This window comes from Callospermophilus lateralis, chromosome 11 (assembly GCF_048772815.1).
Source record: "Callospermophilus lateralis isolate mCalLat2 chromosome 11, mCalLat2.hap1, whole genome shotgun sequence".
Classification (NCBI taxonomy): domain Eukaryota; kingdom Metazoa; phylum Chordata; class Mammalia; order Rodentia; family Sciuridae; genus Callospermophilus; species Callospermophilus lateralis.
The window spans coordinates 89,380,112-89,524,290 of record NC_135315.1 but is presented as its reverse complement, the minus strand read 5'-3'; the positions used below and the strand labels follow the sequence as shown (position 1 = coordinate 89,524,290).

The 144,179-nt window shown below is 35.5% G+C and overlaps 1 protein-coding gene across 1 annotated transcript; it reads left to right on the top strand.

Moving 5' to 3' along the window:
* The first annotated feature begins 31,473 nt into the window (after positions 1–31,473).
* Positions 31,474–120,229, top strand: LOC143410666 (A-kinase anchor protein 9-like). The gene is given in 29 exon segments (XM_076871462.1): positions 31,474–31,482; positions 34,564–34,711; positions 35,987–36,038; positions 45,099–45,297; positions 48,823–49,083; positions 49,085–50,301; positions 50,303–51,837; positions 54,830–54,963; positions 81,460–81,705; positions 82,229–82,273; positions 85,702–85,755; positions 86,123–86,296; positions 87,220–87,375; positions 88,053–88,250; positions 92,669–93,891; positions 94,917–95,086; positions 100,631–100,863; positions 103,591–103,710; positions 106,549–106,725; positions 107,090–107,194; positions 112,685–112,837; positions 113,169–113,348; positions 113,730–114,800; positions 116,473–116,613; positions 117,092–117,577; positions 117,980–118,043; positions 118,175–118,296; positions 119,182–119,373; positions 119,595–120,229. Coding segments are annotated over 29 exon segments (8,910 nt in total). The 3' UTR covers positions 119,640–120,229.
* Positions 120,230–144,179: the final 23,950 nt, after the last annotated feature.

Genomic DNA, 144,179 nt, shown 5'->3' with positions numbered 1-144,179 from the left:
ATAGGTGTATGTCACTCTACCCTAATAAAAATGGACATGATACATATATCATTATTTAAATGTTTATCTACTTTTACCTCTCAGTATACCCTACAAGTATTATTCTAAATAAAGCTTAAAAAATAATGCACACAAATCCAGTGATACTTTGAGACTCAAATGATCCTCCTGTCTCAGTCTCCCCATAAGCTGGGACCACAGGTGTGCCCCCTGATTTTGAGGATCCTTCACACACACACACACACACAAAAAAAAAAACCTTTTCAAAATATTATCTAATTCTGTGCATAAGTCTATACAGCATTAAGTGATCATGCAACATGGATTTGATAGAAACAGTAGTGGCTCAGTTTAAAAAAAAAAAGTTTAAAACTTGAGTAGGTCATACCTGTAATCTCATTACAAAACATTTTTCAGACAAAGGACTATATCCAGTCCTACTAAATATACTTCTACAACTCAGTAATAACAGGACAATTCAACAAATAATAGACATGATCCAAATCTATTCTTCACAGAAAAAGAATGACTGGCCAATAAAAGACAGTCAAATGTTGTCAACTTCACTAGTCAACATGGAAGTACAACCCTAAGCCACAATGAGGTACCACTATATACCCAGTATAAATGGCTAAGATATGAAGACTAACATCAATAAAAAATGTGAAGATATGCAGCAATTGAAATTCTCATATATTGCTCATGACAATGTTCAGAATTTTTGACAGTTTCTTTTAAAACAAAACAGAGATCTACCTTATGTGGTAGCCATTCCACTCTTTGAGTTATTTACCTAAATGAAATATACATACATACATATATATGTGTGTATATACACACGTATACACATACACATTCATATTTTTCCCCAATACATCTAGTAAGATAAAGGTCAAAGCCTGGAAAATGCTCACATGTCCTTCAATGAAAAAAATAAATGCACTATGATATATTCATAAAATGAATACTACTGCAGTAATAAAATAGAAAACAAAACAAAACACTGATTCAAGCAACATGAATGAACCTCTAAAGCATATTGATTCAGACACAGAGTGTAAGATCCCATAACTTTCTTACTCATCCTAATAAGACTCACATCCATAATAAGAATGAAGTAATTCAGATTTGAAGACAGCATGAGAAGATCTCAGAAATGAATATCTCCTAAATTAACAAGTGAGTTACAACTCCTTGAACAGAAAATAGGTGGAATGTAGCCTTTGAATTGTATCTTTAAAAAAAAAAAACCTATTCCTCCTGATGGACAGAATCAATAGCCTCTGGAACAAGAGTCCCATTGTTTCTCTATTGCTAGGAAAACAATAAAACTTCTCCTTCAATTTTTACTAAAACAAACAAGAAACAAAAACAATAACAAAAAAAGCGTAAGTACCCATTATGTTTCTAGGTTGAGGCTCAATGGTAGAATACTTGCTAGCATGTGTGAGGCATTGGGTTTGATTGTCAGCACAGCATATAAACAAACAAAATAAGGATCCAATGACAACTAATTTTTTAAGAAGAATCGATTTATACAAAATTCTAAAAAGACAAAGTAAAACACTCAATAGTAGGATAAAACAGAATACTGCCTTTAATCAGTGGGAAAAAATCAATTAGAAGGGACACAAGGGAACTTTCTCAAGTGTGGTTTAACATTCTTTATCTTGAAAGCAGTTTAGATTATAATGATTTATTGAAATTCAACCACATTTGACTTAAAATGCATTTCATTGTATGAACATTTCAGAATAAATGAATAATAAACACTGTAATATAAATGATATACAAATAAGTGTATGCATGTGTGCCTACACACATATATGCCAGAGCAGTGACACTCAAACAGCAATGAACTCATATATAACCCAGATTCAGGATTCTAAGTGCTAAGTCCACATTAAAAGGAACCAGGACTTTTAGAGAAACAACTAATACCAGAGTTTGAACAGCCAATAAAGAGTACATTGAACCTGAAATATCTACTGTCAAAAGAAAGTACTCCATAAAGGCAAATACAACATATTCTCATTTACATGTGAAATGAAAAATAATTAAATTAATAGAAGCATAGAGTAGAATGGTGTTACCAGAAGCTGTAGCATGGGAGACATGGGAAGAAAATGGTCAAAGCATACAATATCTCAATCAGACAGAAGAAATAGATTTTTCTGTTGTTTGGGAACTATTGCACACCATGGTAAATAAATAATAATATGCTATACATTTCAAAATTACTAAAAGAATAAATTTCAAATGTTCTCACCACAAAAACGCTCTGGTATTTAAGATGATGTATATATTAGTAAGCTTATTTCACACTGTATATATAAACTATAACATCACCTCATACATCATAAATATATACAACTAAAATTTGCCAATTTATACTTTAAAAAATAAACAAAGAGGAAAGTAAAGTGTTCAAACAATGGCCCAAATTGAGAAGCCAAATTAGATTTCCTACTAATCATATCTGGCACAACTTGAAAATCTAAATAATGAAATAATGGATTACAGCCCACGGAATAAAATAAGTTTCAAGAAGTCTATATTAAAATAAATGTGAGTAAATTTAAAGCACAATAATGATTAAGATACAGAGTCCCCAAATACCCTACAAGCCATTCATTAATCACAAAATGGAAAAGAGTAACTCACAAATGAAAGGCCTAGCAGACAACTCTTTAATCAAGTATTTGAAATGAGCATAACCACTAAAAAACAAATTGAGTACTATATATTATGCTACATAATAGGACTAAAGCACTGATCAAGAATTAGGTTATGGTTCTAGTTTTTGTTCTAACCTAGCCTGAAGAAATAAATATAAACCTGTACATGAGGATGATTAGTCAAAACTACCTACACTTAAATACTATTGGCTACCCCAAAGTAGTAATGGGCATATATTGCTTAATACTGCCAACAACATAGACCTACCTGGTGGCTGCACTCACACTTCTTCATGATAGAAGCAGTATGTACTATCTAAGCATTTTCTCCTTAGTCTTTAATTCAGGTCAGAGTTCATTATCACCACACAGCCCACTTTCAGATTCATTCCCTCTCCTTACAAAATTGGACTACATATGGAAGAAGGTCAGTTTACTACCTGAGAACCCGGTGCACTAGTGAGATGACAATCACTCCACCCAGTGTTTCAAAAAGCCATGACTTGATATGTGCAATAAGGGAGTCAATGTCTACTTTTAAGAATCACGAAATTACAAAAATCTGAAATTCTGAATGTATATGAGAAAACATCCTAAGAATGCCCCTCAAACTGGAAAGATCACGTTGGATAAACTGTCCCCTTTTCTGCTCTTGAAGGCGATTCCAGGTTGGAAATCACAGCCAGAGAAGAAACTCACCACATTTCATGAGGGGAATCTTGTGTGAAGGCCGCACATCCCTTCCTGGAAGCCACAGGCCTGGAGAACCACGTCCGGAACTGTACAGCGAGCGTGATGACTGACACTTCACCCTCTGAAACATCCCCACTAGGGACAAGGAAGGAAAGGCAAGCCTCCTGAACGAGAGGACCACCCGGAGAGGCCACCCGCCTGGGGGACACCCCAATCACTCATCCAAAGCACTTCCCATCCGGGGGGAGCCCACCACCCCCTTGGCGCCACAGCCTCTCTGCCTCCCTGGCCATCCGCTGCTTCCCGCTCCGCCTGCCATCATGGGCCCAGGCAGGCACAGTACCGGAGAGGACAGCCCGCTCTTTGCTGAGCGCCTTCCAGGCCTGACTGCCTGCAGGCGTCCGTGTCCTTCTTCCAGTGCCCTTCCGCTTCTCCAGGTCTCACGCTTCCACCGCCACCCGCCAGCTGCACCGCCACTGAAGCACCACGTTCCCCACGTGGGGCTGTGACACCCAGAGACAAGATCTTGGCCTTCGTGAGTCTGCGCCCCTTGGGCTGCCTGAGCCCGCCGACGGCGGGACCAGAGTGCCGCCTGGAGGCCTGTGGAGGGCATGACACCCACTCAAACCACACCCCACCCTCCACTGGTTGCAGCGATAACTTCTGCTCCAGTCCTGCTGTATTCTAGTTCATCCCTGCAAGGGTGACCACTTTTGCATCCATTACCCTACCTCAGACCTTTCTCTGTTCATTTAGTTCTACCCTGCTCCAGCAGACTAGCAACAAGGAGTTTGATGAAACTGTTGAAAAATTTGAAAGAAGGAAACATTCCTGCACAGTTCCACTTATTAAATCCCCATTTTATTAGAGACAGGGTCTTGGTTGCTCCTAGCCTCACTAAGTTGCTGAGGCTGGCTTAGAACTTGAGATTCTCCTGCCTCAGCCTCCATGGTGGCTGAGATGACCAGCATGTTCTACCACTCCTGGCAGAGCATAGGTTTTATTGTATTTGAAGAGAAAAACTGAAAAGTCTCAAAAAAAAGTATATGGAGGTATAGTTTTCTAGTCTTGTATCATTGTGATTTTATTTTTATAAATACAAACATCCCAGTGGCACTTTTCCAAGTCATTCAAGCAAATCATCAGTCCTCTGTGAAGTCTTACAAATACTAGTTTTTCTTGAACATTGTTGGCCACTTTCCTGAGGGTTAGTGTGCAGACTTGAAGGCACTTCTGATTTGCCTTCCCCCTTTCTCCTATAGACTCATCAAAAAATGTTCATCTGCATTTGAAGTTGAATTCATAGGAAAAAAAGCATTATCAGCATTTTTGACATTATCCATTATCAGCTTTGTGTTAAAAGTTGACAACATCATCTATTTCTGGCTTCAGACATAGCCACATGCTTTCCTGTTTATGCATTTTAAGTTGAATTTCAATTCCTGGATAAATTTTTATGACGCTATGTTTGTGAAAGATAATTTCTTCAATAGGGAGAAGAAATTATCTTCCACAAACATAGCATCATAAAATATCTTTGAATGTCCCAATACATTTTGTCTCCATATCCTGGAAGTTTCATCCACAAACATTGGTGTTTGTGACTTACTTTCCCTAAAGTTTCTAGGCAATCTTCAAACCTATAGTGATTGTGTATTTATAATCTTGGTCAATCCCATTGCCAATATCCCTTCCATGAATTTAATTACCTGAATATTAGACCACTAGAGACTGAAATTGTCAACCCAGTCACTGAGGTAGCATTTACTATTTCAGCCATAGATGCCAAATATGCTTTTAAGCTCCTAAAAATCCATTTTATCCTTCTGAGTTTCTCCAATGAACATCACTATGTTTATTTTTTCCTTTAAATATTTAAAAGCATTTCTAACGGAAGTTTTAAAGTCCTTGTCTGCTAAGTGCATCAACTCTGTCACCTCCAAATTTCTATTTAAGGATTTTTTTTTCTCTTCTCAAGGAGTTATATGTTATTTAGTAATGTATTTAATTTCCAAATATTCAAAAATTTTCTGGGTGTGTTACTGTTACCAATTCCCAATTTGATAATTCTATGATCACAGAAAATACTTTGTATGATTTTATACTTTCAGATTTTTATTCCAGTTTATCTTACTGAACACTCCAGGTACACTTTATTCCAGTTTCTGTAGTTCTTGGATGTAGTGTTTTATAAATGTCAATTGAGTCACATTGGATGACAATACTGTTCAAATCTTCCATATCCTTATTGATTTTTCACCTACTTATTCTACCAGTGTTTTGAAAGTAGCATAGTCAAGTCTTGAACTATGATTTTGGATTTGTTTCTGTTTGTCATTTGTCAAATTTGTTTTATGTGTTTGGTTTTATTAATTCTGTACACATTTGGAATAACACATTGTGTTGTTTTTCTGGAATAAAATTGTCTCCTGTATGATTACACATGGCCCTTTTTGATATCTGGTAAAAGTCTTATCCTTGAATTGTCCTTTCTTCAATGTTGATATAAATACTGCACTTTCTTATGCTTAGTGTTTGTGTAATATATATTATTTCATTCTTTTTATCCAAACTTTTTATTTCCTATTAATATCATGTAGTTAGGGTTTTACCATTTCATTGAGGAATATGGTAGACTGAACCCTCCCATCCCAGGATGTTCATTTTCAAATTCGCTGTGACCTATGAATAAGTATTGCATATGACACGGGGGGACTTTGAAGGTGTGATTCAGTTGAGGATATGATCCTTTATTATCCAGATGGAATCAGTTTATCTCAGGTCATTACAAGGGAAAGAGGGAGGCAGGAGAGTCAGAAAGTGTGATGCGATGAGTGTGGCTGAGGTCAAGGTGCTATAAGGCTATTAGCACAGGTGGCAGCCACCTCTAGAAACTGAAAAAGGTAAGGAACTGGATTCTCTGGAGCCCCTGTAAAGACAGAGCCCTACTGACACTGTGATTTTAGTCACCTAATAGCACTGGAAACTTCTGATCTCTAGAGTCATAAGAGCATACATATATGTTGTTTAAGCCATTATTATTATTATCATTGTTATTATTTTGACAATTACATATAACAACAGTCAGAAGTTAATATGGAGCTTAAATTGGTTTATTTTAATGTGATTATTTATAGTACTTTAGATTTAAATCTCTCATGTTGATTTTCTGTTTTTCCCACCAATTATTTTTTCTCTTTGGTTATTATTGGCTGCTTTGGAGAAGACAGAGGAGATGAATTGATATATTTAGAATTCCATGATCTCCTCTATTGGCTTTCCATTTTTGCTTTTTTGTTAATTGTTTAGGATTGCAGTAGAAATGACATTTTTAAAGGTTTATGAATGTCTGGGTTCAAAAATATGCCATTCAGGAATTATTAAGAATACTACAAAAAATCTTGGTTGGAATTATTCTGAGCTTCTCAGATCTGTGATTGATTGGCTTTCAATAATTTTAAAGAATTCTTTTGTTTCTTCTCTTACTGGAATCCCAGTTAAATGAACACTTTGGACATCTGAGATTATTCTATACATCTTAATACCCTGTTCCATTTTATTTTTCATCTTTTTTACTCTTTATGTTTTGATTCACATAATGACTGTTTCCATGATTGTTGATTCTGTTCTCTTCTTTCTATGTCTAGTATGTTAATAACCATGATTTCATATCATCCCATTAATGTGTGGAATGAAAAACTCTAAAAAATGCCTTTCAGAAAGGAAATGAACATACTGACAAAAATAGCCAGTACCGACTTTTTAAAACTCTGAAAATTAACCAAAGGTTTGCAGCAATCCTGGAGCATTTAGAAAATTTGAAGACCCTCAGCAATGCATCAAGGCATTTTTATTTATCCTCCCTTTCCTACAACTCTACAATCATCTAAAAAACTGGCATCCCATATGTAGGTTCCAGCCTGAAGCCTGCCAGCCACTGGAGGGGGCAGAAAGGGCTTGGAGCTCTTCCACGGCTCCCAGGCCCCAATTCCCAGGGAATTGCCATCATTGTTCCTGGTGACTGACTGTCACACCCCACTCACAAGATTGTTTATTTAACTGGACTCAGCAGTTGCTCATTGCAAACCCCCATTACAATGGTGGCATTTCTCAAAAACAACCACAGGCAATTGTTGAATGCTATAGCTACCTGAGGTGGATAGCAGATGAAGCGAACTATAGGATAACAGAAAGCTTGGGAAGAAAAGGTAAGGGGTTGCTATGGTGGGGCACATCTCTAAAACCAGCAACTTGGGAGCCCAAGGCAGGAGGATAACAAGTTCAATGCCAGCCTCAGCAATTTAACAAGGCCCTGAGCAAGTTAGTTATATTTCTATGTTTGCTATTTTAATTGGCATTACATTTGAATACTTTTTTTTTTGCCTTTTTAAAGAGAATTTTATTTGAGTGGTTCTTACAAAGATTGTTGCAATATGAAAGTCATTTGCTTGATAGAAATATCAAGCTGTCTTGTCAAACACACTGAAGTAACCCAAAAATATATTTCAGAGCTCACAGAGCTTAAAAAGAGCAAAAATTATATGCAACCAGACAAAACCTATTTCTGCATTTCCTATTTCTTGCTGAGACTTCTTTGCCTTACCAGACTCTTGACTAAGCATATTCAGGAAATGCAGTGATCATTTTGTTTGGAATCTTAAGACACTCCAAAACACATAATATTTACAAAGAAACTTTACAGATACATTAATTGAAAAGAAACCATCAAGAAATATAATTTTGAAATCTCCCTTTCTTGACAAATGATTAAAATGCAAGATGAGATGCTAGCCAAACAGCCCTTTACCTGGCTTGAATCCCCATACACTAAATGTGTATTCCAGAAACCTCTGATAAACCATGATAAAACATTTCACTAATATCAACATTAGTGAAATGTGAAATGTAACCTGGGTAAAAAGTTAGGCTTCTGAAACATTGAAAACATCATTACATACCTGTCTGCCTTTGTACAGAAAGCACACACTTCTAGAGCTATTCCTATAGATCCTTAATGTAATTTTCTACATGAACATTTTAAAAGGCAGAACAAGAACAGCTTTGTATACAGTGGGATTTGCTAGTTAGGGAGAATGAGCACACTGCATTCCTGTTAATGTTTTCATTTTTTCAAGGTAACAGGAATTGTATACAAATGACAGTAGACCCTTGCCTCTTTATTTTTATCTAAATAAAAGATGACTCAAGATGAATTCTCAAGAAAGAAAAGCTATGTAAATAAGGGACTATATTTTCCTTCATCATGTACTTGGAGCCAGTAGTTGTGCTGCTGTCATAGAATCAGGGAAGATATTGTGGTAAGTTGGAAGAGGTACATAGGCTGCTGTTATCATTTTACCAGCAAACCACCTGCCATGCAATGCATTGACAGCAGCAATAGCTGCAGCAATTGAGGGGCACTTCACATACACACTGCCCTGAGCAGAATTCTTGTCAATATAAATATGAATGACTCCACAGTGTTTATTACATTCTTTAATCACATCATCCTTAATCTCTGTATCCCATCCAACTTGTTCTTCTGTTTGAGGGTTAAACATGTTAGAGAGTTGGAAACACTGTGTTGCAAGTGGCTGAACAGAGGCAGCTGCAGCTAAAGCTGAAGCTTCAGTCTGTTGGGAAAGTCGTGTTTGCAAATCTGCCACAGCACCAAATGCCAAAGAGCCACTCATTTGTAAAGCTTGCTGGGCTGCTGGTAGAATCTGCAAACCTGTACCCTCAGCAAGTCTTGCCATTAATTGGAGTGTGTATGATGCTTGCTTGAATATCCAAAAACAGAAACAGTAATATGAATTCACTACAGATCTAATTTTCTCTTAGTCAACCAAGTCTATGGGTCATTCTTTATAATGGTAGCTTCATTATATAAAAATTGCATCTGCTATTTTATTCAGGTGACAGTGGACAAGTTTATAAACTGTTTAATATCTTAACTTTCTCATCAATAAGAAGATACTAATATTTGATCTGCAGACTGAGATCAGATCTACAACATGATAAATGTCCAACATATGTCATTACAATTCTTATTAATAGGTAGTGAATGCTACTAATCCTAGGGATTATACTTTAGAGGTCAATATCTTCTTATCAATTCACATAAATACCAACTCTCTGTATCATTTCAGAAGTATGTAAAGGTTTGCCAAATAGAAATTTCTTTCCCAATGGAGTTTAAAATTCTTTACTGAAAGTGTGACAGACATTTCTGGTAGCTCACATAGACTAGTAAATATTGCATTTGAAAACAATGAGATGATTTTTCAATGCAAAAAAAAAGACTTGACTGAAACTGAAATTTGTTGCCTGAGAGATGGAATGAAAAAGAGACTGAAGGCAGGAGCTAATAGGAGGGTTAAAGGGAGTCAGTATATGCAAGATGGGAGGTGTCATGGATTATTTTTGTCTAGTTCATAATTCTGCCAATTGAGCTCCAGCTTTGCTTCTTTAAAGAAGAAAGGCATTATTTAAATCCCAATGCTGTTGTAAGTGCAGCCAACACATTGTGACTACAATTATCTGACTAGGAACACTGTCTTGCCCACATTTAAGATTTTCGCTAATGCCAAAGCATAGAACTCATTGGAAACAAGCAATGGGATCAATCCCTGGGATTCAGAAGTTCAAAAGGATTCTAGAGCAGCTTAGCACTGACATAGGTAGATGATCAGTGCTAGGATTGAAGGAGGGAATTAGAGAAGTATCAAGGGGAGAGCATTTGCAATAAATAAATAAATAGCAAGTAGTTTGTGGTAGGGGAATTAATCATAATGGCAGCTGTATACTCCATATTTGGGAAGTTTGCCCTAACAATATGTGTTCTCTGATTTATGATTTCAATAAATTCTGCATTTTTAAAAAGATTTTCTATTACCAAGAGAGGGATGTATGTCTGCTTTCACCACTGATCCTAATTTTTTAAATGCTATTTTTTATTATGGTCATCTTTCCCTCAATTCCATTAATTGTTCATGCACATTAATGATGACCTTAAAACTGAAAAGGCATCTCAGTAAAATATTTCATGTCCTCTACAATCAAATGGAGAGACCTGAGGGACAAGTCCAACAAATAAAATGCAGTTACTTCCAAATAAGTTGCCAAAGAATTTTCATCTCACAGAATTACAATATGTGCTATCATACAGAGCAGATGAAAGGCCATTATATTTTACCTGAGATAACAATGCTTGAAGTCCTTCAGAAAGTCAATATTATAAATGGAGACTTCTCTTTCACCATTCTGGCATGCTTTCATTATTTCAATTATATCATCTTTTCAATGTTCTTCAGTATTCAAAAGTATAAAATTATATGTTGTGTAATGCCGTTTCCTTTTCTTTTTTTCCCTACAGGTGTTCTATTTCCAGTGTGTTTTGGTAATGATAGAGTACAGGTGGATACTTCAACTATGTGGTGATGCTTCAAAATATATAAATGCACTTCAGTTTGTGAAATAAAAAGAAGTCTCATGGTCACTGATTTCCTCTGAGAAAAAAAAAATTATTTGACTTTGTCTTACTATTATTTCTTGAATGATGTCATCTAATAAATATAATATTATCCTCTTAGCTCTTTTTTATAATGTGGAACTAGACAAAATGAGTTTATGCTTTTAGTTGGAGAAGGAATATATTAAAAATAAAAAGTTATACCTCCATTGTAATAAAATTTGAAGGGAAAACATCAGATAAGTTAATTTTTTCTCATGTTTTTTATTTCACATCTGTATTGCTGAGGTATCTCCTAATGTCCATGTTTCAAAACTCTTTATCTTCTCTTTTCTTAAATCCACAAAATGCCAAAATATCTCTTGTCTTTTAAAAAGAAAAACTTGTTGTCTAACTCTTGCTCTTCTTTTTTCTTTCTAGCCAAAGTTTAGAAAGTGCAGTCCACACTTTCTTAATCAATTCTTCATATTCCAGCTACTCTTTAATAAAATTCATAAGGAAATATTTCAAGAATATATTTATGGACTCACTAACCAAGTCTACATAATTTTGAAATATATTTCCTGTTGTTTCAAGGTTGTATTTAAGAACACAAATAAATAATTATTGATATTGTTGACGTTTTTTGTATAGCTATGCTTTATCCTCCTTGCTAGCAATAGTTAATCACTCATTAAACTATTTTGATACTCACCTGCCTTGTATTCTATTATACTTTTACTATATGTGTAGGTCCACAGAAAACATTATATAAAGGACACCATGTAGCATGTACCTCCCTTCTCTGTTGGTATTTTCTTTTAGTCTATATCTGGTGCTATTCTTGTCTTTAGGGCTATTTTTAAATAAGTAATTTTTAGAACTTATTATATGCCAAATGCTACTCCATGAACATCCTGTTTGATCATCCTTGCATAGTTTTACTGCCACCTGTGGGTTTACAACTCCCAAATGCCTTGTATTGACCTCTCCACTGAAACCCATTCTGTATACAGAAAGATATTAAGTAAAAGGAGGAAGCTTCTGCACAGGAAAGGAAACAGTCAATCAAGGGAATCAAAAAACCTACATAATTGGAGAAAATATTTGTAAACAATTTATCTGATAAGGGGTTAATATCCAAAATATAGAGAAAACATAAGAGCAAGAAAACAACACAACTTGTAAAACAAGCTAAGGTATTGATAGACAGTTCTCAAGAGAGGGCAAATAAATGGCCAATACATACACAAAAAAATACAAATTAGAACCACAATATATATTAGTTATGTCTGATAGAATACCTACTCTGGAGAAAGGAAAAGATAACAGTTTTGGTGAGGATGTAGAGAAAAGGGAAAATTGCCCGCTGTTAGTGACTATTTAAATTAGTACAGCCATTATAACAAGCAGTATGGAGGTTCTTCAAAAAATTAAAATTAGAACTACCACATATCCAGCAATCCCTATTGGCTATATATCCCAAAGGAATGAAATAAGTATGTCTAAGAGACATCTGTACTCTAATTTTCATTGCAGCACTATTTAAAATATCCAAGGTAAAGAATCAACCTTAGGATCCATTAATAGATGAATGGATAAAGAAATGGTTCATACACACAATAGAATAATATTCAAGCATTAAACTAAAGAGAATCCTGGTCTTTGTGAGAAGATACATAAACATGGAAGGCATGATGTTATTAAATTAAAACCATGCACAGAAAGACAAACACCATGATTTTACTTGTAAGTATGATCTAAAATTATTTCCCATTGAACTGCAGAATGGTGCTTACCTGGGTCTGAGGTGGTTGTGGGAGGGTTGATGGAAAGATTTTGGTCAAAAGAGACAAAATCTCAGTTAAGAGTAACAATTTTAAAAGTTCTGTTGTACTTCACATTAGCTATAGTCAATAATCAAATAGCTTAACTTGAAAAATTCTGGGACAGTGGATAGTATGTGTTTTCACAACAAAAATGATAAATATGAGAGGTAATACATACGTTAATTAATAAGATTTTATTATTCCATAATGTATATATACTTCAAAACTTGTTGTACATAATAAAGAAAGAAAGAAATACAATTTTATCTGTCAATTAAAATAATAAAAAAGAAAAAAAATAGAAAAAATGTTAACTGTAAAGTAGCTGAGTATAAGATCAACATCTTTATTGTGGTAGCTCTTACCTAAATTGAATGCTTGAATAGAACAAAATAGCAAACTCTCTTATGAGTAAGTAGTAAGGAGCTTCTCATACAACTGCACATAATATAAAAAATATAATTTAAATACTTTTTAATTTATGATTTTAAAATATAAGTTAATATTTCCATATAATTATGCAAACACACAGAAATATATAAAGTAACAAAACTAACCAAAGTATAAAAATAGTTACCAACTTCTATATATTTTGCAGGGATTTCTTTTATAATTTAATGAAATAAATATTCCTTATCTTATATACACAGCTTAACAGAAACAAAGGAACCCAATTTTATGAAATTTATTATAACTTTGATCTTAGGTGTCATATGGAAAGAAAATTATATGCCAGCAAACATAAATAAAGATGAATTAATTAACACAAAAACATTGCAGAGATCAATAGTTATAGCACCCTATGAACTATGAAGCATAAGTAATTCAACCGTCTGTTTCAGTTGTATATTTAACAATATATATATATATATATATATATATATATATATATATATATATATATATATATATATATATCACAGACAAGGGCTTTTTCAATGATGGCCAGAATTTGTTGTATCTACCAGTGTAATTTGTCACATAATGAACAGAAACTGATCAATATTAATAGGCAGATGAAACATATTTAATAATATTCAATATCTATTAGTGACTAGGAAATTATTTTAAAAAATCAGAAGTAGAAATCACTTAACCTATTAAAATTAGTTTCCATTTTTCAAAAGGACAACAAATCTGAAGCAAAACAGCATCTTGATTTGGTGTGCTTGTATAAGAGCCCATACATAAATATCTGCTAGAAGGTGAGACAAGGCAAAAATATAATTAAAATAAGAAAATTTAGAAGAATTTGAGTAAAAAAGTAAAACAATATACTCTTTGAGAAAATGGACATTTATTGACTTCATATTAATCCAAAGTATCTACAGAAAAAAAAACTTTTATAATTATTAAGACAGCTTGAAAAGTAGCTGGCTATAAGATCAACATACTAAATTTGATGTTTTATCTGTCAATTAATGTTTAACATGCTAATTACCTTAAATTAATAAATTCAATTCTAATCCAATGAGAGTTATTTGGAAAACCTGTGTTTTTTGTTGTTATTGTTGTTACATTGAAAACTTTATTAAAAATTGAATAGAACATAATTTTAAAGGTTCCATATCCATCATCTTGCTCCCCACTTCCATCTTCACTGAGAAATTCTGCAAATTTTTTTTCTGGTTCTGCTGTTTTTGGCTTCTATTATTAACCACATCTTTATTTCCAAATCTGGTATTGCAACTTTTTGATCATTTTAGAATTAGCCTCAAGAGAATGACGTCTCCTATTGATCCATTGCCAAAGCTGTCACTTTTGTCAATTTTCTGATAGTCTTTTCCTGGATAGATTTTGATCCTCCAGTTACAAGTTGCTTATATATCCTTCAGAGGACTCATTACATGTCTGTATTTATTTCATCACATTTTGAATAAAAGTTCTGCTCAATTTGGCATCTTCTGCTCATTCCTCCTAGTGACTATATTCTTTCTTTTTTTCTGACAAAATCTTGATTTTACTCAAAATTTGGACATCTTATATTTGTACTTGCTCCAAATTTCATTTAATAGAATCAGGAAAATTTTGGAAGAACATTAAATAGGGTCTGTCAGAATTATGTAAAAAACAATTTTATACAAAATTGTTATGTAGTTCAAAACCTACTGATGTCTAAAAATATTATTAACAAAAAGTTGGAAAATTTTCCTCAGATATAAAATATTGGTACCTTTGTTTGAAAAACAAATTAATCTAAAGTGAGATTGTTCATAATGTTCAATCTTCAGAAGAATTTCTTTGAAATCAGAAACACAATGCAAATACCTGCTAACAACTGTGAAACACGGAATATTTTAAATGCACATCTTCTATCATTCAGTAATTTTACCAAAATCCTTCAATACAAAAATATAGGTACATGTAAATATTCATGCCAATTTATTTGTAAAATGTAAATTCAGCTAGGCATAGTGATGCATGCCTGCAATCCCAACAACTCAGAAGCCTGAGGCAGGAGGATTACAAGTTCAAGGACAGTCTCAGCAACTTAGAACTTGTCTAAAAATTTAAAAAATTAAAATTAAAAGAAATGGGGATATAGCTCACTGGTTTGGTGACACTGGTTGTTTCCACATAGGAGCCTAATTGCACTGTGACTTTTGTATATAAAATTGTGTTTTTATATAGAATGTAAACAAGATTGTATACAGAGGGTGCAATGATGAAATGCATAGCTTCACAGTGAAATCAAAATATCTTTCTTATATTAGGAAATAAACTGTAGTGTGAATGTCTTTTTTATATAAAAGAGTGCAATAAAAAGATACAACAATGTACACAATTCATAATATAATGTATAATATTCCATAAAATATTATGCTTCATATCTCTAAATAAGAAACATGGATCCTAAGGCAAATTAAAAGATTCATTTTGTTTTAAAATTAACACAACATGATACTAAATTGTCTCATTTCTGATAAGATTTTAGTCTACCATTTTTTAATTAAACAGGATGAAAAATACTTATGACTCAAAATCAAATGATAAAAAACATAAAATAAAGACAATAATGAAGAAATTAATATAAGCTGTACACAGAATGATGAGATTTGATCATTAAAATATCTAAATTTCTTACTTGGAGAGAAAATACCAGATTTTGGTTACACAGTTTTATGTTCAAAGCCTTGAAATTTGGTATTTTTTTTGCTATATCTAAGCGATGAAGATACATCAGAGTGAGACTTGTGTGTATATATAAATAAAAAAAAATCTAAGTATATTATGGCTAACATAATTGTAAAATGATCTCATTTGTCTTTAAATCAGTGGCTAACATAATTTTAAAATGATCTCACTTTTCTTTCAATCAGTGGCATTCAGGAAATGAAAATATAATAAAATTTATTTGTGAATAAACATGCACGTGCATTTCTAGTGATTAAGTTTATTCATGGATTTCTCTGGGCCACTTGTCCCCAGATGTTTGGTCAAATATTATTCAGATGATGCACATGAAGGTGATTTTTAATGAGACTGTTTTGAATCAGTAGAGTGTGAAAGCAGATTACCATTTTTACTGTGGTAGCTCTTACCCAATTTGAATGTTTGAATAGAACAAAATATTATGATTAACTGAGTAAGTAATAAGGAGCTCCTCACACCTGATTACCTGAACAGAAACATCTTTTTCTGCTTTGTTTCTGCTGTTGGACAAAACTGAAACATCAGTTCTTCTTTGATCTTGAATTGTCTGATGTTTAGACTGGAACTGATCTTCCCTCTTCCTCTTCTATATCCCCAGCTTACCTACTGCAGATCCTACAACTCCTCAGCCTTTATAATTGCATAAGCCAATTTCTTAACATAAGTCATATTTATGTCTGTACAAGAATGAATGTGTGGTGTGTGGATATGTTTTTTTTTCTATTTCTGTAAATAATCCTGACTATCGCACTATGTAAATCAGATACCAGTAAATTTACCATATAATTTATTCAACCAGACTGAGATTTTGAAGAAGTTTTAAGTCTCCTAAAAATTTCCAAATGAGGAAAGGAATATGCAGACTTCAATCATCATGTGAATTATTCATGGCCCATGTCACACTTCCCCTAAAACCTTTTTAAACTGAAATACAATGAGAAGGTAGGCAAGTACTATGTAAAGGAAACAACAATAAGAGCTGTTTGTAAAATCAGTATGCAGATTCTTCACCATGGTTCCAGATTTATTTGTCTACATAAATTAGACTGAAAACAGCATCTAAGACATTAGGAGGAAATTATGAGTATGTGATTTTTCTAGAACCATTAGGGACAGGTTTTGCAAAAAAAATATTAGAGTAAAAACCCTTTCCATGGAATCTATGGACACACTTTCATTGCCTTTTACAGTCACCTGTTCAAAACTTTTATTGAACATTTATTGTGTGACATGACATCTTCTAAATTTTGTAGATAAATTGGCAAGAATCAAGGACTACAAGATGTTTTTATGTAACCTGTTTCATAAAGAAAAATTAAAAGTAATGAAAAAACATATTTTCCAAGAGCATCTCCTTCCCCTGAAAAAAGGCAGCAATCAAAATTAATTTAAAAAGAGCATCATGATGCCACAGAGAGTGAGGAATTTAGAGCATGTACAACAACAACAACAAAAACCACCTAATTCAGTGGTCTTTAACCAAGGTGAAAATTCACATGAAGAAGGAAACAATGCACTGTGATTCAATGAAGTGTTGATGGCTATCTTAGGTTGGGTACCTAGATGCAGTTTTCTTTTGTTATTGTTGTTGTTTTGTGCATTAATAAATTTTGAGAAAATGTTCTGCAAGTAAAATTAAGTACTAACCTTTAAAGAAGACGGTGAAATAGAACAGGGAAAAAGAAAACTGAGAAAGGGTGTAGTCTCTGGAGCATGAGCGGTTTGACACAATTTCATATTTTCATGAAGTATTGGGGTGATCATGTATGCCCAGTTTCAGTTAATCATTGGCTTGCAGTTATATACACCTGGAGAAGCTAACTTGTCTGCCAAAATTGTTCCTATTACCTGAGGTAAATTCTAGAATAAAAACACTCATAAAACAAGGTTATGTTTTTATATGTTGATGAAAATGGTGATATCAGTCCTCAGAAAATCAACCTTTTATTTCCCACAAGAACAGTAGTTCCATGTTCATAAATTGAACATTTGAGGTGACTATACCGAACTTAATCTCCAAAAATAACAAGTATATTATTTAGTTATTTATTTATGATCATTCAAAATTGATAGTTTTAACATATCAATACATTATTTAATCAGATAATGAATTAAATTATTTTGAGTAAATATCACAAATATTTAGAAACTTATTTGTATTTTCGAAATATTTCTGCACTTGCATAATGTAGACAGCTCTACAAATATATTTTTCTCTTTATATTATAAAACATACAAGGACCTGGCAAATGTAAAAAAATAAGTTTAATTAGAATATGTGAACAAAAATTCAGTTGTAAAATTGTGACTCTACCTAAATCAACATAGGATACCTGGAAAAATATTCAGCATGCAGTAAAGAGTCAGAGATGACAACAGGTGCAAGAAAAACTATTTAGTTTGCATATGATGGTGGGAATACCCAGAAGAATCTGATATATTCTGGATGAGAGTATAGAGATGAATCTGCGAGCTATTTCAGTATTATATTCCCAGTAGGATGACTGGGAGAAATCGTAAAGAAATGAGAATAGCCTCTTGCATTCTCACATCAGTTTCCCTATCAGGTCTACAATTTAAAGGAGATAAATACTGAAGTTAGTTGGAAGACACAGATTTCTTGGCTTAATAAAGCATTTAGATAAAATGGAAATAGGTGAAGAGAGAAATTTTTTTTTTTCTGTTAACCCCTGGATGTTTCATTGACATAAGTGATACTTGACTACTTATTAGCTATAGCAAATTCTCCATCTAGACTAGCTCTTTCTTCTCACAATATGATGATCAACTCTGTATTGTCTTCAAAGAAGCAAACCATCAAACCTTTCTTTACTCCAGTTACTCCATCCTTCCATTTGTTCCCTCTATAATCAGTAATCTTTGTATTATTTTTTACCCTTCCCCTCAAAACACTATAATCTCTGTTGTAATCAGGATATAATATGAAAATCTACCTGTAAAAATTAACTTAATTTGCCAAATACAGTGGATGTTTTCATTTCACACTGTTGTCCATAGTATAAATATTAATTTCAGGAGTGATATTAAGGAAAAATTTTAATAGAATTATATCCTACTCTTTCTCACACTAAATATTGTTTTTGTCATTATTTGTCTTGTGGGCAGAAACATCAGTAAGTCAACTTTTTAAAAAATCAACATAAATTAATATTATATCCCTTACAACATTTAGAAAATCATGTATTCTACAGAGTAGTAGTGTTTAACAACTGGGTATACCTATCCCTAGGTATACCTGAAAGTTCTTCAAAAGATAATAAAATCTTTAAAGATAATAAGATCTTTAAGAGAATCAGTTCCTAGTTTGTCTGATTTCTTGCCTGTATATTTTACATTGTTCTTTTAAACTTCTCTTATGCATTATATCTTGCCATATTGAATTTCCTTTTAGACACTGATCCAACATGTAAAAATCCCCAGGGCTCCAATGAAAACGAAACAAAAAGGATTTCTACTAATAATTCATTGAGTACAAACTAAGAATATCCAAAAGAAAGATTTGGGGTGATAATGGTAAAAGATCTTGGTATTTAAATGCCATATGTGCCTTGCCTTGTCACGTTTATCTGACTACCTATGAATTAAGAAACAATATATGGGTGGCTGGGGTGTTACTCAGTGGTTAGACCAATTCCCTCCCACATGTGAGGCCCTGGATTTTATCCTCCACATCACATAAAAGTAAATATACAAAATAAAGATACTGCATCCATGTATAACTAAAAAATAAAGAAAAAGATTTGATTTTAAAGATGATTATTAACTTTTTAAAGAGTGCTTCATTATTTATTGACTATATTTAAGAGTGTAAGCATGTACAATTCTCATACCTGGATGTACTATGGTAGAAACAATTTTAGATCCTTCCTTATGCTTTTACTCCTTGAGACCAGGGTATTAATATGTTTTTTTAAGTCTAATCAACTCAGGGTTTCTGACAAATACCTGACCTGTCTACTTGTTATATCAATTGATGATTGGCTTTGTCAATTAAATTATATAACAAATATTTCATAAGTTAAATGGCTTTAGTCTGAAATTTAGTCAGTCATTGGTAAAATATACTTAAGTCACATTTATATTAAACATCATCTCTTCACATGCACCCTTTATTGGTATTTAAACTTCAAACATTTCTAATTACAACATGAAAATGTGCAAGAGAGTATGCAGCATTTTAGAATTCCTTTAGGGTATATGGAAGCTCAAATGTTTAAAGAAAACCTTCAGAAGTCTTTTGTGAGAGTTATTAGCCCTACCCAAGAGGATAAAATGTATATATATCTCTAATAAAGTGGGAAAAGAAGTTATCTCTAATAAAGTGGGAAAAGGAGAGGCAAAACTTAATTTATGGAACTTGAGTTTCAGTGTAGCTTATTTTTTCATTATAGTTTTGACAATCTTGTATTATATAGTTTAAAAACTATTTGTTAGGAATGGTGATTATGTATCTTTGATGTCAGAGGAACATTATTACATTTTTTTTTTTTTGCTTTGCAGTCCAATGCTGATGAGTTTAAGGAAGCAGTTCGTTTTGTCCTTCCTCATCTTATGCTGGTGACAGTTTTAATTATTTTGAATTATTAAAGGTAAGGCAAAAACTTCCTGAGCCTTACAGAAAATAAATTTATGAAGTCTGAAATCTAGTTTTTGAGCTGGTCATAGTATTTTATATACATTTATTCACAAAAATAAAATATCTTATGGCTAAATGTGTGTTTGTGTGTGTGTGTAATCAACTTTCCAGAAAATTTGGAGAAATATCTTTCTTATGTTCAGGTAATTTCCATTGAGTAGATAGACAGGAAAATTTATCTGTTATTTCACAGTGAAATCTTGAGTTACCAATGTGATAGAAGAGCTTACTTTTTGAAATGAACTTTTACAGACACACAATATTAGTCTTTTAATTGTTGATTTATTTATGTAATAATTTTATGCATGATATTGCTATAAGTTTCATGTTATTTTAACTTCGTAAGAAAATATTTTTTGTGGGCAAGTAAGTGCAATTACCCTGTTTGTATGAGGCACTGGCTTTGATTCTCAGCACCACATTTAAATGAATAAAATAAATGTCAATCAAGAACTAAAAAATATCTTTAAAAGAAAGTAACTTTTAAGTTGAGTGGTTTTTTTTTTTTTTTTTTTTACTGTGCAGTATAGTATTATTTCTTTCACAATTAGGGCTCGGACTTTATATGTATTTAGAATATACATATTAGTCTTAATCACATTTGCGAAGTGTCAAGAGATCTAGTGAGTGATTGGTGACAAAAGTAGCTGTGGCTTTAGGCTGAGTCAAGCCATCATAGTCAAATATCTTAATCTTATATGTAGACTTAAGTGGCTATACGAACAACAGTGTAATTATCCACATAGGGAAAATATTTGTACTATATAGTAAAATAAGGATTATTCCAATGTTGATAAATATAGAAGACAAGTATAAGTCCAATGATAGGACTTCTAAGAAGAACTGTACATAATCTAGACATGTTTTAAGAAACTAAGTAGATATCTGGGGTAATGTATGTATTATTCATATTAAGACTGCACTATATTTATGTATTCCTTATGAAGTGATTAGCTTTTATGAAGATATGTGCAATCAAATTATGTAAGTATTATTTCCTCAATATGTGTAATATTTCTCAATGATTTTTTTTCCTTTCGTTTGGAAGTAGTAAGGATTGAAGCCATATCCCCAGACCTTTTTATTTTTATTTTTAATTTTTGGTTTTATTTTTTGAAGCTGGCCTCAAAGTTGTGATCTTCCATCCTCCCAAGTAGCTGGTATTACTAAAGGTGTGACCCACTGTACCAAGTAGAGAATTCTTGGGATAGGTAAGTATTCAGTAGACAACCCCTAATGAGCTATGCAGGGTGATATATCCTTTTAATTCCAGAAACACAGGAGTCTTGTGGCATAAGGATTGAAAGTTGGAAGCCAGGATGGGCAACTATCTCAATATTAAACAACAAAAAAAAAACTGGGGATGCAGGTCGGAGGTAGAGCACTCTTGGGTTCAGTTTTCAGTGCTGACAGCAAAATCAAACTATACAAAAAAGAAAAAAAATCACCAAATAAATTTCTTGCCTATGTGCCTAAAATGTATGTACAATAATTATTCTGATATTTATTTAATATTTTTACTAAAACAATTAGATGGAAAAAGTGTAAACAGGCTTTCTGAAGCAACACAATCGAAAGAAGTAAATTAGGTCAGGTGTGCCTGTAATCCTAGCAGCTCAAAAGGCTGAGGCAGGATGATTACAAGTTCAAACCCAAACTGAAATGGGAAAGGGAGGGGCAGCGTGGGGGATAAAGGAAAAAGAAAAGCAGCCAGTCAGTCCGGGGTGTATTCGAGAAAACTCCGTCCTCCGCTGTCCACTGTTTCCTTCCACCTCTTTCCCACAGAACTAATGAATGCATAAGCCGGAATTCTAAAGGGTCCTACACAGAGCCTGGAGAACCGGTCACTTCCCTTCCCTTTCTCCCCTTTCTCCCGGAGTGGGCTGTCCAGGGCGATAGGGTGAGAGGCGAGGAGCCAAGGGGCTGGCCCTCGGGATCCCAACCCATTGGAGGGCGGTGGCCCTGCATCCCTCAGCTCCTCCGGACAACTCTCCACAAGCACCAGCTGCTTTCTGGCGCAGGGACGCGGTGAAAGCCCGCGGCGGCGGCTCCCATGGGTCAAGTTTGCGGCCGCCCGCGCCCTGGCTGCACTGGAGGACACCAGGCGCTGGGAGGCTCGGCCTTGCGCGGTGGCGCCAAGTGGGGAAAAGTTTACAGGAGCGCTGCGGGGGCTCCCGCGACCTGACGCCCGCTCCCTCTGCGGCGCCTGGTCACGCCCAGGCCCCACCCCCTCCGACCGCCCCCCCCACCCCACCCCCTCCGACCGCCCCCCCCACCCCACCCCCTCCGACCGCCCCCCCCACCCCACCCCCTCCGACCGCCCCCCCCACCCCACCCCCTCCGACCGCCCCCCCCACCCCACCCCCTCCGACCGCCCCCCCCACCCCCCCCCCCCCCCCCCGCGTCCCTGTCACGAGCCGCCTCCTCCTACCCCACGCCCGGAGCCGCCTCCTCCTCCGACCCCACGGGTCGCCTGGGGAAAACGCCTTGGGGCTCCTGGGGCGGGTCGAGGAGCAAGAGTCCAGGGAAGACGCTAGGTGCGCCCGGAGGGTTGGGGGCGCCCAGCGGGGCGCTCCAGAGGGCAGACCTCCCACGCGGCCAGGGCCCTGGCCCTCGCCCGCCCCCTCCCCCGCGGCACTCGCCCCCGCCCCCTCCCCCGTGGAACTCGCCCCCGCCCCCTCCCCCGTGGCACTCGCCCCCGCCCCCACCCCGCGCACGCGCGGCACTCGCCCCCCGCCCCGCCCCCCGCGCACGCGCGGCACTCGCCCCCCGCCCCGCCCCCCGCGCGGCACTCGCCCCCCGCCCCGCCCCCCGCGCACGCGCGGCACTCGCCCCCCGCCCCGCCCCCCGCGCGCAGCCCCCCCCCCCCCCCCCCCCCCCGCGGCGCCCTGCTACCTCCAGTGCGCAGGCCCGGGCACCCCAGCGCGCATGCCCTGGGCTCAGGAGCCGCTGCCAGCCCCCAGCCGCCCACGGGATCCTGTAGACTGCTGTGTCGGTCCTCTTGCGTCCAGACGGTGAGTTTCCTTCCTGAGCAGCGACCCGGGCGTTCTCCCGCACCGGGGCGGGCGAAGTTCCGCACCCCCACTCTGCTGCGACCTTTGCGGGCTCCTGGAGTGGGTCGAGGAACAAGTGTCCAGGTAAGACGCTAGGTGTGTTCACGGCCCTTGCCCCCCGCCACCCTAACCCCCGCGCGGCCCTCGTCCCCCGCCACCACCCCACCCCGCCGCGCGGCCCTCGTCCCCCGCCACCACCCCACCCCGCCGCGCGGCCCTCGCCCCCCGCCACCACCCCCGCCCCCCGCGCGGCCCTCGCCCCCCCGCCACCACCCCCGCCCCCCGCGCGGCCCTCGCCCCCCGCCACCACCCCCGCCCCCCGCCGCCACCCCCGCCCCCCGCGCGGCCCTCGCCCCCCGCCGCCACCCCCGCCCCCCGCGCGGCCCTCGCCCCCCGCCGCCACCCCCGCCCCCCGCGCGGCCCTCGCCCCCCGCCGCCACCCCCGCCCCCCGCGCGGCCCTCGCCCCCCGCCGCCACCCCCGCCCCCCGCGCGGCCCTCGCCCCCCGCCGCCACCCCCGCCCCCCGCGCGGCCCTCGCCCCCCGCCGCCACCCCCGCCCCCCGCGCGGCCCTCGCCCCCCGCCGCCACCCCCGCCCCCCGCGCGGCCCTCGCCCCCCGCCGCCACCCCCGCCCCCCCCGCCGCCCCCCCCGCCCCCCCCGCCCCCCGCGCGGCCCTCGCCCCCCGCCGCCACCCCCGCCCCCCGCCGCCACCCCCGCCCCCCGCCGCCGCCCCCGCCCCCCGCGCGGCCCCCGCCCCCCGCGCGGCCCTCGCCCCCCGCCGCCACCCCCGCCCCCCGCGCGGCCCTCGCCCCCCCCGCCGCCACCCCGCCCCCCGCCGCCACCCCGCCACCCCGCCGCCGCCGCCCTCGCCCCCCGCCGCCGCCGCCCTCGCCCGCCGCCGCCCTCGCCCGCCGCCGCCCTCGCCCGCCGCCGCCCTCGCCCGCCGCCGCCCTCGCCCCCCGCCGCCCTCGCCCCCCGCCGCCCTCGCCGCCCTCGCCCCCCGCCGCCCTCGCCCCCCGCCGCCACCCCAGCCCCCGCGCGGCCCTCGCCCCCCCGCCCCCGCCTCCCCCTTCCGCTACCCCCTTCTCCCCCACCCACTTCCCCCGCCACCCTCCCCCTGCGCCCTCGCTGGCTTTGTCCTCGGGCTCCGACAAGGAAGAGAATGGGAAGCCCCGGTCCTCCACCCAGTCCTGCCCCAGAGCGCTGGCGGCCTGAGGGTCTCCGCCTGGCTCGCCTTCTATGGCGCCCTCTTCCCGGATTGCACTGGATCTTAAAGTGTAAGTAGGGTTTTCCAGGCATAGGTCGAGGAGAGAAGGAATAGAAAGATATTTCTGAAGCAATGCAGTGTGCACAAAGAAACAGACATCAAAAAGTTTAATGTGTGACAGCAGCGAGCAGTAACATGTATTTGATTTATTTAGTGTGGTTAGGGTATGGTCACAGGTCAAGCTGGGGTAGGTGGAAGTGTCTCATGTGTTTGTATAGAGAATTTAGGGCTTAGCCTCCTGAAGCAGAAGGGGGAGAGTGTAGTCTTTTGTTTTGGAGAATGTGGTCTGGGAGCAGTATGGATAGTGACTTAGTTGGGGAAGAAGGGAGCACTGCCTCTTAAGAGATAAGTTACAAGAGAGAATTACAATAGTCTGGGACAGAGTCCTGAAAGTAGCGAAGATAGAGGGGAGTTAACAGTTCTGCTGGATATTTGAAGGTCAAATGGATGAAAGTTGGTGAGTAGATGGTGGGAAGTAAGAGATGGTAGTAGTCCAGAACGATTGGAAGTTTCTCTGAAAGTTTGTTGGTTATGAATGATTGTGTAGCTGTGGGGCATGACTCATTCTGCCTTGGGGATGGCTAGCTAGGCTTTCTGGAAGAGGAAATGTTTGAGTTCAATTTAGATTGTCTCTTTTTCTAAGTGGTTCTCGGTCTTGCCTATAATCTATTTTAGAGTTTATTCAACTAGAAAACACTAACTGCTTAGTATGCCAGTAATGAATATTTAATATGTTTTTTACATTTTAATTGTGGCAAAATCTATACACTATAAAATCTGTTTTAACCATAGTTAAGTAACATTAGATACATTTACATTGTTGTATAATATTACCACTGCCATGTTTTCATCTTGCAGAACTGAAACTACTCATTAAACAATAACTGCCCATTCCTTTCGGCACCCCACCACATGGCGAACATGATTTTTCTTTCTGTCTATGGATTTGACTACTCTGTGTATTTCATATAGACGGTATCTTGCAGGATTTATCTTCTTGTAATTGACTTATTTCAACTAGCATGTCCTCAAAATTTATTCATATTGTAGCATATGTCAGAATTTACTTCTTTCCAAAGGTACCATAATATTCTGTTATGTGTATATATTACGTTGCATTTTAGTCCCTCCATTGATGAACACTATTGCTGCTTCTACTTGTTGTTTGCTCTTGTGTAAAATGCTGCTGTGAACATTGGTGTGCAAATATCTTAAGTTCCTACTTTCAATTCTTTGGAGTATGTACTCAGAATATTCCATGATAATAATATTCCAATATGCCATAGTCCTGATATTTATAACAGTTAAATATTCTGAGTGAAAAATAATGCCAGTTTCACTTTTTTTTTACTTATTGTCTTTGATGAAGCAGTAAACATTAATTTTATTAAATTTCAGTCTTCAATCACACATTGAAAAATGTGTGATGTAGAGAAATATGCTCAAAGAACTTCTGTACATGAAATTACTATAGTTGTCTTGAGGAAAAGCTCTCTTGTCCCATTGTCTTTATGGGTAAACTGCTGCTTCTCTTTTTCCTTTCTCCTCTTTTTCTTTCTTTCCCCCTCACTCTTGCTTTAGTGGAACTCCATTTTTACTTGAAGGGAAGAGTGAAAACTATGGTTATTAAGAAGGTAGGTAGTTATTTGGCAGATATTTTCTTGAAAACAAAGCAAGTCTGTTACTTCAAGGAAGATAATAGTATTTGTTGTTTATTTATTTTTCGGATGGAAAATCAGAATATTTGAAAACATACTATTTATCACTGTGAGCTTGACAGGTTTCCCAGTATTTAAAAACTCTATTTTAGGTTTATTAATGATATTAACAAATGTGATTTTGATAGTATATAAGGAACTGTATCTACATTTGGAAGATATGCATAACTCAGGGTACTAGTGTTTTTCAAATGATCATTATCTAACCAAATCATATGTGAGTAAAAGTTTCTTTTAAATAGACAAAAGAATTTTAATAGAATACAAAAAGTTATGGATGTTTTCAGATTTCATATTGCAGCCTACGCTAAAGGTACACCTACTTGTCAAATTTTAGTTTAATATAAAGAATATGAGCAATTATCTGAAAAGGCTGTTAAAATACTCCTTGTTCCAACTATGTATCTATGTGAGGCTGAATTTTTATCATGACTTAACAAAAACAATATAAAAATTTGAATGCAGAAGCAGATAAGAGAATCCAGCTATATTCTGTTAAGCTAAACATTAGAGATTTATAAAAAATGTAATACAATACCACTTTCTTATCATATTTGTTTTGTTTGAAAAATATTTTTTATGAAAGTATGTTATTTTAATATGTAATGCATTCATTGATATTTAATTAATTTCTTAAATTTTTTTTTGTAGTTGTAGATGGATAGCATGCCTTTATTTTATTTATTTGTTTTTATCCAGTGCTGAGGATTGAACCTCACACATGCTAGGCAAGCGCTTTGCCACTGAGCTACAGCCCCCAGCCCAATTTATTTATTCTTTTTTGATAGTGGGGATTGAACTCAGGCACAATCTTCCCTGAGCTACATTTTAGTCCAGCTCTTTTTAGTTTGTATTCTGAGACAGGGTCTCCCTAATAGTCTGGGCTGGCTGGAATGTACTATCTTCCTGCCTCAGCCTCTCAAGTTGCTTGGATTACAGGCATGCACCATAATGCATATTATAATATGAATTAGTAAATATTTTATATATTTTTGAGTTTTAATATTTGATGTAGTATCAGTTATATTGCACATACAAAAGCTCTTTTGGTATAATTAATTTGTGTGTGGGGGTGTTGGGGATTGAACTCTAGGCCTTGCTAATCAGGTGCCCTAACATGGGATCCTCAATATTTGGGGGTCGGGGACAGAGTCTTGTTATGTTGCTGTGGTTGGTCTCTAGCTTCTGGACTTGAGCCATCCTAGTGGCTCAACCTGTGAGTAGCTGGGTTTATAGGTATACACCACCATGCCCTAAGGAATCATCAGTTTTTAAGAGAGGTCTCAGAAGTTTGAAACCTTTGAATATAATTTACAGTGGATTGAAATAATATTCTAAGGAAATCCTTTAATTCCTGACTTATTTGAAAATCTTTATAAAAATAATACAGAAGAAAAGAGAAATGCTTTGTTTATATTTTTTATTATACTGAGTTGTATTGTTAGATACTTAATAGGTGTCTGGCCCTGCACTAAACATGGCACTTACATTATTTCCACTAACTTTTATCCTGTAGCAGTTATCTCAGTTTTATAAATCAGGGGAGTAAGGCACAGAAAAGTTAAGTAATTGGCTCAGATTTACTTAAGAGCCAAGTTTTAGCTCTAGTTTAAGTTAGAAGCAAAAGCCCTAGCCTTTCATCATCATGCTCTTCCATCTCACAGAGAAGTGTATGCTATAAATCAGCACTGAATGCACTCTACAAATCAGTCATTAGAAGAAAAATTTCAGAATTTGGTTATCTGACATGATCGATGATACAAGCATGGAGCAGTGGCTGCTGATCCTGCCCGAACTTTCTTTTCTAATTTTTGGTGATGCTATGGATGATCCCTGCATGCTAGGGATCTACCACTGAACTGTGCCCCAGCTTCTACCCCCGTGTTTATTTCCTCTCTCCCTCCCTTCTCTCCCCTCTCCTGCCTTCTTTGCTCCTTTCTTTCTGTCAATTTTACCAAAACTATTTACTAGAAGGGTGTTATTTCTTTTTAAACAATTAATAGAATATGTTATGTGAAATCCTACAAATAAAACATGGAAAGACAACTGATATCTTGATGCACATTAAGAGAAACTATTCCAGTGACAAATATTACATATAGCCAATATAACAAAAAGGACTTGGACTTTATTTACAGGTCACTTCATTGAAAAAGTAATTAGTATTTTAAGAGATGTTTTTGCCTTTAAAGAAATAAATCTTAATAAAAGTAGTATGTGAAAACAAAATGATTTAAAAATCCAAAATACTTTAGATTTGATTCTTGTATACCCTGAAATAGTTGCTTTCCTGTTTGCTTTTTTTCTTTATGTTTTTTTTTAACCCAAGCCATAGTTTTCTACTGTTTCATAGAGACAATCTTTAGAAGGTGATTCCTTCAGAACTTTGCAACAGACTGTATGTAAGTCTGTAGGCTTAATTTTTTATGGATTACCAGTAGTTAGTATATGAATCTCTAGCTCAAGGTTGGGGAGATTTACAGGATGACTTTAGTTTAAAGGCCTCTGCTTGAGGTAGTTGCTTTTATTATTATTATTATTTTTTTTCATTTCATTCAGGGGTGTAGAAACTTAGGTTGTGTGACAGCGTTGTTTTGACACTGAGAGGGAAATAGAAATGAAGTTGAAGTCAGGTGAAAATGAGCAGAATAGCAGTTTCTCTGAGCCCAGGCTCCTGGGTTATTATGCTGCGGGCATTATGTGACTGAAAAGAAAGCCTGCATGAAAGCATACATTTCAGAAAAGGGAAAGCTATGCAAACCAATTTCTCTGCAACAGAGCGTGTGTTGTTACTTGTTGTGATTTCAGTTTGGGATGGTGATAATAGCAGAATGTGTTCTTGGGCCCTCTCTTTTGGGATCAAAAAGCAGAACACTTTGGTTCTTCTTGGTGGTTTGCTAACTAAGAGCCTCACAAACCTTGCTCACAAGATTGAGAAACTCAGCTTTCTACTACTCAATTTTAAAATTGTCTTGATAAATTTATTTTGAAATTAATAATATGATCATATGTTACAATTATAGATCCCTTAATAAAGAAATATATGAGTATACATTTATTACGGTGCATTATACTTATTAAACTTTCATTGTTTTAGCTAACCTTTTTGCTATCCCAGTAGAAATGGAAATAAGAGTGCCTATTTTAGTAACCAAAAGCAGAGAAAAAAAGATGTTGTTCTTTTTGATTTTTTTGGTCTTCATTAACTCAAGCTTTATGCCCACATTTCTTTTTGACTTTCATACTGTGCCCTGAATCAGTCTTTCTTTCACACAACACTACTGTGGCTGGTATACACTTGGTGCTTATCTTTCAGAATCGTGTTCTATAAATAGGCTTTGACAGGGGGCAAATTTAAACTGTTGTAAAGATTGCCTATTTATTTCTAAAACTATATTCTGTGGTAGAATCAAATTGCTAGTTGTGTGAAGGAGTTTTTAAAATGAGGGACAGATGATGAGAACTTATGGATAGTTACATAGTTAAAAAAAAAAAAAAAAGAATATGATCATTGATTGTACTCCCTGCCGAATAGCTTTTTATTCCAATGATAATTAATAAAAAGTTCCTGTATATATGAAAATGAGTTTTGTGAGTAGATGATAATATATTGAATGAAATGGGGGGGGGGTCCTAATAGTATAAATGTTGTGGTCCCGGACTGTTCCTCTTACTTATGTAATTTGAAAAGAGTTAGGGAGCTCCAAAATAGGATGTGATGGATAATGTGTTTTGTTAACTCTTAGGTCAAAATGTCTTTTCTTAATGTGGATACATTTCTAAGATGAATGGTTAGTATGTTCTTGTTTCCTTTTCAAAGACTGAGTAGATGACAAATTTAGGTCATGTCCTTATTGTGAACAAGAAAACATACTTTTGGTATCTACCTGAAGCTTTTTCTCCTCTTAGCTTTTTCAATGTATTTGGGAAATATATGACTGTTACTAAAATCGTGTGTGGGAGGATAATTAGTATTCTGTTTTCTTCTTATGTGAAATTGCTGCTTTATAATGGGGAAAAAAACACCTAAGTGTAACTTCAGACTAGGAGGAGAAGGGTATTGTGTGAACTGAAGTTTTTACTCTCAGTTTTGGCATGATACTGTAGAAATTGATAATTTTTCTTTAGTTAGTCTGAGGATTTTTAGTGGGAAATGCTTTTTGACATGAGTACATTGGTTATTTTATTTTATTTAATTTTTTTCTTTTAGTTATCAATGGACCTTTATTTATTTATATGTGGTGCTGAGAATCGAACCCAGTGCTTCACGCATGCTAGACAAGTGCTGATCACTGAGCCACAACCACACTCCTACATTGGTTATTTTACAAAGAGGTTTATGACAGAACTGAGGGACTAAAGCCTTTTTCTTAAGCTTAAAAGTCATGGTTCCAAGCAGATTTATGAACAATAATGAGCCAGTATGGTCAGAGTCATTAGAAAGATTTGAACAAAATATGGTGTGAACATACGACAACTATTATAGCTTTGAGGAGTTGGGAAGGAAAAGAAGAGAAAAGGATATTCTAAAACCTTTAGAGCGTTAGAGAAGAATGGGATGGGGTTACTCCTATAAACTCAGAATTCACTGAACTATGTATTTGATAAGTGGACACATAAGAATTATTCCAAACAGCTCTAGTCATGGTGCAATTTATATTAAACACTGTTCTAGGTTTTGGGGAAGGAGTTAAAAAAGATATCCAAATGTAATCCTATTTCAGTGTTTTTTTGGGGTAAGGTTACCTTATGAGCAACCCAAATAACATTTGGTTCAAGCCCCAGTTGTGGAAGCCAGTTACAATGGCAGACTGATGCTTTGTTCATTCTGTTTTCTTTTTCTTCCCCATGACTAGCCATTTTGGAAGTTATTCATTTTGTTAATGTAAAGTTACACTTTATACCTCTCCCCGGTAATATTTGTTGGCCTGCCAGCTAACCGCAGAAATTTTTGGGACAACAGTGGTCAATGAGAATGTCAGAGGTACTTAATTTCTTCCATGGCTAACTAGGTTTTAGTAAGGAAAAGGAAACTTGAAAGATATTGGGTGGTTTGCTTTAACTTGTAGTATAATGTATAAGATGGCTTTTCTACAAAGTGTTATATACCTAAGGAATTGATGTTTGTTGTCTGTTTTGGAATTTGGTATGTTAGAGTAATTCAGCTCAGTACCGTCCAATAGAAGTAAAATATGAGCTGCATATTTTAGGTAATGTAAAATTTCCAGTAGATGCATAGGAGTGTGAAAGGAAATAGGTGAAATTAATTTTAATATTTTAACACAAAGATAAAAACATTTGAACATGTAATATAAAAAATTGAGATATTTTACATACTTTTTAAAACTGTGTCTTCAAAGTTAGTGTATATTTTACATCCTAGTATGGACTAGTCACATTTTAAATATTCATTGTTCTCATGTGTCTAGTGGCTACTACTGCATGAGATCTTGTAGCCTTAGTGCTTGAGTAGTGGCCACAATTCCTATTTGCTTTTCTTAAATGTAAAAATACTAAAGGAGCCAAGACTTCAGCAGAAAACCAAGTTTTGCACAAATTCAATATTTAAGTTTACAGCATACTTTTTTAGTATTGGCAGTGTACTAAAATTGCTCATTAGAAACCATGACATAGTAGCTTTGTGGTAATGCAGATATTTGGTTGTATTTCCCATATTTAGAAATTCCACTCCTGATCAGTAATAGATGGTATAGGTCCAAACAAAATAGATTAGTAGTATTTAAAAGGCAAATAATTATACTTAGCCTACAGATTTTAAGGAATGAAATCACATATTTATCCTTAATAATAAAGAACATGGGCTGGGGTTGTGGCTCAGTGATAGAGTGCTTGCCTGGCATGCACAAGGCACTGGGTTCAATCCTCAGCACCTCATAAATGTAAAATAAAGATATTGTGTCCACCTAAAGACTTAAGAATAAATATTAAAAAAATAAAGAACGTAAGTGGCTAAATCCAATTTTATTTATTTATTTATTTATTTATTTATAGCTAAGTCCAATTTTAATCCCAAAAAAGAAGCAGTGGAAATATTTACACGGATTTGAGGTACATAATTAAATTGATAAATCTCCTTTTAGTGTCTACTGTGTATCAGGCATTGTTAAGATGTTTAAAGGTTAAAATAATAAATCGACCTAGTCTCAAGGATCTCATCTTTAAGGATTTATTTAGTTACTTTCACAGTGGTATTTTTCATCTGATTGAAACTGAGAAGAAAAATTTGGGGGTGATTGAAAGAATTAAAGTATACACTTTTTTTGGATGTTTCACAGTGAAGACTGTTTAATTTAGGTACTTGTTCTTTTTAAAATTTTTTTTAATATTTATTTTTTAGTTTTTTTTAGGTGGACATACAATATCTTTATTTTATTTTTATGTGGTGCCGAGAATCGAACCCAGTACCTCGCATATGCTAGGCGAGCGCGCTACCACTTGAGCCACATCTCCAGCCCCTAGGTACTTGTTCTATAGCATACTTGGTTAACTTCTTTGTGTGCATTTTAAATAAGTATTATATGGTACTGAGAGGGACAGAATGTTGAGTGCCCCAGAGCCAAGTTTGTAAAATGCTGTCCTTTTGTCTGTGACCTGTGATTATGTTGCTACATTGCTATTCCTGTTGATCCATTGATCATACTGATGAACTTGATGTACGTTTTGACTAAGTTGTTGATGCTGTTGTTTTGTCTGATTTTTTTTTATACAAGTTACACTGCTCTTGTAAATATACTTCAGTATGTCATTCTAGGATACTACCATATGTCAGCATTGCGCTGGGTATTAACAGAATTGTTTGGCTGAAAAGTAGATGGATATATGCCTGATCATTTAAGAGTAAAACATAATTCACATGAGGAGAGTATGATTTTTTCTACTTTTTGTTTTTGGGGAGAGTGAGGGGCAGGGGTCAGGGGGTGAAGAGAGAATGAAGAGAAATGATTAGTTAACCAGCATTTATTTATTGTTTTTTTAAAATGGAAAGTTTTTGAAGATTGATGCCTTTTCTCATCAGTAACAAACGTGTATGTCCTCTATTCTGTTGTGCCAGCAGTGCTTAAGTTGGTAAGTTGAGCAACTTGGTAGGGAACATGTGTACCTCATTTTTTTCTGTGGGGTTGCAAGGAGTGAAGAGGATGAGAAAAAGAAGACATCTTTCATATTTTTATGTCATTGTTGGCTGGTTTGGGTGTCCAACCCTTGAAACAGTGTTCTAACAACAGCAGTGGCTTCACAGTGCAGACTATTGGGCTAGAGGTGAAGCTCAGTGGTAGAGCACTTGCCTAGTAGGTGTGAGGCCTTGGGTTCAACCCCAGTATATCTATCTCTCTCTCTCTCTCTCTCTCTCTCTCTCTCTCTCTCACACACACACACACACACACACACACACAGATTATTGTCACTTCATTTCATGAAGTCAATACATGAGCTATAAGGAGAGAAGGATAATCTCTGTGTAGTTTTTAAGGGAAGTGAGTTTAGTGGAGCTAATTAAAGTCTTTGTAGGTGGGACTTCAGTGCAGATTTACCTGGAGTCTAGGCACATGCTCTTTGTATGCTGGTATTTCCAGTTGGGTTCATTATTCGTTGGAGAATGTGTGGACCTGGTGATGATTCTTGAGGTGTAGAGTTTAGAGAATTATTGCTGAAACTAGAAAATGGGCCAAAAGTATTCTGTGAGGGTATAACTATTTAATATACCACTCCATCTTCTTTGTCTAATTTTTTTAATCTCATTTCGAACCTACATACCAAGTAAATACACTGCTAATAATTTACATGTTTATCTAATCACCTCCACCAAAATGTAAGCTCAAAGAAGTTAGAGATCTTATTTTCAGGCTCATTTTGTATTCCAATGCCTAAATATTGCCTGGCAGGTAAGTGCTTAGTATGTGTTTATTGTTATAACCTACCAGAATTGGGGTATAGTTTCACAGTTGAGATGATATATGTAATTTTCCTTAACTACAATATTTTATGAAGATAGGCTTCCAAGAGGAGCTTTGCTAACGCAAATTTGCTATATCTTTTCCTTTCCTAGGGTGATTGTGTTGTTACAGTACTGCTTGCTGAAGAGGACAAAGTTGAAGATGATGTAGTTTTTTACCTGGTATTTTCGGGTTCTACCCTCCATCACCGTACAAGTACCCGGAAGGTCAGTTCTGATACTTTGGAGACCATTGCTCCTGGTAAGTATTTGGGATCTTTTTTAGCCTTTACTAGTTCTTGAATATTTTTGTTCTCTGTTCTTTACTATAGAGTAATATTAAGAGTGAACCAGAGTGATTCAGATTTTTAAATACATAGGTGCTCTATTTTGTTAATCTTGTTTGTTCCAAAGAAGTGTGAACCTAATTAGAAATAAATGAAATAAAGTGTTATTATTTGAAAAATAAAAATCAGGATCAGCAAAAATATTAATTTATTGTAATGTTGAAATTTTGGAAATACTAAAACGTGGTAGAAGATATGAATTCTCATGGGCATACAGATTTTATTCTGAATTTCATGGTGGTAAAACTAAAAAATAAAACACAAGCAGTTATGCATTTCTCATATCTAGGATGAAAAAACCTGCAAAACTTTTTATGAAGCCAAATTTGCCCCAAATTCATAAGTTATGGTTCCTTGTGGAATGAAAGCATAATCACTATTGTATTTTTAAATTTAATAGAATTAAAAGATGTTTACTTAATAAAAATTTTTATGAAGTTATGAGGACAATGCTACTTCTAACAGAAAGGGGTGATCCGGTAATGCTTATCTCTTGGCCTGTTCTAGCCTTTGAAGATATATTGATTTGTATTTGGAGATGAGCTTCTATCCTCAGTTGACCTTGCTTTAAAGTTAACAATAAACCAGTTTTCATCAGAATTCAGAAGAGTGTATAGTTAGAGGGAACCTCTAAAAATGCCAACAGCTTAACTGTTACCATCTAGAGAATGATTAGACTGTCAATCTTTTTTATGAGTTCCACTTTGTTGGTGTAGGTGTTGAAAGGTTAATTTGTTTGTGAAGCACTTTGAATATCTGTTTTTTTTGCCAGTATTGGATCAGGTTGCCATTTTCATTCCAGCGACATTTCATATAAATTATCTTTATGTCTGATACCTACCAAATTCTGAAAATTATGCCACAATTAAGAACTAAGATTATGACTACTGAAAGTTTTATTTACCTTCTTGCATTGCAAAAGTTATTTTGAAAAATATGGGATATAAAATTTGAGACAGGAAGATTTCTCCCAAACTGTTAGGGATAAGAAATAAAAAATAGTGGTCAGCATAGATACTGATTCCCCGCCCCCCAGGAGTATTAGGTATTTTTTATAATTTAGACTGCCAGTTATCTTGTTTGCTGCGATGTGCATTATATTGGAAAAGGTATATCTGGAACTTGAGGTCTGCTGTCTAGCAGATACCATTCATTACCATTGCTAAAAATGTATTATATGTTGGTGATAGGGAGAAACTGGGTAGAATCAGTCTGTGACTGGGCTCTTAGAAAGGAATGGAGGTAAGTTTTATTAACTAATTATTTCTGAATTAGAAAAACTTTAAAGTTAAAGGTGTGTGTCTTTATATGTATATATGTGTACGTATGTACCTAGAAAGGAGCATCTTAATTAGATAGTAGAATAATGTGAGTAGTTAGGGAAGGGCAAGTAGGACAGGGATACAATCCTGGGTTTTAGCCATGATAATAATAAACCTCAGCAGAGTCCAGTACTTTGATGGAGAGAGATGTGCTTGGAATCTTCCTTAGAAGGGTCCTTAAATTAGGAAGGTAGCAGGCGATTACTTTTCTTGGAAACATAAACCAACTGAACTTACAATGACAGCTGGGGTTCTAAATTTATTCTAGATCCTTGTAACATTTTTTCCAGGATAACTTTCTGAACTTTAGTTTCCATTTCTTCCCTTGACTTTGGTTCTGATACCTCTTTATATGTCTCAGTACCCCCCTTTCCAAACCACACTCCTCTTGAGTGTTCATTTGTACCTGCTGACTGTGGGTGCCCTGCACTGCCATCCCAAGCCAATCAAAATGAGTATTGTGTACTCTCCTCTGCAGAACAGAGTTTTTGTCTGAATCAACAGAAATTATTCCTGACCCATTCACTTCTTCAGGCCTGTAGTAATGCCATCTCTTTCATTTTCTACTTATCAGCGTTCTTCTTATCCCCTTCCCACATTCTCTATCATGCTTGCCAGCCTTGCCAGCCATGCCCCCATTCCCCTGAATATTCTGCTACCTACCCACTTTCAGTCAGGTAGCTTAATCACAACAGATGTGAAGAAAAGATTAGAGTCCTTGAAGACTCTACTTGTGGAAGGCCAGGGAACATCTAAGTAACTCTTTAGCATGTGAGCCTCTGCTGATTAATATTTGATATTTGATTTGTAAGGATATCAGCGAGACCCCTAGTTGGTGCACTAGAAGCCAACTATTTAAGCAAAGGAGATTGCCAACTGGATCTTTCTGCTCTAGTCATCATGTATAAGTTTTCTGTTTTCTTTTCAGCTACTGACATTTGGAATAATTTGGTAATTTGTTGTGAAAGGATAGAGATAAGTGCGTTTTGGGGGTTAACTTAGTTTTCCCTCCCTTTTGTCTCTTTGCTTCTTCCCACTTGTTTGGTTTTCCTTTTCTTTCTTTCTTTTTCTGGGGATTAAACCCAGGAGCTCATACACAGCCCTTTTTATTTTGAGACAGGGTCTAAGTTACCCTTCTAGGCTTGCAGGCCTCCTGCATCAACCTCTGAGTAGCTGGGATTTACAGGTGTGCATCTCCATGGATGGCTTCAGTTTTTAATTTCTTGTTTAATCATGGAATTAATTTTTAAGGCTAGAATTAAACTGCCTTAAATCTGCTTTTGTACTTCTTAAACTTGTGCCTTCCCTTGCTCCATGTTCTTGCTCATCACGTCTCATTGAGGCTTCTTGTCTACCTTATAACAATATACAACTGCCTCCTCTCAGAATTCCATGTTCCCCTTTCCTGCTTTATGTTTTTTCATTGTACTTATCAACTTCTAACACATAATATATTTAGCTTATTTATTTTATTTTCTGCCTGCTTCTACTAAGGTTTAGTTAGGTTTATGAGGGGAATAATTTTCTTTCTTTCAGTGGTACGCGCTAAGAAGGCTTCTAGGAATTCCTGCCGCTTGATGGGATAACGTTTCTGCTGTGTTGTAATCATTCTAGTTCTCAGAAGCTGATCCTTTGGAAAGGTGAATGTACATATATCCCCCTTCTCCCTAATTTTGGGGAGAGGGGCAGAAATCATTCTCAAATTAAACACTTAGCTTGGAGCAGAAGTCTGTGTCCTCTTTCTGAAGCTAACTGATAATTTCTTTGCATCAGTTAAGCTGTATTGATAGCCTCAGGTTTCCTGTATACTGAGGGCAGTGTCAGTGTCAGATTAATCAAGATTCTTCATGGAAAGTCTACACAATAGTGTGTGCATTGTAGTTACTGGATAAATGTACGATGTCTTTTTGCTGCAGCTGCTTCTAATCAGGATGTCTCTCTCTATCCTTCTGCAAGGGCAATTCCTAATTATTTGGGCTGATTGTGTATGAAAAGAAAAAGAACTTTGTGCCTTATTCTTGTTTTTTTACATCATGCTTCATCCACATTGCTGGCTCTAATTTTTTTAGTTCTCTGGTATGTTTTACTGAAGTATTTACTGTTAGTGTTTTGAAATGTTTTAGTTTCTAAAACCCGGTGATTGATTGACCTTCAAAAGACAGCTACTTCTTGATGTTCATCTGTAAACTTTTATCAAATATTGTCTGAAATAGTAGACATTCTAAGTTTTCTTCTAAAACAAAACTTTGAATCCAGATATTACAATTATATCCCCAATGTATGTTTTCTAACTTTTTTATGTTTTCTAATAAGAACTTTCCATTTGAATAGAGACTGTAGAGAAGTGGTAAAGTTTTTTTTTTTTTTTTTTGTAATTCTTAATTTTTTTTTTATAGTTGTAGATGGACAAAATGTCTTCATTTTGTTTATTTTTATGTGGTGCTAATGATCAAGCCCAGTGCCTCAAACATGCTAGGCAGACACTCTGCCACTGAGCTACAGCCCCAACCCCGGTAAAAGCATTTTTAAAGTAACCCTTTCTTGCTTGCCTACCATAGATGGCTCTAGATGTGATTCAGTCCCCGCCCCCCCCTAAAAAAGTATGGTAAAAGTAGTAACATATTTAGGGACAGGTGAGTAGAGACATGAACTTCCTACTTTTTTTGCGTTTGAATTGTTTGAATTGAAGCATACTACTTACATAATATATAGTGATTTTTAATAAATTTTGAACACTGAAAAGAATACTTTCTTTTTTTGAAAATAAATGCTTCATTGCATTAATTAACACTAGACACAGACCGAATTTTATAATAAAATATTATATCCAAAATACTTGTGAGATGGCTGGTTCAAGAATATAATTTGCTATGAAATACAGCTTAAAATGGAAAAACATTTCTAATAATAAAAGACGTTAATTTTGTAATTAAAGAAAATATAAAACACCCGTTATTGTCTCCGAATAGTAAACGGATCCAACCTTAAATCACACTTTATTTAATTAATGATTTTCCTCTCAAGATGAAGCTAAGGTAGTTTTTTTTGAAGCCAGTATAGGATTGGTAAATAGTGTAAAGAAATCTGAGTATCCTTAGAAGGTAATTCTTAGGGGGAATATAGAGTACTATTTTATTATATTCACTTTTATCCATGAAACTGAATTTAGACAAAGCATTGATTTCAAATGCAAAATGGAGCAGGATTTTTAGTTGATTCTCCACACTGTTTTGTCAAACATGCTGGTATAGAATGTGTTATGAAATGAAATCTTTTTTCACCTTGTCAATTACTTTTAGAATTCACAGCAAGCATTCTTGTTTGACAGAAAAACTTCAAACCTTCATTAACCCCAAAATTAGACTCAGCACTTCCATATTTTTCTTCCTCTTTCAAAAGGGAAGGTACTATACAAAGAAATTTGTCATGAAAAGGAAAAACAAAAACATTTATCACAATCAGAAGTCTTCTGGATTTAATGAAAAATTGCAGCCTAGATCTCAACAACTGGACCTATAGTTAGTTATAGCATGATGTGTCTTTTATTTCATGTGAACCAAGATTCTTTTTCTAGCAGCGGATGTGCAGAGATAACCAAATTAGATAACATATTTAAAAATAAGTTGTAAGTTTTTAATTGGCCCAATCAGAGAATTCTGATTTCTTCTCCACTATCAAAGCAATCATTTATTTTTTACTGGACATTTTATAAGAGTCTCCCTATTCTGAACTACTACTGTAAGGCTACTAGACAGCTCTGAGTTTATATTTTAAAATACTTAAATTGTTATCTTTAAGTTTGTCAATACATGTAGTGCTTGTACTGCAAAAACAACAACAAACAAACCTGAGAACTACTCAGGAAAGATATCTGTTTTCTACTGTCCTAGTTATAATGTTATGAAGAAGTTATACATTTTATCACTTTGGAACTGTGAACATGGAACTGGAATATTGGGGCTTGCATTACAACAGGATTGATATCCCCCAGGGAGTATAAATTGAATCTTGGGGCTACAAAAATATAATCTTACTCTTTACATATAAAATAAAGATAGACATAATACATATATGTGTATATCAATGGTATTAAAATTTCATGAGGTGTGAAGTAGAGAAAAATGTCTAAAAAGGCTACTTGGAGGGATAATAATGAAAAAAAAATGGTTGAGAAGTCTGCCTTAGAGGTATGTAGGATGGAATATAGAAGATCACATTTTTACCATTAATTAGCTCCTTCCTTTTCCAAAATGCACATGATGCAATTCCTTCCCATGCTTGCTTCCCCCAACCCCCCACTCCCTGCTCAAATACTCCTGTGCATACAGAGATGTTTTGAAAATATACCAAATTTGTACATCTGCAAATAGAACACCAAAAACTAGCAGTGGGTACATACTTTTTCATGCAATCCCAGTTTCTGAAAGAGTGTGGCTCTGAAGAATGAACATTTTCTTTAACTCTGTTATATCTACTTGAAAGATAGAAAAGACTAGATTTTTAAATACTTTGATGCCAAACTGAGTAGTAAAGACATTATTTTATATTTTCCACCTCTGACTACTAATTTCTTAGAAGATGACATCTGTGTGAGACTGGGCTTGTCTGGCCGAGCAAACACTTTCAGGGTTCTTCTTTGGATAACTGGTAAAACAAAGTCCCAATTGTTTTATTCTGAAAAGAGAGGGCCCGGATGGGATATGTTCCACTTTTAGCTTAATAGGAAATGAAGTAATTCTTGGGCCGTGCTTTAGTTTTGTGTATCTGTAGCAGTGTTTTGTTTCCATGGATGCAGATGCTCCTTATAGTGATAAGAAGCCTGCAGGAAAGCTCTCTCCTGAACACACACCTCTGACTTAGGAATTTAGAAAAGAAGTGGATTAAATTATTCTAAGAGGACCTTTGCTTTACATTGCTGCTCCTCACCTACGTGCTTCTTGTATTTTTGTTTATTTTTCTCCTTTCCTTTATTTTTTCAGTTCTACTGTTGTGCCAAAGGCATCAATTGGCTCCAAAGCTTTGTTGGGCCACGGTGATTGAGAAGCTCTTCTTAAAGTTTTAGGATCCGTTTTTCTTGAGTTACCCGAACAGGAACATTTTAATAGCTAATAGTAACACCAGTTTTAGATGCCTGCTTTATATCCAGTGCTTTGTGCATGGCTGCTTTTCATATTTGTAACAATCCTTGGGTTGGTGGTATTCTCATTTTAGGTATAAAGGAACAGGCTTCAGGGTTGAACAGCTTTCTCATGATAACCAAACCAGTTTGGGGTTCAACCCTAATATTGTTTGACTCTTCAGTCAATAGTCAGTATTCTTCAGGATCCCTTTCAGTTCACTCATCTGGGAACAGGTCTCTTCTACCTCAGAAATCTGTGAACAGGCTTGATAATAGGATAAATTTAGAAAGGATTTTAAAAGATGAAAATATTAGGTGGTCTGGGGATTATATTGTTTGACTCTTCAGTCAATAGTCAGTATTCTTCAGGATCCCTTTCAGTTCACTCATCTGGGAACAGGTCTCTTCTACCTCAGAAATCTGTGAACAGGCTTGATAATAGGATAAATTTAGAAAGGATTTTAAAAGATGAAAATATTAGGTGGTCTGGGGATTGAATGTGTGTGTGTACTTAGTAGTACATGTATGCTCATCTCTTACTGCTGTTTTGGCAGAATTTGTTAGCAGGTGGTCCATCAAATTTAAATTATGATCATTAATGTTTGGGTCTTTAACAGTTTATCTTTCTTCGTCATCTCTCTTAATTCCTTTAGGGCTACTTCCTTCATGAGTTCAATAAAAATTTCCAAACTTCCTTTAAAAAAAAAGTACTGTGTTTTTTTTTTTTCCTCCTTATTAACAGGAAATCGAGTGGAAGGAAAAACACCATGGAACTAGCAAAAATCTTGCTACTCTTCTTTAGTGTTTTTATAAAAGAAGTTAAATTGTATTTATTATATCAAATTAGATATGAGTTTTCCATTGGATGTCTTTATAGTGTAGCTGTAGAGATTGTTAATACCCTGTATTCATCATGTAAAAAGGCAGCCATAAGACTAATAGTCACCAATAAATAGTCATGCCTCTAGAGCTAATTTACAGTAGTAAAAAGTTTTATGTATGCTTATGTAGTGACTTTAGTTTTCTTAGGTTTACATTATAAAACTTTTAATGTAAAAAATTCTGATTTCTTTCCCTATATGCTTTATCCAAAAGTTTATACAAATTAAAAACTAATCTTTAGATCCTCTTGAGCCTAATAGAAAATATCAGTATGAGACAGTAGCCCGTCAACCTTGTGTAACATTAGGTTGAGAATGTTTGTTCTTGATCAGTAGTAACTCTTCCAGTTACTCTTCAATGAAGAGTTATCCATCAAACCCTCAGTTCTCTGCTCTTCTGTTAACCCACAGTTTTTTTTTTTTAAATAAGCCTGTAATAGACCAAACAAACTTCAGATTTATGGCATGTTTAACTTACAGTGATTTAAGTTCTCCTTCAGATTGTTAAGTTCATCTGACAGGAAAATATTAGGCTAACAATTGGATGACATCTGTTTCATGGTCTTTTAGTGGCCTAAAAGACCATGAAACAACTCAGCTTAATTGAGTTTACAGAGAAATTGTCTCTTTCTCATTTGGTGTAGCTGATTTATTTATTTATTTATTTATTTTTTGAGCCATTCCATTGAACTTTTAAGGATCTAACTTATAGGTAGGTACTTTTTATTAGAGGTCATTTTACCCAAAGTAGAGTAGCTTGACAAATTCATAGATATATAAAATACATAAATAAATACATAAAACATTCAGCACAGTATATGCCAGTCTTATTTTAAGCAACTATTAGGTACCCTGTTTTGGGAGATGGGAGAACTAGGCGCAGGGGTGCTTTACCACTGTGGTACATTCGCAGCCCTTTCTTATGTTTTATTTAGAGACAGGGTCTCCTATGTTGCATAGGACTCTGCTAAATTGCTGAGGCTGGCTATGAACTCTCACTCTTCTTCTGCCTCAGCCTCCAGATCTGCTGGAATTACAGGCATGTGCCACTGCACCTGGTTTAGGCAGTCATTCTAAAGTATGGAAATTGCAGTAGTGTTCTTTGCAATAGCCTTCATTGTTACCCTGAAGGGCATGCTTTTATACTTTTTAAAAAGGCATTTCACTCCACCACACTTTTAAAATTTCACTTGTTCTCAAGTTGAGTTATTAATGACAGGTATGATTTATGAGGTAAAATAGTTTATGGAGAGACAATTGAATTACTTGTGTCTCTGTCTTGAATTTTTAATTTCTTTCATTTCAAAACATGACATTGATGTCAAATATAACCTTTCTTTTCCCCCATAATCTCTTAAGATACTTTACCAGTGTGTACTGTTTGCTTAGGTGAAATATGAGGAACCCCAAAACACCAGTGTTATACGAAAAGAAAAAATAAAGAACATTTCAGATAAGGAGGGAAGGATTAATAGCATAATCTTATTGTTGTACCTAATATTTGAGCTACTAGGTATCTACTCAAAATGATGTTTGAGAACTGTTTTCAGTATTTTTAAAGCTTTAAGAAGAAACAGGATTTTCTGATAAATACAGAAAACAAGATGAACAAGGAAGGAAGGCATACTAGGAACTATTTTTAAATGGATGAAAGCAGGAAGAGTAATAGGCAACATCATTTTTTTATTTCTCCATGCCAAATAGTAAAGTCATAGTTCTTTGTATTCTAATTCTTGAAAATCCCTTTGTGTGCATTATGTAGTGAAGGCCCAAAGAAATTAAGAGACTTGTATAACATCCTGTAGCTAGGAAATAACAACCCTGAAGTTTGAATACAGAAATCTCCAACTCTGTCATTACACCTTATATCAAACTAACAAAAATGGACAGTGACACCAAGGATCAGAACTTTAGAAATTTTTATACTTCTGTTGAACATCGAAAAGGCTGCTTAACACTTGAAATGTGTGCCAAAATACTGTAATTGGGAATATGAGGTTGTATGGTGTACCATTGTCTGCTTTCATTGCTGGTTTATCTTGTGCCCTGAAATTCCTTCTTCTGCTGTGAAAAACACAATAGACATTTTGGTTTGTATTTCATGCAAGCATTATGAGTGTGTCTTATAGAAGCAAGGGTAGAATTAGAGGTACTGTTGCCCTTACAAAACAAATTCACTTGCCTTGATCCAAACAACTGACTTTTAATAGTGGAACTATATAGAGACTTCATGCTTTGAGGCCCGTGCCAGAAATGCTTTGTTATATGCCTGTACCCTTGTCAATTTTATTTGTATATATGTTTGTAATGAAATGAATTCAGCACAGTTGTTTGTTTATTGTTGTTTATTTTTAGTGGTGCTGTGAATTGAACCCAGGGCCTTATACATACTAGGCAAGCAATCTACCAATGAGCTACACCCCAGCCCTGTTTCTTTAAATTAAAAATAAATTAATGATTCAAAACAGAATCTTATAATTATATTAATAAGGACAGTATAAGGCATTTTATAGTTTTCTCTGTGGAATTGACTTCAAGAAGTTTGAGGGTGTTTCCTCCACTCATTACAAACGTTAAAGTACCATTAAAGGGGTTGTAGCAACTGGGTATTTCTTCCCACATAATCTGTAATTAGTGTAAGGTATAATCTATTAAAGAGCAATTTTTAATAAATCTTGCTACTATTGGAAACCAGGCTAAAGCCATCTTTCTTAACTATTTTAAGATCCTAAACTTCTCTTAAAGAATATCTTTAGGGAGGAATCCTGTGGTTTCCATTTGCCCAATTTGTAACCTCTTATGAGGAGGAAAGAGAAATTTGTTATATTCCTGTATTATTGGGGAGCTATATAAACCAAAATTTTGCTATAGAGCCTTCCTTAATAACAGTCAGGTTAGAAATATGATGTGATATTTGCCAGGTTAAACCTACACCTGGGAGATTGTGTTTATATATTAACCAGAGTTTACTTGCTTGCAGGGAGAATGCTAGAGAGCCAGACTCCTGGAGCAGTTTATCCTATGAAATCCCTTATGGAGATTGTTCTGTGAGGCATCATCGAGAATTGGACATCTATACATTGACCTCTGAGTCTGAATCACATCATGAACCTCCGTTTCCTGGAGACACTTGCTCTGGACATATTTTTAAACTTATGAACATCCAACAGCAACTGATGGTAAGGAAGGTTTTCATTTGCAGGTTTATGTATGCTCCTGTGTGTGTCCCTGCCTATCCCAGTGAAGCTTGCTGTTAAAAAATAAAATGCCTCCACCAAAGCCATGAAACCTGTAAAGCAACGTTTGTGGCTTTAGATGATATCACTTAAGATACAGAATTAGCATTAGGGTTGTAGCAGTAAGGGGCTGAGTGTTTTAAATTGACTTTTGCCAGATTTATAAACACACATTGTAGATGTAGAAGTAAACAACAACTAGAACTAAATTTTCCTGGCATAAAAGGAAATTTGTCTGTGTTTGGTTTAATTTTATAGAACTAAATGAGGGAAAACATTTTCTGAGATTGTTGCTAAAGAACACGAACCCAGTTTGCTCATCAGTGAAGCCTTTTCCCAGCTGTTTTAGTGAGTAATTGTAATATTGCTATATTTAAATTGATAGTTACATGGTTAAAAAGATCACTAAAAAAAAAATTTTAATTTTATAATCCATTCAGTCCTTCAAGATAAAGTTGTTACCAGACATAAAAACATTACAGACTCCCTGGTAGCATTTATTATGAGTAGTAGAGACGTCATATGGGTACATTTCTCTTGACCACAACATTTAAAAGGCTAAATTTAATTTTCCATGTTGTTTATTTTAGAGCTGATTGGATTTGGATACAGTTTGTTAATAATTTCATTTAAGGTCATTTAGGTTCAGTTCAATGGCAGAAGCTTCTTTGAGAGCAGACATGATTTCTGAGACCAGCAGGCTAAAAGATTCCATAGTAGGGTTGTATAATGTGCCTGCCTCTGTCTTTTTGAATTGTTTGTTCCAAAGCACTAATTTTATTTTCCTTTGAAGAGACTACTAGAAAATCAGTTTTTTCCCCCTTAGAACTCTTCTTACTAGGTGAATGATTGTCCACTTGAAAATAGCAATTAATAGATGTCAAAGCTACCAGAAAGGTATGGTTGGCAGAAAATATGAGCAGTCAAAATTGTGGAGAATGCATGTATTAGGAGCTTCCAAAATTCTTCAGGTAACATTACTTATTTCTGCAGATCTCTATTTTGTAATGTTTATTAAATGTTGCGACCTGCTTTCATAGTTTTTAGAAGACTGTTGCTTTCAGTCTGAATGGTATCAAGTTAATTTTGAATACTCTTAAATGTAGCCTGCAAGCTTTTAGTGAAAATCCTTTTTTTTTTCTTTTGTGGTGTTTTCTAATAGAGATACTTTAATGAGGAGGACACATTTTATTCTTTTATATGTAAATTTTTACAGTAGACTCAGGAATTAGGAAGAGCCTCATGATATAGTGTGCAGCATATTTACTGAATGACTAGATGATTGAGAGGACATATGACAGTAGATATGCATGAGATCATTATAGTTGTTCATATAATAACAAATGATAACAAATCACATATTTTAAAATTATTTTAATGTATCATGCAAATAGTATTCCTATAACAATTGCTGAAGTCAGGATATAAATTTACTGAAGACTGCTGTGTAATTTTTCCCCTCCATTTTTCCTAAGACTGGTCTGTATACACATGGGAGTTTTACATAATTATAACAGATTAAGGTATATAATTTTTCCCCACATTGTATTATAAATGTTATTTTCTGCTTATACTGTGGTCTTCATAGTTAACATTTATATAATTGTGTAGAATTCCTTCCATCAGGGTGATGAACCATGATTATCTTAACCATTCCTTTGTGGGTTCTACTGCTTACATTAAAAAAATACTTTAAAGTTGCAAAAAATAGTTTTGAGATTACTTGTAATATCTCAAGTCCTAGTACCCTCTGAGAGTAATTAAGTTAGACATTAGTGCTGTATGTTCTCATATAAGTCAGTATTGACATCAAAATGTCAAAGAATACCTACCATGCCACTTTTTTGTTTTCTTAATTCTCCTGGAATTTGAACCCAGGGCCCCATGCATGCTAGGCAGTCGTTCTTCCCCTGAGCTGTATCCTCAGTCATGTCACTGCTCTTGACATTATGAACCAATATGTAAAAAAGTTAAACTAGATTGGTTGGGCTTCTTTGGGAGATTAAAGGATTCTTTGTAACTCATCAGTGAGTGTTTAGGATACATAGGCATCTGATTGCATCTTGTGGTTAAAAACAGTTTATGAAACTGGTTAGGATTTATTTATACTTGAATATATGAGACAGGATTAAAGTAGACACTTCCCTTTTAATGAATATATTAAAAAGCATCTTTTGAAGGTGCTCACAGTGTTTTTTAAAACTCTTTTATTTGTTCTAATTAGTTATATATAACAGTAGAATGCATTTTGACACATTGTACACAAATGGAGCACAAATTCTCATTCCTCTGGCTATACATGTACTGATACAGAATCTATAGGCCAGTAGTATAGTCATGCGTGTATATAGGGTAATAATGTTGTCTCTTTCCACCATCTGTCCCACCCTCATACCCCTCCCTTTTCCTCCCTCACTCCCCTCTGCCCAATCCAAAGTTCCCTCATTCTTTTCTTATCCCCCCCCACCAATTGTGGATCAGTATCTGCTTATGAGAGAAAACATTTGCCCTTTGCTTTTTTTGGGTTTGGCTTGTTTCACTTAGCATGATATTCTCCAGCTCCATCTATTTACCTGCAAATGCTATAATTTCATTCTTCTTTAAGGCTGTGTAATATTCCATATCACATATTCGTTATCCATTCATCCCATGAAGGGCATCTATGTTGGTTCCATAGCTTAGCTATTGTGAATTGAGCTGCTACATTGATGTGGCTGTGTCACTGCAGTATGCTAATTTAAAGTTCTTTGATTATATGCCAACGAATGGGATAACTGGGTCAAATGGTGGTTTCATTCCAAGTTTTCTGAGGCATCTCCATACTGCTTTCTATAGTGGTGCACCAATTTGCAGTCCCACCAGCAATATATGAGTGTACCTTTCCCCCCATATCCTCATTAACACTTACTGTTGATTGTATTCTTAATAATTTCCATTCTGACTGGAGTGAGATGAAATCTTAGAGTAGTTTTGATTTGCATTTCTCTAATTGCTAGAGATGGTGAACATTTTTCCATGTTTGTTGGTAGATTGTATTTCTTCTTGGCTCACAGTGCTTTTTTAAAACAAGATTTTTGAGCCTTAGTTTTAATCTACTTTCTAGCATATTTTTCTATATAGAAAAGAATCAGTGAGTATTTCCTAAGTCATTTTTTACACACCAGTGGAGAGAGGAAAATAATAGCAGAAATGAGAGATAATTAGGGCTGGGGTTGTGGCTCAGCGATAGAGCACTCGCCTGGCACGTGGGAGGCCCTGGGTTCGATCCTCAGCACAACATTAAAAAAAATAAAGATATTAAAAAAAAAGAGAGATAATTAATTTGTATTTGCTTAGATCACCGTATCATGTGACCTTGGAAGGGCCAAGAGGGCAGTGAGTTATGTTTAGTAGAGTTGGGCTTATAAGTATCAGTGACATCTTCTCTCGAACAGCTTTTTTAAAAAGTTATCTTTGATTTCCTCCTAGAAAACAAACCTCAAGCAGATGGACAATCTTACGCCCTTAATGATGACAGCACAGGATCCTTCCAGTGTGCCCAGTGTCCCAGAGACAGATGGCCAGTTCCTTCTCAGTCCACCTGTATCCTCCAATAGCCAGCAGCTTTCTCCTCCTCCTAAAGAGACTGTGAGCACTGTATGCTGCCAGGGGAGCCCTGTTGGACCGATTGAGAATTCCTGTGATTTTTCAAGTGTAGTTGAGGGAGAGAAGACAGACCAATCTTACAGTAAAAAAAAATAAAGGCGTGGCGAGAAAAGGGGAAGAGGTGGAGCCAGCACCTATTATGGACTCTGGAACTGTGTCCAATCAAGACAGCTACATTCAGAGCATGCCTGACTGTAGAGTAAAGGGCACAGCTGGCCTGCTATCCTGTGGAAACCAAAATGAAGAAACTGGAACAAAGTCTTGTAGAATGGGCACAGACGAGGAGTCTTTGAGCTTTGGAGGCAGTATGCTGCAGGGTGATGTGGTCACAGAGTTAGGCACAGCCCAGCATTTCTCAGGGGGTGAACTAGCAGACAGTTCAACAACAGAAAGCAGCGCCTCACAAGGTGCAGGGGAAGTGGAACATAGCCTCATGAACATAGCTCCTGCCACCCAGAATAATATGCCTCAAGCAGTAGAAAGTATACAGAAAAGATTTGAGAAGTCGAATATCAACACAACTGGAGCCACTGACGTACCAGTCATAAGTGAGCCTGTGGATAAAATCAGTGTTCCAAACTGTGTTTTTGCCACAAGTGCCCCGAGTAGTGACAGACCTGAGTCTTCATTTGGATTTAGTCTTGGAGAAACCCCCATTGAAAAAACAGCAGAAACTGAAACTTCTGGAAATTGTGAGGAAAGTGCTGATGCTCTAGATCAGAATTCTCTGATAATCCCAACTGCCACAAATAACAAGATTTTAGATGAATTAGAGCCGAGCACTTCCTTAGCAGACAGATGTGAAGCAGTGTTACCTTTGGATTTAATCTTTTCTGAGATAGAAAAAGATATAATGCCAAACCAGGGATCAGAAATGAATTCATCTCATACTCAAAGCCAAAACAGAAAACTACTGGCTTATTGTGCCACTGGAGATGATAAACTCTGCTCTGACTCGGAATGTCAACAGGACACAGTGACTTCTAGTGGTGAATTGATTGCAAAACATTGCAGTGACTTGGTTAGACCTGAAAACACCATGAAAGGGCAACCCAAAACACAAGACCCATCCACTGCCATCTGCCTTGAAGACCAACAAGTAAATACAATCACTTCAGAATGTGTAGATTTGTGTCCTCTCAAAGTTTTGAATAAAAAAGGTCAGGGAAAAGATTCAAAACTAGATACGCTTTTAACAAATGTTCTTGAGGTAGTTTCACCTCTGTATCCAATTGTGCCTAAAACTGAGAAAGAACTGGTTCCAGACCAGGCGGTGCCATCTGACAGCACTTTCTCTCTGGCAGCCTGGCAGTGAATCAGTAACCAAAGATGACGCACTTTCTCTTGTCCCCTCCCAGAAAGAAAAGGGAACAGCAACTCCTGAACCACACAGGGCTTCAGCTTGTAGAGATGGCCTGGCTGGAGGAGATTTGAATGATCCTGATGAACAGTTGCCAGGAGACAGGGCAGTAGGCCTGTTCTTGCCCTCTGCTGCTGTGGAGCTTCAGCTAAGCATGGGGAATACCAGCCCCGGAAGACATGATGGGGAGCTTGAAGGTCCTGGCCCCTCATCAGCTCCTGAAGTTCTGACCAACTCTTCTCTACTGAGTGTGGGTAAGGCCACTTTGACTTCTGATTCAGTTTTTATTGAAGAAGGCAAAAATCTGGTGGTTCCAGAAAGCTCTGTAGTGCAGAGACAAGATGACAAGGACAAAGCAGTGCCTTGTTCCTCCATTAAGGGAGACAAGCTTTCTTCAGGAACATTTCAGGAAGAGCAGAGAACACTACCTCCCAGACAAGAGACTCCAGAATTCTGTGAAAAACCTATGTTGGTGGCCTGTGCTGAGGACAAAGCACTTCTGCCCAGCAGTTCACTGGGCACACCCTCTGCTTGTCTTAAGACAGAAACTAAACATAACAAGGAAGTGGCCCTACAAGTCTCCCTGGTGACTGAAGGTGGGGCTGCACAGAGCCTGGTGCCACCAGGAGCAAATCTGGTTACAGACTCAAGGCAGGAAGCCTTGAATGCAGAACAGAACAGCTCACCTCTGTTGTCTGGTTTTCTGCCAGATGAATCTGAGGCTCTTGACTGCACTCCACCTTTCGCTCTGGATGTGGGAGTTGATAATACTGAATCCCAGGGAAAAACCAGTGTTCATGAGTTGAGTGGAAATGTGATGGTGGATGTTGCAATGGTTAATGCTCTCCGAGGTACTGCTGGGCCCAGAAGAAAGGACAGATCACCCAACATGCAAAACATCCCAATTTCAGAAGTTTTATTGAGCCAGGAGAAGAATGTGATCCAGAGTTTGCCAGGAGATTTACCAAACAAAGGTATGACTGGACTACAGGGAGCTACAAACCTGGGAATGGTACCTCCTGATTGGAAGACAGGGAAGCAGGAGAGACCAGACCATGGCTATTCTATGGGTGACTCCAAAGAGTCACAAATGGATGATGGAGCACTGCAGCTTATTGCTAAGGAGCTCCCCACACAGACAGGGCTCTCAGATCTCAATGACAAGGCTCTCACTGGCATGAGAGAAGTCACACAAATCTTGGCTCCAGGCAGGGAAAGGAGTGATCGCATGGTCTCTGTTGAAGCTGCACATGTCCCTGAGGGAGCAGACTTGCTAGAGGCGACTGCCTGCCGTATAGTGGAAGCTGTCATTGAAGGAGTCAAAGCCTCAGGAGTGCTGATTCCTGAGGGGGGAATCAGTCAGTTATCACCATCTGGTCCTGATCTGGGCCCTAGGACAGAACAGCTGACTGGGAACCCTGCAGGATGTTTTGCTGGAAGGGAGGAGCCAGAGATTGGTCAGCCCGAGCTGGCAACAGGTAAGCAAAGCAAAATACAAAATTAATATTTCAAGAAGCAGATTTCCTTAGAGTCTCTTGGACATGCTGTTTGAAGGTCTTTCTTGCTCATTGAGTAGATTGCCAAGTGAATAGACACCACCATCAAGAGACGCATGTCGTCTTGGGGTTGCACAGATTTTGCTTCCTGTATTATAGACTCACAGCTTGATTACTTAAGCCTGTAAGTGCTCTGTCACACTGGAGCAGTTGCAACTTTCCAAACTGGAAGATGGTGCCTAGATCACAAGTACTGTAAAAAGATGAAGGAATTTAGCAGATGTTTTTATTCACACGGCCTAGTTCTTTTCTTTGGAACCATAGAAAACAGTGCTGTAAAGGATGTGTTTTATTTACAAGCCTGAAACTCTTCCTCTTTATCATTCTGTCTGTATTCTGAGAAAATTTAGAGTCAGGGTAGTTTTATGAACAGCTGTAAATAAGTATCATTTTAAACCCAGCACCCAAAATGGTGGTATGAGGTCAGTGGTTTGACTGAGGAGACTCCCTCCTTTTCCTGCCTGAGGAGCAAAACTCCAGTTCCATTGCTTATTACTTCTGAGCAGAGTCTGAGAATTCAGGACCCTGCACAGCGCAGAGGATAGGATGCAGGATTTCCGCCCAAGCCCAGTCTCCTGAGCTGCTGTCACCAGGCAGACCTTGTGTCTGCTTATCTTGGTGAAGCAGCTGCACCGAGCAGATTGCTCATACAGCAGCCTGTCCCATCTATGGGTAACCACGTCCAGAGACAGCAAAGAGAAACCACTGTTGCTCAGTGGAAATAAACTTCTTATTGGGGGTTGAGACTGAAGCTGAAACTGGAGTCTGTCTTGGTCTTGACTTCTGAAGTCTTTAAAGGTCAGTTGGATGCACATTCTTATACTACCATTTGCTACCATCGATAGACAGAAGACCTATCTCCATGCCTGCCCCTATGCTTTTGTAGGTAAGAGATAGCTTGTTTATCCTTATTATTTGATTGTTTTTGTTCTGTTTTTTCCCCTTTTTCAATTTTGACAAGCTTTTATAGTATAGTTCGTGTTAGGAGTATGGGGTGTGGTGTGGTGAGAAACGGAGCAACAAAAACAGTTGCTCAAGAAGAAGTGCAATTTAAACACAATTGTTAATTTCCCTGGTAAAGAACTTTTAGCCATTTTGCACCCTCCACCCTGTCCCAGCTGGGGGATTTAAGTAATCGGAAGTAGAATTTTTGGTGACTAAAGGTTTTTAGATTTATTAATGCTTTAAATTATTAGTGATAGAAATTTGTTGATTGCTGTTTCAGAATTTAAATGAGAAGGTCTCTACTGTTTTAAATAAGGCACAACAACAAGTCTATTTTGGGGCTCCTGGCAGGTTGGCATTTCAGAAGAATGGGAGTGGCTGTAAGTTGATGCCTGGCTATGTTCATTTAATTTGGGTGCTGTGTCCTTGGCCACATGGGTGGAATTATTTCTTCTTCTGACTCCATGGTCAGAATTTAACCTGAACAACTTTGTACTACGTAGGGTTTGTGTCTGTAGTGCTCTACGAGAAAAGGTGAAAATGGAGAATTTCAAACTTTAATAGTACATAAGTGTAGTGAATACACTAGGAAGTGTTTTAAGATTGTAAACTCTTTAAGAAGGAAGAAAGCACAAATCAAAATTTAATAAATAAATAAAAGGAAATTAAAAAGGAAAGAAAATAGGAAATTTCAACAGTGTATGTGGTCTTGGGGTTGGTGTATTTTATGTATGTGAATTATTTGTCCTGTTTCCAAAAGGTGTCTTCATAGGTTTACTGTTCTCATGATCTCAAACTACAGGGAAAAGTATCCAGTGATAAAGAAATCAGTGACTTCTTCAGAAACTAGGGCTGGGAAAAGTCCTTGGTCACAATACCCTAAGAAAAAGCACCTGAGTCTGATCTCAGAGCCAAAGGGTATTTCCTAGGAAATTTTCATTTCACTTGTAAATTTAACTATGTAGTTTTACCAGAGAGGAAACATGGGTTTAGCTGCCGATTTGGAAAGAGCCAGATAGAATAAAGGGGATGTGATCTCTCACCCATCAAAAGCATTGATTGCAGTGCTTAGGAAGTTGGTGATGCATGACTGAACCATGCCAGTCCCACAGAGTTACCAATACCCCTCACATCGCTGTAATCACTGTTTACCATTGGAACTGGTTGCTATGTGCCAAGATACATATTTTCTGTTTTGGGGTATAGGAAAGTAAGGTTGTGCCAAGAATACCATCCCCAGATGAATAAAAAAAAATCAACACCTATTCCTCCAATTACTCTCACTTAGAAATATTTTGATAAAGGGGTATTTCTAAAGGCATTGCTCAGTGAGATTTTTTTTTAACTTTATAGTTTATAAAACTTAGATTTTGATACTCTGGGCAAAGAAACTTCTTAATCCATTTTTAAGTTGGTAGTAAGATTATATAATTATAAAGGCAAGGACAGAAAAAAGGAGATTTATAAATGTTCATTTATAGGAATCTAACCTTCCCAAATCAAAAGAGAACTTTGGACATGTTGTATGTACTTCTAGAATAAAATCCTAATTAGTATAATTTATTCTTTGGCAAAATAAACAAGCTTTGTGTTTTTTGGTATTTGTAGGGAGCATTTTTATTTGTCAGAGTAGTGGTATCATGAGATCAATGAAGACCACAGCACATTTTTCACGTGAAAATGAGATGACAGTTCTGTTTGCATTTAGAATACTGAGACAAATTTGTTCAGTCATTTTTCCCTTTATACAAGTGTCAGAAGCCCAGATTTACCTCCAGCATCATTTTTATCACTTCCTTCCTGTATTTGTTTGGCCAAGTAACAAAAGCATCACTGTTCAGTCTGTTGGTGTGACCAGCAAGAAGACAACTACATAATACTAGAGAAAACATGTATAAAGGTTTTTTCTTAATAAAATGAATTGCTGGTCTTTTTTTTTTAAATATTTTGATATTCCTTTTCTCTTCAGAAATGCCAGACAGGAAAGCTGCAGATGAAGTGGATTTTCTAAGTAAGACCAGAGCTAGTTCAGTGTCTGAAGAGGTGGCTGTAGGGAATGGAGCTACCACACCTAGGATGAAACAAGGCCCAAAGACCCAGGTGGTAAGTGGCATCAGTAAGTGTATAAGCACAGCGTATGTTTATTAGTTTGGTCTTCTGTGTCTGATTTATGGCTGTGGTTTTTGTTTGGGGCATAGGGGCACAACAGTATCCCTGCCCCCTTTTTCTCTAATTCTGATATAGAAATGTGGCTGTTGTTGCAGCTAAGCTTTTATAAAAACTGTGTACCACACAACAAAGGTTGAGATGGGCCTGCCTACATGAATATCTTGGAGAGTACAGTGAAATACATTTCCTCCATGAACACAAGACTAACTTTTGTCATAACGCTTAAAGTGGTCAGACAATAAGAATTACCACAAAAGGGGAATCTGTAAACCTGTCTTAAACCTGACTCCTCTTTTAGTAGCAGCAAAAGTGAGGTTTTTGTTTTATAGCTATCTAAAATATGAAGTGTTATCATTTTTAGCAAAGAAAAAAGTGTAGTTTTTTTTTCCATAACACTTTTATTGAGATACCATGAAAACCCACCCAGTCAAATAAAGGGCATATTCAAATAAACTGCACAGTTAAGTAGCTTTTAATATAGACTTATGCAGCTGCCACCACTAATGTTCTAACTTGACAATATTATCCTCACTCCATAAAGAAAGTCCATGCCCTTTAGCAGTCCACCCTTGCTGCTCTTCCCTCCCATCATCTTCTGGCAGTCACTTATCCACTTTCTGTTTCTACAGATATACCCATTCTGGAACTTCATATAAAAGAATTACCCAATATGTGGTCTTTTGTGACTGACTTTGTTCATTCAGTGTGGTATTCTCAAGGTTCATCCATGTTGCAGCATCAATCATTATTTCAGTTCTTTTTAATTGTCAGTCTGTTGTATGAGTTACCACATTTTATTGTGTATTTGAATTGTTTCCACTTTCTGGCTATTAGAAATGTCACTGTGAATATTTTTAGTACAAATTAATGTGGACATATGTTTTCATGTACCTAATAGTGGAATTGCTAGGTCATATAGTGATTCTATACTTAATATTCATTAGATTTTTAAAAACATTTTTCCTTCAAAATCTTGAGATAATTTTTCTCTGGTTTAAGACTACTAACTTTTAAAATGAGATCTTAAATTTGTTAGGGGAAAATAGTACTCTTTACTTTTAAGATTCCATGCCGGTCAAAGAAAAACCTATAGAAAGTTGTAAACCAAGTTAATGGGCTAAATTATACTGCCCCTTGGAAAGTTAGTATTCCTCTGCTAGACTTAACAGTGCGCTAACTTTTAAAATGAGATCTTAAATTTGTTAGGGGAAGATAGTACTCTTTACTTTTAAGATTCCATGCCAGACAAAGAAAAACCTATAGAAAGTTGTAAACCAAGTTAATGGGCCCCTTGGAAAGTTAGTATTCCTCTGCTAGACTTAACAGTGCGCTGTTTTTGCTCTTCAGGGAGCTAACTTGAGTTCTGTTTATTTAAAGTTACCCCAGTAAGTAAACAGAACTGTACTATCCAAACTTTCATTTGTATAACCTGATAAATAAGCCTAATTTTATTGGAGTACAGTGGTAGAAGGGTGCTGACTGTTCTAACTGGCCCCTAATTGTTCCAGATAATATTCATGACTAATGCCTGGGTGGCTACTTGTATAGCAGGCATTTTTCAGATAAATGTTGCTTTTGCTCCTGGGAAAAAAAAGAACACACCCAGCATGGGTACATATGTCTTTTGTTACTGAAACCCCTCAGAATGGGAAGGAACAAACTCACATCCTCAAATTCAAATGCCTCTGTTTCTTAGTTCTCCATCCTGATGTAGTGGTTAGTGTCATCTAGCGCCATCTGATGCTTGGCTATAAAGCCACTGCTCTCAGATGAGGGACAGCTCTTTCCTAAGTGTGTATTGTCTACTTTAAAGAAGAAACTTTATGATTTAAAACTGATAACTTTTAAAACAAAGGAACTTTTAAAAAGTTCTTAAGACATCCTTCTTCTTTTAAAGTCCTTTCTCTCCCAGTCCCTTTCCTCTTTTGGTTTTTCCTCTAGTTTAGAAGATGAGAGAGAATTCCTCTGGTAGGTCAGCATGCTACATTATAGATAAAAGAGTAGACCCTAGGAGAGTCATTTGAATAGTTCAAAGTCAGACCCAGCTGGAAGGAGAATTTGGGGTTTGATTTCTAACCTAGAACTTACATAACAAGGCACATTCCTCCCTAACTCTTTACCCTGGGCTCTGTCATTGTTGGACACATGTTAAGGAGCCTTGGAATCCTCTTATTTGTTTCTTGCAAAGAGATCTTTCTTTCCCTTATGCTTTGTGTCTGCTTCCACTTGGTGTAGCTGGAGAAAGCAAATGCCAATAGGATTTTCATGTCTAAATGCTGCAGTTTTTTTGTTCCATCAGCATTGTTACAGTAATGTGAAATCTGCCTCACTCCTTGTCATTGCCTCACTCCCTGTCACTCTGCCAAACTTTCCCTATTAGCTATGAATTGAAGGATAAAGTTTGGATACAAACTTTAATTTTTCCATTGTCTTATTTTTCTCTCTTTTCTGATGAAACTCTTCATATATTTATTATGTAGTTTTCACTGAGTCAGAAAAGAGCAGAGGTCTGTAGACCTTCTTTGTTAAGGGCAGAAAGTAAATAGGACATTCAGTCTACATCATCACTAGTCACCTTTGCTTTTACAAAAGGAGCCATCACAGTATATAAATGAATGAGCCTGACTATGCTTCAGTAAAACCTTATTTGTGGATGCTGCAGTGAGACTCTGTTCTTACAATGTTTAAATGTCATGGAAGAGTTTTCTTCTGAATTTTTTCCAGTCACTTAAAAATGTCGAATCTACTTAGTTTTTTTTTTTTTTAAATGGACAGGCAGTGGGCCACTTACTTGCAGTAGTAGCATGTGAGTTCCTGACCCACAAAATACTTGTATATACATGGATGAAAAAAGAAAGCAAGCAGATTTCTTCTATTCCTGTTCTTTTTAAAAAAATATTTTTGTGGTGAAACTTCTAGTTACTAAGCTGTAAATTTGGAGCGAGGGTTCCAGTTCTGTCTTTTCTCAACCAGCTTTTTGACATAAAGTCTGTAGAGCTTAATTTCCTTTTCTCTGTTCATCTTCTTAGCCTTACTCTTCTAGAATCTGTTTACATTTGCAAAAGTTAATTGAGCTTATGATTGTAGTTGAGGGTGGAGTGTCCTTTGTTTAATATTATTTAGTTCAGTATGTCTGGCACATGCCTAGTCTATGTGTTAGCCAGTTATTGCTTCATCTACTTATTCTGTCTCAAATGTAAAACAGAACACATACATGTATCTTATGCTTTGTTATTGTCTTGAAAAACTAGAACAGTGATGAATTTGTTGCTGTTTTCTAGTAAATGTAAATAATTCATTATATTCTTATGAGGGAGGGTCTTCCCATTTTGTAACCTGCTTTTAACATAATTAATTGTAAAAACAATGGGAATCTCTGTCCAGAGTGGAACTACCAAGGATTTAAAGAAGCAAGCTACTGTTTTCTCTGGTCTAGCTGATTTCTATCATAACTATTAATTAATTTCTTATTCCTTCCTTAACCTATTTGACATGTGTTGTAAGCCCTTACTTTAGAAAATAAATGCTTTAAAATCATAGTTTGTAAAGGAATTAGATATCAAGATTTATGTTTGCTTATATTCTCAAACAACATACATGAAGGGTTAAGTGCTGCTGATTTCTTGATAATTTCAACTGATATTTCTTTACTGAATTGAAAATTATTCACAATCTAGGAGGCAGAGTCATTAATTTGTACCTAGTAAGGTTCTTTTCCATTGATCGTTTTATCATTTTATAATTATGTTTTAATGTTAAGTATTGCCAGAGTTTTAATAGTAATTACAATTTAGTATTCAACATTATTCCCTTTTACATATTTTAGTGGTTTCAGACTACCTTTTGATGTCTTGTTTTCCTCTCAATGACTGAATATCATTTATCAAGTGCTTAGAACAGACTGGCACACAGAAAGTACAGATGCTGCTTAGTTTTGTAACCTCAGATTCCAGTATCCTATTGACTGATTTAAATTACCACTGAAATATGATGGTTCAGGCTGTTATAGCTTTTTGAACGTATGTTATAAAAGCCTAAGGAATAGCATCACATAATAATTTAAGTTGGTACACCGGGATATTATTTTATTTCTGAGATCCTTGAAATTTGAAGATACCTAAAAGATTATCTCTGTCTAGCACCTTTGCTTTATTGAAGAAGAAATGGATTTATGATTAAATGCCTTGCCATTTTCCACAACCAATTGACTTTCAGCTGGACTGTAACCCAACTTCTGTGCTAGTAATATTTCCATTAACTGTATCCTGAGAAGTCATCCTGAGAGTGTACTCTCAGGAAATTCAGTTCACTTGGTTTAGGATAGGATTTTGCTTTTTAAACAAGTATCCCTGAATGATGCCTATATATACTGAAATTTGAAATTCATTTTGTTATACTTCCATGCCTTCACTAATAGTGAAGAGAATTTCTTTGGCCATTTAGGATCTAAACTGATTCATTTTAAAATACGTCTTGTGTTTTTATTTACTTTTTGTAGCTACAACTAAATACCACCAAGATGGTATTCATCCTAAGTGCTTGCTTACATGTCAAAATCAATAAGATATTCTCAACCTGGATATTATTTCCTAAAGAAAGACAGGAAGAGGTGTAGAACCATGTGTCGAATGAGAACCAGAAGATGATATTGAATTCCTGAGTCCATAAATAAACTTCTGGGACCATTTACCTTGAGAGTATGTTCCACTGTGGCTAGCAAGGAAGTTCAGATTACTATTTTCCTGCCCTAGACCTGTAAACTAACATCTCCATGTGGTGCAAGATGTTACCAAGTTCGTTAAAAAGGAAGTTGTTAACCCTCACTCTCATCTCTTTAGGCCCAGGACATGGGGGAGTGAATAAAGCCTTTTGCATTCCTTCCCAAACAAAAGCTCCCGGCCTCAGAAGTGCCTAGTGAAAGTGTCACTTTCCCTTTCATAATCAGACTGGGGGCGCAGGCTGTCAGCCTGAGCTCCTAGCACGGGAAGGAGGGCCACGGCAGCCCGGCGGCGCGACCAGCTCGAGAGCATGCAGCCGACTCTGCAGCTCTGCTCCGCGCCCAGCTCTGCCCGCGAGCCTCGCGCCCTGCGCACTCCCCGGCCTGCTCGCGACGGCCCTCCCGCGCCCTCCCGTGGGCGGGGGCGGCGCGCGGCCGGCTTCCCGAGCTCCGCCGGTGCACCCGGGAGTGCGTGCGCGGGGGTCTCAGCCCCCTCCTCCGCAGGCGGCTGGGGGCTGCGCGGTGGGGCCCGCGGCGCGACCAGCTCCAGAGCAGGCATGCAGCCAACTCTGCAGCTCTGCTCCGCGCCCAGCTCTGCCCGCGAGCCTCGCGCCCTGCACACTCCCCGGCCTGCTCGCGACGGCCCTCCCGCGCCCTCCCGTGGGCGGGGGCGGCGCGCGGCCGGCTTCCCGAGCTCCGCCGGTGCACCCGGGAGTGCGTGCGCGGGGGTCTCAGCCCCCTCCTCCGCAGGCGGCTGGGGGCTGCGCGGTGGGGCCCGCAGCGCGACCAGCTCCAGAGCAGGCATGCAGCCGACTCTGCAGCTCCGCTCCGCGCCCCGCTCTGCCCGTGAGCCCAGAGCTCGCGCCCTGCGCACTCCCCGGCCTGCTCGCGACCGCCCTCCCGCGCCCTCCCGTGGCCAGGGGCGGGGGCGGCGCGCGGCCGGCTTCCCGAGCTCCGCGGGTGCACCCGGGAGTGCGTGCGCGGGGGTCTCAGCCCCCTCCTCCGCAAGCGGCTGGGGGCTGCGCGGTGGGGCCCGCGGCGCGACCAGCTCGAGAGCGGGCATGCAGCCGACTCTGCAGCTCTGCTCCGCGCCCCGCTCTGCCCGTGAGCCCAGAGCTCGCGCCCTGCGCACTCCCAGGCCTGCTCGCGACGGCCCTCCCGCGCCCTCCAGTGGCCAGGGGCAGGGGCGGCGCGCGGCCGGCTTCCCGAGCTCCGCGGGTGCACCCAGGAGTGCGTGCGCGGGGGTCTCAGCCCCCTCCTCCGCAGGCGGCTGGGGGCTGCGTGGTGGGGCCCGCGGCTCCGAGGGGCGGCGCGGGGCAGGCTGCACTTGGCGCCAGGCTAGGGCCATCCCCACCCCCACAGCGGTGCCGGCGGGGCGGGGCCGCGGGCTCACCTGCCAGGCAACGCGGAGTTCTAGGCGCCTGCGCTCTGTGACGTGTCTTGACTCCCGCCTCACTCTGTGTTTACGTGGAGATGAAGTTGGCGGTGGCGGTGGCGACCGCTGTACTCGTGTGGACGAGGACGATTCGCCAGTGATTGCAGCGTCTGACTGGTTTTGTTCGGGTGGGGAGGCAGCTCCCGGCTGGGCCCTGCGGCCTGGGTCGCGGAGCTAGCCATCCCACCTCGGTCTGAACTGATTTTTCCTTTCTACCCCCGACCCCCTCCGTGTTCTTTCCCTGCCTACCCCGCAGAAGCCATGGAGGACGAAGAAAGGAGGAGAAAGATAGAAGCTGGTAAAGCGAAGGTAGGAGAGCCGGGGACCACCAGGCCAGAGGTGGGAGGCGGTGGCTGGGAAAAGGTGGGAGGAGGCCTGGGGAACGAGTTTGTGGCAGCCAGGTGCGCTGCCCTCGGAGGGAGGTACTGCAGGGTCTGGGTTTCCTCCCCTCCCTCCTGTCCCTTTTCCTAGGACATGTAAAGCCCGGTGCTGCTACCTAGCTGATGAGACTTTGATGGTGACTGAATGGTGTGGCTCTTTTCTCATGACTGCCCCAATAAAACGCCTCTCTCTTTTCTTTAAACCGTATTGATAATTAGGTGGTAATTAATAGCCTTTAAACCTTTAGCCCTTCACTTTTAAAGGGAGTTTTATGGGTGGTGCAGGCATTGTGTTTTCCAGGGCAGGGATTTAGAGCTTTCCTTTTATTCAGTGGGGAATTTGTGCGCTCATCATCAGCTTGTCTTCCTTAGGTGGCACGCTGGCACTTGAGGACGTGTGTGAGATTGGCCTGTGACAGCTGCCTCAGCAGTGGCCTGAGTGTGCCACAAGTGCCAGCTGTGAACTTGGCTTTAGGGACGTTTTTAAAAGCGTGTCTTTGTACGTTCCTGTTTGGAGGTCTTTGTCATGGCAGTTGGTTTTGTATCCTGTGGATTGGACGTTCTGAAGACGGAAAGATTCCACAGAACAAAGCTTTAGAATTCCTGCTTTAAATAATTTGTTTTACGTGTGTGTGTGTGTGTGTGTGTAGTGAAGTTCTGATTTTATGTGTGTGTGCGTGTGTATATGTATGGAAATTGTAACGCAAACATTTGAAAATTGTATTATGCATAGATATCCTTCTTGGGGCATCATGAAAAATTTAACGTAGACAAACTATAAATTGAATAGCATTTTTTTTTAAATTACATATTTGAGCAGCTCTTTAGGCTTGCCTGAAAGGCCCCCTTCCTCCCTACAATGAGTTACTTTTTATAGGTGATATTCTTTTTAGAGCTAATGGATAACAATCATACTTGAAACACAATTAACTATTTTTCCTCTCTTCCTTTCTTTCTTCATTCTTCCACATAAACAAAGGAAACCAGGTCAATAATTTCAGTAATCAATGAAAGAAAGGCCTTACTGCAGAGATGCAGTAGTAGATGTTCATCAGAAGTGTGTTAAAGGAATGTGTAGGTTAACCAGCTTTGCATTTCTAAAATATAATTTACTTTTTTATAATGTCCCCCTTTTAATGTTAAGACTTAAATGCTTGTATGTAAAAAGGTAGATTTTGTTTTTTACTCTAGGATATGTAAATTAAGGAACATTGGCATTTTCAGAAGCCCAAAATTGCTTACAGTTGTGCAACCCAAGGGACTAAGCAAACACTCTGCATCTAAGGAATTGAAAGTAATTTTGTGTACCTTTTCAAAAGCATGGAAGTTCTGGTTAGGTATCTTATTTGTTACCTAAGAATGTTTACTGCCTTCTGCCAAATGTATCTTTCTTAAATGTATGTAAAGCAGTTCTACTAAACATAGTTAATTTTGAACAGTCACATTTCATAATAATTAAATTTCTTGCTCTAAGTAGATTTGGCAAAGTAGAATTTTGATTTCTTTATGTATATATTTCTTTATCTTTCAAAAGTCTACCTATGGGGTAAAAATCTTTTTAAGTTAATTTTTATTGTAGTTTATTTTCCCCTAGAAATGAACCCAGTTTCCAGTAAGAGATCCTTGAGGCCTTTAAGGCAACATATGTTTGCTGTAACATTAGCTATCTGGTATAAAATACTTTACTGAGGTCATGATTCCTCAGCCATGTAAGTGCAATGGAATATTATACAATCATTAAAAGAATTAAGGCTGAGAGGGACATGGTAAATAGAGTGAAAACAACATTATCAGAAATAGTTTAGATGTTGCAGTGGTATACACCTGTAATCCCAGCTACTCAGGAGGCTGAGGCAAGATCCTGTCTGAGGGGAAAAAAAAGGGGGGGAGCTTACATTATAGCTCAAAGGTAGAGCATTACTGCCCTTTATCTCCACTACTGCAAGAACAAAACTAAACAAAGTATGTACATTATTTCATTTGTATAAACATGTGCTTTTAGAATGGGATTGAAAAACTATTATAAATATAGTTATTCTTGGGCTAGGATATAGCTCAATGGTAGAGCACAAGTTCCTAGGTTTAGTCCCCAACACCAAACAAAATTTATAAAGCAGTTCTACTAAACATAGTTAACTTTGAACAGGCACATAATCAGCAAACTTAGATCAAGAGGTGGAAATAGAGAAATGGCAACAGTCTCTGCTTTCCAAAGTAGGAGAGACAGATGCTCCTGGGTAATAAGTACAGTGAGAGGTTGGATTTTGGATCTTACCCCCCCCCCCACAACATTTTGTTAAAATATTTAAAATGCTACTGACTCATTTTCTAGAATATTTTATAAGGAAAACTCTCAATATCAATTAAATGCAACCTAGCATAGTGCTTTTCAAATAGCAGGTATTCAATAAGTGTTTGCTTCTCTCCAGCTGTGCATGCTGGCAAGATGAGCTGGTCAAAAGAGCTGGCTGCAACGTTAAAAGTAAGGAAACAGCTAAGAATCATGCAACCCATGGACACCAGTTTCTCAGGTGGAGGGTGGGCCTGCTCTGCCACCTCAAGGGTCCTCTTCCACGCTGCAAGGCAAGAGGGCAAGAGAGCGAGTGCACTTGGAACCCATCTGTTTATTAGGGAAAAGACATTTGATAGAATGTTCCACCCCAATAAGGCAGGGGATAGTGTTTCAGCAGGGGTTGCCCAATCCTGTTGGGTACTGCTCAAGCCCAGAGCTGAGGCTCTTCCTTGATGAGTGGGGGTAAAGGCCACTTGCTTGGTATAACACATGGTGTGGTGTATGTTGCCAGTTCAATATCCCCTTTACTCAAGGCTTTTGGAGGGGCTTAGCTCATGCACAGGGCAGTCCCTGACATTTGCTTCTTGAATGAATGAGCAGAATGACAGAATAAGTTCTTAATGAGTGTAGTGTTACCAGCTAGGTTGGAATTTAATAAGAGTAATCCAGAATTTTCTTAATTAGAAGTCTCCTATTGCTGGTATCAGAAACCACCTAAAATGATCATTTCCCAAAATTTATTCAGAGACTTGGTTCTCCAAGTATCTCATTTATTCATAAGACTTAAGTGTTAACATTTGATAATAGTTTTACAACATACAACTTTTTAATCTTTTTCTTGGTAATTGGTCTTCTGTTTCTTTCTCTCTAGATTTCTCTAAATTTCCTTTTTCAAGACCTTTTAATAAATGATCATTTTAAAATTCTCATGTATACAGTATAGTCTAATTTAAAAATTTTTTTTAGTTGTAAATGGACACAGTACCTTTATTTTATTTATTTATTTTTATGTGGTGCTGAGGATTGAAACCAGAGCCGCACATGTTGCTAGACAAGTGCTCCACCATTGAGCCACAACCCCAACCCCTACAGTATAGAAGTGTACTTTGTAAAGTATTTTATATTAACCCAAATCTGCAGTAATAGGAGAATGAATTATTTTATGTAGCCATTAAAATAATTCTACAAACACTTTTCAAGTTGGGAAAATGCCCACAGAAAATGTCAGGTTAAAAAAAAAGGTATGTGTAAGTATTTATATATGAAGACATCTGAAAAAACATGCACCAAGATGTCAGTTGTGGTTATCTCTGGGTAGTGGGTTATAGGTATTTTAATTTTTTTATACTTTATTTTACAAATTCTCTACAACATTATTCTTTTATGATCAGGCACAATGTTCAGGTATCATTTTTTTTCTTTTTTCTTTTTTTACTTGGTGGGGTTCTTTTTTTTTTTTTTTTTGTCTTTTTTGGAAATGGGGGTCGAACCCAGGGCTTTGCAAATGCAAGGCAGACGCTTTGCCACTGAGCTACATCCAAGCCCCAGGTATCATTTTTAAGAAAAAGATGTTACATGCAGTATGATAAACAGGTTAATGTTGTATGACTCTCATACAGAACAAGAATATGAAATGCAAAATAACTAGGTCTCCTACATTAGTGTAGTCCTGGAACTCTAATTCTTACTCCAGTACCACTTGTATTATGTAGTCAGAATTCTATATTATTGGACATTTATGGATCGCCTTTTTGTTTTTGTCATTCTTATCCATTTTCCTTGCTGTCAGTTTTTTGGTTTTTCCTATGAACTTGCTTGTCCAGCTTTGTATTTTCTCATTTGCCTTTTTCACTAACTTGCTGCTTTAGATTTGTTGTAACAAAAGAACCCAGAAACTGAGGTTAATGGAATGATTTGTAAGAATGAAGGGCTAATGGAACTTAGTAGAAAGGATTTCGCAGCAATTCAGTTTTTCTGATGCTAGGTAGTTCTTTGGTTTGCTGTTGGGTCCTCAACTATCTCCTCAGTATTGATGTTGCAAGAAGCCCAATACTTGGAGATGTTAACTACATTATTAAATATTTTCAGAGCTGGGCTTGACCTCATTTACAAGTTCCTGACAGAGATGGTCCCACATAGGCTATCCTTATAGTGAATCAACCAAACTATTTCAACTCCATTTTAAATGACTTCATTTTTTCCAAGTAAAATTATTTATGATTATATAAATAAAGTAGCTAATTATTAGTGAACAAAATTAAAGGACAGTTGTTTATTTAGAATGAAATTAGTCCTATAAATCACTTTTGCTATATTTTTAAAAAGTTCTTCAAATGTATTAGAATTCAGCAAAACCAAAGTATTATACTTCTATAGCACTTTATATAATTGTCATTATTTATTGAATAATTAAAATTTTTACTACATTCAGTAACTTGGAATTATATGAGTTTTTTTTGTTGTTGTTGTTTAACAAGCATTTTTAGTTTGTAGAGTAATGCCAGTGTTGTGTACAATGTTCTGTGTAAGCTCTCTTATTAGGTTATTGATAGGATTTTTCAATTACTGTGCTGCTCTGATAGGCAAGCTAGTTATGGTATAAAATTGTTCCTTGCATTTTCAGATATTCTGGTCCACAGTGAAGAAAGCTATTCTCCCTCTCTGATTTCTTTTAAACTTTCTAGTTTTTTTATATTTGTGACAGGTCTTACTTAATTTTCAAAGTTACACTTGATAACAGTTTTACAACGTACAATTTTTTAAGCTTTTTCTGGATATAGCAATTTGATGCCTCCATCAGAGACTAGTGCGTTCCTGTGATTTAAAACTAATTCATGACTTTTGGGCTTTGCTGAAATAAAAGAAATCATGGTGTTGAGAGGAAAGAATAGACATGACAGGCTTCTTGAAATGTATGTTAAAGAAATTTCTCTAAGGCAGGAAAACAGAGCATCAGTAAAATCCAATGAAGAGATAATTTTGTTTGAGAACAATTTTTATCCCACTCCTGTTCTCATCTAGTCCCTTGGATGTGTCTTTTATTTTACTTTCTCTTTTCACTTTTCAGTTTTATTGACAGAACACCACAGACATCCTTACTGAATGATAACCCACAGCAATGAGGAAACAAAAAAGATAGAATTCATCCAAAGGATTGGACTATGACAAGAGTGGGACAAAAATTTTTCAAACAAAAACATTTCTTATTTTTGTTAAATAAAAAGGTTTGTAGAAAGAGCTAAACTATGACTATTAAACATTTAATTTAGGCTGCTGCTGATTGAAATGTGAATTAATTTCTTCTAATATGACATATAGAAAAAAGTTCTGGTAAATTGTGAAACATTAGTGATAAGGGACATTGTTTTTATTTCTTAGTAAGATTTTTATAAAATTAAAATTAGGTATTCTATTTAATTGGTTAGCATCCATTTAATTGGGAGCCAGGCATGGTGATGCATGCCTGTAATCCAGTGATTCAGGAGACTGAGGAAGGAAGATCACAAGTTCTAGGCCAGTCTCAGCAATTTAGTGAGACCCTAGGCCACGTAGTGAAACCCTGTCTCAAAATAATAAATAAAAAGGGCCACGTGCAGTGGTGTTTACATGTTTGGCTGTTTTCACTTAGTGTAATGTTTTGAGGTTCAGCCATGGTGTAGCATGTGTCCATGCCTCATTCCCTTTTATGACTCAGTAATGTTCCAGTGTGTGTATATACAGCAATGTGTTCACACTTTAATCCATTGATCGGCATTTAGATTGTTTCTATGTATTGTCTATTGTGAATAGTGCTGCTTTGGACATTTGTATACAAGCATTTGAATACCTGTTTTCATTTCTCTTGGGCATATATTTAGGATTAAGAATTCTGGGTCTTATAGTAATTCCATTTAACATTTTGAAGAATCTCCAAATTGCTTACCATAGTGGCTTTACCATTTTACTGTACCATTTCATTTTACATACCCACTGATAATGCATGATAATTCTAGTTTCTCTGTATCTCAACAAATTTGTTTTCTTTTTTTAAAATCATAGCCATTCTAGTGGGCATAAAGGGATTTCCCACTGTGGTTTTAATTCTTTGTTTTCTTGATGACTAATGACACTGAGTGTCTTTTTTGTATGCTTTTTGGCCATTTGTAGATCTTCAGACTATTCAAGTCCTTTACCTATCTTGTAATTTGGTTGTTAGGAATTTGTTTTACATAATATTATTAATATATATATATATGCATCAAGCAAGAGAGCATGTATGATCATGTACAAGAGAGGAGCAGACAGAAATACACATTTCCAGTGGGATATCTTCCATCTCGTTTTTTTTTTTTTTTTAAAGCTTGTTTGGCTCACCAAAATTTAAACTGGAACTTCCTTTGAATAAGCTGTTGGTGAGTTGATTACAGCGTGATGGTGAAGTTTGAGTTTTTTTGTGGTGCAGTGAGTCATTCCATTCTTTGACCAGCTGGTCAAATGGGCACCTGTTGGCCTTTTGGCTTGATCATTACCAATACATATCAGTTTTGGGGGGAAAATGACTTAGTCTTCCATAACAAAAAGCCGTGTCATTTTTCTGTGTGAACACAATAGACATGTGTATGTATTCTACCTAGTAGAAAGGATTTTTATTGTCATATTGACTTCCCTTTTACTTTTTGTGGTAGTTTTCACCAAAATAGAACTTAGGATATTTAATGCCCATTTAGGTACACCTCCTAAAGCTTGGTTAATTTGTTCATGGGTTTTACACTGTTCAAAAGTGCTAAACGTTAAGACTGTTCATAAATTTAGCATTGTTCCAGGAGTAGTTTTGCCTAGGTTATTTATTTAAATCTATATTCTTTTGTTCTATGTAAAATTCCTTTATCTTACACGAACAATGTAATGCTTGTTTGCAGTTGCTTTCCTCTTTCGGGTTACTGTTTGCTCTGATTTTTATGTAATCTAAATTTTTTGTGTAATTATAAGATTTTTTTTGGTGTGTTGATGTGTTTCCCCTTGTAGAGATCATTTTTTAGAGCCTCAAGTTATTTTGATGATTTAGAACTACTCTATATATTATACAAAGTCCTATTTTAAAAATTGACTTTATAAATTGTATTGATTGATTAGATTTTCTGACTTACAGATTTCTGAAAAACTAACAAGATCTACAGTTTCTTTCTCTAGCCACTCCCTAGCCCCTCAGCAACCCTGGGATTGAGCCCAGAGGCTCATGCATCCTAGGTCTTCTATTTCTTGATATTGCATATACTATAAAATTCCTTGTTGTTTTCTAAGGATTGTTCATTGTGGGGGCTCAGTAATTAGGTTTTATTTATTCCTCAGAGGTCTCAGTTTTATTCAAGTCGGTCTTTCTTTACTAGTTGTTTTCCCCAGGGAAGACAGAAAAAGGAACCAATTATAAATAAAATACTAGTTCAAGAATCAAATTTAATGTGTGAAAAGTATGTGAGGGAGATGTGGGGGTTGTTGCCATAGGTGTGGTCAATGATCTTAGTTAACTTCCCGCATCATTGATACTTTATTGAGTGCATGTGTATATGTTGATTCCTTGAAAGTTGAATAAATTAGTAGATGCTCTGAAGATCAAGGTATTAGAAAAGTTGTAAAAACTGCATTAACAAATGTGCACTAGGAGGACATTTTTTAAATGAAATAATGGGTTTTAGCTAAAAGTCACAGAAATTCTATTTTCTATTAATAGATAAATATTTTTGGTGTGAAATCTTTTATATTTTTCAAACTAATGTTTACTTTTGACTTGCATAAATTCCTTTTTAGTGAACTACATGTCTGAGTATTTCTAATGACTTTCATTTTTCTGCTTCAAACAACCAATACCAATTTTTAAAATAAAGTTTGCCAGAAAAAGTTTAATTTGAGATTTATTTTTGTATATGATATTTATTTTTTTGTAAATTAAAAGGATGAAATAATATTTTATATAGGCCTCAAGATTTTAATTTTATGAAAGAAGAGTCTATACTTATTTTTTTCCTAGGATATGAACTTAAATTGTTTTAATGTTTTAGTTTTCTCTGTCTCACACACCATCATATTTTCTATGCACAGTAGTATCTATTTCGGGATGCATCTTGGTTGAAAAATTCTTTGAACATTATGGGATTATTTTTTTTATAATCATAGCCAAATCCCAAACATAATTTTTTTTTTTAAATTCAAAATCTGCTTCATTCTATTCCTATCTCACACCCTAAAAAATCAGGCCTAACTCTTCTTTAATGTGCTTTTTTCTTTCTTTTTTTTTGACTCTGTTAATTTTCTCAAGTTGATTCTGTACATTGTCACTGTCTTGATCTTAAAATGTTCCTTTCATTTTGTTACTCAGGTATTTTCAGTCTTATTAATCTATTTAATGTTTATTTGACCTCCATGCAAGTCAGTGTAGATTCAGAGATAAAAAACCCACAGGCCTGCGCCTAATATTTTCACATTCTAATAGAGTAGAAAGTCAACCACAATACAGTAAGTGAAGTGCAGATAATCATTTATTTACTCATTTGATAAATACATTTGTGCACTTATTGCTTGTTATCTCTTGTGCTAGACTGTAGAATGTGAAAGACATGGAATCTGCTAAATACAAGCTTCACTTAGTTAGTAGTAGGCAGAAACAAAAACAGATATTTATAAATTTAGGAGTGTATTATTATTCTGGCTCTATGAAAAACACAAGGGAGGAATATCTGATTCCATTTGGCAGTTAGAGAAGGCTTCTTGCATGGATAAACTCTGAATGAAGCCTTGAAGTTTTGAGAAAAACTTGGTGAAAAAGGAGAGAGGTGTGGGTAGAAACTTCAGGAAAATGAGACAGGAAGAGTAAAGCACCGAGGTGTGGAACAGTTTGACTTCCTTGGGGGAAGTTGTACAAGAGCTTGGTATTATTGGAGTATAAAGGTATAAGCAAGATAGGGCAAGAGATGAAGCTAAAGAAGGTAGGTCTGGGCTCTATCCTGAGGGTCTTGAATTTCATGTTAAGGAGATTTTTATCCTGAAGGTTGTGGGATATGTTGATGGGTTTTAAGACAATGAGTAATATGGTTACATATACATTCATTTATTTAAATTTTTGCATTTAAAAAATTTTTAACCGATACTTAAAAAGATTGAGTTTCAGATTGATCCATTTTGCAGCTGTATCGAGGATAGACTTGACGGTAAAACTATTTAGAGGCTGTTGAACTACAATTGAGAACAGTGAAATAGGAGTGAAAGTGTGGGGATAATCAAGAAATATAGAGAGGAAAAAATCAGAATGTGATTGGTTGGTAAAGGAGAGAACATGGATAGAAGGTTGGTGTTATCACTAAGAGAAAAAGAAGAACAGTTTCAGTTGTTGACTTCAGGCAAGATTGGGAAATCAGTTTGGGATATTTTGTATTAGAAGTTCCTTATGAGACATCTGAGTGGAATTTTTCAAAAATTTTGTGGAGAAAAGTATAACCTATAGTGGCTAACCCAGATTGTTTGGGATCAAGTGTGACTTTGTCATTTAGTGGCTATATGTCTTTATAAAGTTATACTTAACCTCTCTGTAACTCAGTAACTCATCTGTAAATGTTGGTACTGGGGTTGATGTGAAGATTTAGCCTTTTAGTATAAAATACTTTAGAATTTTGTCAGGCTGTAAAAAGTCTTAAAGAATTATTAGCCATTCTTAAAATCATTGTCATGTTGGAATTTAGAAGATTAAAGCTATATAGCAGAAAACTAGAGTAGAGAAATATGCTGGGATCAGATAATGAGGGGCTGTATGTATCACTTAAAAGTAGTATGAATTTTAACCTAAATATAGCAGAAAACTTTTTTTTTAAGTGTGATATATCTTAACCTCTGAAAGGGTTCTTTCCAAATAATTTATTATTTTTAGGTAGGTATGCTGCCACCAGGTGGTAGGTATGTGTTACTGTTGTACAAATGAAGCAATAAAACTATCATTTCTTTTAAATGAAGTATTGATTTGATTAAGATTGCTGAATATAAACAGTCTAATTCTGGTAGGACTTCTTTGTTTCAAAACAAAAACTAAGATTAGTTAAGATGAGGTAAGAGAGGGTTGTTGTAAAAATGCAGAGATTTCAGAGGAAGGACGGAGAAGTGTAGTAGGGCCTCAGAGAATCTGAAAAACCAATGGAAATTGATGCCATTCTTGCCACCATTTCTTATCTCATTTCCATAGTTTTGTATATTAACTTCCTTTATTTACACATCAGTTTGTGTATGAACAAAAATTATAGGATGAATTTTCAAACCTATGCTATATAGTGGAATGGTTTCCCATTAAATACATTTTTTAAAATTTTTTTAAAAGGCAAAAAAAAATATATATATATATAAACAGTGGAAGCAAATCTCATAAAATAAACCACTATCTGGTGGTTCCCAAATTTTGCTGTACACTTGAAGCTCCTGGTAAGCTTTTTAAAAGTTCTTTTTACTGTTTAGAACACACCCCATGCCAAAAATCAGAAAGTCTCACTATTTTAAAAAGATTTTCAAAGAGCAGAAAAGTTTAAAACCCATTGATAGAGCCACTTTGCATGATTTTGCAATACTTGAGTGATTATATATTATGATTTCTTATAAGCCAGGTACTTTACTTGGTGTGATTCTATAAGGATTATTTAATGCCAGAAGGAAAACTGGCTGTATTGGATATAGAGAAAAGTGTCTTGGGCTGCAATTTATCTTGTAGGATGATCATGTGTACTGTAATTTAGAGGTCATTTTAGTGGTGTGGCTGTAATTACATGAGGATCAAATTATGCACTAATTTTAGAATCCTTCATACAAGATATCTCTTCTCTATAACCTTTCTGGACAGCTCTGCTACTTCCTTGTTCCCTACTTTCAAGAGAAGAATCTAATTGATTCACTCCTCTTATCAAAAGAGGGTGAAAACAGATGTCATGGATGGTAGAAGTTGTAAGTACTGGCCAGTTCCCTCAGAAGAAAGTTCTACATACCTTAAAAGTACTTCAGTATTTCACCTACAGAAGAATGCATGGTAAATATATATATATAATATTAAAACAAGTGAAAAAAAGACCTCTACACCTATCACTTAGATTAAAAACATTCATGTACCAATGCATTAAAATCTTTATCTAATTCCACCCCTAGCACCTGAGCTAACTATAGTTCTGAATTTATCATCACCTTGCTTTTTATACCACATATGTGTACACAAACTATACTTAGTTTTCTGTTTTTGAACTTAGTGGTGTCATTATGTGAAGTCTTCAGTGATTTTCCTTTTGTTCAATATCATTAGAGCATTTTCACTCCTGTGATGGTATTCCCTTATAGAAATTTATCTCAGTGTCCATTCTCATCAGTGAGCATTTAGGTCATTTCCAGTTTTGTTACTGTTACAAATACTTCTACTGTGTTAGGTTTTGTCTGCAAGTGCCAAGGGTTTAGAGTTGGATAGAAATCATGAATCCTGTGTTCCCTTAGTCCTTGAGTACTAGAGAGTGTCTTTGAAAATGAGGTAGAAAGAGGGAGTGAAATCAAAAGCAACCTGGTGAGGCTGGGGTTGTAGCTCATTAGTACAGCAATTGGCTAGCAGGTATGAGGCACTGGGTTTATAAAAATAACTTAATAAAATGGGAATTGTGTTTATCTACAACTAAAAAATAAAAAAAATGAAAAAAGCAAAACTTGTATTTGTTAATATTATCTACATGGTTTCATTATTTAAATCATCAAACAGACATCCCTGGGAACTATTGATGAACACTGGATACCCATTGACCATTAACATGGATCACTGAACTGAACAGAGGTAGCAGTTCCTTTATTTTTTTTTCTATTTTTTTTTTAGTTGTAGATGAACATAATATCTTTATTTATTTCCTGTGGTGCTGAGGATTAAACCCAGTGCCTCACAACGTGCAAGGCAAGTGCTCTACCACTGAGCCAACCACAGCCTAGTTCTTGTATTTTTGAGTTGGTATTTCCTGCCAAAACTATATGCTTACCAGAAGGAATCACTTATAACCTAGACTTAAAAATTAATAAATAATAAAATAACCTGCATGACAGTGACAGTAGGTGGTATCTGATACCACCTACCTCTGCTTCATTTCACTGTCATGCAGGTTATTTTATTATTCTTTTGGATGTGATTTTTAGTAGGTATATAGTTTTATTATTCTTTTAGAAAATAGTTATTATTGGTGGTGGAATGGCAGTGGCAGGAGAAGACAGCCTGAGACATAAGCATACAAAGACTGAGTACACTATCCCAAGCAGCAATTGTAAATGATATTCTTGCTAGACATTTTCTATCAAGAATCTGATATGAAACTCTCATATTGATTTGGATTGCTCTAGAGCCAGGAGTACTGGATTCAGTTGACTTCAGGCTAAAAAGAAAACACTCTTGGTTTTCATCATAAACATAGGAACCAATGTGATAGTAAAATGAAATGAGACTCCAATATGAAACTGTAGCCACTGCTTTAGCATTTATCACTTTGTTCCTCACTCTGTCTTGGTATTCTAGTGCTAATATCATTGTATTGATTCATGGAAGAAACTAAAAAGATTGTTTCATGACCTAAGTTTTTTGTTGTATATGTTTATATGTGCATATTAGATACAGAGATCTCTCTGTGCATGCATATATACTTACATGCATCTATATGTATAAAATAAGCAGATATAAATGGAAAACATAGGCACCATAAAAAATAGTTATAGTAGCATATGGAGCCATGATAATATTATCAGTGAATATTCCTTAAAGATATGTAGGGGTAGAAGGCAGTAAAGATCTTTCAAAGAAGAAAAAAATTACCTGTAGTCTCATAATCTACAAGTAATTCTTTTTAATAATTTGTTTTAATTTTTAATAGTTTGTTTATATGCACAAATATATTTAAAAACTCCACTTGATTCATTTTATGCAGTTTTGTGCTCTTATTTTACCCAGCTTTATACTGAGAACATTTTCCCACATTAGAATTTTTTGAAAATATTTTTTGACAGCTGCATAACATTATATTGCATTAAGTAATTATAGCCATGTGTAGCCATGGACCTGAATATATCATCTTAGGTTTTTTTTTGATTGTTTGTTTGTTTGTTTTTGGTTAAAGAAACTATGTAGGAGTTCTGAAGTTCTGAGAAATAATGCCTATAATTAATGCCTAGAGGTGCCTCTTTCACAAAAAATCAGTTTTTAAAAATTTAGCAATTATTCACAGCTTATATGCAGTCACTGTTCTAGACCTGGAGTGTATAATGATTGATTTTTATTAAAAATCCCCTCCTTTATGGAACTTTCTAGTAATTTCTTCTGAATGATACTTAATAACATGAGAATAAAATAATGTTTTGGTAATTTTATGTACTTAGATGTGATTCGTTCTGAACACTGAATCATTCCACTTTCTCTGTATCCTATACCATTTTTCAGTTGGGATTTTTTAGTAATAGCTATATACTTTTTGTTGACTTGTATTTTCAAGCAACAGTTTACAAATTTTCATAGGTAAAATGCTGGTTTCCTTAGAATTGCAGGTAAAGAAAGGAGAAAGGAAAGGAAATAATTGAAAAATTTTCTCAAAAAACCTCAAGACCTGGAGGAAATTTTAAATGATCCTTCTAATGCATTTCTTCATTATACAGTTGAAGAAACTGAATTCTCCTGATGTAAAGTGACTTGTCCACTGTCACATAGCTAGTACTATATGACAGCTCAGCACTATATTATATGTAGTCCATATTGTTTTGAAATTCAAGAAATATTTGGGTTGTCTGTATACCCAGGCCATGAAGTACACAAAATTAAGATGATTCCTTAAGCTAAAGAATCTGTTTTCTTTTTAAACATGAAGGTGATCGAATTGAATGAGATTATAGGTTATAAATAGGTTTGGTTGCTCAATGATTTAAAGTCTTATGGTCTTTTTTATTCTTGATTTCCTTAGTTTTATTTAGCACTATTTTTTTCTTACAGGTTTTTTTTGTTTTTGTTTTTTTGAATGGGGGGTGTGTCTTGCTAATTCTGAGGCTGACCACAAACTCTTACATTCAAGAGGTCCTTCTGCCTCATCCTCTCAAATAGCTGGGACTACAGGCATTCTCCTAGGCCTGGTTTGTACCTTTTTGTTATTTTGGAAAATATGATTCAGAGCATCCTAAAATGTTGCTTTTATCTTTGCTCTCATTTGCCCTTCTTCAGCTGGTTTTTAGGTTAGTCGTTATAATCTTTTTGTTTCCATGGTTAGGCCACCAAAGTTTTTCTGTGGTAGTTTATATAGCTTCTTGTTTATCATCCATAAAGAAATACTAAAAAGGCTTAATGACAGCCCTGCAAAGAACAAATAGTCACCATAATTAGAATTATTTGGGATTTCTTCCATTTTCTACAGGAAAAACATAAAAATCACTTTTTATAGTTATTTTTAAATACTATAGAGATTACCAGATTACATATTTTTGTAACATTCTCTTTGAGGTATGTGCATTTTCACGTTTGTTTTTCCTCTCATCAAAAAACACTTGTCAGTTTGGCAATTTCATTTGTTCATGCTTTAAAATTAATGTTCTAGGATTGTGAAATACAATCAAAAAGGACCTAAAAATACATAGAAAACAAATTAGTATAATGAAAGGTTGGATTTGGAGTCAGATACTCTAGTTCTGTTTTGTTTTGCCACTGATTTTAATATTGATCAGGTAACATTGATTTTTTTTAAATATTTTTTTATTTCTACACAATACATTTATTTTGTTTATTTACTTTTATGGGTGCTGAGGGCCTCGCATGTGCTAGGTGAGCACTCTACCGCTGAACCACAACCCCAGCCCCTAACAAATTGATTTTTATATATCAGCTTCTACATTTTTGTCTCAGTAAGATATTTTCTGACCTATCCCCACAGTCCCACAAATTGAATTTCCATTGTATGCAGTCTTTAATGCATATACTTTCTCTTCAAAGCACTTTTTATAACTTGAATGTACATATTTCTTTTTTGTTTAATATTATCTTTCTTACTGGATTGCAATTCATGAGAGTTCATATGTGTTATTTATCACTACATGCCCTGTCATAGCTCATGATAGGCAGTCAATAAGTATTTGTTAAATAACTGAACTATATACTTACAACCGGACATAAATCTAATTTTTATGCTTTCCAGGCATAAAACTACAACACATCTCTTTCGGAAGTCCTTTTTAAAGAAAATCAGGACAATACAGTTTCCTATAACACAATACACCTCTTCTCTCTCTTCTTGCTGTCCATATATGTATATATGAACGATTGCCAGGCTTAAGAAATTGCTGTAACCCTTATTTCTCACTCCATTTAATAATAGAGTTTGGCATTATACTGTGAAGTTCTACTTTTGGGGCCATGTGTTTCACTGATGTCTAGCACAGTGCCTGGCATGTAGTAAATAGTCAATGTACACACAAAACCTAAACAGACTTCAATAAATCATTTATTTTTGAAGGAACATTATAAAAACTTGGCATGTTTTTATATGTAACATTTTGAAAATGTATTGTTTTATTGAGAATGATCATTTATAAAATTATAAATATTGAATTTAAGGAACTCAATATATTTATATTCAGTTGTTTATTCATGTTCTGGTCAAGATAAGACATTTACTTGTGATCTGGTCTACTTTTGAAAGATAAATATGTGAACATAATATCTTTCCAGTACATCTTGCAACTATTTCTGTGACTACATATGTTAACACTTTTATAATTGGCTTCCAAATGACAAACACAGATGGCTGTAGTCTGAATTTTCAGCATGTTTTAGAATAAATGTTTTCTCAGTAATTTAAAGTGCATCATTTCAGTATCAGATGGTTATCTAATTGATTCAGATTTTTTTGCTTATCTGCTAGCTTGCCATTTTTCAAATTTAAAATAAAACTAAATAGCTATAAATAATTGAATACATGATACAATCTTATCCCTTTCACATTTTTATAAAACAGTAGTCTTACCAGAAAGCTATTATGGATATTATTTTTTATGAGAAACTTTTTGTTCTGTTTTGGTTTTCTTGGTGGAGGAGGGAGGTTATAGTGAGAAGGATTGTTTTTATGTTCTTATTCATTTATTAGCCATTTTTGTAGTTGGTCTATTTAATAGTTACAGTAATTCCAATCATATATTTCCTTTTTTTTAAGGAACAAAGAAATTCACTTAGTCTCATTCTTTTATCTTTCACTTCTTAAGAGTGATTCAAGTAATTTGAAAATTGTTCATTTTAATTTTGAAACCATGGAACATTTTAATAAAGTAGAATTAGGTATGCCTTTTATATGATCTTGCTTAGTGTGGTGACTTTTCAATAAAAGATAAATTATCCTTTTAAAAAATTCAACATAGGGACTGGGGATGTGGCTCAAGTGGTAGCACACTCGCCTGGCATGCACGTGGCCCGGGTTCAATCCTCAACACCACATACAAACAAAGATGTTGTGTCTGCTGATAACTAAAAATAAATATTAAAGTTCTCTCTCTCTCTCTCTCTCTCTCTCTCTCTCTCTCTCTCTCTCTCTTTCTCTCTCTCTCTCTCTCTCTTTCTTTTTGCCGCAGTCCGGCTACAGCAAACTAGCTGGGGATGACGAACAACTTGTGTATGTTGATACAGCAGGAATGGGAGCCGTTTATTGTAGGACAGGAGCAGTATTTATACATTCCACACAGCTTATCTAATTAACATAAACTAGATATGGCAGTCAACCAATCAGGAATCTCCACACTTAATGGCTCACTGGCGTTATTTCACAAACCACTCCCTCTGGCAAAATGCCAGGCGCCCATCCAGACTTGTTTACAGACTCTAACATCTTTTTAAAAAATAGATAAAAAATTCAACATATATTTATTTAATATTGCTCTAGGCTTTTAATATATAGAAGTAGGGAGGAAAAAATGTCCGTGCCCTCATGGGGTTTACCTTCTGGTTAATTTTTCTGAAAAAATAATATGACTCACATAATGAGTAGTATAGGCCTAGAACAGTATCTTTAATTATGTTTGTAGAAGTGATTCATTCTAAATACTATAATGGAACTATTTCTACTTTTTATTCCATATGTGTGTGCTTCTTTTTGCATTTAGTAACAGATATTCGTATTTTGAAGGGTTTTTTTGGTTGTTGTTATTTTGTTGTTGTTGTTGTTGTTTAAATCAAACTTTCCATTCTTTATTTATCTATCTTTCATTTTGTGCTGATGGTTGAACCTGGGCCTTGTGTGATTGCTAGGCAAGCACTCTACCACTGAGCCACATCCCCAGATCTAAGTCATTCTTTCTATAATGCAAAGATAATATTTTTTTCCTTTGTTATATATTTGACATTTGAATAAATATTAGATATAAATTATTGATATAATCTAACACTTGGAATTTTAAGCAAAATCTTCATCTTTGCCTTGATGAATTTTGATGACTAAATATATTCTGATGCAGAAACGTGATATTTCAAGAAGTTTCTGAAATTGAGTATAAATATTATAAATGTCATTATTAGTATTTATTTTTTGGCAATGCATTCTAAGGGATGCTTTTAAATAATGCTCCTCGATTTCTGATTCTATTTATAGATAAAGTATTTGCCAATATTCTAGTTAGTTTATTTTTAAGAATGATCTGCTATGCTCTAAGTAGTTCAAGTACATTCCAGCAGCTTAATAATGTGAAAATAGAGGCAACTGGTCATGCACCTATTCCTCAACACACTGCGTAGTTACTAAATAACTGGGAAAATGTTAAATGTGATATATTTTTATACTCTGTAAGTATAATCATGAGCTATTTCTGACTTATGAATTAAATATCTTTATTAAGGGAATAAAACTTGTTTATATGGTTTTCTTCATCTACAGCAGATAATTTAAGTATAAAATGTTATTTATAAATAATGTATTTGCCACATATTTGATAGTAACATTAGCAAGATTGCTTTAGTACTTTAGATAATAAGAAATTTATTTGCTGTCTTTGTAAGTGGTCTGGTTAATAGTTTGGGTAATTCTAGGCATATATTTCCTCTTTTTAAGGCAGAAAGGAACTTACATGTGGTCTTCTTTTTTCTCCTCTTAAGAGTGATTCAGGAGCTCAAATTAACTTTAAGTCTTTGTCAGTAGTTGCTTTATATAAAAATCAGAAAACTTAAAGTATTTAAAAAAATACAGTAATAGCTCAGCAATATATCCTTTGCCTAGCATATACAAGGCTGTGGGTTTGATCCTCAGTACTACATAAAAATAAATAAAATAAAGGTATTGTGTCCATCAAAAAAAATTCTTAAGAATAAATAAATAAAATGTAAGTGAGCAATAGGAAAAATACCTGTAATCTGAACTCCAAATGTAAACAAAAGTTGTTAAGGTTGTAGTTTTCCAGAATTTACCTATGTCTATGAATATAATGATGTTTAAATTCATACTGGATATAATCATTGAAAGCTATGAGCCTGAGACTTGCCTTATCTTTTAAAAAATGAAGTGTAATTTTCCTTTCATGAAAAGAAATAGATATGCTACAATACTACTTTATACCTGCTATTATATCTCAAAGTCTTTAATAGCAAATGCTTGCATTGGCATTTTTAATATAAGTTCACCATAATTAGTTCTAGTGTTACCTGGTATATAATGTGTACTTCTGATTTTAGGTGGTAAGAAAATATTTTAGGGCTTAAAAAACTTTGGATAGTATAGTAAGAAAGTTTTTACCTTTTTCAGTTTTCTTTCTACTTATGATAATGAAAATCTGTTTGATGCTTGTCTCTCTTTAACAGTCTTTTATTTTGTCCATTTTTTTCATAGCCTTCAGCAACCTCTTACTAAAATTTCAATAATAGATTTATCATTTCTTTTATTTTCAACTTATCTCTTAAAAGAAATAACAAGTGATATTAACTTTTAATTAAAGCCAGAGATTACATCTCCTTTTCAAATAAATTTAAAGAAAATACACTGTTTAAAATATGTTAAGTAAATGATAACATATCGTTGACTAGGGTTTGGTACAAATTCTGATGATGACAGACAAATGATAAAAGGTAGAAAACACTGCTGTTTAAAATTTTAAGTTACTTGCAAGTTTTTCCCACTATAAATATGGTTGCAGTGAGCATTTGTATAGCTAATAGGCTAATTATCTTTTTTGTATAAAAGATAATTTTAGACAATATCTTTTGTATAAAGTAGTAGAACAGAACAAGTGTGTTTGGAGCTCCTTGTTTTTGTGTGTATTTTCATATAATCTTAAATCTAGAGATTATACTGTGAATCCTCTATTCCCCTATTCTAGTTATAGAATAGTTATTCCCCTAACTCAGCTAATTTCCTCTTCTTTAGACTTGACATGTTCATTTCTTACCCCTCAATATTTAATAAGTTCATTCACAAGTACCTAGTTTTACAACCTTTACAACCTGAATATTCAATCCAATAGTTATTCTGAAACTGTGAAGTCATCTATATTATTATCATCGTTTTACTTTGGTGATAGTTTAATTTTTTAAAGAAAGTGATCCCTAAGAAAAATTATCATTGATGTTAATGATACTTTTTTCCTGTAGCTTGCCCAGTTTCGACAAAGAAGAGCTCGATTGGATGGACAAAACCCTCATAAGAAGCCAAAAAAGAAGAAAACCTCAAGCAGTAAAAATGATGTTCATGGCTTGAATATTGATCAATCAAAGAGTGAGGAGATGGTCATAAATAGTTCTCAGGGTGTTGGATCAGCCGTTATGCCTGAATCCACAATAATGAGAACTCTAAACAATGAAGAAATGCTTAAGCATGAGCAGGTCTTTTGTGTTGATGTAAGTATTCATCCAGATTTTAAAACATTCTACCTCTAACTAGAAAGTAGTGGCAGTGAAAAGTCATTAACATCCACCTGAGGGAAGCTTGACAAAGTCATTGACTTTTTAGCATCAAGAACTGATGATTCTTTTAAAGAACTTGAACTTTTCTGATGGCATGTTAAGGATTTACTTTTATTTAAAAGAGTTACATGAATTAGAGGAATGGTGTCTTTGATGCTTTTGGCTTACAGATGACATCTACTATATATGTAAAAGTTCTTGGTACTTTTGTATTTATAACAATGCCTTGTGATAAATTTTATATGCATTATTATAAGTCATTATAATTCATAATGAAATGAAATTTTTAAAGATTTGGATAATTTTTACTAGTTTTTTAATAGTATTTTTGTGAATTTTCTATCATTGTTACTAACAGCAATGTCTTAGTAAAGCAGAATTTTTTTTTTTTTGTAAAGTATGATATTTAGCAGGGGAAAAATGTCATAATTGTAATCATGTTTTACTTTTGTTGTAGCCAGAAAGTGAGATTTCAACCACAGCAGATGATTTCTCTTCGGAGGTAAGACTAACATATCCCAATTAAAAATGTCATAAATAAAATTGATATTTTTTTGAAATTATTGATTGTGCTTTATTTCTTATAAATTTATATGCTTCTGTATATATTTAATATAATTTAAGGTAACATAATATAATATAAATAGATTGAAAAACTGAAAATTATATTTCACTGCTGTATCTTTTTCCAGTGGTTAGCTAAAGTCTTAACTGTTTGAATTGCTTAATCCTTAATTATATAGCAGCCCTAATTTGGTTTTTAGGAAAGTGAGTCTGCATTTCTAGGATCCATGACCATTTTAAGATAGCCATTTAGCACAGTAAAAATTTTATAATTTGTATGATTTTTATAGTAATGCTTTTTACAAATGTTTGAATACTAGTGTGTGTGTGTGTGTGTGTGTGTGTGTGTGTGTATACACACACATACATTTATATATAAAAATGTTTATTGGAATTAATGTTGCTGTAGTGTTGTGCGTGTGTGTGTGTGTGCATGTGTGTTACTGGGCATTGAACTCAGGGCCTTGTACATGCTAGGAAAGCACTTTGTCACCAAGCTACACTCCCAGCCATTTTTAAGTTTTATTTTAAGATAGATTCTCACTAAGTTGCCCAGGCTGTCTTTGAACTTGTGATCCTCCTGTCTCAGCTTCCTGAGAAGATGGGATTAATGGTGTGCATCACCATGCCTGACAATGATGATTTTTATTTTAGGTGATAAACTATAAAATAGGCATTGGTCTCTTAAGAAATACCTGCCTTCTTTATATGTTTGCAATAAGTATCACTTTGTTATCTTATTCTTTTTAGATATGATTGTCATTTCTTTGCTCCCAGATTTAGAGTACATGGAAAATTATTCTTTACTCTGAATGTTTAAGCAACTTAGTATATTTCATAAGTCTGAATTTATTGTAGGCTTCTAATAGAAAAACTATGTCCTTTTTTTTAAGAGAGAGAGAGAGAGAGAGAATGAATATGAATTTTTTTGTAGATAGACACAACATGATGCCTTTATTTTATTATTATTTTTTAATGTGGTGCTGAAAATCAAACCCAGGTCCTACCCATGCTAGGCAAGCACTCTACCGCTGAGCCACAATCCCAGCTCGAAAAACTATGTTCTTAAATTAACATATTACAGTTTTTATTTTTGTTGTTTGAGTGTGGGTGTGTGTTTGTTACTGGGGATTGAATGCAGGGGCTCTCTACCACTGAGCTACATTCCCAGCTGTTTTTATTTGAAACTGACTTGCTAAGTTGCTCAGGCTAGCCTTGTGCTTGCAAACCAGAATTATCTCAACTTTATCCATGGTGTGGTTCTCTGAGGACCTGCCTCTGAACATCTGCCAAGAAAATGCTCCAGCAGAGCAGAATCTTGAAAGTCATTCACAAAGACATTTTTAAAATTTGCCTTGAGCTTTTTTCTGAGCTGGCACAAAATAAAGAAAACTACAGGGAAAAAAGTCAGAGGCATTCTCTTAAAATCTCTAAAACCTGGAAGCTCTGAGGACTCCCAATAACTACTGATGCCTTTCTGAGCTGCTTGACTATCATACCTCCCAGTCTGGAGGTGAGATCACTTTTCTGTCAAAAATGTCTGTTGCCTGAAGGAGACTCAGGTCTCATCACTGATGAGAGCAAAGATCAGATAGCAACTCTGCTTTTGTGGAGTGGAGAAACAGGGCTTTCAGGTTGTATATTGATGAGTATTGCATGCTGTAGCTTGGGGAATTTGGTGGGAAGGCCTGCAACTAACTAAAGATGAGGATGAGAAGAATGAAATGAAGGAGAGTGAGGTGAAGTTTGAGAACTCTTCTGCAAACTTATGAAAAAAATCTTAGATAAGAAGTTGAGAATCTTAGTTATGAAGGTTTTGACAATCCTCCAGTAGGCTGTCTTCAACCTGCTGCATTGTGACTAGCACTCAGGGCTGAACAGCAACCTCAGAGCAGATCATAACAGTCCAGGCATTTCAAGACAACTCTACAATCGGCAACATGATGGCCAGAAAGTACTTGGAGATAGATCCTAACCAACTCATTGTGGGGCATTATAAATATGTTTAAACTGAATTAGAGGAGAACTAACTGAATATTTGCTATAGAGGTATTAGATATAACTATTATACTGGATAAATAATTTATGTAATACTGATAACATGATATTTGACATGATCTTTGATGATATTTACAAATATTCATTTTATTACACTGTTACTTCAAAATAGAAATTTTAGTGTGTACTACAATCAGAATATGTCATTTCTGAGTCATGAAAAAGTAATTGAAATTTGGAAGTATTATAATTTGAAAATTATCACAAGTGACTTTATATCTAGAATTAGTATTCCTACATTCTTGTGGTTTTTCACCAATTACAATAATGTGTTAACAAAAGTTGTTTTTTTGCCTTTCATTTAGCTTTATTTCTCAGAGATTATTCTTAGAATTAAAGTAGAGCAATCAAACTGATTTTTTAAAAGTCTCTTAGTTAGGACCCTCTCCCCCCCCCTTTTTTTTATTTGACAGTTGTGGTTATTGGGCCTTGCAGATGCTAGGCAGATGCTCTACAACTGGGCTACATCTTCAGTCCTAGGATTTTTACTTTTTAATGTGTCATGCCTCATACAGACTTAATCCTAACATTCTGACTAGACATTCTGACTAGTCTGTCCTACATATTTCAATGTTAACAATTTCATTCTCCTGGGTTCTATTAACATAGAATTGTGAAGGCTTAAGATATGGGCAGGAATGAAGTTGGTTTTTGTACTCTTAGTGGTAAAAAGGCAATTAAATGATTAATTGATAAGAAATTAATTTCCCACTCCTTAAACCCTATGTACATATTCTATCATCCTCCTTTCTCTTACTACAAAATATCTGTTCTACAGACAAGTGGTGATATGTTAAAGAAAGCCCCCACATCTGTCTGGATTGGCATGACTAGCAGTAGTACTATCCCCAGAGGAAAGTTCTTAGGGGAGTGTTCTTTACCTCTTTATTTCCCTTTGCTTGCTTACTAGCCTTTAATTAAATTTATACCAGTAAATGGTTTTATTTCAAAATAAATAAGGCTTAATTTTAAAAATATTTTTAGCTAATTTTAAGGAAGCATTTTGTAAAAGAAGATCTAGTAACTTGAAGCTTTTAGTTATCTTTCTGAAGACTAAATAGGAACTGCACTTAGAACTTCAGTTAACTTAAATGAAAGTGTCTTTTGCATTGTAAGAACTTAGATGTTTGAGGAATGATTGACATTTGATATGCCTCTTAGATACTTCAGTTAAATATAATTACCATATTTGTTTTGCTATTAAGGCATTTTCCCTAGATGTAAAAGATACACAGTTAGTAGAAATATTATTGTTAGGTAAATAAAATTTGGTCTATCATAATATATCAGGAAATTGTTTTTATACAGGTAAATGATTGCTGTAATGTGGTGAAAACAGGAAAGCCTACCAATTTATTAATGGTACAGTATATAAAACTACTCATGATACTAATATTTTTTATTGTTTAAAATCATTTGACTTACTAACCAAGCTTTCTCCTGTATGTAATTCTTTCTGTATGTGATTTCTAAAAGTTACTAGATCTTCTTTACTGCTTAACAAAACAAAGTTACCTCATTTTCATTATAACATGGAATTGGAACAAAATTTGCAGATATGCTGTTTAGGGGGAATATCACATTAATAGCAAACCAGATTCCCATAGAAGTGAACTTCAAAGTGAAGAGTGATGTTTTAAAGTGGATTTTGCTATGGAATTCAATATTCGAATTCCTCACTCAGGAATGTTGCTAGTACTGAATTATTAAAAATATTGGATTGATTTAGGAAGAAGAATTTGGTGTCGTTGATTCTTATTCTGAACAAGGCGCACACTATAGTGAGACTCACCTAGAGTTGATAGAAAATGAATTAGTTGGGAAACCTGAACATGAGCCCAAAGAACTGAACAGAGAACTGGAAGAAATGAGGACCACCTATGGGACTAAAGGATTGCATCAGGTACATTTACCTTCTGTGGCCTTTGTTTGCTACTCACAAAAACAAAAACAGGAAATTTTTTTTAGGTGGACACAGTATCTTTATTTTACATTTATGTGGTGCTGAGAATCGAACCCAGTGCCTCACGCATGCTAGGCGAGTGCACTACCACTTGAGCCACATCCCCAGCCCTCCAGGAAATTTTAATGATAGTTTATTTATTTAATGAGAATTACAAGTGTTAACTTAATCTTATCTCATTCACGAGAAAAATGGGGTTCTTGCACATAGTATTAAGAATTCCATTTTACACCTAGAATTCAACTATTTGGGGTAACATGTATGTTACTTTGTTTATTTAACTTAATAAGATAGAGTAAAATAACTTTGGTGATTTCAGGACAGATGTTTTTCTAATGAGCCTGAAAGAAAATTGTGGTATAAATCATATTTTTTTAAAAATGATGACTTAAACCCATTAAGAATGTCAGCATGTCCCTGTAAATATTATCTGCAGTTAGAGTGACATCTCTTGTATTAAGTAATCAGTTATGAATCAAGATGAAAATGGAATATTAATGAGGATGACAGAATAGATTTCAGTTTCATCCTCTCCAAAAACAAGTTGATGCTGTTGCCTGGTAACAGATTGGGGGAGCTCCCCAATATAAAGGCATTTGCTTCTAGAATTAGATATATAGAAAAGCCAGAACAAGTGAAAATTTTTTGCATGTGCACATTAATTTCTTTCAGATTGATTTGGAAGTAAAACAAATTTCTTAAAGCTCATAGCTTTCAAATGTGGGAGATAGCATACAAATTGTAAGAATTCCACTAATGTGTTTTGAATCTCATATTTTTTAAAAAGTTGCTTGTAACAATGATAATCAGTTTTATGTAAAATATAAGCCTAGAATGTAATTATTTTCACTGATTTCCTTTAGTTACAAGAATTTGAAGCAGCAGTTAAACAAAGAGATAGTATTATCACACAGCTCACCGCCAATTTACAACAGGCAAGAAGGGAAAGGGACAAAACGGTGAGAGAATTTGTAGAGTTGATGGAGCAAAGTCAAAAATTGCAGATTCAATTCCAACAAGTAAGTATTACAAGTAGAACAAGACTTACTCTATTTTTATAACGAATTTTTAAATTTTTTCACTTTCTAGAACAAATCTGTTATAAAGCCATTTGTTTATTCATACTGGAAAAACTAGTGAAAAAGTGTTATGTTAATCAAGAATTTAATTTATACTTCTTGGGTAGTTTCTTGCTATTGTTTTCTTTGTACTTCTTCTCTGTCTCTATTTAAAAATTCTACAAAGTCTTATGTGTATTTTTGCAGAAATTTAACCTGCAGTTACACCCTACTTTTTTTATCCCTGGTATGGTTTTATGTTAATTAGGTTCTCAATTATAACTAGACTGACAACTGGATACATTCCATTTATCTTTAGTTGGAACTATAATCTAATTGCGTTAAACAAAAGGGAGGAATGTAAGGTAAGAATACAGGCTTGTTTATAGAACTTAAGGGCAGAAATAGAATCAGAACTCTGAGAGAAATTGGAACTAGAGTTTGAAAAGTCATCAAGAATCCAGGAAGAACTTTCAGTCCACATGACCTATCAGCATGTTGACAGCATGGAAACATGTTGACTGAGATCGTAAGCCTATGAAGTGAGCATAGTTTCCAGAGAACCCCTGTGGGCTGAGGGTACAATAAAGTGTCACTTCAAAATTTAATATTTTAAATATTTTCTTTGTATTTTCAAGTTACAGGCTAGTGAAACTCTACGAAACAGCACTCACAGTAACACAGCTGCAGATTTACTGCAAGCCAAACAACAGATTCTCATTCATCAACAACAGGTTGAAGAACAAGACCATCTATTAGAAGATTATCAAAAAAAGAAAGAAGACTTCAAAATGCAAATTAATTTCTTACAGGAGAAAATTAAAGTATATGAAATGGTATGTGTATCTTAAGGAAGTCAATCTACTTGTAGCAGCTTTGTAATTAACTTTAAAGTTTTTAATGAAGGTGTTTATATTTTTTTATGCATATGCACACAAAATTTCATAATTGAGACAAACTCTTTGAGTATATAAAATAATATATTTCAAAAACATTGAGAATTTCGTAGTAATAGTTTTAAAGATGATACTACTCATTACTCTGCTCCTTAAAAGTGATCTGCCTATGCTAAACTAAAGTCTCAGGAGAATCTATTTTTATAACTAGGATCTTTATCCTTTTTCCTCCAACTAAATGTATTTCTTCTTATTTTAGCCATGATTATAAAATTCTGAAAAAGAAATTTTGTAAATTTAAATTAGAAAAAAATGTGGTTGATTCTTTTTATTCACTTGAGTTATATTCCAGTTTGGGGGAATTATTTAGTCAATAAGTGCTCCTGGTAGGAAATGTATCACATGGATTGTAATCTTTAATCTTAAAAGCAATTCATGCTAGCAGATTCCATTTTTTTGTTTGTTTTTTTTTTTTTTTTTTTGAGAAGTTAAAGTTTAGATGTGATTATCCTGAAGCTGCCCCATTAACAGGTGCCAGAGTTGAAATTCTGAGCTCCTTGCACTACTCTGCACTCTGATCCTTGCCATCTCTGTCCTCTTTTTTGCTCTGTGAGAGCTGAAACAAGGCAGTGTGATCACCGTGTTTGAATGTAGCTGAACATCATTTTACAGTAACTCAAATTTCTTGCCATCACTCTGTGTGTGTCTACAAATGTCTATGAAAGCACCATTGGTATGGATTTGTGGGTTTCAAATAAATTTGAGCAAGTAGGCAAATACAGAATCTGGGAATAATGAAGATGGAGAATACATATAATACAGCATATTTTATAAACTTAGCAGATTCTATAGGAAGCTGAGAAATTACCAAGACAAGAATATTGTTTGGATAACAAAAGCATTAACTAGCACTTATTAAGTACTTACTCTATAACAGGCAGTATTCAAAGCCTCTTACACATATTAATGCATTGAATCATCACTACAACCCCATGAGATAAGGGTACCTTTATCATTTACAATTGATGGTACCAAGACAGTGCAAGATGAAGGAAATAATCCAGGTGCAGAAGTGATGTATTGATAGAGCCAGATTTCAAAGCTCAGTTATCTGACTCCAGAGACTCCTCTTTGAAAAATAGGAAATGTACAAATTAAAATTATGAGAAGGGCATGCTTTTCAACTAAGGTAATTTAAAGATTATGCAAGTGTTTACAGAATACCTATTCTGTAGTAACCCTTGCAAAAGATATATGACGGACCTTAAGATGTCCCCTTTCTTCACTGAACCCATGGAGAGGTGTGGCATGTACACAAGTTACCACAAAATAAAAAGTAAGTGCAGATAACAAGTGTTATGAATGTTTTGACGAGGTCTGATTTATGAGGAAAAGATTCAGGGTAGACATCAGCAGGGAGGTAATATTTGAGATAGATCTATAAATTGGAATAATGTGTTATTTATATTTTGTTTACCCATAAATTGGTATAATATATGGAACATAATATATGGAACAGCTATTCAATTCCTATTTGGTAATCAAGAGAATTGTTTATGAATTCATGACAAATAGAGATAGGCAGGATATTCTTTGCGGGTGTGGAGTGGGCATAAAGACCCAGGCTGAAATGTTGAAAATGTATAGGGAGCAAAAAGTAATTTACTTAGAAAGCAATAGGCTTTGGAAGTGTCTTTCTGGAGGGTAAGAGTAAAAAGACAATCGAGGCCTAAGTTGAAAGTGCCCGTATCTAGGATTTTATTATTTCTTATTGTCACTAGGCAGTATAATTTCAGATAATCTAAAATTTATGTAATTCATTTTAGTAATGAAAATAAACTGTTTATTTGAATGTTAGCAATAATACTTTTATTGTTCTTATTATTATATTTTAATTTCTCAGTTTTCAAAAAATTTAATCCCTTTGAGAAGTAGTTCTGTCAGAGCAGCTGAAGTAACTATATTGATAGTCAAAGGCTCATTATCCTAATCCTCCAAACCTCCTGTGTTATAGTAGTCACAAACAGGAAGTATATTATTCCCCACTCTTTCAGGTGTAGTTCTAAAAATAGAGGTTTCCTTGACTGAAGGGCTCTCAGTTTTGTAACATAGAACAAGTGATTTAAAACCATGTAATTTGAAAAAAGCTAAACAAAGAAAACTGTGAATTTGTGGTGTTTAATAGTTGAATGAAGAATTATGGTTATCATATTAGGTGTTGGACAGTATTGAATTAAGTTATTTTCTTTTATGAGGAGTGTTCCTTTCATCTTATAGAAAATCAGGAAATAAAATTATAACAGATTTTTATATCAATGTTAACATTTTTCAAAACTAGTTATTATTTAACAGTTTAGCTAAAATTGACCATCATGAACTGATTTTACTTTTTTAAAAAATTTTTTAGTTGTAGATGGACAAGATAACTTTATGTATTCATTTATTTTTATGTGGTGCTGAGAATTGAACCCAGTGCCTCATGTGTGTGAGGCAAACACTGTACCTCTGAGACCCAGCCTCAGTCCTGATTTTACATTTTATATAGGTTCCAAATGATTTATAAATTTCTTTCTAGTATATGAATATATTTGTGTAAAGCTCAGTAAAAATAAAATACCTTAATTATTTTATTTTAACCTCAAACACATTCTGGGAGATAGAGGAAATTTATCTTTATTGTACAGATAGAAATACCAGGATTAATAGATTACAGTAATTTACTAATGTTGCATTCTAGTGTAGAAATTAAGAAGGCTCAGCACTTGATAATAACATATGATGTAATTGGAAAAGGAATATGTGACACTAAGACAACAGCTCATAGTCTCACTCAAGAGGCTGCACAAGATAACCTTGGTTTATGTAGTGCAAAATTTGGCCTTTATTTGTTAGGCTCAGAAGTCATATTTTTTTTTCTTGAGCTATATCAGAGGTTAATTAGTTCAAGAGGTTAATGTTTAAGTCTAAATATAAGACTGTGAATTTACAATGAGAAATAATTATCACAAACTTCAGATTTTAAGCTCATTGGATTTTATATTCTTTCTATGGACAGATGAATTTTAAAAGCCAGGTAATAATTTAAAAAGTTGTTTATTAAGTATTAGATGAAAGGGTGTTGGAGGAATCAGATGTTCAGTGGCATGAGGTTGAGATAACCTGTTACATCCATCTCAGAGTAGTAATGTTTATGTCTGTAGACCAAACTTCTTAAATGCTCCTTGCTGTAACTCCCAACATTGTTTTCTGCATTCAGTATGGTTTTTCGAGAGGGATCAGACTTCTCAAAGGTTGATGGTGTGTTGGTCTTCTTCCAAGAACTATACTCAATTGATCAATGCCTACATTTTCTTAGTACATTCATTTAAGGTGCCTAGAAGTCCTTGTTTGGCAAGGACTTGTGTCTCCTTAACATAACTTCCTTACCTATATTTTCATCAGTTATATGGATTTTACTTATTTCCTTGGCTTTGGGACTATAGCTCTTAACTGTTTAATGAATATGCGTTAATATGTCTTGTCTTAGCCTAATCTCCAGTTCCAAAGATAGGAACTGGGGAAAATTATCTGATGGTCTTTTATCTTTCTGTTTGAACTGTGGGTCTAAGCCCAAGTTGGTATGCTGTAAATATACAGTAGTGGTCTTAGGTGTCACTTGATGTTCAGTCACTTAAGCATTGCATATCCCTAAATTTCTGATTCACTTAAAACCCCAGGAATGAAGTTAAGGAAGACTTAAAGGAATCCACTTTAGTTCTTGTTGTTGTTCTCATTTTATAGCACTTGTCCATGAAATACCTTCAAATCACTAGAATCCAGGGGAGGACCGGTATTTATTTATTTTTTGTTTCTTATGAGAATCCAGGGGAGGACCGGTTTTTATATTTTTGTGTCTTCTGAGAGTGTCTAGATAGTATGTAGTACTATAACTAGCCATCAGAAATACTTATATTTAGAATATTGACCAGTTAATAAGAAAAATGAAAATGTGATAGTTTATATAGATATTTTAATCAGACTGGATTTTGTTTTGTTTTGCTTTTTTGGTGGTGCTAGAGATCAAACCCAAGGCCTCACACATGCTAGGCAAATTAGATTGCATTTTTAAATTTAAATATTTAATCACAGCACAATGTAAGATAAATTTCTTCCCAAGAAGGGTAAAACTGTTATATTGTTTGCTCATATGTACTGTCAGGTAGATAAGTCCTAGGTCTTCTTGTACTGGGAAAAACGGGGGGTTCGGGGGGCAGGCCCAACAGTTTTTTATAGAATTTTATAAAAAGGAGACACCCATAAGAAGTTGCCAGAAGCTAAAAATGTCATTCTTATATTTTCATTTTCTCTTCTTTCTAAAGGAACAAGATGAAGTAGAAAAGTCAAATAAAAAAGAATTACAAGAAAAGGAGGCGATCATCCAGGCATTAAATATAAGAATAATAGAAGAAGAAAGAAAGAATCTTGAGCTAAAGGATCAAGTCACAGCCACTGAAAAATTAATGAGAGAATTACAAGAACAAATTGCAAGTATGAAATTAGAGCTGGCTAATTCTAAGCAAAAAGAAAGACAATGTTCTGAAGAAATAAAACAATTAATGGGTACAGTTGAAGACCTTCAGAAAAGGCATCATTACATAGATAGCCAGTTTAAATCTGATGTGGTACAGAAAATGGTGGAACAAGAAATGCAGAAAAGATTAGAACAACTCCGAGCAGAGATGGATGAAATGTATGGGCAGCAGATAGTACAGATGAAACAAGAGTTAATAAAGCAACACATGTCACAGATAGAGGAACTTAAAACACAACATAAGGAAGAAATTGAGAGTGTTTTAAAATCACATTTAAATATTACAATTAATGAAGATCAAATAAAGTTAATGAACGTGGCAATAAATGAACTGAATATGAAATTACAAGATGCTAATGCGCAAAAGGAAAAACTCCAAGAAGAACTAGGAATAATTTCAGGAGAAAAATCTACTCTGCAGAGACAACTTGATGACCTTTTTGAAGAATTGAACTTTTTAAGGGACCAAATTCAGAGAGCTAGAATGATAATAGCTGAACAAGAAAGTCAACTGAATGAAGCACATAAGTCCCTTAGTACAGTGGAAGCTTTAAAAGCTGAGATTGTTCTGGCATCTGAATCTAGGAAAGAACTAGAGTTAAAACATGAAGCAGAAGTTACAGATTACAAGATAAAACTTGAAATGTTGGAAAAAGGAAAAAATGCTGCATTAGACAGAATGGCTGAATCACAAGAAGCTGAATTAGAGAGGCTGAGAACACAGCTCCTATTTAATCATGAAGAAGAACTTTCGAAACTAAAAGATGATTTAGAAGTTGAACATCGAATAAATATTGAAAAACTTAAAGATAGCTTAGGCATTCACTATAAACAGAAGATAGATGGCTTACAAAATGAAATGAGTCAAAAGATGGAAACAATGCAATTTGAAAAAGATAATTTGATAACTAAGCAGAATCAGTTGGTTTTGGAAATTTCAAAACTAAAAGATTTACAGAAGTCCATCATGGATTCAAAATCAGAAGAAATGACCCTTCAGATGCATGTTGAGTGAGTTGTTTAGTTATTCATAAAATTAATCATATAATCTTTTGAATCACCATTTATGGAAGCACATTTTTTTCACATGGTAAAATGTTCATGTTAAGCTAAAAAGAAAGCTTTCTAATCACATTGTCCAGTATGATCAGTTTTTGTTTTTAAAATGTATATATTTTAGAGTGAAGCAGAGGAGGAAAAAAGTCTAGAAATATAGGCATTAACATGTTCATAGTGCTAAGATAACAATATTTTCTCATTTTAAAATTAGGATGTATTTCTTATCTCTATAAAGGCAAGCTATTATTTCTACTTAGTTGAAAATATGTTTTTTTCCTACTGGCTGAGTGCAATGTGTGTAACTAGAGATATTTTTGTCTTTGGAGCAGGTATAATTACAGCCTATGATATTTCCTGTGGTGTTGACTGAGTAGTTTCACTGAAAGCCTTTTTTAAAGCAGGTCTTTGCCAGTTCTTGTAATTTAAACATCTAGTTTATCACCAAGAAATTATACAAATACTACCACTTTTTTTCTAGTTGGATTCTTAATTATTAAAATATTGTTGTCTGACACATAAAAAGATAAACCTTATATGTATATAAACATGATCAGTATAACCAATGCAATAATGTAGATATTGGTATTACCATACTTTTTGAAACTCAAGTTTTATGTCTTCTTAAAGTTTTCTTCCAATTTATTACTATCTTAAAAATATTATTATTTGATTTCTTTCAGGTCAATAAAATGCACCTTTAAAAATGTTATAAATTTGTGTTCTAAACAAATCACTTTAAAAAAAAAATAAATTAAGAGTAAGAAGCACTTCATTGTAGGTGTTATTGTGTAATTTTAATAGAGCATATCTATATGATATTTTTCACCAAACACATATTTTGCATTGTATTTTTGGTGAGATAGTAGTAAAGGCTTTATACGGTAAAAAGATTAAATATTTTAATAAATAAATATTTTAAGATTAAATGTTTTATAAAGAGATTAAATATTTTAATAAATTTTTTTTTATCTGTATAGGTTTGCACTCCAGAAAACTAACAACAGACTTCTGAAGATCCTCTTAGAAGTTGTAAAGACTGCCATTGTTGTTGAAGAAACTATTGGCCACCATGTTCTTGGGATTTTAGATAGATCTAGTAAAGGCGAGGCATCTGTAAAGTCAGGTATCCATGAGGAACACATAAGAGGTAATACTAGTTTCATATGCTTGTGAAATAATCATATTCAAATCATCTTGCTGAGTTCAAGGCACTTTTTCTGTGTGTAGAATATATAGGAGAGAGAATATTCAAGTATTTTTCAACAAATGCACCTCCAAACACAAAGCCCCTCTGTTCAAAGCACTATATGTATTATTGTATAGCATTTGCAAGTGAATGTTTTAGAGTTGCCATTATATACCTTGGTATGCCTACACAAACCAGAAGACTCTTTCATTTCTCCACTTATAAAGGAAAAGTTCCACATCACCACCCTGTAAATCAGGAAAGCTTAAAATAAAGAACTTGTAGGAATCCAGCACCAGTTTTCATTGAGATAGTTAGAAGAATGTGATAATAAGAAACCAAAGACTATCCTCTGTTAGGTCCTTTCTTACTTTTGGAAAAGTGGTTTGACAGTTTTTGTCCTATTATGAGATGGCTTTTTTCCTAATTTTGTCATTTTCCTGTAGCTGTGTGGTTTGGGCTCTTCTTTTAATTTCTTTTTTTAAATTTTTTTTTAATTTTAATTTGTTATATATGACAGCAGAATGTTTTACTATTTATATTACACATATAGAACACAATTTTTTATATCTGTGATTGTACACTCTTATTTTAAATTTTTACCATCCCATTGCTGACCTCCAATCTGTCTTGTTTTCTCTGTTTCTTTTTCCTTGCTGGAGAAGATATCAGGAAATCAAAGAGGGGAAAGGTTAGTCAGGTGCTTCCAGAGAAATAGGCCCTGGATTCTTAAATTAGAAGGTCAAGCCTATAGTTCACTATCATTTCACATCCAACCACTTCTGCCCAGGTAGAAGGAAATATTCTGAAATGCCAGAGCTTTACAATTTTTGGAACACTCTAGTTTTTAAGCTTCAAGGGGAAAAATGTAAAGTATTCTAATTACAGAAGGTTTGCTTAAGTTCTAGTTAGCCAGCACTATATTTTAACTATAGAGAAAAGATTGATTTGGAATTTAAAATAAATTTGAATTAAAGACACTTCAAGTGAGTTCAAAAATAATTTTCAATGCCATTTTTAGTGAAATACAAGATAAAATAATCCTGACTTTTAAACCCTTCCTTCCACTCTTTTCAAACTAGGTAGATATATTTTTCAAATTAACTTACTTTTGGTTAAGTTCTCAATGAAGACTATTATGTCTACATATGGATCTTGATGTATTAAGAAGAATTAGGTAATGTTTGAAAATACCTAAAACTTATAAAAGTGACTACCAAAAAATTTTTAAGGTAATTAACTGGTTTCACTTAATCATCTAGGGAGGAATTTTGCTGTTCTGTTGGTAAGAACTGTACTAGATTGACTTCCATATTCAAAAGACACTAAGGAATGTTCTGTACATTGCAAACATTTTTTTTGCCTTTTTGTTAGCATTTCTCATAGATACTTCTTAAAATGGCTACTGAATATTCAGCAATACTTAAGGAGCAGTATGCTGAGTTATAAAGACAAATTGATAATTGAGATCAAGCAAACACAGAGGATAATGTTCATGTTCATTTTCTTGGAGAAAGCAAATCCTCTATCCACTGTCTATATCCATAGATAGTGTCTATTTTAACATATCTAGCGATAGTTTGTTAATTATAAGCAACTTTGTTCAATTCTATAAACACTTATTCAGTAATTTCTGTATCGTCTATGTTTTATAGTAGTTCATAGTCTAGGAAACACTGAGATTACTGTTCAAGGGAAGATTATATCATACTTAATATTTTACTTACAACCATTTTGTACATATATGAATTGATTATGATTATTATTATTGATTTTTATTATTATTGATCTTTAAAAATGTTAACTGTTGAAATCAACTGTTGATTCAGAAAACATTAGAAGAAAAATTCAAAGTTAAGAAATACATTGTGTAAAATATTGTGGCACAGATAATTTTGCGGGTTCATTTAATTAACTCAATCTTTTTTTTTAAATTTTTATTGTTGGTTGTTCAAAACATTACATAGTTCTTGATATATCATATTTCACACTTTGATTCAAGTGGGATATGAACTCCCATTTTTACCCCATATACAGATTGCAGAATCACATCAGTTGCACAACCATTGATTTACATATTGCCATTCTCGTGTCTGTTGTATTCTGCTGCCTTTCCTATCCTCTACTATCCCCCCTCCCCCCTCCCTTCCCCTCTTCTCTCTCTACTCCCTCTACTGTAATTCATTTCTCCCCCTTATATTTTTCCCCCTTTCCCCTCACTTCCTCTTGTGTGTAATTTTGTATACCCCTGAGGGTCTCCTTCCATTTACATGCAATTTCCCTTCTCTCTCCCTTTCCCTCCCACCTCTCATCCCTGTTTAATGTTAATCTTCTTCTCATGCTCTTGGTCTAATTAACTCAATCTTAATTTTTGTATTTACAAATCATTCTTTGGTTTGATTTGGTACCAAGAATTGAACCCAGAGACACTTAACCACTAATGTGTAACTCAGTCCTTTTTATCTTAAGTTGTGTAGAGCCTGGTTTAAGTTGCTAAGGCTGCTCTTAAACTTCCCATACTTCTCCTGTCCAAGTTGCTGGTATTATAGGCATGTACCACCATTCCTGGCTATGTTACTTTTACTAATAAAATTAAGTATCATTGGGGTATACTTACCTAGTTTGCATCTTTAAGGATATAGTGAATTAATAGAGTTTATGATTAAAAACATTTATTTTATGAAAATACTGGCTTTAAATATTGACAATATGCCCCATATGTAAGAAGTTCTTTTGACATTTCTTCACATTCTTAATGGAAGCATTTCTGTAAAAACTAAAATGCACCATTGAAAGGTTTATGTTATTTACCATAACAAAAAAAAAATTAAAGCTTAATCTGATTGTGAATCAACTTTTGTTTTTTGGTTTTTTTTTTTAAGTATCACTTGTGATGTAGTTTCAGCCTTCAAGCCTGAACTTGTTCAGGCTTTAAACATGTATGAACTTGTTAACACTTGAAAATAATAAATGATTGTGCTAATATTCACTTCCTTGTAAAAGCAAACTAGTTTATGAAATTGAAAGGAAATTTTGGCCAAATGTCAAATCACTTGAACCTGAGTGGATATTAGATCAGTTCATAAAAATGAGTTCCCTAGGTTGTTAAAAGAAAATTTCCTTTAGGTTTGCAGTGTGATAGTTTAGGGGTAGAATGCTCATCTTTCCTGTAGGAGTCCATGGATTGAAGTTTGTTTGCTTCAGCTTACTTTTGAAGCAGTGGGAAGTTATAGAAAGAATACTGGATTAGTAATGAGAAAGTCTCATTTTTTTTTTTCTGCCTTAATGTGACTTTGGACAAATTTCGTTGTCTCCACTCCATATCTTTTAGTATAGTTTTCATCTGTCAGACACTTGGGTCAAGCTTGATTCACATGATTTCCAATTGGAACCATAAAGGTCTTCAGTGAGCCACTGAGGCTGGGAAGACACTATGATATTGCTCACCCTCCTTTAACCTGAAAAACTTACCATTATGCATCAGGAAATGAATGGTATAATTCATAAAGTATATGACTAAAAGACTTGAATAGCTATTATTTGCTGTGTTTACAACATACATCTGAGTGGTTGGTTCACCACTCAAGTGATTCTGTTCACCAAATTGCCTGTTCTTGATTTCTGTTGGCATGTTATAAAATAGCCCTTCTTTTTTTGTCCTCAGATTTTTTCCCCCAGACTAGTCATTATGGGTAATTATAATTTTGCTGTCTTTCTCTTTTGTTTCATTGGAACAAACAAATTTGTTTCTTTAATGGCACATATTCAGATTATTTCAGATAATTTCTATCTTCAATTTTTTTTTGTGTGTGTGTGTGCGCCTGTGTGCACACACACTTGGAATTGAACCTAGGACCTCACTCAGGCCAGGCAAGCACAAGCACTCTACTACTGAGCTACATCTCCAGCCCTGAAAAATACATAAAGCTGATTGACATCTTTATCTTTTCTAGGTGCTTTATTGCCTATTTTTGTTGTTGTTGTTGTTGTTACCATTCCAAAAAAAACTAACACTCAGTGATCATTTATAAATGGCTTTGTTTCACCTTGTGCTTGTGTTTTAGATTTATTCCCATGTGTACACAGAATCTTCAGTCTTTTTCTCACCATTGATTGCTTCTCTGTACCACAAAGTGTCATATTGTACCATAAAATTTAATTTTATATTCATAAAAATAACTCTTTGTTTATTTTAACTTACACACACACATACTACAAGGTAAACTTCAGTATACTTCATAAGAGAATAAGCAAGAAGAGACTGGGCTGGGGATATAGCTCAGTGCTTGCCTAGCACCTGTGAGGCTCTGGGTTCAATCCTCAGCACTGCATAAAAAATTTATATATAAAATGAAGGTATAAAAAATTAAAAAGAATAGACTAACTCTTGCTTTAACTGACTTTAGTTTCTGTTCTTATAGTAACAACACTCCTTTCTGAGGAGAACAGTGACTTTTCAGTCATTAAATTCATAGCATAATCCTTGACTGTTTGTCTTTCTAGGCAAATAACTTCACTAACGTCTTTTCCTTTTTGAAATGTTCTCTTCTAGAACATCCCTTTCCTGTCTACCTCATATTTCATATATGGCTTCTTTTGTTAGCTTATGATATACAGAGGCTCCAACTTTGTTTCCTCCTTTCACTAAATATCACTCCTAAAACAGATGTAACCACTTTCAGTGTTTAAACTCTTACCTTTTTACAGATGACCCCTAATTCTGCAGACCCAAATTTCTAACAGTTTATGTATCTCCACATATTCCATTAATACTCCTCTGTTCAGTTGCAAAGCTTATCATCTGCCTATGTCAACCAGATTTTCTTATGTAAGATGTAACAATAATGTTGATAGTATGGTAACAGTGTCTGTAGTTAAATTAGCACTGCTCATCATCCTAATTTCTTCCCAGTATACTTTTTACAAAAATACCAAGCTACAAAATTATCTGTTTCTTTTAAACTGTAGCCAGAGCAGGTAATGTTCAAATATGTAATGCTTAAAAGTCAGGTTACTCCAAACAAATTAGGAGCACTTATTCTATTCTTCCATATCCCACTGCAGGATAGAGGTTTTTTTTTTTTTTCCTTATGTATATATGTGTGTTGTTTCATTATACTGTAAAGTCTTTCACAATAGGAACCAGATTTTGTCTCCTTAGTGTCCCCATTTCTTAGCAAACTCTATATGCTTGTCATTTGATAAATATCTATTAAAAGTTATCTTAAAAAGTTTTTATCAGGTTGGGAGTATAGCTCAACAATACAGCACATGCTTATTATGTGCAAGACCATGGATTTTATCCCTAGTATCCCCCCCAAAAAAAACCCCAAATTTTTATTAAAGAAAAATTACTGAATAACCCAAATCTTAAATTCTGCAATTTTACAATGCTGTTATTAAAACACATGTACTTTGAAAAATGATTTCAATTTGACTTGACTTTAAAAATTTAAAGTGAAATTATTGTTATTAATGTATGCCTTTAACATTTTGTTATTCTAGTTATAGACAGATCCATACCCTCCTATTCTGGAAGTGGTATGCCAAGAACTGATAATAGCATGTGTTCAAAAGTAACTGAGGAAGGAACAGAATTATCGCAGCACCTTATAAGGATTGGTTTTGCTGGAACTGAAATAGATCCTGAAAATGAAGAATTAATGCTGAATATTAGTTCTCGACTACAAGCAGCAGTTGAAAAAATGCTGGAAGCTCTAAGTGAAACTAGTAGTCAGGTAAACTCCTTAATTATTACTACCTTCTGAATATTGCATAAGGCATAAATGAGTAAATATTTCTCTCTACTGTCCCACAGAAATTTATTTAGGCTTCTCTTTAATAATTGGCTGTATTTGTGATAACCAATATTAGTTTTAGTAGTCCTGTTTTTGGTGGTGAAGGTAATGTAATGATGAGCTCTTCCAGTTTAAAAACTCATTGATGTTTTAATATCCAGATTTTCTAGATTGTTACACATTACTTTTTTTTATATCAAAAGAGATTTTAACTTCACTATTGTGTGAAATGTTCCATTAAAATGTTATTTAATACTATAAGAAATCTCTAAAACTATATGTTGTAGTGGAAATGTCTAAAACTATATGTTGTAGTATGTCATAACATACCATTATTGTATTACATATCAAACTTGCAATTCCTTCACTTGATTTTTACATTCTTTTTATAAATATGAGTAGATTAATTCACCATACAAGTTATCTCTTGGTAGGAAATTAGTTTGAGCAGTTTTTCTTTTAAAATATTGTTCTTTACAGGCTGGGGATGTGGCTCAAGTGGTAGCATGCTCGCCTGGCATGCGTGCAGCCCGGATTCGATCCTCAGCACCACATACAAAGATGTTGTGTCTGACGAAAACTAAAAAATAAATATTAAAATTCTCAAAAAAAATATTGTTCTTTAAATATTAAGTTTGAGAAGTTGAAAGAATGTCTTTGAGCTCTTGTTCTGATGACTGGCTTTTCTTTGGTACTTTTTTCTCTAATTATTTAATATGGCATGTTTCTGTAATAGCAGTGACTATTAGATATAGTAACTATGACAAATATATATTTTGCATTTTAATACCTGATTCATTTCTATTAGGGTTAAATTATTGACTTAAGCTGTTTCTTCAATTGTTGACATTTAAACTGATTCATTTATTCCCTATTAGTTGGTTAACTTCTCATATCAATCTACCGTCCCACCCCCTGATACTTTTAATATGCTTCTGGGATTCAATGAGGAAGGAATTATCAATATAACATACATTTCTGTTGAAATATTTGTTCTTTGAATGGTCTTCATATATGACACCCAGAATTTTCTCCAGGTATTCTTTTCTGTTTAGAAACAAACTAAACCTTTTTTTTTTCTGTGTTAGAATATGAATTATACCTTGAAAAGACTCTTGAGATACCACATATTGTAAAGGGAATTCACTAACTGGTCAGGGAAATTCATTATAATGTATTTCCTGTTATATGGCTCAGTGGTAGAGCACTTGCCCAGTATATGCAAGGCCCTAAGTTCTATCCCCAGCACTGGGGGAAAGGATGGGGAATAAATAGTTAGATAAATATATCTTCTGGTTTGCACCTTGATTGGCCATACTAAAGCAAACATATGCCTTATGTAGTTCCCAAAAATTCTTTTTTGTTTTCATAGATTAATTCTGTGGCCTGTAGTTAAATAGCAGATGAAATTTCTAACCTTGAGCAATTCTTGTTTCTCTAGAGCTTTCTTTTTTAGCATGTACAGAATGATTAAAGCTTCTATTTCAGTAACTCAAAAATTTACTTGAGCATCACAGAGAACCAAAGACATAATATTCTTGAAGTCTCAAATGCTTGTTATTTGCCAAGAGTAGGAAAAATGATTTATTTAAAAAAAATCAGTGGTGGTCCTATATTCAAAGTTTTGAAGAGTTATTTTATTTTGCATTATCAACATCCTAAGTGCTTGTAAGGAAATGAAATGGTACCCGTAAAATTCAGCTTCATTTGTATTATTAAGACATTAATTTTACACTCTTGGATCAGAGAATTTTATAGTCACCTTTCCTTTAGCCCAAAGTTGAGCAGACTATTTAAACTCAAACATTGACATTGTAAATGTTGTGTTGAAATGTGAAATTCCATAGTTATCATTAAAAAAATACACATTTTTACCAAGATTTACTACATTTTTAGTCTTTTATAATTAGCCTAAGTCCTGCATTCTCTCTCTTTTAGAATGCTTATCCATAAACCACTTCTAGAGTATGCGGGTCCACTGAGTCAGCTAAGTCAGTACTTAAAGCTTGAATGCATATGCATCTTAATTATCCCTTTTATTCTATGAAAGATGTATAGAATAGATATTTCTGTATTAAATTCTTCTTTTTGTTTTGTTTATGCTTATTTCAGTCATATTAGTGTTTATATTCTATGATTTGTACTTTTTCTACCAGGAAAACAACTGGTAATACTTTTTCTTTCTTTTTTTAATAACCTTATTTTATTTATCTATTTATTTTTTAATGTGGTGCTGAGGATGGAACCCAGTGCATCACACACGCTAGGCAAGTGTTCTACCCCTGAGCTACAATTGCAGCCCTACTTTTTTTTTTTTTAATATTTATTTATTTATTTTTAGTTTTTGGCAGACACAACATCTTTGTTTGTATGTGGTGCTGAGGATCGAACCCGGGCTGCACACATGCCAGGCGAGCGTGCTACCACTTAAGCCACATCCCCAGCCCCTACTTTTTCTTTCTTGAAAATAAATTTTAAGTATTTAAATTTTGTGGAAGAACCCAAATAAGTAATGTGTCATACCAAAAATATTTTTGAATCTTTGTGATTCCATGGTCATCAGTCCTTTCTTTTCAAACAAACTTAACCTCTGACTAAAGAGAGATAATAGGTTTAATAAATATTGTTTCTTCAATTACTATTGTTTTTATTATTGTTCAATTTCAGGAGCAAGCCATTGACAGAGAACATGAGAGAGATGTGTTCCAACAAGAAATACAGAAGTTAGAACAACAACTTAAGGTTGTGCCTCGAATCCAGCCTGTTGGTGAACATCAAACTAGAGAGGTAAGAACTTTATTGGTATTGCCTATTTGTATCTTGAGTGTGAAGTAAGAGTTACATTATGAAAAACTTAAAAGTGAATAAGGTATAAATCTTAAAAATCAGGACATTGAATGTTACTTAAATGTGAGGAGGTCATAAACCCTAAAAAATGTTTGTATTGGACTAGGAGTTATAGTTCACGTGTAGAACACTTGCCTAGTGTACCTGAAGCCCTGGATTTGGATTTGATGCCAGCACCATAAAAAACAAAACATAAAAATGTTGTACTGAAATTTGAAATTATTTCCATCTTTATACATTTTCTAGTATTAAATAAACTTCTCTGCCTAATTCTCTACTCCCATCCCAACAAAACTGATAATTCTCTGTAGTCACTCTTTACTAATTATTTCCCTTTCTCTTCTCTTTTACAGTCCACTACAATGAAGTTTCCAACATCTTTTTCTTGGAATTTTATAACCCTTAGTATATTTAAACTGTTCCTATGAAGGTTACCCAAAGCCTCTTGGCTGTATCTAGTAATCACCTCTCTGTCTTCAATACTACTGAACCATTTGGAGACACTCATTACAGTCTTCTATAAGTATCTCCTTCTCTTGACTGCTGTGACACACCTACTGTAGAGTATGGTCTCTCTCCTCCAGTGTTTATTTGTCTTCTGCCTACCCAAAATAAATGAGGGGTGCCTCATGACTTAGTCAGTCTTAGAGTCCTCATACTTCCGTTTTTACATTTTCTTCCCAGTCATCTGTAAATTGCCCCACAGTTGTTCCTTTATTCCTAACATTTCTGTTGAACTCTGTACTTGAATTTTCAACTGCCTACACTGTCTCCATGTAGATGTCTCATTTTAACATATCCAGGAATCATATTCTTGGTTCCTGATTAGCCTTTATCAAAAAGACAAAAATAAAATTATCCCTTCTTCATCTCAATAAATGTTGTCTTCTAAATCATCTTCTTTGCTAAATTCTAGAATTCTTCCTCAGTCCCACTCCTTCTCAGCCCTGATCCCAAACCACTAATGGATCAGATTTATACTACATCTTTTTATTCTTTTCACCTTTATTCATTTCCCTGTGTCTTAGTTGCCTATATGTGTGAGGTAGCCTCCTGACCAGTCTCCCTGCTTCTACTCTGTCACTCCCACTGTCCATTTTCCTCATACAGAAAACTCTACATTTATTAAACAAATGCTACATGGGAAATATTATACATATTTATATGTATATCACTTGTATATATTTCTAAAGATGGCTTGTCCTGGTTATAAAGAGATTGTGCTTGAGATAATGCAATTCCAGTGTGGATCATGGCTATGCTATGTAGTAGATGTCTGACAGTAACTACGCTACTTAACCTTTCAAATCTATTTATTCATTTCTAAAATAAAGACAGTAATAGCTCCCACTGCATAGCAGTATTAGTGTGGCCCTTAGTTAACACTTAAATTCAACTACTATTTTTTCTGAAAATAATTTTATTGCTGAAAATTATCTACAATTTCTAAGAAGTTTACTTGATTCATTTCTCTTAAAAGTACCTCAATGAAGTATAAAATGTCTATAAGTTCATTGTAATGAAATGTTAAATCTGCTAGAGTAGCAGATGCATCATTTCCCTTGTTTGTAGTCATTGCCTTTATTTCTAACAAATGTATTTTTAGATTTTGAAAAACAGTGACTTATTCATTGAAACTCAAAAGATAATTCAAGATCTAGAACTTTGACTGCCATTTTCTACTATATAATTTTTTAAAAAATATTTGAAAGTTGACCTATCTCGTTCATGAAACTTTAAGATATGTTTGAATTTCCTCAGGAACATTGTGACCCATTTGTTCTCTGTTTACCCTGCCAGAACTAATCCCAGCTTCTGATTTTCTGAAGACCCAAAAATTCCAACTGTGAATACATATTATAATATGCCATTTCTTTGTACCTGTTTTATAGCCTTTTCTCATGAACTTAATCCAAAACTTAGTCAACCTATTATTCTCAGTAGCTTTATTACTGTTAAAATTTAATCCTATAATTATAATTAAGCTTGCATTTTTTTAATGTTCTGAATAATGATTGTCATTTTGTATAATTGCTTCCAAGTGTTTCACTGAATAAAGGTAGTATTCTTTTATTTCTTACCATCACTTATCTTTTTAGGAACCTCCTCTACCTCTTGATCAGAACTAATTTCATAAATTATCTTATTAATCCTTCCTGTATTCTTCTATCACAGAGCCATTGAATTGAAGGCACTTGCATATCTGTCTTCAGGGATAAGTTCTGGGATGTGTCATCATTTATTTTGGATGCAGGAGAACTATTAAGACACTAAATGTACAGCTCTCTCTTTCCACCCATCCTCATCTCTATTCTGGGATGGTGCAATGTATTGGTTGAAAGTGCTTTGTAAATAACTATTATCAAAAGGTGATTCATGAAAGATTTTTTTTCAGGTTATCTTACTTCACATTCTGAGACCAAGTCAGTAAGTACTCTACAAAATTTGCCATCTTTAAGGTCATAGGTCTTAGTACAATTATACCATTACTAGATAATTCAACATTATTCCCCTCTTCCTAGCTAAAGTCTTAGTCTTAAGAGAATGAAATTTTTCTAAAAAGCGTTGAGCAAAAGCAATATTTGTTGTTTACTAGTGCTGCCTAGTTCTTATCAACTTGGGAAATATCAACCTTTGTTTGAGATAATAGTTGCTATTATAAAAAATGAAATTAATATAGCATTTCAAAATGTTTTTTGAAAAAAAATGATTTTTGAGATGAATTGAAAGTTATGAACTTTTCAAATTTTTAGATTTTTTTGTTTATTATATTTTCAGGTTGAACAATTAACAAAAGATCTAAAAGAAAAAACAGACAAGTGCAGTGAGCTGCTTCTATCAAAAGAACAGCTGCAGAGAGATGTACAAGAGAGGAATGAAGAAATTGAAAAGCTAGAGTTCAGAGTGAGAGAACTGGAACAAGCCTTACTTGTTAGCACAGACAATTTTCAAAAGGTGTGACATTTTGAATTAACTTTATTAAGTGTTTTAATGAAGAAAAGTTTGATACACAAACATCAGAGCTTGAATAAGAAAGCTTGAGGATGGGGGCAGATGGGAAAGAGCCTTCATTTTTATCTGAGAAATGCATTTTAAGTGTCAAAAGTTCCTGTTTGACTCTATGAAAGTATTCAAGACTGAATATCTATAACTTTTTGATATTCACTAATGTAGTTTGTCCTCCTAACTGGTCAGAGAGAATTGCTACTTATCCAAAAGGAAACATACACACACACACACACACACACATACACACACACACATTGAATAATCAATATTTAATGTCTGAAAATTTGAGAACATTCTTATATATTTAAAGGTAGAGGACCAGAAACAATTTGGAGCCTTAGAAGCTAAAGCAGAATTGTCTCTAGAAGTGCAACTGCAAGCTGAGCAAGATGCTATTGATAGAAAAGAGAAAGAGGTAAGGACTTTTTTTTCTTTTGTGTGTGTGTGTGTGTGTATTAGATGTAGATGGGCAAATATCTTTGTTTTATTTACTTGCATGGTTCTGAGGATTGAACCCAGTGCCTCACACATACTAGGCAAGCACTCTACCACTTTATTTTTAAATGACAAAATATGTTTTAAGTTATTTTAAAGTCAGTTACCTTGAAAACATCATTTGAACAAAATGAAGTTTGTGGTCTAAAACCAAAGTATAGACTTTCTCAATTCAGTGCCTAGATTGATCTTCAAGACAATAAACATGTGAACTGATAAGCTTATGAAGGAAGTTTATTCCAGGTTGAGAAGATAACTAGTGTGAGCACTTTGAAGCAAGAAACTAGTGTGAGCACTTTGAAGCAAGAAGAAATTTAGAGAGTGAGAAAGGACAATTTAGCAGGTATGGGCTGAGTGAAGAGGACAGTGGAGAAATGTAGTAGTTAGGACAAAAGGCAGCATCTTTTTTCTCCTGTTCGTGCTATGGGCATTGAGTTTTTGCTCCCCTCTACTGTGAATTTGGGTTTGCTTGCTTTCCTTTTTCTTTTTAAACTTTTTCCTGAGAATTGATAGTGTTGTTTTACAACATATGAAGCTTGTGCTTAAAAGATTAATAATGAAATAGGAATGGGAATTTAGCTCAATGTGGGTTTGAATCTGCAGCACCACAAAATAATAATAACAAGAAAGTAACTATAAAATTATCCTGTGTTGCCCTTCTCCCTCCTTCTTAATGAGAAGGATTCAATTAGGCATGGTGCATGCCTGTAGTCCCTGCTTCTCAGGACCCTGAGGCGGGAGAATGAATCACTTGAGCCAAGGAGGTTAAGGTCAGCCTAGACAACATAATAATACCCCTGTGAGAACAAGAAAAGAAAATTTACCTTTAGAGCTATAGTAATCATAACTTTTATTGTCTACTAATAGTTTTCCTAAAACATATAATACTCAAAATTGTATAGTAGTAAATAATTTTAAATGTTTAAAATATTTTTAATTATGTTTTTGTCTCTTTCCATAGAATTTTTCTCAGAACATTTAAATTTATTTTAACAAATACTTATTTTCCTTAAATATCATAGAAGTATTTGTTAATAAGTACTTGGAAATCTGTTTACAAAACTAATTTAGACATCAGCCAAAATGATGGTTCAGCGAATGTGTAGTTCAAAGAAGAAAAAAGGAATCCATAGAAATTACTATAGTTGAAATGATCCATGAGAAGGATCGTTTTCCCATTTTTATGTAACATCTGAGAAGTTCTTGTTTATTAGGTTTGGAGTTTTCATTGAACGCAGTGAGAACATTTATTTTTGTGTAACTATTTCTGTATATTTGAAAGGAATTAATACTTAATGATTTATCTTAAATACTGAATAATCTCCTCCCCCAAAAAATGAACCTTCACAACTGGATCTAAAAGTAGTGGTAGTTGATTAAGGAATCTTGGTGTAGCTTACTAGTTGTTTCTCTTCATTTGTGTGTGTGTTCTGGGGGTCAAAGGGCATCACACAAGCATTCCATCACTGAGTTATTTTCTTAGCCCTAATTCTATACATACACACACACACACACACACACACACAGGTTTTTTTGTTTTTGTTTTTGTATTTTGAGATGGAAGGCATTAAGTATAGTGCCCGGCTGGCTATAAACTCCAAATTACAGGGTTCAAGCAGTCCTCTCACATCAGCTTCCTGAGTAGCTGGGACTACATTCATGTGCCACCATGCCCTATTATTTTTATTATCTTTTGAACGTAATATGTATCTACTAACACCTTAATTTCCTGAATTAAGTTTCTAATACACATCTACCTTTTACTCAGGATTATAGTACTAGTAGTTCAGAACTATAAGAAACCATAGAGAGCATCTGTTAACTGACTTTCAGTTTTTACAGATAGAGACCCAGAGCCAAAGATGTTGAGTGAATATATACAGATTAAAATAGCAGCTGACCTTCATTTACTTGCTTTAAATAACTATAATGAGTATTCTATCAGAACTCCCTCCCTTACCTATAACTGAATAATGAATGTAGAATTAAAACATATGTCTTTTAATGAAAATAACTTAAGCATTCTATCCTGAAAACTAGGCAAATGTTTTCAGATGTCCTATTGAGTATAAACATAAAGATATCCTTATGTATCATTATAGTTGAGATGTTCAAATACTCCCAAAACCTAGATTTGAATAAAACATTTTTCTGAAAGTTCATTAAACTACGTAGAAATGTGGGATGAATAAAAAGAAGAAAACAGCTTCTTATAGGAGAAGGAAATATTATTTTGAGAAAAGGATTCCTTCAATAAGTTTTAGCTCTCTGTAGAATTAATGAGCTCTAGTTTACAGATAGCAATAGTAAATAATAGTTAACTTTGCTGAGGGCTGAGTCTAGAAAGTATATTAAATGCCTTATTCCATTAACCCTTAACAGTCTCGCTGGGAATAGGTTCTGTTCTAAAATATCCTAATTTGCCAATGTGTGAGCTGATCCTTAAGAGAGGTTAGTACTTAGTACAGACAGAAAGAACTGAATCTGGAACCCTATGATGCTATACTGCCAGAACACTGAATATATTTTGCTTGTTAGTGAAAAATGTTAAAGACTGTCATTCAACATTTATTATTAAACTGTTTCTGCATGTAAAGCACTTTTGTTCAGTTGTGAAATCAACACCAGACTTCAAGGAATATGCTCTCTAATTAGTGGAACATATAAGTTTTTTTTAACATTTTTTTAAAGTTGTTGATGGACCTTTATTTTATTTTTTGATTTTATGTGGTGCTGAGAATCGAATGCAGTGGCTCACACATGCCAGGCAAACATTTGCTCTACCACTGAGCCACAACCCCAGCCCCTATACTTTTTTTATGAGAAAAAAAAAACACTTAAAAATAAAATAAATAAAACTCAAATAGGTACAAATTAGTGTCATCCAAATAGTCTATATATCGATTGGTAGATAAGTAAAACAAGTTTAAACCTTTCTAATGTTCTTCTGGTTTGGGTGTTGTTATAAGACAGCCTGAAACTAGAGTCTGCTTGAATAACAAGAATGTTCCATAGTGTCATTTGGAGAAATTAGGGTCTGATGTGATGTCTCAAGTTCAGCTACTTAAAATAAAAATGTTAGTACTTTAAACCAGTCCTTCTCTGCATATGAATCAGCTGGGGATCTTGTTAAAGTGCAGGTCTTTTTTTTTTTATCTTTTTTTTTTTTAATTTTTAGTTGTAGAGAAACTAAATACCTTTTTTTTCCTAATGTGGTGCTGAAGATCAAACCCTGTGCTCATGCATGCTAGGCAAGTGCTCTACCACTGAGCCACAACCTCAGCTCCCAAAATGCAGATTTTGAGTGCAGCACAAGATTCTGTGCATCAAACGTGCTCTCACATGATACCTATTCGGCTGCTCCAGAGACTACACTTTGAGTAGCAGGGCTTTTAAGACATAGAGCTAAGACTTTGACTATTAAGTGATGTCACAAGGGAAAAAAAGGTCATGTGAGGTGGGGCAGCAATTTTGAACTTAAATAACTATGTGTATGTTGATTTTATAATACCTTGTCATTAAAATTTGTTATAGAAGAGAAGAATAGGTGTAACTACTGTCAGATAACTTTGAAGAAGATACAGTCATCACAATTTTCAATAAACTAACCTGGAAATTATATATGTACAACCACTAAACGTGTTTTAGTGTCTACAGAATTTAATATCAGTGTTACAAAAAATTTTAAATAGAGGTCTTAGACATTAGTTATTAGAAACAAGATAAATTATAGTTTAGGACTGGAACTCCCCAGGTTCAAAAGGTGGTTTCACCACATAGTAGACATGTGACCTCAGGACAAGTTACTCCTTGCTGTAACTCCCTTCCTTACTTCTGAAATGGGGTTAATCATAGAATAGAGCTCCTAAGGTTGTAACAGGCTTTTTAAAAAATAACAATATATAAAGCACTTTGTACCCATGCCTAGCAGTAATTCTCTATAAATAATAGCCATTATTTAGTATTGATACCATTTCTGTTTAAGAAATATTAGGCTGATTTTTTTTTTCCTTGCTGACTTCTCTTTTTAGGCTGATTTTTAAGACCTTGCCTTGCCTGTGCTAGAATGATTCTAGTTATGTGATGTATCAGTATATAAGCAACATATGCCCCTTTTCAACTTTAAGGCACTAAATGATTTAAAGTTGGCTCTGAGCCAGTTACTACCAAACTCTGCTTCTGCATCTTAGGTTGCTGTTAATGCAACATTTTTGATCATCAAGTAAATATATGTTTATAAATTCATTTATTAAATATTAAGTAGCTGTGAAGCAGTGAGCTAAAGTGACTGCTAATGTCCTCAATCAAACCCATATTTTTAAATAGAGCAATAATTAGCTCTTAATATTGATCATCATGTTCATTTTTTTTGTATAACCATCAAAGGGGATTATTTTACTTTTATTACTAATAATCCATCTTCAAAAATTAAATTTCTCTTTTCCTATAAGTAAGAGCTCCCTGATTTTCTACTAAAATTATTTTGTTTAACTTACTCTGCAATTCAGACCTAAGGATCTCTTGACCTTATTGTGTATCTCTGCTTCCATCTGCTTAATCAAACCACAAAGCAGCCAGGGCATTCAATGGATTATAATTAGATATTTGTGGGACTATATTAAGTTAGTTTTATTTGATAATAGAATAACTGAATTAATTCTACAATTTTTCTAAGATTTTCAATAGCAACTGACTTAATTCTAACTGAATTTAACATAAGAGTTATCATGTGGACTACTCCTTTCTGTGACTCTTTCTCCTTATGGTAGAAAATGTTTCCTGGTGTCCTTCTTTAAGGTGTCTTCTGCTTGGGCAAGATGGTTTAAGAATGTGCAGGTGACAGGCACGGTGGCACACACCTATAATCCCATAACTCAGAAGTCTGAGGCAGGAAGATTGCAAGTTTGAGGTCAGCCTCAGCAACTTAGGAAGACTCTAAGCTACTTACTAAGCATGACTGTATCTAAAAACTATAAAATGAAAAAAAAGGGCTGGGGATGTGGTTCCATGGTAAAGCTCCCTTGGGTTCAGTCCCCAGTGCCAAAACAAAAATAAAATAAACAAACCAAAAAACAAAAAAAAAAAGAATGTGCAGTGTGAGCATGTCTAGGAACCATACAGGTATGGCTGGCTTAGAAAACCACTTTCGTTTATTCTTATGAATTAAGCATATGTATTTTGTAAAGCAAATACAACATTCTTTTTTTAAAATTTCTTTTTTAGTTGTAGTTGGACACAATATGTTTATTTATTTTTATGTGGTACTGAGGATCAAACCTAGTGCCTCACATGTGCACAACAGGTGTTTTACCACTGAGCTACAGCCCCAGCCCCAACATTCTTAATTCTATCTCGACAAACATCTGTATAAAGTTTTTTTTCTTTACTTTTCATAATTTTGATATTAAAGATAACAAACTTAGAAGAACAACTAGAGCAATTTAGAGATGAGCTTGAAAATAAAAATGAAGAAGTTCAGCAACTACATGTGCAATTGGAAATTCAGAAAAAGGAATCCACTACCCGTCTACAGGAACTTGAACAAGAAAATAACTTATTCAAGGTAACTATTTTAGAAAAAAATTTTTTTCTATAAAGAGAAGTTTTGCTCCTATGTAGTTATAATAAACATTTACTAAGTCCAGATCTAAATAATACTCACTCGAAGAACACTAGCAAGCAAATAGATTTGCATGGAACTTATTTTCTGTTTATAATTAAATTTTTGAGATCTTTTATTAAAATATTTCAAGAATTATTGATCTACATTATGTCTAATTTTTTTTACTTGTACATTGTAGGAAATGTATTTTTTATAAGACTTAATTGAAACAATGTTGTGAAAAATGCCAGACATGAATACATCCAACTATGATAGTTATTTTTGTCACTAGGATGAAATGGAGAAATTGAGATTTGCCATAATGGATCCTGAGGCTATCTCTACTCATGACCAGCATATGCTATTTGGGAAATTTGCTCAAATAATACAGGAAAAAGAGGTAAAAATTGATCGATTAAATGAGCAAATTAGAGACTTTCATCAACAACTTAGACTTACAACAGATAACAAGGTATACTCATTTAAAATTGGTTATTATCTGAAATCTAATAGTTAAATAGAGTAATTAGCTTTGGATGCCATCTGTTATAGACTTAATTCAGTATTTTATCCTTTCCAATAAAATGTACTAATGTTGACATTTTCCTATTAGAGAATCAAATACTAAAAGCATAAGCCACTTATGTGTAATAGAACTTCCAGAATGATGTTCTAAATAAGGTCTTTGTTTGATGTGATAAGGGAGGTGTTGGTCTATATTGAAAGTAACATAATGTGTCTGACAAGCTATACAGCTTTTTTGCCTGATCATCTTTAAGTTTTTACCCTAAAATAAAACAAAATTTTAAAAATATGAATACATTTTCTGTGTTTCCCTTTTTTGAATTAATAGGATTTTGAAGAAAAAAATGAACTGATAAGGGATCTTGAAGCCCAAATAGAATGTCTAAAGAGTGATCAAGAACGTTTGAAGAAAAATAGAGAAGAAGAAACAGACAAGCTCAATGAAGTTATTGAAAAACTTCAGGAGGAATTGTCATATATTAAACAGAATATGTTGTTGGATACCAATTCCCCCTCAGAACAAGAGGACAGCTTGAAACATCAGTTGGAAAAGGTTATAGCTGAAAAGCTGGCTTTGGAACAGCAAGTAGAAATCACTAATGAAGAAATGGCCTTCACAAAAAATGTACTTAAAGAAACCAATTTTAAAATGGATCAGCTAACACAAGAATTAGTCAACTTGAAGAGAGAACATGACCATAAGGAAAAAATCCAAAGTATACCAGATGAAAGTGTTAGCATGACTATAGATGATCTCAGCAAAGACCATCCCGAACTGGAAGTAATCCATATTGAAGATGTTCTTAAACCCCCTGAGAACAAGATGTATCTCAGATCTTTTGAAGAAAGCACTGAAGTTTCCAGAAATTTGGAAACAAAACTGCTACAGCTTGAGAGCTCTGTTAGCACAAAGGACTTAGAACTTATCCAGTGTTATAAACAAATAGAAGACATAAAAGAACAAGGCCAATCTGAAACAGAAATGCTTCAGAAGAAGATCGTAAACCTACAGAAAGTACTTGAGGAGAAAGTAGCTGCTGCTCTTGTAAGTCAAGTCCAACTTGAGGCAGTTCAGGAATATGTGAAATTCTATCAAGATAAAGGAATAGCTTCATCAGAACTTGAAAAGGAAAATATGCAGAATTTAAATCAAATAACAGAAAACAAGATGGAGTCAGATATGTCTGCATTAACCTTGAGAATATCAGACTTAGAAAGACAAGTGATTGAAATGCATACTACCTTGATTTCAGAAAAAGAACAAGTAGAAACTGCAGAGAAAAATGCTTTGGAAAAAGAAAAGAAGCTGATAGAACTGCAGAAGTTATTGGAGGACAGTAAGAAAAAACTAGAAGGAAAAGAAAGGAAAAGAAGCCCTCATGGAGATTTTGTTCTCAAGGTTAGCTTTATATTTGAATTTTTCACATAAATACCCTAAGAAACTCTTTTTTTTTCCTTTGCTTATTAAGCTGATTGGTAATTTACTAAGTCAAACAGTTCTGCTGACACCTACCAATTTATACATAATGGGATTTTATTTAAAAAAATCATACTGTTCTTAAAGAACTTTAGACAAACTAAAGAGTTTGTTTGAGCAAAAAGTGCTACATGCATTGTGCAACACTCAGAAACAGAAGAGATTCGAACAGCTTCACTGTGCAACAGTGGGTGGATTTAGAGGCAGAACTCACAAATAAAATTCAGAAATTGCTTGATTGGTCATGGCTAGACCTTGTTTGGATGTGATTTGATTGGTTGATTGCCTATGATTGGCTGAAACATAGTTGCCTATTATCATTGGCTGAGACTTAGTAGTTAATTATACTCTGTTCATTTGTTTCCCTTCCAAGTAATATTGCAGTTTCTTACACAGAAACTCAAGGTATAAAGACCAGATTAAATTTAACACTATAGGGTCATTTTATTATCATTAGAATAATGGGCCCTAATTATATTTTGTGATCTTCAAACATCTTTATTCAACCAGGGTTGTCATTAATTAGAACAGTTCAAATAAATATGGAAACATTAAATTTAGCAAATGTCCTCCAAAATTTCTGTGGATATTTTCCCCCTTAATGTACCTCTACTAAGTATGTTATGTCATCATCTCTTTTAAGTACCATAGTGCACCCTATAATCATCAACACCACAGTAATGTATATTCATAAGTATTCTATACATTCTAATCTTGCACCAAAGACAGTTTATTAATAGATGATTTTAAATTAATACCAGCACAATGTTTTTTTTGGTTGGGGAAGAGCTTTATAAAATGGTCATACCACACTTTTGCAAAAACAATTTCAGCATAAAATCTGTGAAAGTTATGTAGGTGAGATACAATTATAAAAATATCAAAATATATTCATATTGAATTAACATATGAGTAACAAGTTATTAGCTTGGCAAATTTTATGCCTCATAATATATTTTATTCTTCTTAGGGAAAATTTGTAACTGACCTAAGTCTACTTACATAAAGATCAGAAATTGCAGTTATTTCTTAGTGTATGACAGACATGACAAGTTCCCTCACTTAATAAACTTTCAATTTCAAGTACCAGAAGTTCAGTCTTATCTGCCCCAGAAGATTGATACATTGGGATTTTATGTCAACTTAATTTATATTGGCAAAGGATAATTTCATTCACTATACTTTTTCTTCCTAGCTCATTGGAATTGCATATTACTGTAGGTAATAATTATTAAAATATTAATATAACTTTCTAGGTATAACTTATAATAATTATCTTTGAGCTCATATCTTTTGAGGAAAGTAATATAAATATGAAACTTTTGAGTGGCACAAAGAATATTTTTATCAATTATTTATAAATGTTATATATATTAATGGCATGATTTGTCTTTCATTCCTAGAAAATCTTTCTTATTTCCTTAAGAATACAAAATGATGGTTCTTAAAATGTTTCACTGTTTGTTGAAAGAGCATTTATCACTAAAACCCCTAGGCAGTCAGTCTTCGAAAAGCTTCATTAGAATGTGTAAATGCTTTGAATTTAGCTCTTTTTTTTAAATGATGTATTTCTTATGTTTTCTACTGTATCCAGACAACTACTGAGTTAATAAATGCCAGTGGAGAAAGTGGATTTTTTGAAGAACTTGAGGCTCTTAGAATCCAGTTAGTGGCTACCAAAGAAGAACTTGCCACTTTCAAAGAAACGACAGAAAAACTTCAAAAAGAGCTTTTGGTAAGACAAGTAACATAACTCCTAATTCATTCATTTCTACCCATCTTAATTCCCTTTCAAATTGTCCTATAGAAACAAGTCCAGAGCCATAACTTAAAAACTAAATTTACAAGTCTTTTTTGAAAAATTCATTGTTATAAATCTATTCACCATCTCCTTGCTTGTTTTGCTAGGAATCTTTATATTAGAAGAATGCTTTTAATCTCTAGTCTTTTAGCAAAGGAAGCGAAAAACCGCTGTTAAAGAGAACTTAAATCCCCTTGGAAACAAAAGTAAAGGCTAATAAAATTATTTCAATTTTGTAGTAACCTGTGACCATACATACATGTGAAAGTATATATGTATTACAGTTTCCAAAGTGTTTTTCCTATTATTCTGAGGCAAGTGAACATATAAATGAAATTATACTCTTTCCCTCTCCACTGTAAGTTCTTCATTTGATGTGCAAGATTTTCAACTTAATTCATCTGTGTTTTAGGTAAAAGAGACAAATATGGCATCTCTTCAGAGAGATTTAAGCCAAGTTAAGAATCAACTTGTCGAGGAAAAAAAGAAATTATCCCACTTCTTAATAAAAGAGGATAAGTCTGAAGTACCAACAAACAGAAACATCTGCTTAGAGCCACTTCCTATTATAGTAGGTAAAAACACTGCATCCCAAACGGACCAAATACTCAAGGTCAACATGAGCAACCAGACTCCACAAATTCTTGTTAAAAATGCAGGAATTCAAATTGATATACAGACTAGCTGTTCCTCAGAAAAAGTCTCTGAAATAATTAGGCAGTTTACTGAAAGAATTGAACACATAAAAGAACTTCATGCCACTGAAATTTTGGATATGGAATCCAGACATATTTCAGAAACTGAAACTTTAAAGAAGGAACATTATGTTGCTGTTGAGTTACTGACAGAGGCGTGTGGTACATTGAAGGCAGTGATACAGTGTCTGAGACCTAAAGAGGTATTTATTTTGTTGTTGTCATGTGGGGGGAGTTTCCACTGTTGTCAACAATCTGTTTTTAAGCAAAAATTTTAAAAGAAATTTGAGAAATATCTCTTCTTTATACTATTAGAATTTAAGTCTCCCCATTGTATTAGATAATAGAGTTCTTATGTAAGTTTGCAACTTGTTATGGTTCCTTAAATAATAACTATCTCTTCTTACTATGGTAATATCCATAAGGAAAAAATTATAGACTTGTTATAAATCATAGTTTCATTTCAAGTATGCTTAGATTGAGTTTTTTTCTTTTTCTTTCCCTTTTTTTTCTTTTTACAGCATTATAACAGCAAAATAGTTTATTGGGTTCTGTTTTTATTAAAACAAAAATATTTATGTATGTTGTTTCTTTTTTCTAATTAGGGATCCTTGATTCCTGAACTAATGTATTCTAATGCTTACAAAACTAGAGAAATATATTCCAGTGGTAAGTTATATAAAATTCTGGAATGTTTATAGTATTTGATTAAAACGTGTTATTTTTGTTTGAAGAGGGTATGTTTTTTATTTTTGTTTGTTTGTTTGTTTAACAACAAATGATTGTTTTCTTTATTTTAGATTCTGCATCAGACTGGAGTCAGGGAGTTTATCTTACACAAAATCAGGGATTTGACACAGCATCAGAAGGACAAGGAGAAGAAGGTGAAAATATAACAGAATCATTTCCAGAGAAAATAAAGGTACTGAAAGATAAATATTACTGAAACATAATATATTTTAGTAAACTTACCCAGTATATGTTGAACATAGAAGTTTATTTAAAGTTATATACTCGATCTCTGAAAAAAACTGTATAGCAAGAAAGATCGAAGGAAGGGGGAGAGAGAGGGAGAAAATATGCTGCCCTCCACTCCCTCCTTTCTTCCAGAATTAGTGACCAGATCTTTTGGTCAATTCTCTGTTAACTAGATATTGAGGAAAAAGGATGTTGGAAGTAGCATCCCTGGTTGCTCAAACAATGTCTAGTACAGTCCACCCCATCAAATAGAAGCAAAAGGTAGCACTCACCTCATGCTTCAAATGAAAACAGGCTAAAATAAATGACTTAAAAGAAAAAAAAAATCCATGAGAATCTATTTCATTTTATTTCCATATTCCACAAATAATAATATATTGTATTTCATTTTATTTCCATATTCCACAAATAATAAAATACAATATATTAAATAATTATGTTATGAAGATTTAAAAAATAATTTTTATTATTGCTGATTTTGTTTGCCAAAATTATTAAAGCAGTCTCAAGGAATGGAAGTTTTTCCCACGGTATTTCTTTTGGTCAAATCAATGGCTAATCATTAAATCTAGGAAGAGTACATTAGCTAAACTGAAGGAACTTAAAGGTGAAAGCTATGGAAATCATAGACCATCTGTTGCAATTGACTTAGCTCTCCACAGGAAGAAGGCATTTAGTAAAGGTGCCTGGAGTTTCTTTTCTGCGGTTGCTTTTCTAAATCTATTTTGCTTCATAATTCTATATTGCTTAATATTTCTCCTTGTAGCTCTCATTTTTTCAGCATTTGGAGAAGTTGTCATAACTTTGGCTTTTGGATTTTGGTTTCTAGGGATTACTGAGATCTGTTCATAATGAGGGCTTGCAGGTGCTTTCTCTCACTGAGTCACTATGTGGTGAAAGAGAAGATCATTCTATTCAACAGATTTCAGAATTTTGGCTAGAAGAGAGAAGATCTTATCTTAATATCATCTCATCTCTTAAGGATTTAATTACCAAAATACAAGTGCAAAGGGAATCTGAGGTACCCAAAGAATATTATATTCTTTGTAGCATTGTTATTTTTAATGACAATAATGAACTTTGTAAATTAAATTCTTTTTTATATGAATTTTCACATAAATTATTGTCTGTATTTTCAGACTCAAAAATACATACATTCTTTTAAATACCTATTTTGGATAGTAGAATGTTTTAAAAACATGTTTATTTGAAACCTAACTTTTGTTATTTGTACTCTGCTAGGTTAATGATAATTCTCAATCTCATGAGAGCCTCCCGGACTGGTGAGGGGAATTTCTACTTGCTCTCCAACATGTTTTCTTAAAGGAGCACAATGTTTTGCTAGCTGTTTTTCAGGTTGAACTGACAGCTCTAGGCACTAAAGATGCAGTTGGATTATTAAAGTGTTTGGAACAGTGAATACAAGAACAAGTATCAAAACAAAATTTTATTTTAAAGAATACTATTTTTAATAGTAATAAAAAAATCAGTTGCTGATTTGTTTTAGAGTCTTAATTTAAGTATGAAGATAAGCATTTTTAACAGGGGCCACTAAGAGTATTTAGGAGAAGAACATTACCTTTTGTCTTATTTTAGAAAGTAAGAAAAACATAAAATTAATAAGATAGTCCTCAAACTTGGAAATTTAGAAAGAGCTGTAAAACCTAAAGAAAAGAGAAGGAATAAGATACAGTCACTTCTCATTATTTTTAGTAGTTATATTTTATAAACCTACAAGGAGTCATTGTTCCTGTGGGAAATACAGAAATATGTTACTGCAAGCCTCAATCACAATATTTTCATCAACCAGTCAATACATGATCTTATTTTCTGTGTGGTTGTGTTTAAAGAAATCTTATATGGGGAGGGGAGAAGAAATGTATCTCAGTGGTAGAATGCTTGCCAAGCATACTCTTGGCCCTGGGCTCAGTACTCAGTGCCATTAAAAAAAGAAAAAAGATACCTTCTGTGTTGTATATTATTCATTAATGTTTAACACGGCCAAGAGCAATCATACAGAAGCTTATCTAACACACTTTTCTCCTTAAAGCACGTCACAGATTTCTTGCAATTAGGAACACCAAGCCCTTCACTTGTGGGCCATTTAAAACCATTAAATCACAAATAAAAAGCACAATATGGAAAAACAAGTTACTAAACAGGACATTTGTGTACAATATGAGAGCTAAAATACAAAGATACAGTATGCCCTTGTTTAACTTAGCCAGGAACATGTGCATGAGGAAATTTAATTTTTTTACTACTCTGTCTGACAAAGCAATACAAGTATTGGTTTGAGGGTTACAAAAACTTTTTATCAAGTAGACAAATCTGAAAACACAGGATCCATTAATAATGAGGATTAACTATAATAAAGTAAAAAACAATAATAACAAAATATTATAAATTATTTTATTTATACAAATAAGAAAATTGAGATGAAATTAAAAAAAAATCACTTATCAAAATTCATGCTGGAAGAAACAGAATACCTGAAAAGACCTACAACAGCATCAAATCAGTAGTTAAAAATAGAAAGAAGAAGCTTATTATCTGAAATTGCAGTACCACATGCTCAAATTAATGACAGGAAAATGACCTTGAAAAGAGAACAAGAAAATGATAAACCAAACCTAGGTATGTTACAAAACAGACTCATATAATTATACAAATGGGTGAAAATATTTTACTTTACGTTATTATTACTCAGTTAAAACATTTCCTTTCAGTGGTATTGATTTCTCATTTTCATAACATTAATTATAGTAATTACTGCAGTGGCTAGAGAGGATTGTCAAATTGATTTTAAACAACTGTATCTAATTTTAAATACAGTAGCCTTACCTTGACCAAGTTAAACAAATTAATTTTATGGTCTCTTTTTGTTTGTTTGTTTGTTTTAATTGGTTATATGTGACAGTAGAGTGCATTTATGCACTTTGATATATCATGCATAGATGGGATATAATTTCTCATTTTTCTGAGTGTACATGTTGAAGAATCATATTGGTCATGTAGTCACATATATACATACAGTAATAATATCTGTTTCATTCTACTATCTTTCCTATCCCCACATTCCCTCCCCTCTTCTCCCATCACTTCCCTCTACCTAATCTAAGGTAACCATATTCTTCCCTACTATCCCCCACCTTATGTGAATTAGCATTCACAAATTAGAGAAAACATTTGGCCTTTAGTTTTATGGGATTGGCTTATTTTGCTTACCATGATATTCTCCTACTCCAACCATTTTCTGGCAAATGCCATAGTTTTGCTCTCCTTTAAAGCTCTGAGTAATATTCCATTGAGTATATATACCACCCTTTCTTTATCCATTCATCTGTTGATTGATACCTAGGTTGGTTCCATAGATAAGCTATTGTGAATTGAGCTGCTATAAACATTGATACAGCTGCATCACTATACTGTGCTGATTTTAAGTCCTTTGGGTATATAAACCAAGGAATTGGATAGCTGGGTTAAAGGGTGGTTCCATTCCCAGTTTTCTGAGGAATCTCCATACTGCTTTCCATAGTGGTTGCACCAATTTGCAGTCCCTCCAGCAATGTATGAGTATGCCTGTTCCACCACATCCTCGACAACATTTGTTGTTGCCTCTATTCTTGATGATTGATTGCCATTCTGACAGGAGTGAGATGAAATCTTAGAGTAATTTTGATTTGCATTTCTCTAATTGCTAGAGATGTTGAACTCTCTTAAAGCTGTACATTAAGAAAGGTGTTTTATATACTAGAGGATAACTACCTAAAGGAAAAGGAAATCCATAATTAAAGTAGCCATTTCTTTTTTAATCCCTCTTTTTAAAAATTTAACTATAACAACATACAGAAAAGTGAACAATTCAACTCTTCAGTATGACATTATTTTTTTTTATTTTTTTTAATATTTATTTTTTAGTTGTAGTTTTACTTAATACCTTTTTTTAAATTTATTTATTTTTATGTGATGCTGACGATTGAACCCAGGGTCTCGCACATGCTAGACAAGCACTCTACTGCTGAGCCACAACTCCAGTATTACATTATTACATTACATTATTATATGAATGTCTGTGGAGGAGACATTATTTGTGTTAAGAAGTAGAACATTGCCCACATCCTAAAAGCCCCCTCTAAAAATCAGGCTATCCTGATTTTTCTTTAGTTTTATTACTAATTTATATATTCCAAAATCATATATGTTTAAAGTGTTTCTATTTTTGAACTTTATATTTTATGTCTTGCTTCTGTCACCTTCCTGAATTATCCCAACTTACTGCATTTATCTATAGTTCATTTTTGTTACCATATAGAATTCTCTTGTTTGGATATTCAACAACTTATATTTCATTCTGTGGTTGATTAGATTTGGATTGTTTCTACTTTTTAGCTATTAGAATTATTGCTGTTGTGGACACTGTTGCAAAGTGTTTCTGATGCAATTGTACTTATGTCTTTCTAGGAGTGAAATTGCTGGGTCATAGAATTCATATCTTTAAATTTATTAGAGAACCCCAAACTATTTTAAAGAGTAGTTTTGTTAGGGGCTCACAGGTAGAGTGCTCACCTAGCACATTGGAGGCCCTGGGTTTGATCCTCAGCACCACATAAAAATAAATAAAATAAAGATATTGTGTCCAGCTACAACTAAAAACTAAATATTTTTTTTAAAAAAGCAGTTTTGTCAATTTGTGCATGCACTAGCAGTATATGAGAGTTGTGTTATATACAACTTTGCCAACTTTCCGGTATTGTTAGACCTTTGCTGCCAATCCGTTTGGCGTACAGTACATAATTGTAGTTTTAATTGATTTTAATTATTCAAGTGACTTAGTGCTTTTTCATATGATTATCAACTGTTTGGATTATTGTTTTTGTGTTATGCTTGCTTGGATCTTTTCCCCACTTTTTGATAAAAGTCTATTTAATTTAACTCTAAATGGAAATCATTATTAAATTCTCATCTATTGAGGACACATGCATCTTTAGTAACTGTTTCATGTAGTGATGATAGAAAAACCTGTGCTATTGCCGATTTAAAATCATGACACAAGCTCAAAATTTGTCATTGAAAAGCTGAATCATGTTAAAATTCTTCAGAGAAAACAGGTATAATAAGTTAAATTAAACATATCCCTGTAGACAAAGGCTTAATTGAAAAATTTTAGAGGTTATTAATATTGTTTATATAGAATGCTATTGAAGTCTTAATGAGTATCTCTGTAGATTCATGTTTATATGTATAAATTATTGACCTCTACCCCTAAGAATCACATCTTGAGTCACATAAATCCTAAAATAATGACTATTTAACACCCAAGTAAATATGTCTACAGACTTTTTCAATGTCCATATGTACATAAGTATATTTTTTGTCATAAAAACAGGATCCTGATGCATATTTTGTAACCTGTTTTTACTTAACATGTATAAGATTTTAGTTCGGTGACTGAACTCAACCACTGAGCCCTATCTCCAAATTTAAAAAAAATTTAAAAAGGCCTTGGGATGTAGCTAAGTGATTTAGCTTCTGTGAGTTCAATCCCTGGTACCAATGATGGAGGTGAGAGCAAAAAAAAAAAAAATTTATATTTCTCTTTACTTTAAAAAATTCAATATAGGGTTATTTGGTTAAATTGGAAACTTTAAAAAGATTTCAGGATTTTTAAATTGCTCTCAAGAAAGTTTGTATTCCACCAATGAGGCATTTTTCACTGCCCTGAAACATGTTTTTATTCCTTTATAATTTTTATTCTGATGTTTAGGATCAAACCCAGATTTTTGTGTGACTAGCATGATGGGCTACTGCTGAGATAGTCCCTCAGTTACACGTTTATCATTAACATTTATTAAAAATTTAAATTAAAACTGACTATAAATTATTTTATTCAAATTCACTCTCATTCATAAATTGAATTTGTTCAGACTTTTATATTGAAAGGACATATACTTTTTAATGTTTTTTAAGTATACATGACAGACTATATGTTGACATAAGGTTATTTTTTGTTATAACTAATATTCCATTTGTGTGTGTGTGCATACATTTTTTAAAGAGAAAGAGAGAGAATTTTTAATATTTATTTTTTAGTTCTTGATGGACACAACATCTTTGTTTGTATGTGATGCTCAGGATCGAACCCAGGCCTCACTCATGCCAGGCAAGCACTCTAACGCTTGAGCCACATCCCCAGCCCCGCTTACAATTATCTTTATCCATTCATCTGTTAAAGGATGTTACTCTCCATTATTGGATTAAATATTAGGTAATTTCTTGTTCAAAAGTGAATTTAATGTTGTTTGTAAGATGCATAATAATTAACAAGGTAAGTTGAAAGTGTTACCATAAAAGAAACATAAAAAGTCTAATAATAGGTATTAGATTTCTTATCCCAGTTTGGGGTTATAGTAATACAAAAAATATCTATATTTTATTTATATATGGTGCTAAGGATCCATCCAAGCACCTCACCCATGCTAGGAAAGTGCTGTACCACTGAGCTACAGCCCCAGCCCCAAAAGATACATATTTAAAGAAGATTTTCTGAATATGCTATTATAATGTAAGTCAATTGTAGGTATACCTGAAATATTTTATGAAGATAAATCATATTACTACTGAATTCATAAGTTTATATATAAACAGTAAGTTTGTAAAACTTATTTAACTTGAAATTAGTATTTTTTAACTGAGGAGGATATATGATAGTTCCAAAAAAATCACCTTAAACTTGTCAATTTCCTGAATCATTTGAAAATTCCTTTTCTGTAGTATCAAAAAGATTTGTTAATAACTGAAACTTATCAAACAACAAAACACTCTTTTATTATTGACTTTCAATTATGTATGATTTAGACAAGATTAAAAGAGAAATTATAAATGTTAAACTATAAAAGCTTCAGCGAACATTCAGCTTTTATTAGTATGCTAAATTTGCATACAAAGAGCCAGAACATAAAAAGACATTTTTGTTTTCTGGCAAAAATCAATTATTCTTGAGAATAAAAACTGTATTTAAAGTGGGAATTGGGGAAATAAAGATGGCTGCAATCATGCCAACAATTGTTATCTATTTTTTTTTGTTCCACTGTTTTTTAAATCTTATAATATTTCTAAAATATCTTGCCATTACTTTTTCTGGAAGCATATTTTTCTTGATTTTATATTAGCACAATATTTAAAAATGTACATTATTTATTATTTGAAAAAGATAATTAAGTCTTATGACATTACTCAATAAAAAACATTTTTAAATTGGACAGTCAATTTATGAATTTAGAACACAGAAATCTACATGGGTGTATTGGTTGTAATTATTTAAATAAAATTATATATCTAGCAATATCACTGTTCTTTAATGTAACAGAATTTTTAAAAAATATTTTTTTGTAATTTCATTGAAACTGTGAAAAGCAAACTTAGAGAAATATAAATTGTTGCAAATACAATTTGACTAGAGAATAACTAATTTCAAACTGATTCAAGATAAAACTAACAAAAATGAAACAACAAACTCCAGAAACAGGAAAACAGGGATTGTTTTATGTAAATTGTTAATCTAGGTTTTTCACAAATCATTTATGTCCAACATCTAAAAGTTAGAGCAGTAAGTAAATAATCTTATTATATGCTATTAATACTAAATCTGATTTAAGAATAAATACTGTTTCAGAGGTGCCTATGGAATCTCCAATTCTTTCCTTTTATAAGTTTTTTCAATGGCATTGTAGGTGCATATGTCTAAAAAAATACATTTTAACCATGCTTTAAATAAGTCTTAAAAAATAAGAAACTGGAAACTACCAGTGATCTGTATAAAGCAATATCAACTAAAATGCACAGAATCATTTTTAAAAGTTAAAATTAGAAGATGAGATGTAGCTCTGTGGCAGCACTGAGTCCAATCTCGAGCATAAAAATATGGGAAATAGTAAATTGTGCAGTGCTACTAGCATGATATTTGGCTTAAAACTTGCCGAAGTCAGTAACAGTGACTTGAAATCTAAATACTAGTATCCACATGATTTTCTTTAGTTCACCAGTTCAAGCTTAGTTCTTCATTCGCAAAAACTAATGGTGATATCTTTTCTTCATGGGATTTGGATTTTTATTTTCATAAAATTTGGATGAGGTTAGATGTTTGTGTTCTTTATTCAAATTAAGTTTTACTCATTTTTTTTTAAAAAAAGCAAAACCTTAAAAACTACATTATGCTTCAAAAATTCTCCAATAAACTGGCTTAATTTTAAATGTCCTTAGAGTTCTCAAGTAGGTAAATAGATTAGAAACATCAAAGATATGCCACTGAACCACAATAATGTTTAAATTAATAAATTTTGTTTAGATCACATAAACAGTGTTAAAAAAAAAAAGTCAAACAAAGGAGTTCTTTTTAAAAAATGAAGGATTCACTGTCTGAGAATACCATAGTAGGGACACAAGATCGGCAGCACTTTCAGACAGAAAATAGATGCAACTACACAACAGCCTAATTGGATACAAAGTCATCTTCTCAGCTTGCAGATGGTGTTTGTCTTTTTTGGAATCACTGCTGTTATTGACTGGAACTTTCTGTTAGTTACAGGTCACTCTTCTAGCTAGAATTTCAGTCCTCTTAATAGCAAAATAAATTACAAATGGTGGTTAATTTTAAATTAGCCCTGAGACAGGGAGAGCCAGAGAAGGAGCAAGTGTGCACAAAAGTAGTGAAACAACATTAAGCTCTTATGAAATTGTAAACAAAAACCCAGGACCATTTACTTAAAGGAAGTAAGAGCCTATGGAGCTTCTGGTAAAGTGGTATAAGGCCCATAGGCATGCAAAACAGCATCGCACTAGAAAAGGACAGGATGTGTACACCTGAATTCATCACATGCCTCATCCACAGCTAAATCTTGCTGGTTCTTTGTGAGACCACATGACAAAGCAACAGCTCTGTTGCTGGTGAAGCTTCATGTTGGAGAAGTCACCACCATTTTCCTGAGGCTGTGGTCACTCCTCCCGGTTTTGCCAAGTTTAAATATTTGTTTACTCTCTCAGGGGCCTATGTGGCAGCTGGCCTTCCATATCTTAGCTGCAACATATTATAAAAAATTCCATCAGTACTAAAAAACGTACATTTCTCCTTGTCATTACTGCTTAACCTGTTACTTGTTGTATATGTCGTACTGGGTATTTTAAGTAATCTGCACATGTTTTAATGTATGCAGGAGTGTATGCAAAGATTTCATGGAACTACTATGCCATTTTCTATGAATAGCTTAAGCATCCCTGTGGTTTTGATGTTTATGGGGGTCCTGGAACCCATTCAAGCTGGAAGTTAAAAGCCAGGTTTCTCCTGATGCTGACTCTCTGTACAAGGTTTGGTAAAGTAGGGTTCCAGTAACACCTCTTAAATCTGCCTCTAGTATACTCATTGGCTAAGAGGAAATAATACCAGCTAGTTAGTTTAAACTGTTTCAGAGATTTAATGTTGATTAAATGAATCATTCTAGTTAAGAAGTTGGATATTAAGAGTATTAAAACTAATCCCATTTGGTAAATTATAGTAATGTAATTCCATTCTAAAATTAAATTCAAATTATTATGAATAAATTATTTTTTATAAAATTTTAAAGGAAATACTGAAAGATAATTTTCATTGACAAGTTATAGAGGACATGGAGAGTTGTAAAAACAAAAACACTTCTAGAATAGGTAAAAATCCAGAAACAGCTGAGTTAAGGCTGATTGAACTTCCAGTTTTGTCACAAGAGGAGGTGGGAATGGGCTACCTAATTAGACCAATTACAAAATTGTGCCCTTCAACAGATAGATGGATGAAGAAATTGTGGTACATATACACAATGGAATATTTCTCAGTCTAAAAGAAGAGAAAAATTATGGCATTTGCCAGTATATGGATGAACCTGGAGAATATGGTGCTAAGTTAAATAAGCCAATCTCAAAAAAAAAAAAAACAAAACAAAGATCTAATGTTCTCTCTGATATGTTAAAGCAGCCTCCAAATAAGCAAGGTGAGGGAAGGAGTGAAGGTTTACCTAATTGGACTGGGGAGTGAGTAGAAGGATTTGGAAATAGAAATGGAAAATACAGTAGAATGAATCAAACACAACGTCTCTAACGTTAAAACATAAACTGGGGGGAAGCAAGACTCATCACCGGGAACCAATGGTATCAATTGTTTCTTGAAAACAATCTTGACTGAATGGGTCACATATAGATGGAAACGTGTTTAAAAAAGATAATGTTTTATTGTAACATTTGATCTTTGAATATTTTTCTAAAATATTGTACAATATTGCAGCTCAGAATTGGCTTATTAGAGATAAAATAATTATCAGAAACACTAGCAATTCATATTATAGGAACAAAAGAATTACACGGGATAATTAGTAAGAAAACATACAGGTCCCCTCTGTTCACATAGTTAGCTCTCACAAGACATGGAGATTATTAATCTACTATCTGACTGTGTATTATGCTTGTCAAAATCCTATATATAAGTCCCAAGGCACCCACCCGCTTGCACCCTTGGAACTTTGTATGCTAAAAACCTCTTTCCTGAAGATCTGGAGTGTTGATATCTACCCTGTGCTAAGAGAGACAAATGTTAATCAGGTCTCTTGGTGTACACACACACAACCTTGCTTTAATTTGATTTAAAGTTAAAGTTGGTGGTCTTTTCTTTGTGTTAGCATTCAACAATAATGATCATTCATTACAGAGAGGATTTTAATTTTATAGGTTATAATTAGGTTTTTTAATCATTGGGACTTATGGATGTTTGAATAATCAGTGGTAGTTGTGGAGTTTAAACCCTTTAACTAAGGAGGGAAGTTTTTAAAATATTGAAATTTATTGTTACTTGGAGAGATGGAAGCCCAGATTTCAAGAGATGAGGACTAAAATTTTGTTCTTTGTTACTCTTTCTCTGAGATACCTTGTTTCCTAGAGTTTCAGTATTTACTGTGTCTCTGTTAAAGACCAATTTTCTAGGGGAAAAGTTAAATTCCAGAGCTCTGTATTTAGGATTGCTCCCTTCTTTCTGGGCTTTTAGTTGTTGAAAATGGATATACTGATATGTGAATACCTGGCTTGTTTCCCCCCATTCTCAGCTGCACCAACTCTCCAATTTGCTTCAGGGGGTGTTTTGTATGATTATTATTTTCAGTAACTCTTCACTTTCCTTTTAATTTCTGCATAAAATAATACACATGCTTCTTATATTTTTTATACAGTGAATTACTGGTAACTGACACTCTCAGGTAATTCTGGATTTTATTATGTACATTTATTAAACAAAATTAAATAATCCAAACTACGGCTAGGGATATATCTCAGCTTCATAGAGTGCTTGCCTCACATACAGAAGGCCTTGGGTTCTATACACAGCAGCCGCCCCCAAAATTAAAAAAAAAATGCAAACACATATTTAAGTATACACTCACACACACACACACACACATATATACACATATACATATGTGTTGTATGTGTGTATATATACACAAAGAGACACATATCCAATCACAAACACACATACATACACAATGATGGGAAGGCCCTAGTATCATGGCAGATACCTTGTGGTTGCTCAACAAATGGAAGAGATAATTAGTATGGATCACGGTCATCATCTTCACCATTGCTGTGTGCAGGAACACACAGAGAATGATGTTATAGGATTGCAGATATTTTCAGCATCTAGCAATTCCTCCTCCTTCACACCACTTGGTGTCCCCAGAAATCACTGTTCTGACTCTCACATCTGAGTCAAGACAGCTGCCCCAGTGTATAATCTCCTGGGTTCAGCAATCCCATTGGGCAGTACCCTTTGGGAAAGATGCAGAGAAGCTAACTGGGACACCTGCAGCCTCACCAGACACATTAGCTGGAAACTAGGCCCCAGTGTCCTTGGCCCAATGTTTTTATTGAGCCAAAATAACATCCTCTGTGTCCTCAGAGGCTCTGAGAGTTAGGCAGATGCCTGGAAGGGCAGGAGGAAGGATGAAAGCCCCAGTAATAAGTCATCAGGTCGCCTCACTGGGCACTGTGAGGAAAGAGCCCAGTGTCCTCAGAGGGTGGCTCTGCTGTCTTTGCAGGACCTGAGCTGACTTCCCCTCGATACAGTTTTGGGGTTTCACAAAAGACACAAGACTGGGAAGCTAGCAGAAGCCTCAGAAGGCATTTGGTTCAAAGCCCTTACTTGCAGATGAGGAAGCTGAGGTTCATTGCAGTGAGCCATGTCCCTGCACAAGAGTAGGGTCAAGGTGCCCCTGAAACCCTCCTCCTTCTGACTCCAACTCAGGGTTTGCATCTATCCTCTAACCTGCTATAGAAGAATCAGAGAAAACCAGGCCAAGCCCTGGTGCTGTTATCTTCCTGAGGGAGTCAAGCCTGCAGAAGCTACCTATCCATTCCTCCCTTTAATCATCTAAAAAAATGGAATCAAACAGCTGAACACCATATAATATGCCTACAACCCCAGCATATGGGAGGATAAGAAAGAAGAATCACAAGTTCAAGGCCAAGCTGCACAACTTTCCAAGATCCTGTCACTAAAATGATATGGGCTGGGGTGTAGCTAAGTGGTAGAGCACACCTAGGTTATGCAGCATTCAGGAAGGAAGAAAGAAGGGAAGGGAGGGGAGGAATGATTTTGAATTGACCCCTATCTGCCTTCTGTGTGCCAGGTGCTCATTAGATGTTCTGCATGGATTAGTTCATTCCATCCTCCCAATGGTCTTTTCAGGCTGATGCTAGTTAACTCTCACTTCAGAGAAAGGGAAAAGGAGACAGGGGCTCATTGAGCAACTCAGAATAGGCAGCCTGGATCCTTGGCCAGTGCTTTTCCTCCTTAGTGCAATCAGAAGACCCCAGGTCCCCAGGGCATTAAAACTGTTTATCCCAGGGCATGTTGGGCTGTGCAATGTGCATTGGTTATCAGTAAAATGAATATTTAAAGAATATGAATTATGGAGGTAGGGCCAGGATCTAGATCCTGTTAAATAGGAGGCTTCCTAGAAGTGGCTTTCAGTGGGGGGCTTTGAACATGGGGTTGGGGAGCTTTGGTTATGATGGCAGAGGCCCACTGATAGCATATAAGAGATAAAGTCGCTTAGGACAGTGCCAAAGAATTGACCTGCCTGAAAAGCCAGTAACAACCCACCATCTTCTCCCCCACACACACACACTGAGAAATCTGTACATTAAGAAATGTCCAGAGTGACTGGGGTTTTAGCTCAGGGGTAGAGCACTTGTCTAGCATGTGTGAGGCCCTGGGTTCAATACTTACAATAACATAAAATTTAAAAAATAAAAATTAAAGTCATTGTGTCTATCTACAACCAAAGGAAAATATATTTAAAAAAATGTCCAGGGTCCAGGGCACTCTCTTTTGAAGACAGACCCAAGGGCAAGCCTCTGACTGAGCAAAAAATTTGAGGAGGAGGATTCAGGAACCTTCCAACTTAAGAAAAGATTCATGTGGTCCCAGGTCAGTCTTCAGTCATCTAGCAAAAGGCTAGAATTCAGTTCAACCAATATTTTCCAAGTTTTGTTATACTTGTCATTTTAATATATATACAATCTAATATGTACTTGAAAAATAACACCACATCCACAATTAAGTGAATATAATTACTGTTTTTAAGATGAATCTAAAAGAAGTAGATTTGTCCTTTGGTATCCACAGAGGACTGGTTCCAGGACCCCCATAGATACCCAAACCCATGCATGCTTAGGGCAATAATATTGGAATAGTAAGTGCATATAACCCACATGTTTTCTCCTGTCTACTCTGAATTATCTATAGTTTAGTTATAAAACCTAATACAGGGCTGGGGTTGTGGTTCAGAGGTAGAGCACTTTCCTAGCATGTGTGATACACTGGATTCGATCCTCAGCACCACGTAAAAATAAAATAAAATATTGTGTCCACCTAAAACCAAAAAATAATTTTTTAGGAAACCAGAATACAATGTAAATAGTATATAAATAGTTGTTAGACTGTATTTTTTAGAGAACAGTAACAAGCAAAATATAATAAAATAAAAGTTTACCCATTCCATGTCAATGCATTTTTCCCCATGGTTGAATTCTGGATGCAGAACCAAAGTATATAAAGCACTGACTATATTTCCCTTTTTAATAAGTAGAAAATTTTAACTCATAATACCAGGATTCCGGGTGTAATTCATGATATACATAATATATATTTTTGTCTTTGTCCTAGCTCCTAAAACCCATGTACTTCCCCAAGTAATGAAAGACAAAAGGGCATCTTTTCTTATAATAGCTGGATTTTGGTCCCCAGTTCCTCAAACAGTGCCAGAGAGAGGAAGCGCCTTTTAACCACACAGTTTAAATAAGGCGATTTGGGAAGAGCCCCTGGATAGCTGCAGAAAAGAGGTTAGTTGCAGGGAAACCAACCCTGTGAATAGATAATTGGAATTATCAGCATCACCTCTCAACTCTGGAGAGGAAACAGGTACTGGGGGTTGAATTATTCAATAAGGACCAATGATAAAATCAATAATAGCTAAGTAATGAAGACTACATAAAACCCCAAAAGGATGGGAATTCACAAAGCTTCTGAAGAGATTCAGGCATTGAGCAGGTAGACACCCTGAGAGAACATGGGAGCTCCCTCCATACTCCTTTGCATGTTTTCCGTGGAGCTGCCTCTAAGTTGTAACATTTATAGTAAACCAGTTCATTTAGTTAAATGTTTCTCTTAGTTGTAAACACTGTTCTAGCAAATGATCAAATGGGAACCCCATTTTTTGAGAGAGAGAGAGAATTTAAAAATTTTTATTTTTTAGTTTTTTTAGTTTTCAGTGGAGACAACATATTTTTTTTAAATTTTATTTTATGTGGTGTTGAGGATCGAAGAGTTCAAAAGTACTAATGGGAAAATAAGCAAGCAAGAATTCCCAGGAATATGTAAAGCAACAAGGGGGGAAACTAGTTTTAAAAGATATTAAAACTTTTATAAAACCAATAATGTGATACTGGTATAATAATGTGATACTGGTATAAGAAGAAAAAGACTAATAGAATACAAACCCCAGAGACATCCCAATACCTTCAAAAGTTAACAATACCGTAACAGATTCAAAGAAGGGCTCTAAAAGCAACAGGTGAAAATAACAGACACACAGAAAAAGATAAAGTTGAACCTATGCATCATTCTGAACACCAGAATAAATCCTAATTTGAACATTTAAATGTAAATGTGATACCATAAAAGTACTAAAAGAAACCATGGGCAAATTCTAAAAATCTTGGAGGCCTTTCAGTGACTTAAACTCCAGATACCTGGGCTGGGGCTTTAGCTCAGTGGTAGAGTGCTTGCCTAGCACTTGGGAGGCTTTGGGTTTGATCCTCAGCACCACATAGAAATAAAGAAATATTTTTAAAAATCAAGATACCAAAATGATTAATATAAACTGTAAAATTTAAAGAAAAAGAAAAGGAAGACTTTTGTATACCAAAATATGTGAAGGTAAATAAAAATAAGTGAAAATCTGGGGAAAACTAGAATTGATATCACACAGGGCTAATCTCTCCAATTTACAAATTTCTAGAAATTGATAATGGGAAAAAGCAACCCAAAACAAAAATGTGAAAAACCCATTAACAGAGAGTTCACAAGAAAAAAAATACAATTAGTTTTTAAGCATAATATGCTCAGCCTTATTAATAATGATAGAAATCCACATTAAATTACTCTATACTGATAATTCTCATCTATCAAACTGTTAACAAATTCAAGGGTTGTGCACAGTACATTGGAAAGGTCCCAGAAAAAAAGGAACTCTCTGATACACTGAGATCTGCCCTCTTGTATCTGTGGTATTCAGATTGGATTCAACAATCATAGGTGAAAATATTTTTTCAAAAATTGTCATACTGAAAACATACCAACTTTTTGTTGTCACTAGTATCTAAACAATACAGTGTAATGACTATTTACATGGCATTTATATTGTATTAGGTCTTCTAAGTAATCTAAAGATGATTTAAAAGTATGTGGAGAAAGTGCATAGGTTATATGCAAATACTATGCTTTTTATGTAAGAGACTTAAGCATCATTGTATTTCAGCATCCACAAAGGGGTCCTCAAACCAATCCTCTATGAATAATGAGGAGCAACTGTACTTGTGGAAGTTTGAAATGGTGCAACACCTAAGAAAGGAAGCATTTAACTAAATGATAAATGCATTGCCCACTGGCACAGTGATCCCACTTCTAGGAATGTATCCCACAGATGTACTTGCACATGTATAAAATGATATGTATACAAGCTGTTTCACCATAGTATGGTCTGTGATACACCTAGAAACAACCCAAACATTCTTATTCTATGTGCAATTCAGAAGAAAAATTGCCATGTGGTTACAACATGCCAATTTTAAGATTCCATCCATCTCAGATGTGCATCTTAAAAATCAATGAAATGCCTTAATTATAAACCACAGAATTGTATGGTAAATTATTTGTTTTTCTTCTAATTAACTCGTATGTCTCTCAAATGTAAAACTCCAAAATGGCATGCATGTTTTTTCCATTTGACAACATTTCCTCCATGCTTAGAAACTGGAATATTTTCAATAACTTTATAACTCGTTATTTATTTAGTTTACTTAGGAATATGTGAATATGAAAAAAAAAGTAATGGTTTTTAACAGTATTTTTAACCATACTGACCTCTTTTACTCTGGGACATTTTACTTGCTCAAAATAAAAAAAGTAATTATTTTCAATTTGGCTGACTTCTCAGGTCAAAGAGATTCAATACATCTCTACACAATTGAAAATATATTCTCTTCCAAGAAGTCTTTACTTACATGTTTATTTCCACAGCACCCGTCAATAGTAATAAGCAACAAACACCTTACCAGATTTTTAAAAAGTCAAAATGAACATTCTTTTTAGAGTTAAACAAGTTGAAGAAATTTTTGTTACACTGTAGCTAGCTTGAGCTAAACGCTATTTTAATTTTCCTCTATCATAACTAGTAGTGTTTCAAATGAAAAGATAAATTGTAATGAGTCATACCATGAGTTCTGGTGTATGTACATCTATCTACATTTTCCATATTTGCTAATATGAACACCTGTAAGTAGAAAGGGTTATTTTAAAAGTGATTACATCTGGGCATGGTGCTGCTTGCTTGTTAATCCCAACAATTTGGGAGACTGAAGCAGGAGGATCACAAGTTTGAGACTGCCATTTCAAGAAGGGGAGAAAGGGCTGGAACCCAGTGGTAGAGTGCCTCTGGGTTCAACTCCTAGTAAGTAACCCACCCCCCCCAAACTGATGACATGAATGAATATTCTACTCAACTCAGAACTGCTATTGTACACACCACTGTCACTTCCCAACTCTGTTCTCACATCAAACTGCTAAAATGATATTAGTGTTTAGATGTCAACATTTCTAATGTGAATTCCCATTAAACACAGACAAACACAACCTTGCCTTCCAAGATTCTAGAACAATTGACAAAGGTGTCACTAACCAAGATCATGGCCTTTTTTATTTGTCAGACACATCAGAAAAAAAAAATTCCCAGAAAAATGTTGTTTTTCATCCCTTTCTTATTAAAATATTGTAGATAATGGATATGTTCTTAATAGTATTCTCAAAGAGGCAGAACAGTCCTTAAGGAAAATTTTTAGTTATCAAAGATATTGAGGAACACCAGTTTAGTGTTTGGGGGCATTTAGTGTTTGGGGGTCAGGATCTAGGCTTCAAACAATGCTTGGGTGGGATGGATCTGTATCATCAAGATTCATCCTGGTCAGAAGAATTTTGATTTTAAAATGGTTTAATCAAGCCCACTTTAAATGACCATTACTTTAAGACACAACTTTTAAAAGTTTTTATAGGAAACTCCACCCCTTGCCTCTAATTATGTAAGACAAATGAGTAAGGGGTGCTTCAGGAGAATAAGGAAACTGTCTGAAAACTAGTGCTCATTTTTTCAAACTACACATTAACTCAATATAAATATAAAATTATAGTGAGTATACATAGACTAGTATATATGGTAACAGTATGAGATGGCACATAAATCCCCCCCCCCAATGAATTCAAAAATTTCAATCTTGTTAATATTTTACTTGTTATTACTGGCAACTGAAGGGATCCATGGAAGGGTCATAGTAGAGCCTGTGGGTAGACTGAGGCAGTCTGTAATTGACCTTGGAGTGTCATCCCTAGTTCAATCTAGCCTCTCATTTTTATTAGTTTAAATAAGGTTGTCCTAACACTAAGTGTCCCAACACTAGTTTCTATCTTCAACTCCCTCTTGGATTTTTTTGTTTGAACTGGATCCTAGTACTTTTTCTTTCTTTTTTTAACCAACTCAAACTTCTTCATTAGCAGCAGGTGCAAGCACTCAACACATTCTGTCTTTCATCACAGCTGAAGTTTCTGGTTATAAGTGAGACTGCAATGTATGTCATATATTGTCCTCCCTTTATTTTTCTTCTACATGTAAGTGAAAGTATCACACCCACTTTCACTTTTGTTTGTAGGCAGGTTCTATTGTGTACAAATCTCATTGCTCAGTAGCCAAGTGGGCTTAATAAATGTTCAATACCAAGGAGAGGAGCCTTGGTTCTGTGGTTGACAACCAACTGTTCCAGACTGGAATCCCTTGCTTCAAGGATAATCAAACTTCCCTTTGCCTGAGGCAAGGCTTGGGCTCCAGTATTTCACTTTCCTTCTGTGAGTGACCCCACCCCTGTAGTACAAAGGTCACTCTAAGCCCACCTCTGCTTTCTCACACAGGGCCAAATGATAGTTCAGGGGTGGAAGTGAAAGGAAAGTGACCACAACACTCGGAGTGACCAAGAGATCTTTATTGCAATAGTGCAAAAGAGAAGGAGAAAGAGAGAGCAAGGGAGAGTGAAGCAAGAGATGAAGACAGAAAGAACAAGAGACAGGGGGCCCTTAGCAGTAGGGAGTTTTTAAAGCTAAATTGTAATGGGGTCTCTGGGTCTGCAAGCTGCCTTGTTAGCGGACAATGATTGGATTACATAGTAGGTTGCTAAGGATGTCCTCTTCTGCCTTCAGGAAGATGGGGCAGGGGTCAGATGTGGGTTTCTGTTGCACCAGATAGGTGGGGATCCAGTGTTCAGACCTGATATAATCCGGTTATAAAGGATCAGACAGGTTTGAGTGCATGTGTTATCCTGCAGCTAACATCCATTCAGCCTGCCCTACAGACAACTTGGTTCAGCCTGTCTTGAACCTAACATTCCTCCCATTTGTTTTTCTAAATGACATGGCGAAATCATAAAATCCTCTGGCTACATCCTGCTTAATGGTGGGCAGCGTGGGACCTAAGAGGGAAAGTGGAGGAATGTTCAGGGACAGGTCTGGGAACACTAGGCAGCCAGAAATAACACCCAGTGGTTATAAACAGCTATTTTGGCAGGGGTAGAGTCCATAAAAGTTCCTTGAAACCATAAGTCATCAATGGCATCAAATCAGTCCTGGGCAGAGGAGATCCTTGGTATCAGCCATTGGTCCTGTCATAGGGATTCTAGGAAGTATCAGAGGTAGCTTGGTTGAATCCAGTAATGTTAAGGGTGACAGCCCAATTTCAGCCAGTGGAAGGGCAATTGCCATGACCCATTAACTGAGAGTGGGTGATGTAATTCTGGTGCCATGTCACTTAGATGTTAAAGCACCATCTGTGGTTGGGATAGAAACTTGAAAGAAATTTAATGATTAGTAAAAGAATAACAGGATTGGTGAGAAATTTTTATTTTGGTGGGCGTGGTGAAAGTCCAGGACTGGATATTTGGAACAGGTGCCTTTTTAAGGTGGGAGACATGGTACCAGGGAGAATGTCTAAAAGCTTGGTCACCTTTGGCGCTGAGTAGTACTCCATTGTGTGTAAATGCCACATTTTTTTAAATCCATTCATCTATTGAAGGGCATCTAGGTTGGTTCCACAATCTAGATATTGTGCTGCTATGAACATCGATGTAGCTGTATCACTATAGTACGCTCTTTTTAGGCCTTTGGGGAATAGTCCAAGAAGGGGAAATAGCTGGGTCAAATGGTGGTTCCAGTCCCAGCATTCCAAGGAATCTCCATATTGCTTTCCAAATTGGCCACACCAATTTACAGTCCCACTAGCAATGTACAAGTGTACCCTTTTCCCCACATCCTCGCCAACACTTGTTGTTGTTTGACTTCGTAAAGGCTGCCATTCTTACTGGAGTGAGATGGTATCTTATGGTGATTTTAATTTGCATTTCTGTGATTGCTAGAGATGGTGAGTACTTTTTCGTGTATTTGTTGATTAATTGTATATCCTCCTCTGAGAAGTGTCTGTTCAGGTCCTTGGCCCATTTGTTGATTGGGTTATTTGTTTTTTTATTGTTTAATATTTTGAGTTCCTTGTATACTCTGGATATTAGAGCTCTATCTGAAGTGTGAGGAGTAAAAATTTGTTCCCAGGATGTAGGCTCCCTATTTACCGCTCTTATTGTTTCTCTTGCTGAGAAAAAAAAAAAACTTTTAGTGTGAGTTTATCCCATTTGTTGATTCTTGTTTTTAACTCTTCTGCTATAGGTGTCCTATTAAAAAATTTGGAGCCCGACCAAGCATGATGTAGATTAGTGCCAACATTTTCTTCTATCAGATGCAGAGTCTCTGGTTTGATATCAAGCTCCTTGATCCATTTTGAGTTAACTTTTGTACATGTCGAGAGAAAGGGATTCAGTTTCATTTTGTTGCATATGTATTTCCAGTTTTCCCAGCACCATTTGTTGAAGATGCTATACTTTCCCTATTGCATGCTTTAGCACCTTTGTCAAATATAAGGTAGTTGTAATTTTGTGGATTGGTCTCTGTGTCCTCTATTCTGTTCCCTTCGTCCACCCACCTGTTTTGGTACCAGTACCATGGCCACTGAGTTTAGTAATGACAACTGGGGGTTTGCAATCCACCGCCTCTAAGCTGCTGGACCCTAGAGACATAGCCTGTGGTCTCCCTGGAGGTTGAACAGCTACAGAAACCTGCAATTTATATGAGCTTGTGACTGTGGCCTCGGAGCCTCCTATTAACAGAAAGAGCCAAAGAAAAGCCTCTAGTTTCTTGTCTATGTCTCTTTTTTGGGGGTGAGGAGTGCCAGGATTGAACTTCTGGAGCCTTTGATTCTTGAGCCTCTCCCCAGTCCTATTTTGTATTTTATTTAGAGATAGGGTCTCTCTGAGTTGCTCAGGGACTCACTTTGGTTGAGCCTGGTTTTGAACTGACATCCTCCTGTCTCAGCCTCTGGAGTCCCTGGGATCACAGGTGTGGGACACTGTGCCCAGCAGACTTTTCTCTCTCACCATCCAGAACAGTGCATGGAGGGTGCTGGCGCCCAGGGTTGGTTGGATTAGTCTGTGAATCATTTGGACCAGGGACTGCATTTTTTCCCCACTGAAACACAGTAATAGTGACCATTTGTAACCTCTGTGCTGCAGGCATGTGATGTCATAGAAGGAATAATCAAAACAAGAAGATGGCAGGAAGAGCCCTGCTGTGGGCGGGAACCCTGGGAACTGGAAAAGTCCTTGTGTTCTCCTTGATTTCTGCTGTGCAAGAGGACGATCCTCACTTTGAAGCCAAATGGAATTCACATCTTAACTAGTCTTTTTTTAGCGACATAAGTCACATGTGTGTTTAAGAAGGGAATATGATCTCAAACTTTTACTTCTAGAATGAAAATCATCCTGGCCAGAGGGGAAGAAAAGTCCTCTGAGAGGTCTGGTCACTGGGATCGTCTTTGAACTCTTTCAAGTCTCCTTTTCTTGGAAAATCCATCTCTTTTTTTTTCTTTTCTTTTTTTTTTTTTAACCAGTGATTGAACTTGGAGGCACTCAGCCACTGAGCCACATCCTTTTTTTGTACTTTATTTAGATCCAAGGTCTTGCTAAAGTTGCTGAGGGCCTTGCTAAGTTGCTGAGGCTGGCCTCCAACTCGTGATCCTCCTGCCTTAGCCTCCTGAGTGGTAGGATTATAGGTTTGCACCACCATGCCCAGCTGAAAATCCATTTCTATTGGTCCAGGGCCTCATAAAAAATTGTGATGGGCTGTGGTTCATTGGTAGAGCACTCATCTCGCACATGCGGGACCCTGAGTTTGATCCCAGCACCACATAAAAATAAATAAGTCAAATAAAGGTATTGTGTCCAACTACAACTAAAAAATAAATATTTAAAAAAATTAAAACAAAGATATTATGTCCATGCACAATTAAAAAATATTAAAAAAAAATCTTCTGTGGCACATTATTGGAGGGGGAAAAATGAGTCAGCCAGTATTTTTTTGAATGCAAACTTTGCCCACCACTATTTTGGCTACGTGCATGATTTAAAATAACAGAAATGCACTTTTGATCTTTAAGGGCTTCTAGTGTTTTTCAGGCAGAGAAACAGGAAGTCTCCTGATGGCATAAAATGGCTCAGTTGAGTGCTGAGCTTCAAACTGCTGACTGATTTTAAATGCTGGAATTGGGCAGAGGGTTTGATAATTCCCCTTCAGAGTTGGGCTTTCCAGGGGACAAAAGAGGACATACGGTGGAGCTTGTTGGGATCTGCAAGGGGATCAACCAGATCCTCAGGCTTCCCAGAGCTCCTGGTCTGGACATGGCTTGTTCTCTTGAAGGGCCTCTTGGCATAGGAGAGTAGGAGCCTGCGCTCTTGTATGTAAGGAAGAGGGCTCTCACCAGGTGTGGTGGCCCCTGCCTGTCATCTCAGTGACTCTGGAGGCTGAGACAGGAGGATCACATGTTGGAGGCCAGCCTCAGCAGTTTCACCAAGCTCTAAGTGACTTAATGTGACCCTGTTAAAAAATAAACAACATAAAGTTCTGGGCTACATCTTGGTGGGTATTGATTGATCAGCTGGGAGGCCTGGGGAAGGCCACTTGACCTTTCAGAAGCAGAAACACAATCAGCTGTGAAAAAAACTTGAATTTTAAGTTTGAAGTTGTACATATGGAGTTGCCAGGGTGTGTTGTGTGGTGACTGATGGTGGATGAAGAAGTCCTATGTCTGGGGGAAGTTTTTTGAGGCTGGAATGCCATACAGTGTGCACTTACAAGAACATTAGCTTGTCCAAGTCGTCTTCCATTTTTTTTATGGGGGGAGTTACTAAGAATTGAACCCCAAGAATTGAACCCAGAAGCTGTCAACCCCTGAGTCCCATCTTCAGTCCTTTTTGCATTTTATTTAGAGACAGAGTCTCACTTAGTTGCTTAGGGCTTCGCTTTTGCTGAGGCTGGCCTCCAACTCGTGATTCTCTTGCCTCAGCCACCCGAGCTCCTGGGATGACAGGCCTGTGCCACAGCACCAGCATGATAGCTGTTTCCTTCAGTGCTGTTTTACTCAGTGTTATTTAGTACTTTTTGTCTTCCAGTGTTGCTCTTTAAAAGTCTGATTTTCAGGGTTGGGACCTTTCTTTCTGGATGATTTGGAGGTATTTTTGGATAGGACGCCCTCCCCTGATTTCCCTTTCTTGATGTCCACAGGGCTTTCTGAGTCTCACTGTTTGGTGTCGTTGGTGTGGACAGTCACCAGCTGTGAACCCCTTAGCTGTGGGCTGTTCCCATTCTCTGTGTGGTCTTTCTGGAAGTCCAGCTAGGTGAGATTAGCTCTGAAGTGATTTTCAACCTGGGTCAGTTTTGCCCCCAAGGAGATATTTGGCAGTATCTGGAGAGTTGTCTCTTTTAATTTTCAAAATGTGATGGTGGGACTCCTGGCATCTAGTGTTAAAGGTCAGTGATGCTGCCAAGCAACCTTCACTGCAAGGCCGTGCCCCCAAAACAGAGGCAAGACTGAGAAACCCTTTTTTTGGGTGAGGGCTACTAAGGATCAAACCCAGGGGCACTAAACACCTGAGCCTCATCCCCAGCCCTTTTTGTATTTTATTTAGAGACAGGGTTTTGCTGAGTTGCTCAGGGCCTTTCTAAGTTGCTGAGGCTGGCCTCCAACTAGCCATACTCCCACCTCAGCCTCCCAAACTGCTGGGATGACAGGTGTGCACCCCCACACCCAGCTCTCAGTTTCTTAATCCATAAAATACAAGTTAGCAGGCTGGGGTTGTGGCTCAGTGTTAGAGGGCTTGTAGAGCATGGGCAGGACCTGGGTTTGATCCTCAGCACCACTTAAAGATAAAGGCATTGTGTTGTGTCCATCTACACCTAAATCAGTTATATCAGTTCAGTCACCTATATCAGTTCAATATTTATTGTTAAGGGGAGGGGTGCTTAACTTTATAATGGCTTGATTTTTGAGAATTTTTTAAGATTTAAGTTCTTTCCCTAATTTAGCGCTGGAACAAAATTAAACTTGTTTCAAAGAAAAAAAATTAAAAATAAATATGAATAATGCAACCTTGTTCAAAAGTAAACAACATAAAGTTCTGGGATGTGTCTTGGTGGGTAGTGATTGATCAGCTGGGAGGCCTGATTATATTAAAATATTAAAAAAAATACAAGTTAGACTTTCAAGATGACAGGCTATGAAAAGATCAGTGAGATATAAAGAGCTCCATAGGAAAGGGTTGGTATATTTTCCTTTCTTCCATGAGTTTCTTTTTTATAATATAGTTTTTTAGTTGTAATTTGACAGAATACCTTTGTTTTATTTATTTATTATTATGTGGCATGGAGGAAGAAACCCAGGGCCCTGCACATGCTAGGCGAGTGCTCCACCACTGAGCCCCATCCCCAGCCCAGCCCCTTCCATGAGCTTTTAATTGGAGAAAGCTGGACAGAAAAGGAGCCATTCTTAACCAAGTATTGTTTCTATTTGAATGGAAGGGTAATGGTCACCCCTTCAGTATTAGGTGGAAGGAGGCAGGGATTCTGTTCAGTGGCTAGTGGTCACTGTCTTTGACACTGGAAACTGAGAATGGGGAGTTGGGGGCTGTGAACGAACAGGGAAGAGTAAGGCACAGTGGCTCACACCTGTAAACCCAGCAACATGGGAGGCTGAGGCAGGATGATCTCAAGGTGGAGGCCAGCCTCAGCAGCTCAGTGAGACCCTGTCTCTAAATAAAAAAAAAAAAAGCTGGTCCTGAGGCTCAGTGGTGGAACAGCTGGCTGGCACATACCAGGCTCTGGGTTCCATTCCCAGAAACATCAAAATAATACAGATGAGCACTGTCACCTGTGGCCTCCCCTGGGCCTCATGGTGTTGGAATCATATCCCTCTGTGTTCTGTTCTAGACATTTTCCCTTTGTTATTATAACACATGCTTTGGGCTTGCCAACTCAGGTGCCTAAGCATTCGGGCAGCAAGGTAAGCAAAGTGACTTGCTCAAGCCCAAGGATGTGGTGCCCTTTCACTAAAAGAGGGCCATGGTGTCCAGACCTGGTTTCTCAAAAAAAAAACAAAACAAAACAAAAAAAAAAAACACAACAACAACAAATAGCTGGATTTTAACAGGAAATTTCCTAGGGTTCAAAAAATGGCAAGGGCCATGCACAGTGGAACATGCCTTTAATCCCAGTGGCTGGCTTGGGTTGCTGAGGCAGGAGGATAGCGAGTTTGAGGCCAGCCTCAGCAGAAGCGAGGCCCTCAGAAACTCAGGGAGACCCTGTCTCTAAATAAAATACACAAATGGGCTGGGGATGTGGCTCAGGGTTTGAGGGCCCCTGTGTTCAATCCCCCCCTGACAAAAGCCAAGTTTAAAGGCACATCTAAGACTACGGAGTCCCAATCAAACCATCCTGTGGGCAGCTTGTTGGCTCCTTGTAATCTAAACAGTATTTTAGTTCGCCAGATGAGGCTGTCCAGCATT